The sequence below is a fragment of the Arachis stenosperma genome, chromosome 8, assembly GCF_014773155.1.
Source record: "Arachis stenosperma cultivar V10309 chromosome 8, arast.V10309.gnm1.PFL2, whole genome shotgun sequence".
Taxonomy (NCBI): domain Eukaryota; kingdom Viridiplantae; phylum Streptophyta; class Magnoliopsida; order Fabales; family Fabaceae; genus Arachis; species Arachis stenosperma.
Window position 1 is genome coordinate 46,936,403 of NC_080384.1, and position 119,583 is coordinate 47,055,985.

Below are 119,583 nucleotides of genomic sequence, written 5' to 3' on the forward strand. Positions count from 1 at the left end.
TCTCTACATAAATTCAACTTCTTATTTAGGTCTTCTCTTAGCTCTCCCCCAAGGACGATATCATCGAAAAAGAGCATGCACCATAGCACAAGCTCTTGGATATGCACTGTGAGTACTTCCAAGACTAATGTAAAAATGTATGAACTTAAGGATGATCTCTAGTGTAATGCTATACCAATAGAAAATTTCTCTATTGCACCACTTGGAGTTTTTATACTAGTTGTAACCCCATCATACATATCTTTAATTGCACGAATATATGCAATCCTTACTCTCTTTCTTTCCAAAATCTTTCATAAGATCTCTTTTGGCACCCTATCGTATGCTTTTTCTAAATCAATAAACACCATATGTAAGTCCTTTTTATTACTATAATATCTCTCTATCATTCTTCTTAACAGGTATGTAGTTTCAGTGGTGGATTTGTCTGGCGTAAAAGCAAATTAATTCTCTGTTACTTGTGTCTCTTATCTCAACTTCTGTTCTGTCAACCTTGCCCATAACTTAATGATATGGCTCATGAGTTTAATTCCTTTATAGTTTCCACAACTATGTATATTTCTCTTATTCTTGTAGATAGGTACCAAGGTACGCTTTTTCCTTATTCTTGTAGATAGGTACCAAAGTGTTATTTCTCCACTCATCTGAAATCTTCTTTGACCTTAAAGTCTCATTAAAAAGCTTGGTTAACCAAGTGATGCCTTTCTCTCCAAGACCCTTCCAAATTTCAATCGGAATATTATCGGGTCCTACAGCCCTGGCATTTTTCATCCGCTTTAGAGCCTCTTGTACCTCGAAGTCTCGAATCCTTTGACAGTAGTCGAAGTTTTGATCTTCTTCCCTTGTGCATAACTGACCAAGGTTCGGAAGAGTTTTCTGTCCTTCATTAAATAACTCGTAGAAAGTAGATTTTTCACCTTTCATAGATCTTCTCATCTTGAGCTAAAACATTTCCATCTTTATGCTTTATGCACTTAACCTGATTCAAGTCTCTCGTTCTTCTTTCATAGCTCTTTACGATTCTATATATACCTTTTTCTTATTCCTTCGGTCCTAAAGACTGGTAGAAACCCTCGTATGCTCTTGTTTTTGCTTCACTTACGGTCACTTTTGTCTCTTTCTTAGCCGCCTTATATTTTTCTCAATTATCTGCATTACGGCACAATGACCACTCATTAAAGCACTCCCTTTTGGACTTTATCTTTTCTTATACACTCGCATTCCACTAATAAGACTCCTTGTCTCTTGGTCCTATTCCTCTAGATTTACTAAAATTTTCTTTTGCTGTTCTTCTAATAACTTCTGCCATCTCCCTCCACATTTCCTTTGTGCTTCCATCCCCTTTTCACTTTGCCCATTCTCCTACCTGTCTTGGGAAACTTATCTGTTTCTCACTTTTCATCCACCACTACTACGTCCTTGGGTTCTTCATATGATATATTTATCTCAACACGAAAATTCATGACGAGCATCCTATGTTATGTTGTTAAACTCTCTCTCAAAATAATTTTACAATTAATGCAAAATTTTCGGTCGACTCTCCTTAACAAGAAGTCGATTTGAGAGCTTGTCATGCCACTCCTATAGGTTATAAGATGTTCGTCTCTCTTTTTGAAACATGTATTTACAATGAGAAAGTCAAAAATTGAGAAAAAGTCTAAAATAGTTTTACCCTCGGTATTGACCATCACGAAACCATGGTCTCCGTGAATACTTTTATACCCAATCACTTATCTTTTAACATGGGTATTTAAATCTCCACCTAAAAAAAATTTATCTCCCGAAAGTATGTATTGGACCAAACTCTCTAGATCCTCCCAAAATCTTATCTTATGTTGCTCGTCCGAACCCATTTTGTGGTGCACAGACGCTAATTACATGGAAAGTACCTCCTTCTACCATAAGTTTGATATAGATGATCCGATTACCTACCCTCTTGACATTCACTACGTCCTTTTTTCACTACTTATCCACGATAATACCCACCACATTCTTATTCTTTATCTTTTCTGTATACCAAAGTTCCGAAGGTATCCAGCTCTCTAACTTTTGCGCCGACTCATTTTGTTTCTTGTAAGCACATGATATTAATCTTTCTCCTTGTCATGGTATCCACCACTTCCATGGATTTTTCTGTTATTGTATCTATGTTCCATGTTTCAAATCTCAACCTTCTGTCGTTCCGACCTTTACATTTATATTTTTCTTTGTGAACTGGCTTATTTATCTTCGTCCGTTAATGAAAATGCGGAAACCTTTGTTCATTTAACACTCTACCCAAGCACCGATGCAGCGACTCTTGTTCATTTGACACTGCACACGAGCCATACAGCGCGTTGCTTTCGGGCAACGACTTAATTTCAGCGCAATAACGTCTTTGATTCATGTTATGAAGATTCGACAAAATTTTTATGTTGACAATTAAAGGCCTAATACAACCTTGCTCTTTTATTGGGCATGACATCGACTACGTACCACACTGTAGCATAAGCGGAGTTAGAAGAGTGCCATAATATATAAAAAAAAATATTTTATATATTTTATTGAAGAAAAAACCCGGGCTTAAATATGTGAAATGTTACTACACATGAATTTCCTTTGTAGACATGACATGAGGAACCATTATTACATCGGCCGTGTTATAAGTTGCACACATTAATGTACTTGTCAGTATCACCACCAAACGTATCCTTCTCCATTTTATTTATTTATTTATTTTTTTCTATTTACGGTTCATTTTGCTATCCAAAGTGAGTGAGCAACATCAAGAATTCTTCATTTGATTGACCTAAGCTTCTGACTCAAATGCAAATTAAATGGATTCATTCATTGATTCCAGTTAGTTATTAACAGTTGAAGAAGCAGTTAACAGTTGTATCTACTATGGTTTGGTGATGTCTCAAGGCTATTACTCAGAGTCATACCCTTCTTCTTCTTCTTCTGATTCTGGATCTGATATTTCAGATGCTGCTGCTGCTTCAGCTGAACTGAAGCTCTATCGAGCATTCATTTTCTCAGCACCAATATTCTTCACTTTCATTCTTCTCTTCCTCTTTTATGTCTTCTATCTTCGACCCAGAAGGGTTGATTGGTCCTCCCTTAGGATGAGACCCTTTGCTTTTGCTCATGACTCCAACACCAACACCATCTCCACGGTAATAATAACATACATTATTCTTCTATTTGGTACAATTAAAATGGGTACTCACCTTTTGTGTATGTTGTTTTTTGAGGCAGTGGGATATTGGGTTGAAGAAAGAATTGAGAGAGATGCTGCCTATTATTGTGTACAAGGAAAGCTTCTCTGTCAAAGATACCCAGTGAGTTGCTTCAATATTTTTGGGAGTAATTTTCTATGCAAATGATATCTTTATTTTTATTTTCTATTGTAAAAAAGAGCAATAAAGCAAGGGATCCTACTTGAGGGTCACTAATTCCAAGTTATCTTACTTGTAGTAGAAACTAGAAAGTAGAAACAATACTTTAGTATAGGACAATGTTGCAAGGAAATCCTATATGATCCACCATTTTGGGTAATGTAACCAAGATACTTAAATCTCACAACTTGATTATATCTACTTTTAATACCAATTTCTTGTCCAAGCATTAGGCCTTCATTCTGTTTTGTGTTTGGTTGAACTGAAACCGATTTTATCTTTAGCTTTTCTCATCAATGAGATGTTGCAGATGCTCAGTGTGCCTTTTGGACTACCAAGCAGAGGATAAGCTTCAACAGATACCTGCATGTGGCCATACATTTCACATGAGCTGCATTGATCTTTGGCTGTCCAGCCACAGCACCTGCCCTCTCTGCCGCTTGTCCCTATTAGCATCGGCTAAATCTTCAACAGAGCCATCCCACACACAGGTTGATGTAAGTCATTTCAGTAATCCTAAGAGGTCTTGGTCCAAAACTACTTTCTCACATGTAAAATGATATTTTATTTTTTATATTACTAGGCTGATAATGATGTTTATATTTCTCTAATGGAATAAATGAGAAAGAAATATGGCACTTGGATGAAACTTTATAACATGTTCATGTGAGACCATATTAACTGAATTTTCATTCAAATCCACAGATTTATAACATGTTCAAGACATAACATATCATTTGATTGTCAACATTTATGATTAGACTCCATTTAGATGTTGACAATTAAGACCTGGTGCTTCTTAGTGTGAAAAAAAAGAAAATGAGTGTTGATATGGATACTGACAATGGAAACACTTGGACAGGGGCCACAGAGCAATGAGGAAACACAGACAATAGAATCATCAGAGTTGAGAGCTACTAGTCATGTAGAAACCACTGTTTCCCAGAATGTCTCAGGAGAGGTTGCAATTGCCGCTCACTGCATCGATGTTGAAGGACAACATGGACAAAACAATCAGTAGAAGGATGAAGATATCAGAGATTCCTAAGGTAATTTTTTGCCTTCTAGTTACTACATTTGAGGTCCAAGCTTCTAGGTTTGGTGGAGGATCAACACATATACATCAACATCACTATCATGCTTTAACTTTTGTCAGTCTCAGAATTTATGCATCAGTTATGAATCAGCATTTAAAAATAAAAATAAAAATCAAAATAATTCATGTTAATTGTGGTAAAATTTGATTATCATAACGCAGCATCGGAATCAATCATAGATGATCAATAAGATATATATCAAAGTATCAAATTGCTTAAATGGTTTGTTGTAGCAATTTAAAGTCATTCAACTGTAAGTTTAAAACTTTTGAGGAGTTGGTTATTAGAATGGTATCAGTATCACAACCTCTATAGTCAACTAAAGGAGTTTGGTTCTTTCAACCCTCATGAAAAGTTTCTCCAAATAAAAGATTTTGTATAATCTATACATCGTAATATCGTATCCATATAATTCTTGCATAAGATGCTTAGAGAGAAAACCAATCATGAAACTCCACTTAGCTTAAGCTTTGGAAAATGGTTTAGCTAACAAGTGCCTAAATTAAACGTAGCCACTTGCCGCTCATGAAAAATTTTAAAACTTTCCACATAATAAATACATTGAAATCATATCCTTTTGATCTATTTCTACTTTGATAACCTTAACAAGTCTCCTTATGACACTCTTTTACAAAACAAAAATTGTAGATATAAAAAAAGGCTGCAATTTGATTTCTCTACCATAATTCTTTCTTCTCTTTATATCAATATTATTTTTCTCTCCGTCTCATTTAGGTCAGTGATAGTTATTCATTATGATTTATCATTTAAACTTCATCCTATGCATCTATATCAAGTTGATTGTCACTTCTCTTATCAAATCCTTGGAATCCAGATCAATGGCCCTTCAAACTTAGCAATCTACATGCTAGTGACAGCGTATTGCCGTATTCCTTCCAACTTATCTATCGGCATGTGTACAGCATCCTCCGATAAGTACAGCAACAAATGTATTCACACAGTGACACAGCTTTGAGAGCAAATTTGAATTGGCACAATTATTGTAACTTATTGAATACTGAATGAATATTGAAAATATTCTTTCGAAAGGAGAATTGTATATCTTAAAAGATGAGCTTGGATTCGTTTATCTTGATTCAAGAAAACATTCTTAAACTCATTTAGGGAATGTTTGGTCAAATATAACTTATGGTTAAGTGTATTATTAATCACCTAAGCAAACAAGAAGCTAAGCTGTGATCATAATTGTGGACAATCCAATGATGAAGCAGCTTAAGTTGAATGAAGTATGAGTAATAATATAATACACCGGTTCCCAGATCCATTACATGAAACACTAGTATATTATTTACTACTAGAATGATCATATTCTAAGATACTCGGTTCCAATTAACCAAACAACATCTACTGCAGAACTTAAATGTTTGCTATTTTTTAATGGTATAATATTATTTGATCAAGATCAATATGAACGGAATATGCGGTGTCTTGATATCGGTGTTCTCTCTGGAAAATTACATGTTCACTGCCACAGTAAATTCCTCCCCACAGGCACATTTTACCACATGATGGATCTCCTGTAAAGTCAGAGGAATATATGAATGCAGGGGAAAGTATACTTAGGGAATTTTATTTTATGAAGATAATGACAAGTTTAACTAAATATTGCTAAGGATAGGCTAGAACTATTTCATTGCGAATTGCAGGATTACGTATTGTTGAGGGGGTGAAAAAGGTTACATTGCATGTTACATATATTTTACCTTGAGTTTGTCAACTTGTTTCCCCAGAGACTGCAAGTACTCTATTTCTCCAGCTTTGTCAGACATAAGTGCGTTATATTCTTCTTGAAGAACCGTTATATCTGCAGCTTTTAGCTCTAGCTAGTGGAGCTCAATCATTGTGAAGAAAACTTTGAATGAGAGATTTTACAAAATCACTGATTAAAAGCTGTGAAATTATTGACAATCCCACTAAAAAGGAGTAAAGAAAGAGACATTGCTATGATGCACAAGATAATTCAATGGGAGAGATTTCCATATACTTAACATCAACGATTTTTGCTAAATCACATCATTGGATTATCTTGATACATCATAAACTTGACGCATTTAAGGCATACGACATTTCCTAAAAAGAATATACAATATGTAAATTTTTTTCCACCCTCAACCATCTGAAGAGGGGGCGAAAAAATAATTACAGGTCTCAATAACACCAGCGGAATAACAGCCAACCTTAAAATCATTTGTCTTGCATTTCAGATCCTCAATAGCGAGTTTTATCTGAGGTAAAATAGAATATCAATCAAAAGCTCCCAATATGATTTTCTCAAGAGCATTAGGGTATGAAGAAATCCTTATATACTATATAGCCAGCTATAGCTAAATGAGTTACATGTATGCAGCAGCCGCATATAAGACTTTGCACTCAATTTTGATGCTTGGGACCATTTTAGATGGCACTGTTTAAGATATATTGTTTTTCAAAACCATTCATGGCTATTTGAAGTAACTAAAAGGGGATGAATGGTTGCATGAAACTTCATGAAAATAGCTTGAAAATTGGCAGTTCGTTGTGTAAAACTTTATCTGTGAATATTGTGATTAGCCAATTTAAATAGAATGAGACAATATAAAACTAGGAGGCAGCACGAAACTAGAGAAAACAAAAGGCTTAATTGATGAAGCAACACTTTTTTCCACTCACAACCGAGTTCTAATAAAAAGAACATTTGGACTAATGCGTATATGATCAACCACAACAAGTAGAGGGAATTTTGCAAGAAATTAAAAAACTCAAATTCGATGGCACTGACAGCAATTATAGTAAGCACTCCGTGTCCACATATATCCTGTTTTCATTTAGAAAACTGGGCTTCAACGTTGTTCATGGACGATAGGACATCCCAATTGCTCATGGAGGCTATTTTAGAACCGATTTTAAAACTTACAGGGAACAATGTGCAAAATTAAATCAGACTGATAACATATGATATGAAAAACGAAAATGTTATAGAGCAAAAAATAAGTAAAGAACAGGACATAAACTTGAGTGACTAATATCTACTTCACAGCCTAAAAGGAAGCATAATCACCGACCTTGTTGTTCTCCATAAGCATCTTGGATTTTAGATTAAGAATTTCATTAAGCCTTCCTTTAGCTGAATCCAGTTTAGTGATTATGCTCTTCCTTGCATCACTCCCCTGTCATACACAGATAAATTACCAAATTCCACCTCCGTGCAGCATATATCAATGAAAAAAGTAGTCTACCAGGTTCTCCATGATACAGTTACCATCGGCTGCAGCCTTCCCTGCATGTTTATGAAAAGAAAGCTTGGATATCAAATTTATTTATCAACTAAAAAAAAAAAAAGCATGGATGTTCATGGCCTGTAATCCAATGATATTTCCCCTTTTCTTTTCTCGGTTCCGCTACGTTACCAACAGCATATCTGCCAACTTCTGCCAACTTTTATTTATAATTGTATTTCATGGAAGTGTATTCGTGGATGTGTCTAATAAAAATGTCTTTTTTATAACTGTGTTTAATAGAAGTGTCTTTATAGATATATTTTCTGGATGTGTCTCTTTATATATGTATTTAAAATATATTAATTATTAGACACATCTATGAATACACTTCCATAAAACAGAAATATAAATAAGAGTTGGCAGAAGTTGGCAGATAATATATTGGTACCCTATACTTTTCTTTTCTAAAATTAATATAAAATGAACAGATCGACTTTTAGTTCAGAGTTTCAGTCTAGACAAAATAAAGGTCCCTACTCAATACCAAAATACTGATTCTGTTAGGGCAGCAGATAGAGGTAGGTAGTTGTGTGCTGGTTTGAGTTTAAACTGAGCTAACCCATACTTTTTCCTACTGAACCATAGATCTTGTGGCACCAATCACAATGATCACACTAAGTGATAGACACAACAGATTCATATATCAACAAGGCAATTTTCATTAACAGCATGTTACAACTGGTATATCAGAGATTCACAGTAGCCATTCTCATGCGAAGCCAAAACAATGATACTGGTTAAATGATACTCTTGTTTTCTTTCTAATTATACGGGGCAAAAATCTACAATGTCAAGTAGTTCTTGTAATGACTTTATTATATCACCAAAGGTCAAATATCAAACTGGAATTGTAAATGACCAGTCCTTTTGTTTTCATGCTAGTTAAAATTGTCACCAGTTATTTAACTTGTTAACTCAAAGTGTAAAACATTATACAGAAGCATGAGTCATGCCTTTGGTTTTACTTTTCTGTAAATCAACTTTTTCCTTGATCTGCATAAGACAAAAATGATTAGCAGAAACTAACAGGGAAAGTTAATAAAGGGCCTGATAATAAGAGGAAGTGTTATCCCCCTCCCCCCTCAACAAAATATATATATATATATATATAGAGAGAGAGAGAGAGAGAGAGAGAGAGTTTAATTTTCATGTACTGACAGTGTAAAACATTTTACACAGTTGTGCAAGTGCAATCATAACCGTTCTCTTTAATGACCATTCACGCGGTTAGTGTAAAAGGTAGTTATTTTTACTAATGTGGCGTTATGTGATTCGATGCAGTGTAAAAGAGTTTTACACTGACAGTGCATCAAAATTAAATTCTATATATATATATATGTACGAGATAACATTAAATGAGAAATCATACTACCTCATGCTCTTTCAATTTTCTACTAGTCATCTTAGTTCTGTGCCACTCCTGCCAAAGATTTCTCTATTCAGTAATTTTTTTCAACAAACTAAATGAAAGAACTAACGTGAAGTATGACATGGAGAGTCTTCCATCACATGATAGGACCAATGGGACAAAGACGGAAAATAGATTCACTGAGTCCAATAAAAAAGTTCGTTAAAGAAGTGGCTTCATTACACTGAAATCACTCACACTCCAAAATGCCTCCAATGGTACTTTCCTCACTATGGTATGCACTTGACACACTACATGTTTTCAAAGAATCTTAGACGCATATGTTAAGAAGTATCTCTAAACTTTTCTTCAGCCCAGTAGCCAACCACTACCAACACCCAAATATCACATTTATATACTAGCAGATTGGCTTCTAGTTCAAGTGTAAACATATTTATAAAACTTATTATTTCCCTACCCCTTTGATGCCAACAGCTGCTCTGCAATCGTTCAAACATATTACTGAATGCATTGAGCCTGGTGCCCCAAAGGTCATGAGTCGTGTTGAAAAATAAAAGGACCACACAGCCACCCTAAGTCGTGTGAATAAATCACTCAAGGTACACAGTCCTCTGATATCCTATTTATATTCCTAAGTACAAGGTGAAGTACAATAGCACAGGAATTAAAGTGAATAAAAAATGAAATAAGAAATATCAATTATATGCTGACACATATTTGTAGGCATCATTTACGAATAAAGCAGACTAATCAGATCAAACCTGTTGCTTCTGCAATTTGGCGCTCAAGTCCTCCTCAACCTTGGTATAGTAGGCTCTGATGGAGAAAAGAAATTTAGATGGATAACCATCATATGTATAAGAACATTCATTTAGCATCTTTAGTTACCTCTTCTCTGAAAGTTTGGCAGACAACCCAACTTTCTCTTGATGAATAAGTTCCAGGGTCTGTTGGTAGAGTGTCATGAACATGAGCAAAACAGCATAACATATCAGAACTTCATTTTATTTTCCATTTCTCTCTTTTATGTTTTCATTACTATTGAAGTACTAGCCAAAACAAGGGAGAAAAAAAATTCTCCTAAGTATTAACAATCACTACAATATCTCCATATGGTTTTGAGAGTTTTTCCACACAAATTCTTTCTTTTTTATAAAAGAAAAGAAAAGAAATATATCGTTACAGATACAAATCTCTAAGTATTACATTTGAGTTTCATATAACAACTTCACCTTTATGACTTTAAACATAGAGAGAGACACATGAGTTTGTGCATAACTGTGGATAGTATCACATTAACAAACAGAAAACAAGTTTCAGTCCACTAGATCATGAATATAATTTACAACAAAGAACAATGACTAATTCAGTTAGTAAATCAATTAGTTAGCGTACCAAACTTCTCATTTCACTCATTTTTGCAGTGAAACCTTTCGAAAGAAAATTACTGTCCGAATTGCACATCAAATAGCTAGTGCGTTTAATACCACATGAAAAGCCTCCACCTCTACACACGAATTGGTAAGATAGCCAACAAAACAGAAAAAGGCACATCCTTTACCTGTGTAAGCTTGGAGATATCAGATTCCAAAGAGGCAATCTTTTTCTGATTCTCCAATATCTTAGAGCATAGCTCACCCATCACTTTCTTCATTTGTTCAGTATCTTCCTTCGTTCTTTTAACTTCCGATTTCACTACATAAACATTTACATTATATGAAACTGCTTCATAGGAGCGTGTCACACAGTTCATATTTTATCAATTTGAAGTAAATTTCTTGAAGCGATAAATTCATAAACAGTCCTGAAGTTTCGGTTAAAAACTATATAGAATGTGATAATAACTTCTTGAAGCTTTGATTTTAGAGAAAAATTCGGTGAAACAATAACATTGAGAGAGTTTGAAGAAGAGAGACCTGATTCGATATCTTTTTCCATCGTGCGAACGTTGGTGAGTTGCGTTTCCTCTTCTACTGAGATCTTAGCCGCTTGATCCTCCACATCTGAAAATTCAACTTCGGATTTGATCTATGTTCCAATTCAAAATTTTGAAGAAAACTAAAAAGAAAAGAAGCAGCAGAAATTGTTGAAAATATGGATTAGTAATTAGATACCGTTCATTTGAGAGCGCAAAGTCTTCATGCACAGTAAGTACTCCTCCATCTCCTTCACAACCAGAGAGAGAATGATCGATTCGGAGAACGATTTTGGCGGTAAAATCAAGTTTTGAACGGTTATGGCAGTTGAACTGACTCATGTAAAGCGCAAAATTCAGGAATTTATGGAGGGAAAGGGTTTCTAATACATAATATTTCTGATCTCTAAAATAAATCAAATAATAATAAATAATTAAATACAACTCTCCAAAAGTTTTCTCAATTATCAATTTGAAGGTGTCAAAATTAATTCGTTATTCACTTATGTACCATTGCCATAAAAATAAAATATTATAATGTAGTAATTAAAATCTAATTATCACCGTATATAAATTCTTGAATTGCAGATAAAATTACTTTTATAAATTTAAAATTATAAGAACATATAAAATGATAGAAATACCTTAGTTTTTTTTTTAGTTAGACTCTTGTTCGTAAAATTTAACAGATAATTATATAATAAAAATTATAAAATTTAACATATTGCATACAAAAACATAATATATAAATTTAGTAAATGTGCCCGTTACAATTTTAAAACAATACTTGAATAATATTTATGTATCATCGTATGAATTATTATTTGCAAGTAATATTTTCACCTACAAAAATAATATGAAGATTATTCGTGTGAAAACATTTCATTATATAATTTATATACACCATCATTTTCAATCACAACAAAAATATATATTTTTATGGTTGCATCTAAAATGTTTCGGTAAAAAATTTAAATATTAATTTTTTATGGATATAATCCATTGAGATTATTAGATGATAAATCTAAAGGTTGATATTAAAATAATATTATAAAATAATACTTTAAAATCAAAAGATATAACAAATTACTAAACTATTAGATATGTATTTATTGCGAATAGATTATATAATAATTGAGTAATATATAAAAATAAGTTGAGTAAATATTAATAAAGTTTAAATATTAAAGCATATATATATATATATATATATATATATATATATATATATATATATATATATATATATAAAGATCTTTCATTAAATAATATTACTAGAATACTAATTATTTTATAGTAAAATTAATGTTTGTTGAAACGGGACATATTAGTCCATCACAACCAATATAAGCTGGTTGAAACTGCACATCATAGGACTAGATTGTAATTTTTTCTCTCACTTTATGGGTGAAGGAAAAGACAAGTTGCAACTTCACCACGCTCTCCAAACAAAATATTCCACATACAAAATTTTCACTTACATATTATCCTTCTATATATTTTATTATAAATCTTAATGGTTGAAATGATAAAATATTCTGATAAAATACAGTAGTATACGTGAACCGCTTCCTATAATATAATATATATTTTCTTCTTGTATATAAACCATAAATTTGTATATCATTAATCACTTAGTAAAACATCAACCAATGTTGGAACTTGGAAGAGTATTTAAAATTGATCATTTAAGCACTTCATGTTTTAGTTCATACAACTGACAACTCTCACATCCAAGCAGAGTATTAAATGGGTGTTACAAACAACCACTTTTATGTTTTGTTCATTTCTTGGTTTTATCAAGAAGTTCAATGTATCTTTTTGTAACTCCATATTGTTCAATCAAATGCTGTGCCAAATCATCAATTACTCCACCTTGAACCGAAATTTCTTGCCCTTTCTTACCTGCAAGAACATAATTTTATCAAACTTCAGATAAATGCATCAAACGATGCCGAATATTCAGTGTAGATTACTAGATTATATTTGCATTCAAACTATTGTTGATCTCTTATAAGAGTTTCACTGTTTTGCTAAGTCTACCTGCATCTCTGATATACTATCGTCTTCTCCACAATAAATGCTATCCCAACTATTATCTTTAATGCATTCTAGAAAAATAAGGTCAATTATCCAAAGTAACACCATCATCTTTGCAAAATTAAGCTTATTTTGTACTCTTTTACTGTTAACCAATCTTCATAGTGTCGGTCACAGTTACCCGGCTATCCCACACAACATTGATGAAACAAAAATTGAAAAATAATTAGTTCTTGGTTCACCTCTTCCCTACGTACTCAGTCACATCGACACAAAGGTTAGACATTAAAATATGTCAAGAGAATATCAAATTTTCAAGTTTATACATATTAATCCCTGAAATGAAATATACTACAACAAATTAGTCATTGGTTTAAGTCTCATTCATTAATTCTTAACTGAAATGATGATTTGGTTGTCAATTACCATGTTATATCTAATCTGAAAGTTGTTGAAATATATCATTCTAATAATCTCAACACAGATGCACTAATAAAACCCCAAATTTGGTCATTATAGATAAAACCCAAAACCCCAGATTTGAGACTTCAAATCACTGCATTTGTTTTGACATTCCTGAAACAATGCACTTAAAAATTTTCAGGTCCAGAGCATTCATCATCTCCATTAAGAATTGAATGACAAACTTCAATAAAAGGATCAAAGCTTTGCAATGTATTTAACTGAAAATGCTAGTAAATTTTATTAAGTGAGAGTGAAAAATAGTCTAGAAGTTTCAATCATATAAATTTAGTTTGTTTTACAGCCCCTGACCCTCTAAAGCACCAGAGTGCAAAATATTACTTGCAAAGAGAGATCGACTATCAGTCTACTATGTGACTCCAACTAGTGATTCCGACAAATACAATCTTCTACCGGCAAGTACCGGAGTTATGTGCAATGTAATATGCATGATGGGGGAAAAAGAGAGGAAAAAAAGGGGGGGGGGGGTCTTACACAAATTCCGACAAAACCACACACATATGAAGTTGAATTAGGGAAGGAAAAACAGTAAAACCTGTTACCTAATATGCATTTGAAAGATATTCAGATTGCTTGGCTTCAATGAAACTCCTAATGCTAGCTGCATCTCCATATTTGACAACTTTCCCATCCTCCATGTATATGGCCCCATCTGCATATTCTAGTTCTTCCAAACGATGGGTCACCCATAATGCTGTAACTCCTGCAGAGGTATCCAAAGAGTTTCTAACAGCCTTGATAATCCCGACCTTAAAACAAAAACGCAAACAATCTATCAGAAAGTGTAGGTCATACACCAAAACTATCCATATATACTTGAACAATTGTCATTATGAATATATTCAAATCCATGCACGATTCCAGGTTACCGAAACAGACTTGAATAATTAGATGCTACTCACTGGGAAAATTTGGTACATTATTGGATCAATCTACCTAAATTAATTCTTGGATACATTGATCTACGGATGTACCAAATTTTCATTAACGCATATAAAGTATAAAACAGCCAAAATAAACCGTATACTATCTAGTGGAATATATTGCTCTTGCATCAAATCTATCTTATCTCCTGCTGGCGCAGTTACTACTATGAATAGAAGATTCAATTGGAAGCACAAAAACAAATATATTGTAACACAGGCTCTGCCCAATTGGTAAATTCATAGATCACCTGGTCAGTTTCATCTAAGAATGTTGTGAGCTCATCCAACAACAGAACTTTACAAGCTTCTGCTAAAGCACCGGCAATTGCAACCCTCTGCTTCTGACCACCACTCAGAGTTTGGACAGATCTCTTCCCATTGCAACAAAGGGAAAGCTCATTCATTATTAACTCTGATATTTGTTTTAAGGTTAAAGTTCAACTATTTCAACTCAAATACCTTCTCGTAGTCAGAGAGGCCTACAGAATGCAAGGCTCTCGACACCCTAGACCTTACTTCATCATTAGTCAAGCTGAACTTACCAAGACCAAATGCAACATCGGCGTCTACGGTTGGCATCACCACCTGCAACATGTGTAATGCTTCTTGCTTGATGTATTTCCTTATATGCATCATATATATATACATTCAAGTATTGAAATTTCAGGTAATCTTCTCAGTGTACACAAGTTGATAACAACAAAAAAGTGACATTTTTTCCTTTTATTTTATGAATGAAACAGTTTTTTTTTGTACCATCTGTAACTGAAATCTGAACATCAAAATAACATTCAAACATAGTTCAATTATTCAAATTCAAAAGAAAGCACTATTGCCAATAGAGAGAACACTACCATTGATAAGAGCTCAAGAACTAGTAGCACATAGTCAAAATTGAGAGAGAGAGAGAGAGAGAGAAGAGAGAGAGAGAGAGAGAAGAGAGAGAGAGAGAGAGAGAGAGAACATCTGAGAAAGAGAAAAAACCTGATGATCAGGATTTTGAAAAACAAAACTCTTAGGTTCATTCACATGCACTATTCCTGAAGTTGGATTCAATAGACCAGCCAAAATCTGCGACATCAGCTTAAGGTATTACATCACAAGTTGCAAACTATTATCATAAAAATAACAGTCAGTACCTTCAAGAGGGTAGATTTTCCACACCCATTTGGTCCAAGAAGCATCCAAAACTGCCCAGAAGGAATGCGAAACGAACAATCCCTAAGAACAGGCACGACCTTCGCTTGCCTTGTTGCTGTGAACGAGAACTTCAAATTGCAACCTTCAATAGCAATATTATCAGCAGTACCACTGCTTCTGAAAATTCCAAATGCAAAACATTAGCAAAAATGCAACTTTAAAATAAATAAAATAAAATATTGTCATCTAACTATTTGAGAAAAGTCTCAGCTGAAAAAAATGGATTCTAGTTGAACCTGGTGGAGTTGGTAAGAGCAGAGCAGAGAGGAGGAACAAGTTTCTGAGGGAAGTAAGTGAGAGAAGGGAGATTCATAGCATTCTGCTCTTAGTTTTTTTTTTTTCAACTGCACATTCATAATAAGTAGCTGAGTTATAGTCATGGATGAAGTAAATCATATACATGTGAATTGAGCAGAAATAATCATATTTTGAAACAAACAAAAAATCAAACATCAAAATAAGAATCAACCGTCTTAAAATCTACTTTTCAAGTTTGAAACACAAAGAAATTTACTATTCATGGGAATTTAAATTTTTTCCCCTCCTTTACCTTTGTTCTATATATATGTCAAGTTGGGAGTTGGAGCTCTTATTAGTTATTACTCTCACTCTCAGTTTTTCTAATTCAATGTGTTTTTTGCTCATTGCTAGGTTTCGTTGCAAGGAAGGGAGAGAGCAAGGTTCTGGCTTCATTCAAAGGACGCAAGAGGGCAAGGTTCTAGCTTCATTCAAGTGGGGTTGGTCCCCTCTTGCCTTCATTCTTCTCTTTCAGCTTCATTTAGTTTTCTCAATAAAATAATTTTATGCAAAAGCAAAGCCCAACTATCAGACAGGCCAACTAAAAAACACTTCTATATGAGATGGTATGAAAGATGAGACCAAATGGTTTTGCTTACATATTATAAGAAATTAAGTGGATCTAACTTACCCCAAAAGCTAGAGATAAGGATTGCCTCACACTTAGACAATGTGAGACTTGATACATCCCCTCTCACACTTAGACAACGTGAGACGTGATACATCCCCTCACGCTCAAGACTAGACAAGGATTTGCAGCGTGAAGCTTGAGGACGACTTGAATTTCTTTGTGGTGTGAGGGTGACCCAATAACAATTTTTAATTTAGCTCTAATACCATGAAAGAAATTAAGTGGGTCTAACTTACCCCAAAAACCAACTCAAGAGGTAAGGATTGTCTCTCACTTATAAGGACTACCAGGCTTTCAATTTTAGACCATGTGGAACTTGATACATATGCTACATTTTATATTTTAATCTAAGATACTCTCATTCATTTTGTCGTAATATAACTAACAGGGATCAAGCATACAAATCATGGTCTCAGTCACTGGTCAAGGGACAGTGGAGCCAAATTTCCAAGTCGCGTATAATGGTAATACAAAACAAATTCAAAAACCACTTTAGCTACCCAGAAGAACTTTCCAACCTTGACACATTTTCAGAAAAGCAAACTACAGAAATCTAATCAATATAGTTTTAGCGTGCTAGCTAGCAAACATAGTTTTTGATTGCGGTTGGCGGCTCATGGCGGAGAGCAAAAATCTGCCATGGGGTTATGCGGTATGGCGTTGGAGGGAAATGGCCGATAGATTGAAAATACATGCAGAAAATAATGTATGCATAAAAGAATATGCAGAAAAACAGCAAATGCAATAGATTACAAAATCTAATCAATATAAGCAACCTTGTACCTATAAATATGTAACTAATTCAGCAAACTCAACATAAAATTCAACAAATAAACACAACATTAAGTCACTAGACACGAAATAACGTAACATATAAGGGTTTAAATGCTATATTTTTAACTAAGAAATGAACTATCTTACTTGACTAGTTCTCTTGAAATAGACATAGTGACTGAAATGAGTGAGAGAATAAGAGAAGTTCAAAGTAGAGAGGGGACGGGAGTCACGGGACGGAAGAGAGGAACGAACCCGGGAAATAGAAAGTATTGAACAGGAACAGAAACAGAGAGTATCCAATCTGAAGTGGAGAAAGAGGAGGGACGACCGGCGGATGCGGCGGCGATGCTGTCGACGGCAGACGGCTTCTTCCTCGAGCAGCAATAAACACAGCACTATCCTCGAATCAGTTGAGATCCAAATAATTTATAATTTATCTAAAGGTTCAAATTAAAAACAATATATAAAACAATTTTATATCAGTATAAAACAATTTTTAAACGTGCATCTAATCAAATAATACTACATTATTAAAAATAACTACTATTTTTATTAACCATAAATTAAACTCTTATATATAACAAAAAATATTTTATAAAAAAAATTGAATACTAACTTTCTTCGTATTTTCATTATAAAATACAAATTAAAAAATTATATAATATACGGTATGTAAAACAGTTTTATATACTTATTCAAAATCACATAAGGAAACATCAATATTATTTTTTACATCAATGAAATAAATAATCATAAAAAAATAATATAATTAAATAATTATATAAAAATAAATATAAAATATTTATACTATTAGTATATTAAAATAAAATCTTTTTTAATATTCGCATAATAATTTTATATTTTTAATGAGGCAATGTTACGACTTGTGACATGTTAGCACTAAAATTCTGAGAATCGAACCGATTATCAAACCGTTTTAGTTATTAGTTCATTAATTTATTGGTTCAATCGGTTTGACTGTAATTCAATTGAAAAAATTATTTATAATAAAATAATAAATATAAATATAATAAATACACTAAAATATAATTATAATCTAATATAAATTTTAAAATATCATCCAAATTAAAAGTATTACATAAACTACACATTATAATCTCATTCAGATACAAACTCAAAAGTCAAATAATAAAAAAAATAATCAAACATAAAATGCCAACATCTAAATTTGTCAACAACTAAACATAAACTGCCATATTTTGTAAACATGAAGCAGAACCACCAAACAACCTCCACCATTCAACTACAAGGTACAATCTCATAACCATGCTATCAGATATCAAATTAAGAAAATGAAAGCATAAAATATGTGTATAGATACATGGCCGCAATCACACTACTCCACCATTCATATATGTTTGTGCATATTTTCTGACATTATTGTAAATAGATTGAGACTTGAGTGGCAAGCAGTGTGCAACTATATGGGTTCTACAATAGTATTTTATGTCCAATAAATAAATATTGATGCTGAATTATGTTCAAACTCAGTTCAACTTTTACTTGTCCTTAGCTCCTTATTCCTTAAGTTCAATTCTTTAGTACTTCTATCAAATATATATATTAAAAAAAAAAAGGGAAGAAAGAAGGATGTGTTGTGATAAGATCACATTAGATGTCCATTAATATGGGCAGTTGAATTCCATTTTCAATAAGAATTAAGTTGAAAAAGCAAACCTCGTTGGCTTATAATAGAGAAGCCATATGAGGGATATAAGACACAAGCAAGTAATAATAAAATCAATTCTCTCTTTATGTTGCAATCAAATACTCTTCTCTTTATATTTTTACTACAATTCTTTCTCTTCTTTTATTTTATAAGTATTTTAAATTCTCTTTTCTATTACTCTTTACATATAATATTAATAGCAATATTAATCATCTTTATTATATTGAGATAGTAACAATAAACATATGCAATTCTCTCTCTCTTTACTTTTAATACTTCTTTCTATCTTTGTATATATATACACATTACAACATATAATATTATTATATATATATATATATATATATATATATATATATATAAATTATTATTGAGCTAATTATTTTAATACTAGAGTCTTCTATTTATACATCTTTATATATCTTTTATTTTACAACACGTTATCAGCACGAGACTCTGATCAAATTTTTAGGAAGACTCAGGTAACAATTTTTTATTATGTCGAAACTCTCTCATCTTGAATTCAATGCTCTTGATATATCTGGAAACAATTATTTATCATGGATACTAGATGTTGAAATTCATCTTGATTCAATGGATCTTGGAGATACCATTAAGGCTGAAAATAATGCATCCCAGAAGGATAAAGCCAAAGCCATGATTTTCCTTCGTCGTCATCTTGACGAATGGTTGAAAAATGAATATCTCACATTAAAAGATCCTGCAGATCTTTGGAAAGACCTTGAAGAAAGGTACAATCATAAAAAATGGTGATACTTCCTCAAGCCCGATATGAATGGACACACTTGCGTCTACAAGATTTTAAATCTATAAATGAATATAATTCTGCAATGTTTCGAATCACCTCACGAATGAAATTATGTGGGGAAAAGATAACTGATCATGATATATTGGAGAAAACTTTCTCAACCTTCCATGCCTCGAATGTGCTCCTGCAGCAGCAGTATCGAGAAAAGGGGTTTAAAAAATATTCTGAATTAATTTCTTGCTTTCTTGTTGCTGAACGCAATAATGAGTTACTCTTGAAAAATCATGAAGCGCGCCCAGCTGGCGCCGCCCCATTTTCTGAAGTAAATGCGGCAAATCATTATCCCAGAAGAGGTAAATGCCTAAATGGCAAGCTTTTAATAACAAGAAAAATTATGGAAGGAAAAAGAATTATGTTCAAAAGAGAGGATCTCACCAGAAGTGGGATAAGGAAAGGAATATCGGGCAGAATAAATCAACAGAGGATAAGTGTTTCCGTTGTGGTGAAAAGGGCCATTGGTCTCGTACCTGTCGTACCCCAAGGCACCTAGTCGATCTTTACCAGGCATCTTTGAAAAAGGATGACAAAGGAAAGGAAACAAATTTTGTTTCAAATGATGAGAACTCCACCACTCATTATGATGTATCTGATTTCTTTGAGAATCCTGAAGGAAATATTGGTCATTTGATCAATGATGGAATAGTTTAATATGTGGGATTGTGAAGTATCTATGTAAATAAATAATGTAAAGAACTTATTGTTAAGTTTTATTTTCTATGTATTTAAGTTTCAAATGTGATGTACATAAATAATTAAATATTAATGTTTATGAATTTTGAAATTATTAAATGTGTCAAATTTTAAAATAAAATTTTAGTATATGACATTATTTTATGTATAGTGTTTCTTAGAAAAATAATTCTGATCAAGTATTCAATTTAACTGTGCATACTACTCATTTTATTATTATTTGTTTTTGAAGAAAATGGCAAGGATATGTAATGAAGATGTATGCATTGCGGATAGTACAAGTTCGCACACTATTCTCAAAAGTGATATATATTTTACCCATCTTGTGCCAAAAGAGGAATATGTTAATACTATTATTGGCTCAGACAATGTGATAAAAGGCTCCAGAAGAGCTATAATTTTGTTTCCTGGAGGAACAAAATTTATAATAAATAATGCACTATTATCTACCAAGTCTCTGAGGAACTTGTTGAGTTTCAAAGATATTCGCCGAAATGGATATCATGTTGAGACGATGAATGAGAGAAATCATGAGTATTTATGTATCACAACTCATGATTCAAATAAGAAAGTTATATTAGAAAAATTACCCTCACTTTTATCTGGGTCGTATTATACCAAGATTAGTGCAATTGAATCACATGCCATTGAAAACCAGAAGTTTACTAGCTCAAATGAGTTCATAACTTGGCACGACCGATTGGGTCATCCGGGAACAACCATGATGAGGAGAATTATTGAAAACTCTCATGGACATTCACTAAAGAACCAGAAGATTTTTAAAACTAGTGAATTTTGTTGTGCTGCATGTTCTCAGGGAAAGTTAATTTTAAAGCCATCACCAGTAAAGATTGGATTTGAGTCCCCTGAATTTCTAGAGAGGATTCAAGGTGATATATGTGGACCTATTCATCCACCATGTGGATCTTTTAGATATTTTATGATCTTGATAGACGCATTTTCGATATGGTCACATGTGTGCTTATTATCTTCTCGCAACCTGGCGTTTGCGAGATTACTGGCTCAAATTATTCGATTAAAAGCACAATTTCCAGAAAATCCAATCAAAGCAATTCGTCTTGATAATGCTGGTGAATTTACTTCCCAAGCTTTTGATACTTATTGTATGGCTAATGGAATAAGTGTTGAACATCCAGTAACTTATGTTCACACACAAAATGAGTTAGCAGAATCACTTATTAAACGCCTCCAATAAATTGCTAGACCCTTACTTATAAGAACAAATCTCCCAACCTCGGTTTGGGGGCATGCTGTTTTACATGCCGCAACACTTATTCGTTTGAGGCCAACGAGTTATCATCAGTTCTCTTCTATGCAATTAGCTTTTGGCCAGCAGCCAAATGTTTCCCATTTAAGAATATTTGGGTGTGCGATATATGTTCCCATTGCACCACCTAATCGCACCAAAATGGGACCCCAAAGAAAATTGGGAATATATGTTGGATATGATTCTCCCTCTATAGTGAGGTATCTTGAGATACAAACTGGAGATGTATTTAAAGCCCAGTTTGCAGATTGTCATTTTGATGAATCAAAATTTCCAACATTAGGGGGAGAGAAGAAGCTTCCTGAAAAGGAACTTAATTGGAATGCGTCACCGTTGATGCATTTAGATCCTCGATCAGGGCAATGTGAACTAGAAGTTCAAAAGATTATACATTTGCAAAGAATAGCAAATGACTTGCCTGATGCATTTTCCAATACAAAGAGAATAACCAAATCTTATATACCAGCGAAAAATGCTCCAATTCGAATTGATGTCTCAGTAGGACAAGTAGCCACTGAAGCAAATTCACGCCAGAAGCGTGGCAGGCCTGTCGGTTCCAAAGACAAAAATCCTCGAAAGAGAAAAGAGGTAAATATTATTCCTGTTGAAAAAGACATAGTAGAGACACCTGCAGTTGTCCAAAATCATGATATAATGCCTGAAGACGTTAAGGTATCTGAAAATAGTGAAAATGACGAGATCTCGATAAATTATGTCTTTATAGGAGAAAAATGGGACCGAAATAAGACAATTGTCAATGAAATATTTGCATATAATGTGGCATTAAATATCATGTATGAAAGTAAGGATCTTGAGCCAAGATCAGTTGAAGAATGTCGACAAAAAAATGATTGGCCAAAATGGGAAGCAGCCATGAAGACTGAATTAGACTCACTTGCAAAACGTGAAGTCTTTGGACCTGTAGTCCGTACACCTGCAGATGTAAAACCTGTTGGATACAAATGGGTATTTGTGAGAAAACGAAATGAGAAAAATGAAGTTGTGCGCTATAAAGCCCGACTTGTGGCACAAGGTTTTTCACAAAAGCCCGATATAGATTATGAAGAAACGTATTCCCCTGTAGTGGATGCGATAACATTGCGTTATTTGGTCAGTTTATCTGCATATCATAAACTGCATATGTATTTAATGGATGTGGTAACAGCTTATTTATACGGCTCATTAGATCGGGATATCTATATGAAAGTCCCTGAAGGACTAAAGATATCTAAACCATCCAAGGAATATTCGCAAGGGTTATACTCAGTCAAATTGCAAAGATCTTTATATGGTCTAAAGCAATCTGAACGAATGTGGTATAATCGTCTTACTGAGTATCTGGCCAAAAACGGTTTCAAGAATGATGACATCTGCCCATGTGTTTTCATAAAGAAAACTACATTTGGGTTCATTATAATTGCTGTGTACGTTGATGATTTAAATATTATTGGGACTCCTGAAGAAATTCCAACAATTATAAAAACTCTAAAAGAAGAGTTTGAGATGAAAGATCTTGGAAAGACTAAATTTTGTCTCGACCTGCAGATCGAGCATATAAAAGACGGGATCTTTATTCATCAAACAACATACATAGAAAAGATCTTGAAGAGATTTTATATGGATAAGTCGCATCCATTAAGTACCCCAATGATCGTAAGATCTTTGGATGTGAAAAATGATCAATTCCGCCCTAAAGAAGAAAATGAAGATATCCTTGGTCCTGAAGTACCATATCATAGTGCCATTAGAGCACTAATGTATCTTGCTAATAATACGCGACCTGACATATCATTCGCGGTGAATTTACTAGCAAGGTATAATTCCTCTCTAACCAGAAGACATTGGAGTGAAATCAAGCAAATCTTTCGATATCTTCATGGAACGGTTGATATGGGATTATTTTATCCCTACGGATCCAAGTCACAACTAGTTGGCTATGCAGATACCGGATACTTGTCTGATCCACAAAAAGGGAGATCTCAAACAGGATACCTGTTCACATATGGTGATACAACTATATCTTGGAAGTCCACGAAACAGACAATTGCTGCAACATCCTCTAATCAGGCTGAAATACTAGCAATTCATGAAGCTAGTCGCGAGTGTTTTTGGCTGAGGAGTCTGATTCAATATATTATGTCATCATGTGGACTGATTGATCATAAGATAGCTCCAACTGTCCTGTTTGAAGATAATACAGCATGCATTGCTCAACTTAAAGGCGGATACATTAAATGCGATAGAACAAAGCACATTTCTCCCAAATTCTTCTTCACTCATGATCTTCAAAATCAAGGGACAATTAATGTCCAACAGATTCGCTCAAGTGACAATTTGGCAAATTTATTCACAAAGTCACTCCCAAAATCCTCCTTTGAAAGATTGGTACATGAGATTGGGATGCGCCAATTTCGAGACATTAAATGATGTAGGCAAGAGGGAGAGACTGTACTCTTTTTCCCTTAGTCAGGTTTTTTTTTTCCATTGGGTTTTTCCTGACAAGGTTTTTAATGAGGTAGTCCCCATCACTAAAGGATTTTGTACTCTTTTTCCTTCACTAAGGTTTTTTCCCACTGAATTTTTCTTTAGTAAGGTTTTAATGAGGCACAATCCTAAATGGACATCTAAGGGGGAGTGTTGTGATAAGATCATATTAGATGCCCATTAATATGGGCGGTTGAATTCCATTTCCAATAAGAATTAAGTTGAAAAAGCAAACCTCGTTGGCTTATAAATAGAGAAGTCATTTGAGGGATATAAGACACAAGCAAGTAATAATAAAATCAATTCTCTCTTTATGTTACAATTAAATACTCTTCTCTTTATATTTCTACTACAATTCTTTCTCTTCTTTTATTTTATAAGTATTTTAAATTCTCTTTTCTATTACTCTTTACATATAATATTAATAGCAATATTAATCATCTTTATTATATTGAGATAGTAACAATAAACATATGCAATTCTCTCTCTTTACTTTTAATACTTCTTTCTATCTTTGTATATATATACACATTACAATATATAATATTATTATATATATATAAATCATTATTGAGCTAATTATTTTAATACTAGAGTCTTCTATTTATACATCTTTATATATCTTTTATTTTACGACAGGATGCATAATCATTCATTTTTATTTTTTAATAATTGCAAATATTTTAATTTTAAACAAAAATAAGTGTACAGAATAATTTTAGTTTTGGGTGGCAAGTGGCAACCATTGATTTTGGGTTTGAGTTTCAAATCTTCTGGCAAATTATTATGACCTTCACAACTGATAATTGTTCTGAACAATAATGCCCTTTTCAAGTGCTGGTTATTGCCAAAAACATGAACAACTATCAATAGAGAAAAAACTGGTTTATTGAAAGTGACATTTCAACCATTTACCAGTGCTTCAAACTATTATGAGTTATGATTTGCCATGTAGAGAGACCCCATCATCCTTCCATCTATTAATTATTAGAGTAAAGTATCGTTTTTGTCCCCAACGTTTGGAGTAAGTCTCAAAGTTGTCCCTAACGTTTCAATCGTCCTATTTAAGTCCCTAACGTTTCAAAATTGACTCAATGTTGTCCTGCCGTTAGGGATCCGTTAATAGAATTAACGGCAGGACAAAATTGAGACAATTTTAAAACGTTGGGGACAAAAACGATACATAGAAATAAATTTTAATTTTATCCTTCAATAATATTAATTTTTACTGTACATAATATTCAATCGTTTTTTAAATTACAGTTAATCACATTACTTTTATTTTAAATAAATTAATTTTGTTATAATTTTATTCTTAAAGTAATGTAATTTTTTTATAAATAAATAAATTTTACACTTTCATTCTAAATAATGTAATTTTACTTTCATTATTTAATCACATTACTTATAATTTTTTAATAATTTTACACTTTCATTCTAAATAAATTAATTTTTTTATAATTTTACATTTAAAGTAATGTAATTTTTTTATAAATAATAACTTTTACACTTTCATTCTAAATAATATAATTTTACTTTCATTACTTAATCACATTACTTATATTTTTTTTTAATTTTACACTTTCATTCTAAATAAATAAATTTTTTTATAATTTACATTTAAAGTAATGTAATTTTTTTTATAAATAAATAACTTTTACACTTTCATTCTAAATAATATAATTTTACTTTCATTACTTAATCACATTACTTATATTTTTTTTAATTTTACACTTTCATTCTAAATAAATAAATTTTTTATAATTTTATGCTTAAGTATTGTAATTCTTTTATAATAAATAAATTTTATACTTTCATTCTAAATAATGTAATTTTACTTTCATTACTTAATCACATTACTTATAATTTTTTTTATAATTTTACACTTTCATTCAAAATAAATTAATTTTTTTATACTTTTACTCTTTCATTCTAAATAATGTAATTTTACTTTCATTACTCAATCACATTACTTATTTTTTTTTTATAATTTTACACTTTCATTCTATTCATATTACATTATTTATTTAGAATAAAAGTGTAAAATTTATTTATTTATAAAAAAATTACATTACTTTAAGTATAAAATAAAAAAAATTTATTTAGAATAAAAGTGATGTGATTAAGTGTAAATGTGATTAAAAATAATTGAATATTATGTATAGTAAAAAATTATTATTATTGAAGAATAAAATTAAAATTTATTTCTATGTATCATTTTTGTCCCCAACGTTTTCGTCCTATTTAAGTCCCTAACGTTTCAAAATCGTTTCAATTTTGTCCCGTCGTCAATTTTATTAACGGATCCCTAACGGTAGGACAACATTGAGTCAATTTTGAAACGTTGGGGACTTAAATAGGACGATTGAAACGTTAGGGACAACTTTGAGACTTACCCCAAACGTTGGGGACAAAAACGATACTTTACTCTAATTATTATTAATAAATAATAATAATAATAAATACAGTTTATTATAAGTTTTAGCTTCTAGTTATATACTCTTCCCTGCATTCCAAAACCACCAACAGCAATAAGCATTTAAGAATCATAAGATATTTTACCTAAAGTAGCACTCTAAAACTGTTTGAATTACAATCCAAATGGTATAAAGTTCGGAAAAATTTTCAAATGTTCTCACAATATTACAGGCTTACAGCAACCCACAGCAACCCATTAATCTCAACATAGATAATTAGACACAGTAATACACAATAAACAAAATCAAAAGTAGCAAGGTTGGAATCAAGAATATCAGAATCAAATAACAGATGAACTGATTAACTAACAAAAATACCTTCGAGGGAAGGGCTGAGCGATGGAACAGAGCTGACGCCGTGAAGGACGGGAGCGCGGTGGAACAGAGCTGGCGCGGCGGGACAGTGGCTGCGCGATGGAGACACGAGGCGCGGCGGGACAGTGGCTGTGCGATGGAGGCACGAGGCGCGGCGGGATAGTGGCTTCGAAGTTCAATCGGTGGCGGAAACGACGGTAGTGGGGAAGGCCGCTTCCAGAAGTTGCGACGGCGGCGGTAACAGGGCGATGGCTGTACGGAAGTGAGGGAGTGAGGAAGGAGCTCAAGACGAGAGGAAGGAGGAGTGAGTGAGTGAGTGAGCGAGCGAGCGAGCGAGCGAGCGAGGCAGTGAGGGTGCTGCAGTTTAGTTAGGCTATCTTTGTTTGGAGCGAAAATGAAAAGAAAGAAAAAAGAGAAAAGAAATCGGAAAGAAAATGATTATTTAGGCTATTTCTTCTATCAACTTTTGATATACTAAAACTTTGGATTATTGATATTATTAATATTTTTAATTATTTAAAAAAATTTTAAAATATATATATTTTATTTACATTATAAACAAAATATATATACTGTAAACAAAATATATAACTTCTATTTATCTTATCTCATTTACACTATAAATAATATATATAAAATTACCTCATTTACAGTATAAAACGAGACAAAAAAAGAATATTTATTTTAATAAATATTTTTTAAATTATTTATTTCAGTAATTATTATAATTATTTTATTTATAAAAATAAAAAAATCTTTATAATTAAGGACAACGACATTTTAATATCAATTATTCTATTATTATATAACATGTTTAAAAAAATTATGAAATTTGTATTTCTTTTTCATATTCATCCACATTTTTTTCATACCGATGCATATTAATAAATACACGTATCAGAGAAACTCCGACTAGACGAGAGAATAGATCCTCTCTGGTTGAAAAAAAAATTGGCTGTCCAGTATTTAATCTAACCCTTCATTGCTTTCTATTTTCTATTTAATTCTGGTCCCACTTAAAAAACTTTATTCTCTCAAGTGTTTTTTTCCACCGGAGAGGTTCCATTTCCACTAGGCGACTACTAACAATTATGCAAGTTAAATGTGCTGTGTTTCATTGGTGCTCCTCATCTTCAACGACGTCACCTCACGGGGTCATTGAATTTGTAGCATATATGCACCCGAGTTCACATCATCCCCACAATTTTTATTGAGATGTTTATTAACAATGTCCCCAAATGACATTAAACACACTTAAAATCCACGATAAATGTTACATGTCTGAGAAATTTCTTACTCCACCAGCATGGATCATCATTAATACAAAGCACTTCAGCCACCTAACCTGTTTTCTGTATGAATGCTTTTATGTCAAAAGCATCAGCCGGAGACATCTTTGTAATGACACCCTGCTCAGAGAACATGAATTGTCAAAACAAAATGCAAATGAATCCAACATACAAATGAATGCAAGTCAAGAGAGGGGGTAGGTCAGAGAAACCTTCTCAGTTATGATTCCATGTATTAGACCAGCAGGTGTAACATCGAAAGCCGGATTCCATACCGAAATTCCTGAGGCAGCAACTTGCTCTCCAAGTCCTCCTCGTGTGTTCAACAACTCCTTCGGAGATCTCTCCTCAATGACGATTTCTTCTCCGGAAGAAAGTGACAGATCAATCGAAGTCAGCGGTGCAGCCACATAAAAAGGTACATTGTGAAACTTGGCACACAAGGCAACGCTATAGGTCCCAATTTTGTTGGCTGTGTCACCTGCAATGACATTTGAAAGAGGATAACGATAAACCTGATGATGTCTTTCTTGCTTTAGAAAACAACTAAATAAATGATACCATTTGATGCAACACGATCGGCTCCAACAACAACAGCATCCACACGTCCGGCTCTCATTAAGGCAGCAGCAGCAGAATCTGCTATAAGAGTAGCTGGTATTTTATCATGCACTAACTCATAGGCAGTAAGTCTAGCACCCTGCAAGTAACCAACATAACTCTTAAATCATATCACCTTATGTGATTCTCACCGTAGATAAAGGAAAAGCCCGATATCACTAAAGCATAGAAATGTGTTCTCAACATTAATTCAGCTGATCAATTCCACAAGTCTTTACTCTTCAATGCCAAAATGGATAAAAGGTCATGGCAACAAACTCTAGCGCTATATAATCAGCATTACAATTGCCAACAGATATTCATTGATTCTGATGATAAAAATTTGACTTCTACTTCTAGGAATTTTTCCTGTCCTTTTCATTGCAAGAAATTTATGGGTTTGCAATCAGTACTATGTTCAGGTGCTTTGGAGATACCGTAAATTTTGAAAACGGGATATAAACCAAAAAGAGTAAACACCTACTATATTTCAGTACAACAAAGATACAAGTGTCATTAATTTGATACTTCAATCAAAGTCGACATCAATCTGAGCTCTCAATTATAAAAATTATATGTATTTGGTTTTCTAAACAAAGTTAAGATCAACTACACCTGGCAATCATAAAAAGTGACATCAAATTAGTCATTTAAATCAAAAGCTGTGTTAAGTATGCAAGGGAAGTTGAAAACCACACCTTAATACAACATCAAGCATCCCATAATACTCGATGTAGGACTTTGGGAACTGCATAATACACAAGTCCCTAAGACATTTTTCTCAACATATTATAACTGTCTGTGGACAAAAAGACAAATCTGATGAGATTTTGTATGAGACTAGATTGATGTCACATGATCAAAGGAGAACTTAAATGGGTGTTTATATCTAAACTAAAAGCACGTAAATCACACCGGTTCACTTCTGTTTTCAAGTCACGTCATTAGTGCAAGTGACAGAACTTTATGCATCTTGTCTCAGTAAACCTCTAAATGTACTTGAAGAAAGAAAAAAGAAAAAAACAAAAAAGAAAAAAGAAAAGAAAAGCTTACTTGATTAAATGGCCGGGTTTCAGTGCAATAAGCCCTTTCTAAAACTCCTCCACTGTGAAGTGCGCGAATTACACCCAGAGCAGTACCATATCCAGCTGTGGCTAGACTAAGTACAGTTAAAAAAAAAAGCAGAAAGAGAGTTTAAACACCTCACTTCAATCAAATAAATCTATATATATAGCGGGGATATATCATATGAGAATGAGATTTTCATGTGAGAAAGTGAGAATGCATTGTTAGACTTTGGATCATTTTATGTGGTTGAGAATAAAACATACTTAAAAGACACGTGATCCAATCCTTTAAGTGTCACTCCTTTTTCTCTGTAGTTTCTCATCCTCTCTAATCTGCTCTCACTGCAGCACCAGCCCCATTCCTTTGCAGGGAAACTTCCCTGCATAGTGATTGTTCTGCTTAATGCCACTGGCTCTTTCTCTCTCTCTTCTATCATCTCGTATGATGTTTGTCACTTCCAAAACTCGTAGCACTCCTTATACAGAAGATTGGTTTATGCTTCTCACTTTTGTCTGACCACTTCTTTTTGGGACTTAAAACACAAAGATTCATTCAACAAACGTCTCTTACCTACAAGCTCGACCTTAGTAACCAACATAATAATATTGGAAGTATTGATAGAGTTCATGCGATTGCACAAGACGGATTTAATTCAACCACTTGGACAGAACAAAATGTATAACTAATCAATTTATACCAAATTGCCAGTCAATGGCAACCACTAAAAGCCAACTTGCAATTCCTAATCCAATTTCTCAGAAATTAAAGGAAAATGTGAAACAATATTTATAAAACAAGTGGAACAAAGTCAAGGTCACCAAGATTTAATTTTTCAGTCTTCAATAATACACTTCTTTGATATTTTAATTTGTCCACCATATAAAGGGGCTGACAACTCTAGGAGGTTAGCGTGAGGAACTTAGGGAGGAGTTGGTGGCAAATTAAAGAAGAGGACAAGCGGAAGCCGAATTCAGGTGACATGGGATGAGATGTAAGAAGTGTACATTCAAATTGAAAGAATAGGTTGCTGTGTGCTTTTACTTTTTAAAACAGGATTTAATTTCAGCCGCATAAAATAATCCAAGGGCTACTAATGCATTCTCACTTTCTCACATAAACATTCCATTTCAATATATATTAATAGACACACACACATAACAATAGGGCCATAAGGGAAAGTCATATAATATGCACCTTCCAGTGTTGCAATGGGTCAAGACAGAAAGTTTCTGTTTCTCCATTTGCTGTTGCATGAACTTTGCTCCATATGAACCAATTGCTTTGTTTGAGGCAACATCATCCTCAAGCATAATTTCAGCTGCTTCTATATATGCCTAAAATCAATACAGCAGATTTAGATTCAAATGGCTAAAATGGTAGGAAATCTAGCTTCCTTTATCTGCAAGTATTCATTCATTATAATCTTGGCAATACCTGGAAAACACTCCTGGCCTCTGAACTGGTAGCAGCAGCCTTAGATATGACTTCTTTTAGCTTTGTTGCAGCATCTGATAAGTTTACTGCAGTTGGCCGACTGAACCATGAAGAGAGGAGAAAGTTAATAGAACTCATACTTGAGAAAGAGTCCATAAAAAACAAAAAAAAAATAAAAAAAGAACTCATGAACGCACTTCATAGGAAGCACCTCAACTGCTTAAGACGAGTGTCAAAAATCAATATGGCAACTGCTATTTACCAAGCATACCTTGAAATTTGAATAAACAATAATTATGTCGTTGTCTTAGTAATACAAAAGAATTGAAATTCAAAAGTACCTTGAGACAAGATATTCTAACTTGCTTTGCAACAAGGAAGCAGCATCACCAGGCGACCCATTAAAAGAACCTAGATTAGACACCTCAACAGCCAGAGAGAGTGCAGCTGCAATGGCAATAGCAGGTGCTCCCCGGACCACCATATCCCGTATGGCATTCCTAAGAAAGTCAAGAACAATTGGATAGATTGAGAAGATGAAGACCTAAAGACGACCATAACAAATATTCTAGTTTCTACAAGCTCTTTTCTCTTCATTTCTGAATGAAACTGTTACTACTCTACTGAAATACAGCACACAGGTGCTTGATACTTTATGCAATTAAATAAAATCTAGCTAAAACTACATCTGCAACAATCACATTCCAACTCCTTGTTGTTCCATACAAAAATGCAGATCGGAATATCGAAATCCACACACAAGATGTGGTGGAGACAAAGTTTCTCTCTTATAAAAATTAACTACAATAGTATCTTACCAGCCATCAGTGGAATCCTTTATGTCCAAAAAAATTGTTTCCAGAGGTAGCTTCCTCTGCATTAGAAGGATGAGTAGCAGCAGTATGTAAATATTGAAGAAAACATTGACCAAGCACACATACCGGCTAGAAAACTAAATTATAAAACTAATGAAATGTAAATCATATGGGTTTTTCTAGGGCACTACCTAAGGATAAATGAATAATACGATTAGAAACTTTTTTTCAACTTTTAGCATGCTTACTACATTTAGTGCTTGCTTGGGGACATTAAATTGATAAAGATATTTTTTTTTATTTTTTAGTATGTTTGGCAAATTTGTAGTAGTAAAAGTAAAAACACTAGGAAAAAGAACATCTTTTTTGAGAAGCTAAAATTTACATCTTTCTTAAAAAGATATTTTTTTCCCTTAAAAAAATACTTTTTATATAATAAATAAACAAAAAAGTACTTTTCTATTGTTATATCCAAACATAATTAATAGATAAAAAAAAATCTTTGCATGATATATTCAAATATAAAATTACTTTTACTTTTCTAAAAGATCCTTTAAAAAAAGATAACTAGAATGTAAATTTTAGCTTCTCAAAAAAGATGTTTTACCAAAAAATTTACATTGTAAAGTTTCCCAATTCAATTTCTTAACCAATGCTCTAGGGGCCCTGGTTAGATAAATCCATATAATTTGACTATTTTACCAAATTTCATGAAATATGAAGTTCAAATGTTGTGACAAACATAATGCTAGTTTGTAATTAGTATACTCACTCTATTTCAGAATATTTGTTGTTTTCCACATTGCAATGCAAAACTTAATTTTACCATTATGTTACAATCAAAGCAAGATTATCACTGATTAAAAAAGAACATATGCGCTTATTATAAGCATTCGTTAAGAAATCAAGAACTAAAAAGTTTTGCAGATATTGTATTAAAAACGTGAAGTTTTATCTTCTCAATGCATACTTTTCCTCTCTTGATTTTTAACCAGTGCAATAAACCCATTAAACAAGGACAATTTGATAAAGTTATTCCATAATTCATCATTAGCTTTGAGTTAAGACAACTAATATAACAAAAAATTGTGAAAGGGGAGTACCTTTTTCCAGTTAAAGTAAAAAAGGCACGTGAAAACTAATGAAATTTAGAATTCCACAGAAAATTAGGGGAATGAGTTGAACCTGATCGAGAAGCTGAAGGGAACCGCGGTTGTAACATATGGATTGGAGCGTGTTTGGGGATTCAACTCCGTTGGAACCACAAGACGCCATGGTTTATAGAAAACTTGGAAGTGTTTTAGGGTTCGGTGGTTGAGTTCCCGGAAATGAGGAAATTGGAAGAATTGAGACCCAAAGCCCTGCTTTGTTTTCTTCCTTTTTAAGTTTAAATTTTGAAGTATCACTGTATCAGTTTGCAGTGTAAAAGAGTGGCATGGAAAGATGCGTGCAATGAACCTGACCAGGGACCAGCGATGAATATCATGTGTTTATTATTCTATTACTGTACAATTAATAAAGAAGATTCGCCGCCAGTGATGCCTTTAGACCATCTCCAGTAGGGAACTCATCCCAGTTCCTGTTTATGGCCCACCTATCATAAAAAGTAACTCCACATCAGCTTTTGCGTCATAAACAGTAAATAGGAACTCAAAGCATCTCTCTCTTCTCCATTAGGAGGAACTAACTTTAGTCCCTGTTGTGGTCCCACCTAATTAATTAATTAATTAAAATACTTAAAATTAATGTAATTAATTTTTTTAATAATATAATTTAAATATTTAAATTTAAAAATAATTCACTATTAAAAGATATTAATATTAAATAAATTTATACATAACAACAATACACAATATATAATTCGGGATTACACAAATTTGTAAAATTACTTAATACAAAAAAAACATAATTAAATTCTACAGTTGACGACAAGCATTGTGAAATTGCCATATGTGTTCAATCAAGTCCTCTTTCAATTGTCTATGCTGCTGCCTATTTCGAAGTTGGGCATTTCTTTGGAGAAATTGATGGTATGGTGCAAAATCTTCTTCTCCCAGCTGAGGTTGTGATAATCCATTTTCAACATCATCATACTCTAAGCCTTGAGCAAAATTTCCTGCATAAGTGTCTCTTTCATCCTCAACAATCATATTATGCAATATAATACAAGCTCTCATTATGTTGGCAAGCTTCTTCTTTTCCCAAAAACGAGCTGGACCACGTATAATTGCAAAGCGTGCTTGCAACACTCCGAATGCTCGTTCCACATCTTTTCTTTGCCCTTCTTGATATTGTGCAAATAACTTGCGTTTCTCCCCTTGTGGCTTTGAGATTGATTTGACAAATGTGGCCCATTCAGGATAAATACCATCTGCTAAGTAGTATCCCATTGTATAATTGTTACCATTAATAGTATAATTTACCTCCGGAGCACGATCATTTAGAATGTCATCAAATACTGGAGAACGATCTAACACGTTGATATCGTTGTTTGAACCAGAAACTCCAAAGAACGCATGCCATATCCAAAGGTCTGAAGATGCTACAACCTCAAGTACAATGGTTGCAACCCCACGATAACCACTCATGTACATACCTTTCCACGCCTTTGGACAATTTTTCCATTGCCAATGCATGCAGTCAATGCTACCCAACATGCCAGGGAAGCCACGACCCTCCGCCATTTGTAGCAGGCGGTGTACGTCATCTGGATTGGGTTTTCGCAAGTATTCATCCTGGAACACAGAAATGACACCTTCAACAAATTTTTCCAAGCATTCAATTGTAGTGCTCTCGCCTATGCGCACATAATCATCAACAGTATCAGCTGCTACGCCGTATGCTAACATCCGTATCGCAGCGGTACATTTCTGAAGTGGCGACAAGCCTCTTCTTCCAGTTGCATCAACCCTCTGGTGGAAATACGGATAGACGTTTGAGAGAGCGTCTACTATCCGAAGGAACACATCTCTTCTCATTCGAAATCTCCGTCGAAAAATGTCAGCATTATACACCGGTTCATCTGCAAAGTAATCTTGAAAAAGGCGATCATGTCCTGCTTCTCGATCTCTGTTGATCCATCTACGAGTAATTGGGATAGGGCTTCTATCGATATCTTCTTCTTCTGAATCTTCGAGTAAATACTCATCGATCCAATTATCTATCAGTGTGTTATCTTGCCGTCTTCTTTTACCATACAAAGCCTCATTAAACATATCATCAAAATTTTTAGCCATATGGAGAAATGTAATTTTTAGTTCTCTGTCGAGGTGAGAAAGAAGAGTTGAAGTGGAGTTGTGGAGTCATTGATAGTTGATATTTATAAGTGGAGAAACTAGTTTTGTAACGGCTAGTTTTGCAACGGCTACTTTTGCGACGGCTACTTTTGTAACGGCTACTTTTGCAACGGCTACTTTTGTAACGGCTAGTTTTGCAACGGCTACTTTTGCAACGGCTACTTTTGTAACGGTTAGTTTTACAACGGCTACTTTTGCAACGGTCACTTTCATAAACAACAACGGCACAATAATATTGACTAATTTAAAAACTTACATCAGAAGTAAATAAAACAAACTACATCACATAGCAGTAATACGCAATAAATAAATAAGAACATACTACATAACACTACGAAAACAAGGAACCATTAAGTAAACCACTTGGCCATTATTTTCTCACATGCAATCTCATGAAGAGCTCGTCGTTTCTCACTCATTGTAGACGTGTCAGCATTAAGTATTTGCATATCCATTTCCCTTTCTTTTGCTTTTATCTCCATTTCTTTAATATACCTCTGAGTTTGTAATTCTTGTTCTTTCATTGCCGCTTGAATTTGTATCTCCTTCTCTTTGATTGCCATCATCTTTGCTCTATGTTCCTTCTCCTCTTCTCTTTCTTTTTCCCTTTCCATTAGTTCCTTTTCTCTAACATTCTTAATATCTTCCATGAGAGATAATTTTTTGACAACCGATGATTTTCTTTCGCTAAAATCTTCAGACATCTGTGCTTTTTCCTTACCTCTTCGCTTGCTCTTCTTTGATCCTTGTGGGCGAACGGGAGAGTCCACACCGGGTTCGTCAGCCAACGGTGTTTCTGGGTTTGATGAGGATGAGTATGCTCCAGTTGCACTAACCTTGGTTCTTTTTGAGCCGCCACTCTGTGTAGGTAGTTGGCTTCTCCATTTTTGCTCCAACCGAAGCATGTTCCAATGCCTCTCAAAAGTGAACTTTTGACCACAATTTGTGGAATAAAGTTTATAAGCCAACTCCTTTATATCATCAGCGTTCGAACCACTCCTTATGTTTCGACTAGCTTGATCGTAGCAACCAGCAAATTGTGCAACAGCCTTGTTGATCTTATACCATCGTTTCTTACATGCAACTACCCCCCTTGTCATGTCGGTGCAAAATTCTACACAGTAGCTATGAATTCGACTCCAAAATGTTTCCCCCTTTTGATCGGTACCAATTACAGGGTCAGTTGAAACATTTAACCATGCACTGATCAACATCTCATCCTCTTTCCAATGCCAGTGTTGAATACTATCTTGCCTCCGATCTTCAATATCATCATTGAGGTCGATAGCATCTAATCTATGAGGGTTGGCAAAATCTGAATATTGCGAATTTGGACTAGATTGTATAGGAGTCTGAGAGGATGGGTTAGAAGAGCCACCAACACCAGATGAGTTATGTCTTGATGCACTGAATTGAGTTGGAAACGGCAAGGAAGTTGGAGTAACATTTCCGATAGAGGGGTTAAATATGGATGAAAATGGAAAATGGGGTGTTTGTGAATTTTGATTTTGCGGTTGGAATATAGGAAATTGATTATTATAAGGAGCTTGAAAATTGAAATTAGAAAGATTTTGTGGATTTGGATTTTGAAATGTATTTGGTGGTGTGAAGTTTTGATTTGGAACTTGAGAGTTTGAGGTTTGAGATTGTTGGGTATTTGAAATTTGAGGAAAGTTTTGTAAGTAATTGAAGAAAGAGTTGAGTTGGTTTGGATCCATTTTTTTGAACAAAAAATAATAGTAGCAGAATTTTGATTTTGTAAACTTGGAAGAAGATGAAGAGTAGTAGAGAGTGTGAGAATAGAAGTGTATCTAAGTGGTTTATATAGAGTAAAAAAAATATTAATTTATTAATAATAACGGTAACATAGTAACGGCTAGTTTCTAACAGCTATTTTTACAACGGCTAGTTTTGCAACGGCTAAATTAATATAACAATATAAATATAAAAATATTTAATATTAATTATGATATAAATAATTAATATAAATTATTAATTAAATAAAATTTTAATTATTTAATCTACTTAATTATTATAATTATTAATAAATTATTAATTAAATAAGAATATCAATATTTAATATAATTAATTATTATAATTATTATAACATTAATTATTATTTAATTATTTAATATAAATAATTAGTATAATTATTATTAAATTAATTATTATTTATTTATTATAATATAATTATTTAATATAATTAATATAATTTTATATAATTATTTATTTAAATAATAATTTGCCACTTGGCAAGTTATTATTGGCTGGCCAAAGTCCCTGCTCAGAGGGCCTGGCTCTCCTAGAAAAATGTGTGGGGACCGCTATTTGTTTTGCTCCAACGGTTGGGGACTCATTAGTGTCAGGAAAAAGCAAAATTGGGACTCCCATTGGACTTGCTCTTATGGCTTCATTAGCTTTTTTTTTTTCCGAAGGTACTGGATATTTTATCAAGGTTCTGATAACCGAAGCGGTCATTCGACCGATCGACTGATTCAAAATTCAATGGTTAAATGATTTAATAGAATCAAATCGTAATTAAACCAATTTAATTAAATATACAATAAATTATTAAAAATTTAATATATAATTTTCAATATTTAAATTTACTATTTTCTTTTATTTTTAATTTTTATAAAATTATTAAAAATAATATTCATCAATTTTTTATTTTAAAAAATAAAAAATAATTTGAACATATATATGAAAGTATCAAATAAAATAAATAAAGTTAATAACTAAAAGAAGAATAAAAATAAAAAAAATTAAAAAAATATGTTCGAAAATTATATAATCGTTAATTTTATAACACTAATCACTTTTTTATTTAATAAAATACATAAATTTGACATTTTAAATTTTAGCCCGACCTGTTGTTTTTAACATGCGACCCGTTTTACCACCCTTATTTTTGGAGGTGTACTTTTATGAATAAAAAATGTGGCCCTAAACAATTGTGGATGTAAACTTTCAACTATAGTTCTATATAATTCATCCCAGAAAGTATGAGGAGCCAAAATATATTGAACAATCAATTATAAATACAAAATACTTAGACACCAAAAAAAATAAATGCTAAATACTCGTCTAACAATGATTGATGTTTTGCCAAGTTATTACTGGTAAACAAATGTATGGTTTATATGCAAGAACAAAGTATAAATTATATTGTCCTATATTTGAGTAATTTGAGAAATATAAGAATCTTTTTTACCATTTTTAGGGAGATTGATATTCTATCAAAATTTTTGGTTTGGATACCAAAATGTAAACAGAATTATTAAACTAAAAAAATTGTGCATGTTAATTGCCTAAGGCTTACTATAAAAAATAATTATCATGACCGACATGTTTTTAGAATGATGAATTTGTTAATTAGAAAAATTTTAATTTTACGCATAATATTTTTTTTAGTTGAGGTATTGAAATAAAACCAATTCTCACACAATCAACTTGTACTGTATTGATGAATCGTAAGCATTGTACACTAATAATTGGCTCCAAATACGTTCTCCTCATACGTTCTCTTTACTTATAGCATTTGGTTGAAGAGTATTTAAAAGCAAAAAAAGCAAATAACGAAAGCTATAACTCATGCATGGAGATCCCTACAATAACTTCAACCAAAATAAATTAATCTGATTGTCACCCAAAAAGAAAATTAATCAGATTACATAAAATATCACATGAAAAAGTGTTAACCTTATTGATCTGAATGATCATCATTCCCATTCAGAATTTAAGAAAACTTTTTAAAATGACAATTTTTTTCTGGAATGAAACATAGAACCATTATCACATTTCTATTTCTATTAATTACGGGGTACCAAATAGTACAAAAGTTTATAGAACTCTCAACATCTAAGCAAAAACACTAAATGGGGTGTTACAAACAACCACTTTATGTCAAGTTCATTTCTTTGTTTTATCAAGAACTTCTATGTATCTTTTTGGAACTCCATATTGTTCAATCAAATGCCTTGCCAAATCATCAATTACTCCACCTTGAACCAAAACTTCTTGCCCTTTCTTACCTGCAAGAACAGAATTTTATCAAACTTTAAACCAGAATATGTCATAATATTTAGTGAAGCTTATATTTACATTCAAACTATTATTGATCCCTTTTAAAGAGTTTCACTTACGGTTTCTCTAATTCTACCCCCACCTCTGGTATACTATCACCTTTTCAACAATAAATGTTACCCCAACTATATCTTTAACACTAACTACTAATCCTAGCTTGTATAATGAGGCCAAATATCCTAAGTAACATCTTCATCTATCCAAATTCAGTTTACTTTCTACGTTTTTTTAACTGTCGATAAATCTTCAAAGTGCCGGTCATAGAATCGAACGTCATCATTGACTCCTATCATGTATTATGCCTACCGTGAGACTATTTACTCCCTACTCGGTCACAACGGCAAAAAGAAGGATAGACAAGACATAGAAATGTGCAAAAGAGAATATTACATTTTCAAGTTTATGCATATTAATCCCTCAAAGAAGCTTTGATAACAATTTCATCACCAAAATAAAAATGCACTACAAGATATTAGTACTTGTTTTAACTCTCATTCATTAATTCTTAACTGAGATGATGATTTGGTTTTACCATGTTATACCTAACCTTGAAGTTGTTGAAACATATCATTCCAATAATCTCAACACAGATGCACTAATAAAACCCAAATCCGGTCACTATAGATAAACCCCAAAACCCCAGATTTGAGACTTAAATCAGTGCATTTGTTTTAACAATCCTGAAACATTGCACTTAAAATTTTTCAGGTCCAGAGCATGGCAATTGATAGATAAGTCATTCATCTCCATTAAGAATTGACTGATAAAAGGATCAAACCTTTGCAATGTATTTAACCGTAAGTGTTAGTAAATTTTATGACGTGACAGTGCCCAGTTCTTTGGCTGGAAAACAGTTCTAGAAGTCACAATTATATAAAATAAATTGAGTTTCTTATACAGCCCGGATCCTCTAAAGCACCAGAGTGCAAAATATTACCTGTAGAGAGAGATCAACTACCAGAATACCATGGCCAATAAAAAGGATAAAGGTAGGTATAGCTGCTGGGGAATATAGAGAAATTGAGGCCAAGATGAGATTTTGATAATCTCATCAAGCATCAGCATTATATGCAATATTATGCATGAAAAAAAGCGGCAAGCAGTACCTATTACCTAATATGCATTTGGAATAACCAGCATAACACCCACTTCTGGGCCTGTTTTTCTTTGATAAAATAAAGAATTTGATTAAGATGAGGAGAAGGATAATACAAATTGGGGAATACGGGTTTCACAAAAGCAAAAGCTGAAAAAAAGGAAAAAAGATTATCTATTAAGTATAACTTTCCAATCTCTCAACATGTCTGAGAGGAAAAGTCCCATATAAAGATCATGAGCTTTACACGAACTAGACTCTAGGCGTCTAATTCTATCCCATAAAACATGTTTGTCAGAAAACCTCTCATTAAAGGTGTGGGTGCATTGCGTTCCAGCCAAATTGCCACAAAATTTTGCCTCTTTTCTGTTACCAAACCCCTCTTCTCAGTCTTAGTTTGCCCTTTAAATCTTTTAAAAGAATAATAATGATATTTCTTTAGTTAAAAATATAAAAAATTTAGTATTGTGAAGAATTACGGTACTTGTTTTATAAGCTTATGTAGTTATTTTTATTTCTTTTATGAAGATGGCAGTTCTATAAGTTTGTATATATATTGACACAATGACGGGGACTCTATATATATGAACTCTTCTGGTTATAGATCCCATGTACCTTGAGGTCAATACTAAATAGTGCACTCGTATAATACAAATTAATGAGAAAAAGAAATATACCTGGTAGTTCTCCGACAGTGGTACTGCAAGCAAACTTCTTCTGTAGCTCTGATGCTAATGCTTCAGCATCTATAAGAAAAGTTTCCATACCAGAGAGTTTGGTTACCTTCTTGTTACCTTGCCGCCGTTCTGTCACTAGCTGAATTGTTTTAAGGGCGCCTTTACGTACTACAGATTCATTTCCCCTCGTCACAACATGGTGAGGCTGCATACGGCTCACAAATGTTGGCCCTATATCTTTCTTGTGAACTTCTGTAGGATACGTTGAACCCTTTTTAATAGCCCCCTTGAACAATGCATCGCACAGTACCACATCTAGAACAACCATTGATTTATCTGTAGGCTTTACAAGATTTTCTTTTTCAATGTATTTGAAGACAATTTCAGAAGCTTCAGAAGCACTAAAAAGATTTCCTGTATCAGCTCCTACAGATGAAAATATGGGATTGACATGTACACTTGGCTTGTAGATTTCAGCCACTTCAAGAGTTTTAGATGAACGAGTTTCCTTGGCAGATTGAACGTTGCGCTGGTCGCTTTTCTCCACAGGCCTTTTCTCTGGCTTAAAGGATGAATAATCAGCATGGTTTCGATTAACAGAAAGTAGCATGACTTCTTTTTTGTATTTATCTTCTTTCACTGATATCTGCACAAAATGTAAACCATGAAGGAAGAATCCAGTTATCCAGATATAGCATGGCAAAATAAATAAACGTGGAAATGAATTAAATTACAAGCAGAGGAAAAATTATCGGAAAGTAACACTAACACAGTATATCACACGGATAATTTAATATACTTTATTTGTCTTATAATGCAAAATTAAGTTTACTTGAATACATGAAAAATTAAAATAAAGCAACCACCATCTCAACGCAAATATAATAAAAAGGCAACATGATAAGAAAAGCCCGGATTCGGCTCTTGTATCATGAGCATGTTGATAGCAAGAAAGTGAGGGTAACTACCATTTGGATCATTTCTTGGGTTCTGGTGTTCCCCATATAATGGAAAATATTGATCCAAGGGTGGTTATCCCTCACTTCTGACTCTACAATCATCCTCACTTTAGAGGAGCTATATCCCTTCACAAAGGCAATATAGGTTGTAAGTTCGTAACTTGCATCATATAATTTAGAATGCTGAATCCACAGTTTAATATTCAGGCTTTGGTCAGCTCTCGTTTTGATGACTTCAAATGGTACTATACGCATGGAATTAGAACTGCTCCAGTCCAACTTCCTATTCACGTTTCAAATTATCAAAATTCTAAGAAGCAACTCCAAAAATGCAAAAGGTGCCAAATCCTACTTAGCACATTCTAGATTTTAATTTTAATTTTACATTATATAAACAATAAGAAGTTCCTCAGTCAATCTCAGTAAGCATCTACTGGCAAATGAATATTCCATTTCTTCAATCAAAAGAGAACAGCAGATAACATACCAAGCCAGAGGAGGATTTTGCTTGTAACCACTTTGATAACTTTTTGTAGGACGATTTCTTGATGTCTAAAGTCACTCCTGAAGGCCTACATGGCAACACGTGGTTTGACCTACAGCAAAGAAAGACAAACATTTATCATTTATGAATTCTTAAAGGAAAGAGGGGGAAATTCAAATGACATATGTAGAGAAATAGTGTTAATCCCACCATAAAGTGCTTCCAGGAATGGGAAGGTCTTTGTCCTTCACAGTGGTATGCAATGCTTGTAGAAGGCATTTATCTAACAGCAAATCTATCTCTTCAGTTGATAGATTATGTTGCTCATTTAGGTCATTAGCAGAACCAGAATCCGGTAGCTTCAGCTCAGACACGCCCGCAGTTATTTCATTTGCAGTTTCATTCTCATCAGCATTCGGTGTCGTCAATGCAGCGCTGGAATCAGCTTGAAAGTCATTTGCATTGACAGACTGCTCTTCAATATTTTTTATGTTGTTCTCTTGATCATTTGATGTCTTGCAAGCATCCTCAGTAGAATCAGAATTCTGAGGGGGTGATAATGACGCAGGATCCTCAAATACAGCATCTTCAAAAAAACCTGCATTGGGCACATAACAGCCCTCGACTGACTCCCTGAAATTAAAATCCAACCAAACAGGAAAATAAAAATAAAAAATAAGAAACCTTCAATTATGAGTGGAATGCTGCTTATACATATAGACAGAGAGAGAAGAGAGTCTTGCTGTACTTGCCATAGCAAATCACGATAATAATGAGTTATTCTTAACGCCTTTCCACGTAATCCAGCTTTTAATGCTTCAGTGCTGCTCATTGTGGTACTCCCAACCTTCATAAGAATATAGAAATTTTAAGAATGACTGCCGAATTAAAAAATATTAAGTTATAGCGGTGGCGCAAGAAATGTAAAGAACTTACAGCTATTGGAGCAGGATTTCCTGGTACTTTCACTGCCCATGGTTCCCCTGCCGCAAATGATGGAAGACCTTCAGGAGGCACACTTATGCCTGGGAACATCAGGTCTGCTCCACCTATAACAAACCGAGAAACTTCGCCACCCTTCAGCATGAAAGCAGGCAGAAGCTCAGGGACTGTCCATAGAGCATAAACTGCAGCCAAAAAAATAGCAAAAATAGGGTGAAAAATATGCTAACTTATACTTATACTCTTATAGACATGCACCCAAATTAATGTTCTTATAAGTCAGAGATCAAAGAGTGCTATGACAAATATTTTATACATCTACTTAGGGCTCAATCTTAGGCCTCGGCAAGCAGACATGAATAATATTGTAGAAGAAAACTTTTCTTGTATATTATAGATTTATAGCACTAGCAGCAACAATAACCAAGCTACAAGCTAACAAAACAAGAGGATGGAACTTTATCAAGTTGGGGATTTGCTTTATCTTACCATACACTGTTTTTTTTTTTTTTGGTAATTAATAAATGTGTTTCAGCTAATTACGCCCATGCAATATTACCCTCCTCTGTAGCACAAAATCTCTTTCAACATACTCCCAGCTAGCAACCTTTCTGAATCTTTTATTTGCTTCAAGCTTTCAGAGCCACTCTTTTGATCTTCCGCACTCTCAGGAATCTCTGTCCCCCGTGTCTTGGTTGCCCTACCCACCTTCGGCATTGCCATTAGGTGGAATGGGCAAACCTCATTCACAAGTTCACATCACTCAGTACTAGTTGAGGGGAGAACGGGAAATTCCTTAGTCACACTTTGGTCCAAAACCTCATAGCTAGTTTCAAATGGCTATCTTCATATTAAGATCTGGTCATTTTTTTCTCAAATATCTACCTATTTATCATCTTCCATGCATGCCATATATTAATAAAAGACAATGATACCTATGTGTTGTTCTGAAGTTTACTGAATAGAAACCCACACCAATCATTAAACATCTTACCACACCTACCCACTTTGATCCCTAGCTAAAAGATTTTGTCACAGCCTATACGAAGAAAAGAGAGACCCGGGGATTTTAAAAATGGAAAGCCTTGGATTTTATCATTCTTTGAGTTCACTTCCTCAAAAACTTCTCCTATTACTGCAAATTGACATGAATTTGTTTGGGTGAGCTTCTAACAAAAAAATCTTTTTTTAAATTTTTTTCCAAAAGATCTTTTAGAAAAGTAAAAGTAATGTTATGTTTGCAACTTTGCATATCTTATATAAAAAGATATTTTTATCTATCAATTATATTTGAGTACAACGATATAAAAATATTATTTTGTTTATTTATTACGTGAAAAAAATTTAAGTAAAAAAATTCTTTTTAAAGAGAATGTAAATTGTAACTTCTAAAAAAAAAATTTTAAATTTTTCTAGTGTTTTTACTTTTATTATTAAAAATTTGTCAAACTCCAAAAAATGAAAAAAGAAAATCTTTTCAAAATAACTTAATAGCATCCAAACAAGCTTTATGTCACACTACAAATAATCTCAATGCAAACAATTAAACTATATACACATACCAGTTGGGAAAATTTCCGAGCCACGCCCATCAACATCGAAAAACATTGGAAATCCTCCCTCCACACCATATACAAGTACTCGATTCGGAAACTTTGCCACTGTTATCTCAGCCTGGAACATTCAAAGGCAACAAAAAAAAATACAGATTAATTCATAACTTCCCATTTTCCTATTATCACAAAAAGATAAAAACAAAATACACTTCTACATATTTCTCTCAAAACCTAGATAAGTTAAACACGATAAGGAAACATTTTCCATTAAAGAATTAGCACAGCTAATATTCATCATATTTGTCATCAACTATAGAGTGACAGAGCTCATGCTCATTTTTTTCAATTTTATGAATGCAGTTAGCAATTTATACAATTTGTGCATACCTTTGTATTAACCAGTAGAAGGAAATAGGAAAAAGAAAGGGAAAATAGGAGGATAATATTGTACCTTGGGAGGAAGTAAGGCATCTAAGTCGGAATCAGAAACTCTTGGGAATTTATCCTTAACGATTCGCCTGAGTTTCTTTCTGTCGGCGCCGGATAACCTCTGGTGAGATTTCGCTTCCACCGCCTTCTTGAACATAGTGTCTTTTGTTCTCAAGAGTGGGAACAGCTGAAGAATGAGAAGAATCAAACGTGGAAGTGAAGCTGGGAAAGTTCTGGACCACCCAATTTCATATTCATTATATATGCATCGCCAATCAGCCCACAAATTTGTACGCGAGCAGTGCGCAAATACGGAAAGAGTGATTTTTCGTTGCGAGAAACTTCTACTGGCGAATTTTTAGTATTTTTTATTTTAGAATAAATGTCCCTAATTATTTGTCCGATGAAAATATAAAAATCTAAATCAGTCTGTATCTACTTTGTTATATATAAGTTTCAGTCCTTGGTTAGGGACCGAAAAGGATATTACCAAAGACCAAAAAGGCATTTATTCAAAGTTGATAGAGACTGGAACTTACATATTTTAAAGTAGATAGAGACTGATTTGGATTTTTAGATTTTCTAGGAGGTGAAAAGTCCATCGGACAAATGGTTAGGGACCGAAAAGGACATTTACTCTTTATTTTACTTAATTTTTTTAAAATTAGAAAAGTGAGAGTCAAACTCGCAACTTCTAAAGATCAGTTTGGATAAAAAAAATAGTTTAAACAATAAATGACTATATTAAAAGTAATTTATAAATAAATTATTTTGTGTTTAAATTTTTAGTTCTAAAAGTACTTATTTTATTAAAATATGATAAAAAGTATTAGTATTGTGAGAGAAGTCATTTTTTTTTAACTTCTCTATAAGCTATTAAATAGCTTCTTAAAAACCCGCAATTTAATTTTGAAAATTACACCAGACATTGATACTACTATTTTTTATAAGTTAAAAACTCAAAAAAATTACTTTTAAAACTTTCTAAACGAACTCGAAATATGATTATGTTATTTAAGTTATAATTCATTGTCTTTATTATTATTTGATCAATATAAATATTAAATTATTTTTAATAAATAAATTTTATTAATTTATATACATAATTATATTAATTTATATATATAATTATAATAAATATAAATATAAATTATATATTTTTGTATTGTGAAATTTTTATAATATAAGTATAAATTATTATTATTATTTAATTGTGTGTTCAAAATGATAATATTTATTAATTGTATAGTATTATTTTTTTTTCACAATAACAATATTAATAATATCTGACATATATTTGATTAGTTTATAATAAAGATTATTATTATATATTTTAGAATAAACAATTTTTAAGATTAATTAATTTATTAATATTTATTTATATAATTAAAAAATAAATTTTATATCTAACGATTAAAGAAATATTTTTATATTGGACAAATGCTACATTTAAAAAAAAAAATAAAAAGTCTAGTACTACTTAAAAAATATCTTCTATTAAAGATAAGTAAAATATTCTGTATTTTAGTAAAAAATTATTTAAAGTTAAATTTCAATAATTGTGATGGTGCATATTAATATAATTAGAAAGATTTTATTATAATTTATAATTATTATTTTTGGTATCAACATTGAATTCATTTTTATTGTGTTCTTGATAATAACTCTTTAAATGATCATAAATGTTATTTTAGAATATAGATAAGAATAAGAATATGATATAGATAACATATAATGCTTTTTGTATCTAACAAACTTAAATATAATTTAATAATTTCATTAAAGTGTTATCTAAGTTTGTTAAGTGTAATATGTATCCAAAAACTTTTTTTGAATAATAAAAATAAATTAGACAACTTCTAAACCTAAAAAAATCGAATTATCAATGTACACAATTTCAAAAATTAAGTTGAGTTATTTGATTATCTTAGGAGCTATGTAATTATCTTAAAAATAAAATTACACACCTCAAAAACTTGATGTCTCAATCCTCTTTATAAAATTATAAAAGTGAAAAAGTCTATTTTTCAAAAAAATAATCCTGATTTTTAAAATTTAAAAATGAATGTGTTCAACAAATTAAATTGTCTGAGAACTTTTCTATCTCATCTACAATAAAATAAAATATGGAATTACTTCTTTTATAAAAGACACTAACATGAGTTAAAAAGTGATTTAACTTTCATCACTCTTTAAAAAATATTGAGACATAATTGGAAGATAGATTTTCAACAGATCTTTTATTCTTTTTCTCTATCTGTATATATATAAAATCTGACCCTTGAAAAAAAAGAAAACTAATGCTAAAGCCAACTAAAAGTTATATTTTCATATTTTTAAATTTCCATGTTTTTTACTAGAAGAAAATTCATTTCTTCAAGTTATAATCTATACTTATTTTAATTTTATATCTTAAATCAAATTACGAGAGTGGTAAATTTTGACACTTCTGTGTACACATGTCTCCTTTCGCGTATGCGAGTCTTGCAAAAAAGGTAAAATGCTGTTAAGTGTAAAAATCAGTTTTTAAACCCAATTTTTAAATCTTCATATTTTTTGGTGTAAAATTCATTTTTCAACCATTAGAAAGATCGATAAATGAATTTTCATAAAAATCTAGTTTTATAAAATTTTCAACTATAAGAACTTAGTTAAAATCCGTCAATTTTGACCAAAAATATGTTTTTAACAAAAGTGGCATTTACCAATCTTTCCAAATGTCCACAAGTCAAAACAGTTTTCACTTATCAAATTGATCACAAACCAACCACATTCACATATTTACACTTAGTCAAATCCAAACCTACTTCATCCACACTATTCAACCCAAATCCATCAATTCCACACCTCAATGCCTCAATTTTCATTATTCAATAATCATTACAATTATTCACACATTTAATATCCAAAATCCATTCAATCTCATATATCATCACACCATACAAACACCACTTACCTTCCTTACCTCTTTCCGACCTCCAGCCCAAGATTCACAGTCTCCGACCCAAATTCACAATTCAATACATATTCCACAAACGAAAATCATTATCCAATTCATCAAATTTCTCAACACACCAAACATGCAAATTCATACAATTCTCAACCCAATCATTTATTTTCACAACATATCAGCTATACATATCAATACCAATCAATTACACAATCCAAACTTAATTATATGACATTTAGCCTAGGAATCTTCATCACACCACATGGTACTTAAATGAAACTTAAATCATACCTTGTTGACGGGGTGTGCGTGAGCCTCTTTCACAAAGACACCCACAATTGAATCTCCACTTCCAAGCTCACCCAAGAGTTTTACAAGCCAATTCAAGTTTTCAAGAGCACCAAAAATTCACCCAACAACTCTAACACAACCAATATCATACATATGTCAATCTAGGGTTCATAAATTTGATAAATCACAAGAATTTTGAGATTTTTTACCTTAACCCATAGAAATTTAGGATGCAACTCACTAATAGCTCATATTAGAACATCTCTAAACAACCAAAATCACAATATCTCAACATACACTTAACCAAAAACGTAAATTGAAGAGAAAAATAAAACTGGACAGAGAATTTAGAAATACTCACCACAATACCTAAACACAATTGAAGAGGAGGAGGAGATCAACGCGTGGTCACAAACGACTCGTCAATCGAAGCACCTAAGAGAAAGTTATGATGGTTTGAAGTTTCAAGAAGGCTAAGGTTTTTCTCTTCTTCCCTCTCCTCTCTATTTTCAAATCTCTCTCATAAATGGGGGAGTATGGTGGCTGAAAGTATATTTAGTGATGTTATATATACGTGGGTTTAGGTCCACTTGGGCTCAGTTCACTCGATTTAATCCGTTTGACCTAATTTTGGGCTAAAACCTTTAAAATTAGCGTTTTAACGTAGAAAACGATGTTTTTTGACTTAGAAAAATCCACGGAGTCCAAATATCATATTTAAATTGTCAAATACCGATTGCTAAATTTTCTAACTAATTTCAACCATATTAACTAATTACTTAATTAATGACAGTTTGACCGGATTTTACAGGAAACAGACCAGGAATCCTGGTATATTCGAACTTGTTCTCCAGACCCTATACTCCAATTTAGCCCCTATTTTACTACTTTTTTCCTTTCTAATAAACTCTGTCATCCCCCAAAAGGTTGAACCCCTTTCTCTGCCAGCATAACTATAAAGTATCTATGATATTTACCCTTTAGCATACGGGTTACGAGAGAATTAGGATTTATTGCAATACGCTAGAATTGGTTGCCTATAAGAGCTAAATTTTGTGCCTTTATATATTTGAATCTCAATCCTCCCTCCTTCTTTGGTTTTGTCATATGATCTCAGATAATCCAAGACATTCTCTGTTCTGATCCTCTTTGGTCCCACCTGAATTGGGTCAGAATCTGGTGAATTTTTTTCAATAATGTGTTTTAACAATCGAAAACATGACAAGGTATATATTGGAATAGCTTCTCTAATTACTTTAATAAGCACATGTCTTCCACCAATTGATAAAAGATTCTTTTTCTAAGCCTCGACTTTTTTTAACCTTATTCTTGATTTTTGCAATTGTAGCTCTTTTAGATCTATGAACCACTAAGTGGAGTTAAGATAGTTATCTTGGACCATTACATGTCCAATATTGAGAAAATCGGCCAAAATATGTCTGAGTGGGGTAGGTGTATTCTAACTAAAAAAAACTACAAACTTTGTCAAGTTCATCTTTTGGCCATTAAGCATTTCGTACTTATATAGCAAAATCAAAATATTAGAGCATAATTCTTCTAACATCTTATAGAATAGGATAAAGTCATTTGCAAATAGGATATGGTTAACTGACGGACATCTCCTATTAATTTGAATTTCTTAAATACCTCTGTTTTGCTTTGTCTTGCGTAATAGATAGAATAATCCTTCCGCACAAAAATGAAAGAGATATGGTGACAGAGATTCTCCTTGCCGGATGCCCCTGTTGGCCTAAAATAGCCATATAGTTGTCCTTCCATAAGAATAGAGTAAGAAATAATAGTAACAAGTTCTTTTATCCAAGTAATCCCTCCCCAAAACCCATCCTCTGTCTATAATACACCATAAGAACTATCATTTCACTCTATCATAATCTTTGCTCATATCTAACTTAATAATAAATATCATATGTTAGCCCAGTTTATTTTGTCTTTAAGTAATGCATACATTAATGAGTAATGAGAATATTGTGAAAAATAAATCTATCTTTTAAAAAAATACTTTGATTTGAGCTAATAATATTATTAAATTCTGAATCCAATGAACCAGCAATTTTTAGACAATCCTAAAAAAACTAAAGATAAACTTATGGGTTTGACTTGTGACATATTTATAGCATTTGGAATCTTTGGAATTAAATAAATATGGGTGTGATTAAAACTTTTTAGAATTTTTCCTCCTTCGAAAAAACTGCATACAACTTTAAATACGTCACTCCCAACTATGTTCCAATAGAACTAGAACAAATTTGCTGTAAATCTATCATCCCATGGGGCACTATAGCTACATAAACTAAATGTGACTCACTTTTTTCTTCCATTGATACCGACCTTGTTAGTCTACAATTCATGGAAGCTGTCATAGTAAAATTGAAATCATCAAATCTATCCCTCGAATTAAAGTGATTAATAGTTGAAAAGATTTCCTCAAAATAATTCTCAGCCACCGTCGCTATGCTTTCGGGGTCTGAAGCAACCTCCCATTGTTTTCCACTAGTCCCCAAATTTTATTTTATCGATTTTTAGTTCGAAATTTCTGATGGAAGAATTTCGTATTTTTATTGCCTTTTTTCACTTACATTTTGACTTTTCCTTCCAATACTTATCTTCTCTCCCTAAAGCTTTCTCCAATCGATTTTCGAGGTCTATAATCTCATTGTCCCCATGGGTTCCTCCTTCATGCAGCTGCTCAAGCATCTTGTTAGTTCCTGTATTTCTTAAAATTGGTTTGGCTTTGTTGTTGCCACTAAATTAACTGGTGACAACAAAGCTTCAACTTTTGAGTCAGGTAAAATTTTGGTGAACCTTGAATAAACGTATCCCATGTCTCTAAAATCAGGTTCTTCACTTTGTCCATTCCATACCACATTTCTTGTAATTTGAATTGCCTGTTTAAGTTCTATTTTGGTGGGTCTGTGTCAAGTAAAAGAGGTGCATATCAGATCCATTATCCGTTAGCCTTCGAACCACAGCTGCATCATATCCAACGCTCTATGTATCTCCCACCATGACTCGATCAAGTCTTTCCCTAATTAATTCATCTCCCATCCTCCTATTCAACCAAGTAAACTATTGAATAATCATACCAAGATCCACAAGCTGATTACCCTCAATGAAATCATTAAAGTGGTCTATTAACGATGCTGATCTGAGATTTCCCCCTCTTTCTCCTCATTTCTCTTAATCGAGTTGAAATCTCCCATAAGTATAAAGTTCTCTCTAAACTGCTGAAATTGTCCAGTGAGTTCTTCAAATTATTGCAATTGAACTTGTTCATTAGTGCTTAGATAAACTCTCACTAGTCTCCATGTTAGGTTCTTGCTCTCATCCTTAATGGTAACAATTAATGAAAGGGATTTTTGAGCTAGAATCCTCACCACCATGTAGTCCTTCTAAGAAAGAGCCAAGCCTCCTGATAATTCACTCGAATCTACAGTTGTGAAACTCGAATAGCCACATGATCTAACTTTTTGCTCCACAACGCGAGATTGATTTTTTGTTTTACAGAAAAAAAATCACCTCGAAAGAGTAAAATTTACACATCCCTTTAAGGTTATGGATTGTTAGGGTCTCCTCAAATCCCGACAGTTTCACGTAAGGATTCTCATGGAGCTTGGGGTGCCATTGAACGACTGGCACCCTCCACCATCTCAAGCTCCATAACCTCCTCAGCTATAGCCATATTCTAGATCTTTCTGTCTTCCTTATTATCTTCTCCTACTCTTTTCTTATTACCGCTCCATGTTCCGGTTCCTTCCTGGCCAATTCTTGCCATATATTTTATTCTCTTGAATTGGCTAATACGATCTCCATAATTAGGTTGTTGGTACGACTTTCAATGAGCACTCTATCATAGGTTGGCTTCTTGCTTTCGCAAGCATAAAGAATATGATGATTTGTTATCACAATAGCATCATTCCTGTTGTTAGTACTATTTTTTTTATCCTTTGATTAAGCTTTGTTGGTTGAGAAATTGTCACCTGATTCTCCCTTCACGGTCTCTTGAAACTCAGCCCAAAAAATCCTTCAATAAGACAGTCTGGGAAGGGTTTTTTTCCAACATATAGCATCTGCAGGTTGATTTTCCTTACCTTTTTTGTATTTTCAGCCTCTTTCAACTCTACTCTTATGCCCACTTGATCAACCCGCATCCACTCCCCAATTTTATCTTCTTTCAGCCTATTCTTCTTTGAATCCTCCATAAAATTGGGACACATTCTATGATCATGGCCTATTCTTGCACAATAAGTGCAAACAATCCCAACTCTTTCATATCGGACAATCACTTCAAGCGTGTTTTTATCTAGTCCAACAAGTCTAAGAGAGTCTTTCACAATTCTTCCTCCATTAAGACCAAATCTCACCATAATGATTCTAGATTCTCTCTCCGTTATGTCAAAGAAACCTGCATCCAAGACTCTTCCCAGCCCTCCACTGAGTTTTTTTGTTGCTTCTAAGTCTTGTAAGTTTTTGGTACTCCCCAAAACTGAGGTCAAACTAGTAGAGAGGTGATCAACTATTTTTTTACTTTCTTTTTTCTCTCCCAGCGTTGAACCTGCAATGCAAAGTCTTTAAACAACCATGGAGATCCCTTTCAAATTCTCAGTACATTCCATTCTCTCTCAAAAAAAAATTGAAAATGATTGCTCTCAAATTCTGCCACCCTAAAACCCTCAAGACGCCCCCCATATGGCCTTAAGAGCTCCTTCTATGATCCCCTTAAAAAAGGCTTTCTCGGGAAACAATTTTCCTATTAGATGTTGATGCAATTATTAATCATTTCCCTTATATCCTCCTCTCCCAGTTGAATTATATAATCACTCTCTCCTTCGTTTACAAGCGTCTAACTTTGCATGGTTTCTCTTTGATTTGCCATGCAGTATTCACGAGATCGAGCAAAATGACTGAAAAGTTTAGATCTTGGACATGAAAACTTTTAACCTTTTTACTTTGACCTTGATGGCATAAGAACTTTGTTTGAAAATATCCTAGCAAAGCATAGATACTTTGATGGCACAATATAACTTAATTTTGCCAATTTAACACCAAGCAATCTGTTAATTTATGATAAAGTACTAAATTGGTCCCCTATGTTTTGCGTAATTCTGTTTTGGGTCTTAAAGTTTAAAGTGTCCTATTTGAATAAAAAAAAGTTTCATTTAGCTTCAATTTAGTCCTACCGGAGGTCAAAGATAAATAATTAACGGGTTTAAGTATGGTTTTGATCCCTGAAGTTTAGCGACAGAATCAAAATCGTCCCTCATCTAATTTTCGATTTAAAATCGTCCTTAACGTTTTTTTTCGTATTAAAATCGTCCTTTTTAATAATTTTTTTATATTATTCCTAAACTACCTCCTATTTTAATAAAAAAGTTATAAAATTAAAAAAAACGTGTTGTTGGGGGGGAGAGGGGAAACGCGTCGGGGAGGGGGGGAAGGAAAAGGGTAAGGAGAGGGGAGGGGAGGGGAGGGAAAGGGGAAAGGGGAAGCCAGCGCCTCACCGCCTCACTGCCCAGCCCTCATCTCTTCGCCTAACCCTCACTGTCGCGCCAGCCACCCACGCTAGAAGAGAGAGATTGGACAGAGAGAGACGCGGAGAGGGAGAAGGACTCACGCTGCTGCTTCTTGTCGCCTCGCCGCTGCCCGCGCCACCGTCGCCGCCTCGCCGCATCAGCTTCTTGCTTCGATCTCTGTTTCTGCTTCGTCTTCTGCTTCTTCTGGGTTTGCCTGAGTTTGAGTTTTGTGTTTGTTTTTCTGAGTTTGAATTCTGGATTCTGAGTTATGGGTTCTGATGATGATGACGATTTTTTGAGTTTGAATTCAGGTTGTTTTTCTAAATTTGAGTTCTAGATCTGAGTTCTGATGAGGATGACAATGATAACGTTGATTTTCTGAGTTTTTGTTGGTGTGATGCGGATGGTGATGGAGTAGCAGTGGGTGGGGGTGGTGGTGGTAGATTTTGGTTCTGAGTTCTTATGATTCCATTATCCATAGTGGTGGTGGTGGTGGTGGTGGTGTGGTGATGGTGTTGGTGTTGGTGGTGGTGGAGAAGGTAATTGTGCTATAGTGGTGAGGTTATTTTTGTCCAAAAAAAATTAAAATGACGATTTTAATACGAAAAAAAATATTAATGACGATTTTAAATAAAAAATTAGATGAGGGACGGTTTCGATTCTGGCGCTAAACTTTAGGGACCAAAACCATACTTACCCCATAATTAACGAAATGCTCTACATGATAGCAGTATAAGAACTAGGTTGGTAATGGATGCATTAATACATTTATTTATCATTTTTCTTATAATTAAAATGAAATATTTTCTATAAAACTAAAAAAAATGTTGAATACATGTATTGATGTATCCGCGGTTGATTTTATACCTCTAGAGCTTGTACTTATTCTCCAAATTATTGACCTTGTTCTTATACTGCTGTCATGTAGGATATTTCGTTAATTATTTATCTTTGACCTTACAGTGGAACTAAATTGAAGTTAAATGAAACTTTTTTGGATTCAAATAGAATACTTTAAACCTTAAAGATCAAAACAGGATTACACCCAAACATAAAGGACTAATTTAATACTTTACCCATTATTTTAATATTTTACCAATTTTTTTTATTTTAGAGTATTGAAATTTTTAGTAATAGTGCTGTTTTTGTTTCAGTAGAAATTAGAGGAAAAAGAGTACAGAAAAAAATAATAGGGACGAACATTCAAATTTTTACTGTAAGTTTGGATGGAAAATATGAAAGACAATAATAAATAGTGTAAAAAAGTAAGTGAGACCTAAAAAAAAAATTCACCCTTATTTGTGCAGGAAAATGAAAGGAAAAAACATTTCTTTCTTTCTTTCTTTCAAATACTACGTCTCCTTTTTTCGAAAACTCTTCTTCAATTCCATAATACAACCATTGATGCTACTCAATCTCAACACTATCGACCACGGTAGTTGTTAGTTACTATGCATTCATCTACTACTGCACAATTACTGCGCAACTATCGACCATCTAGTCATCACATCTTTTTGCTTCTACTAAAACAAATTAGATAAATTTTTGTTTTGCTATTGCTATTTTATATTTCATTGCATATATCCATGGGTCTGTGTGTTTGTGATTGAATTTTGAAATATATGAAAAAAAATTACATTTTAATTTGATTTATTGGTTTGCTTATTTTCATGTCTTTAAATTATTCGATAAAATGTTTTAATAGCAACATGCAATGTTTTATCTATACCAATATATAATGGGGATATGAAATTTTGGTATCCAATTCTTTCTTCCTATTTTACCCCTGTTCTCTCTTTATTAGAAACTGGCTTTATCCCACGACACGACAGAACTTAAAAACTGATTTCAATAAAAAAAACTGTTACTACGTACTTAATTTTTTTTATTTTATTCACTTTCAATAAAAAAAACTATTAATACGTACTCAATTTAAATACCGATTCATTTTCAATAACAAATAACAGACGTCATAGTACATAATTAATTGGTATTTCTATAACAAATTAATTAAATTAATATACACTCTTATGCTTATTATTTAACTTAAAAAATTACATATTACAGAGCATTCCTTAATAAAAAAATACAAAAGTTACTAGAATTTGGGTCCAATTTTTGTAGATTCGTATATCCTTACATAATCTATTTCATAAATAAATTTAGTGGACAAAATAATAATTTTTAATATCCATTTTCATAATATATAAATAATTAAAAAATTAAAATAAACAAGTATTCAAAACTAATAATAACAAATAGAATAAAGAGAAAAAAAATTAACATATTGCTTTTTTACCATGTGTATTTTAAATTGAGTGATAAATATTTACAAAGTAATAACTCTGAAATGAAATTAAATTTAGTAAATTATAAAAGGAAGTATGAGTTCTCTTTAACTAAAACTTTTATTATAAAAATTTATTACAAAAAAAATTATTTATTTTTCAAATTAAGTAGATGCTTGAGATAAAATATTAAAATAAAGAAAAAATATGCATTTGCATTCTTATAAAAAAATGAAGTCATTTATATAAAAAATACATTATAAGATAATTACAAAAAGTGTCAAACATAATAATTTTATTATCAAAATAGTATTTATATATGTGTAAATTAAGTAACATAATGATTTTTAATATACTTTAATTTATTTTTTTGGTTTTTATTTTAATTTATATTTTCATATTTTAAAATTTGGTAATATATATTTTTATAATTTTAAAATAAAACCAGGAGAAATCTGGCCTAAATACAAACATAATGATAGAAGAATACAAAATATTGATATTTTATCTCATATATTTAAATACATGGCATAAATAAAATAATCCTTCGTACTATAAAATATTGTCCATTTAAAATTAAAAATGCCAAAATTTGATCACGGTAAAATGGGTCATAATTTATAAAAATCTAAATACTATATTAAATATTACAAACAGTGATTGGATAAATAATTTTCAAATTTAAAATTAAAATATAGATAAGCTTACATATTTATATGAGTACTGAATCAATTTTTATGAATAACTATTTAAATATTAATTATAAAAAAATGCTATTATATCAGCCAATGATAATAATCATGAGACAGTAACATTATTATTATTAAAAAATATTAATTTAATATATTAAATATAATAAATTTCTAATGTGAAATGTTAACATATAAACACATTAATCTTAATACAGAAGATTAACAATCTTTTAAGATATCTAATATATTAAGTTTGTATTTTTTTTGTATACGTGTAGGTCAAGATAATCTAATATACTAATTCAATGTCTCAATCAATCTCTTATAATGAACCATTTACAAACAATGCTAAAAGTCATGCAATATGAATAGTTAGTACTCATTTACTTTACTTATATTTTTATATTTATTCTTGCATAATATTCATTTAAAATATTTTTTGTATTGAATAAATTAAGATGTTGATATTGTACAATACTAATAAAATGCCTAATGTCAAACAAAATTATGAATTCTATAATAAAAAAATAAAAAAATAATTACAAATACTATAAATTTAAATAGGCAATATTCATAAGACTAATAACAGTAACTTTGTAATAAAATTTGGTAACAACATATATCTTTTAAAATTAAATAGTAAAATTAGAAAAGATCTATCTTAAACACAAAACAACAACTATTAAAAATAGTACAAAATATTTTATTTTATCTATATTTATTAATGTATGTACAAATTATGGATCCTTTTTATTATAGAATTTTTATCCAACTAAAAATTTAATAGATAGCAAAATTTGGTCATGGCAAAATGTGTTCTAATTTTTAAAAAATATCAAAATATTATATATTACAAGTCAATAGGTAACTAAATTAAAAATTCTCAAATTAAAAACTAGATAACATATATATTTTATGAGTTACCGGACAAATTTATTAAATAACTAATTAAGTACAAACTAAAAAAAATGCTACTACAAATATTATTAATGGCAATAATGTAATACACATAACATCATTTAGTGATGAAAAAAAATCTTAATTAAATTACAGTAACTAAATAATAAGCCCTTGATTATAAAAAAACTTATCAAATTGAAATTTAATAATGATGGAATAACTAAACACAAAAAAAAAAAACAAAATAAAGTACGATGAAAAACTATTTTTTAAAATATTTCGTTAGCAGACAAAATCTCACATATCGTATTTTGTCATAATAAATTTAAAAATAAGTTAAAATATTAAATATAGACGGCATTCAAAACTTTTAAAGAAATACATAGAAGCATTATGATTGAAAAACTTTTGTAATTTAGAATAGTTGAGAATAAAAATTTACTCGAATATTTCACCTCATATATTACCTAAAATTTTAAACTATGAGTTTCAACAAAATATGATATAAATAAGATCACGTCAATATTAAAAAAAAAATCTAATAAATTTGAAAAGTAAATAATATATTAACAAAAAAATAAAATTAATTTCTTAAAAATAATAGAAAAGCGGCTGAACAGACACGTTAGTGCCTGTTGAGCCGCTAGTGATTTATAAAGCACATATTATTATTGTTAATGGACGCACAATTTCTATATGTATACATATAATCTATGAAAAAGGGGGAAAATTCATGGTTGAGTTAGTTTCCTTTTTTGCATTTTTAAATCTTTTATATATGTAGTTTATGTTAAAGTTTTATTATAAGTTAGAAAAAATAGTTATGTTTTAATTGGTTAAGATTCTTCTACAATTAAATATATATTATAGTTAAATATATTATATATAATAATATACAAAATAACATCCCTATACAGTATAAAGGATAAAATTATCATGATATAATTTTAGTTTTTTTTTTCAATTTTTTTTAAATAAACATCATAAATTAAACATCTTTAATATTTTTTATTGTATTTTTCTTCCATCTAAAAATACTAATAGAAATTAAATTTCACCTCAATTTCTTTTATTTTCATTTTTTTTATTCAATTTCATTTTTTTCTATTTCTTTCATCCACCAAACAAAGTCTAAGTGATAACTCGAACCAACTCCAAAAAAATTACCTATCTCAAACAGAAAATTGCATGTTATTAATTGGCTATCTTTTGTTTTTCGATTTCATTTCTTAATTCCAGTGTACCATTTTTTGGTATGTGGCTATTTTTTTTATAGAAGTAAAATGAGTGATATATTCCAACACGATCATTTTTAGTATTTTTTAAAATTGTGAAAAAAACTAAAATTGGAGGATCTGATATCTCTATTTTAAATTTTTTAAAAACAAGAATCAAAGGGTCAAATTTTAGAAATCAAAGAATCTAAATTCTATGTCCTAGAAATTGGATGGTCCGTACTTTCCAAAAATCGGAAAATCCGATTTTTGTCCCCCAAATCAAACGATGTCATATTTGAGAACAACATCCTAGCCACTTATAATTCAAAAAGAGAAATGTACTATCAGAATTTATTGTTTTTGGATATCATTTAGTCATCAACTCAATTTCTTTAGAGCTTGTTTGAAAACTATTTAAATGTGAAAAAATAATTCTATTTTCCTTAAAAATAGAATTCATTTTTATTTGAAACTCAATTTCATGGTTTGAAATGACTTTATCATATTAATAAAATGGAAATCAATTCTTTAGTTTAGAATAACTCTTATATGGATTAAATTTTATTCTTTTATAATTTTATCCCTAATAAAATTATTTGATTAAATATCTAATTATTAAAATATATAAACAGAAATATTTTTGATATTTGACATATTAAGCTTGTTTGGTATGAGAATTGATTTTAAAATCATATCTCTTTTGATCTAATTTGTAGATGAGAAAAAAAGTTAATTTTTGAGTAAATTTTAATTTATAAGTTTCTAAAAAAGTTCTTTTTTTTTGAATTAAAGCTCGACACAACAGGTGGAGCATAGGGACCAACAGCATAGATAAAGTAGTAACTAAAAAACTAAATTAAATGTACCAAGCAACTAACGGTGTAGATACCCCTTTTGTCATCTCCAGCATTGCCATCAACAACAGAAAGGGTCAACTCCTAACCACTCTTTGTAGCTCAACGCAGACATGTTGATAATCTCCTCAACTCCTTTTTCCTTTGTTCTGAAAAATCCTTCGGTTCCGTTCCAACCATAAGTTCCAGATGCGCGCATAAACACCCATCCATCTCTTGCACTCCTGTTTTGTACTTGAGCTCTCAGTCCAACTCTGAAAATGGTCTTTTACTGCACCTGGGCAAACCCACTGCATTCCAACATAAGATAACCAAGCACACCATACCTGCCAAGCAAAGCTACATCCAAGAAATAGGTGGTGTCATATTCGACATTACTGTTACATAAAACACACAAAGTATCTTATTGGGGAATGATCCCAAGTCGACTCAGTCTCTCCTTCGTATTAACCCTGCCAACCAGGACAAACCAGACAAACACTCTACTCTGGGTGGACAAGTCCTTTCCAAATGGTCTTAGTAAAGCTGTAGCTATGTATATCCTCTGGAGCCATTTCCACTTGCAACACTTGCACAAATGAGTTAGTAGAAAAAATTCCTTGCTTATCATACTTCCATATAACTCTATCCTCTCTCCCAAGATCAAGTTTGACCAGCCTCAGAGTGAGGTGAAGCTGGTTAACTATCTCCAACTCCCATTGGAACAATTCTCTCCTCCACTGAAAATTCCATACCCAATCTAGCCCATCCCAAAACCCACAATCCCCTATCATTGATCCTGTTTGGTTTGAAACCGAGAATAGCCTTGGAAAGCGGTCTTTCAGAGAACCTCCATGAATCCAGACATCCTCCCAAAACCGAGTTCGTCTCCCATCACCCACCTCCATAGACAATCCAGTAATCATCTTTTGTCGGACTGCTTGACTCTTGAACTGTAACTGACAAATATCCTTCCACGGGCCACCTCGGATAGGTAATTCCTGAGATGACAGGGGCTCATTTGGATTGAGGTTGTTACAGGAACATACAACCTTCTTCCACAAAGGACACTCCTCTTTAGAGAACCTCCACCACCATTTAAACAGAAGAGCTGAATTTCTTATCATAGCATCCCCAACCCCCAACCCACCTAACTTCTTAGGGGCCTGAACCACTTCCCACTTAACCAAAGCCATCCCACTCTTTCCATCCTCTTTATTCCATAGAAACCTTCTCTGCAAGGAAATCAGTTTCTCTGCAACAGCCTTTGGCATCTTGTAGAGGCTCAGATAATAAACCGGTAGACTATTTAACACAGATTTGATAAGTACTAACTTACCGGCCTTGTTGAGGATCTTGGCCTTCCAGAGACTAAGCTTCTCCTCTACTTTGTCAATTACTGGCTTCCACGTCTTCACCAGCCTTGGGTTTGCTCCTAGCATGATACCGAGATATTTAACAGGTAGATTGGCTTGCTTACAGCCCAGCACACCACACATACGTTGTACCCACTGTTCATCGCAGTTAACAGGAATCAAACTGGATTTATCAAAGTTAATGCTTAAACCTGACATCAACTGGAAGCATCTAAGCAACCTCCTGTAGTTTTTGATTGTGTCTTCCTCCGGCGGGCAGAACAAAATAGTATCATCTGCGAACTGTAGATGCGACAACTCAATATGATCTCTCCCAAGCATCAACGGTAAAATGCGACCGTTTCTCACAGCTTCTCCAATCATCCTATGTAGTACATCAACAACAAGTACAAATAGAAAAGGGGACAGAGGATCCCCTTGTCTCAGACCCCTTTCCATCTTGAACGGCTTGGATGGTGAACCATTTATCAATATTGACATAGAGCACGTGCTGATACACTCCATCACCCAACCCCTCCATCTTCGACCAAACCCCATCTTCTGCAGTACAAGGTCTACAAAACTCCACTTGACTCTATCGTATGCTTTTTGGAAGTCCAACTTTATTATTGCCGCTTTCCTCTTCTGTTGTTTGATCCACTGAACCGTTTCACATGCGATAAGAGCCCCGTCATGAATCTTCCGACCTTTTACAAAAGCGCTCTGTGTCTCGCCCACTAGTCCTGGCATAACCCCTCTCATTCTCCTAACCAGCATCTTCGAGATTACCTTATATACACACCCCACCATGCTAATTGGACGCAGATCTTTTATTTCCTTCGCACCAGGAAACTTGGGGGCCAACGCCACCCATGTGACATTAGCATCAGGCGGCAACCTTGAAAATTGGAAGAAACCCAACACCGCTGCCGTGAAGTCAGATCCTATATCATTCCAACACTTCTTTATGAAGTTCATGTTGTACCCGTCACAACCTGGGGCCTTGGATGATTCACAATCCCACACTGCCTCTTTAATCTCCTCAGGTGATGGTAGCACCTCTAGTGCAAGAGAATCCTCCTCGCTGATCCTTTCCACCAGGCCATCCCTGAAGCCCATCTCAGGAGTCCTCTCTTGATGATATAATTCTTTGTAGAACTCCCTGATTGCAATTTTAATTCTAGCTTGATTCCTTACCAATCTTCCATTAATAACTAGTGTGTCAATCCTGTTATTTCGCCGTCTCGCCGAAGCTAAGTTATGAAAGTATCTCGTATTCTTATCCATGTCCCTTGCAAGCCTCGACCTTGACATCTGCTTCCAATGTAGCTCTTTCCTCACATACCATTTCTCGCATCACTTAACTATCGCCTTCCTTCTTGCTTCCACTGTCTCATCATAGTTCCCATTGCCAACCATTTCATCAATCTTCTGAATCTCTTCCTCAAACTTTAAAATTTTCCTGTCCATATCACCAAAGTTGTCTCTGTGCCATCTCCCCAAAGGAACCGTCAATGCCTTGAGTTTATCAGTGAATTGTAACTCTCCCAGCCCTCTCCATTCCTCCTTGACCATCCTTAGAAACCCTTCATGAGTAAACCACGAATCCAGACTTCGAAACGGCCTCGGTCCAACTCTCAGTCTCTTCTCTTCCACTATGATAGGACAGTGATCTGACAACCCCCGTGATCCACCTCTCAACCGAGTCTCCGGGAATGCCTCAAGCCATTCTAAGCTAACCAAAGCTCTGTCAATACGGCTACATGACTGTCCTCTGAACCATGTAAACTTACGATCTGAAATTGGCAGGTCCACCAAACCCATGTCATGTACCCAATTCTTATAGTCCTGTGTCGACAGAGGTAAGCTTTCCAGACCTCGCCTTTCTTCCACTTGGCCAATCTCATTAAAGTCCCCCAGAAAACAACAGACGCCTGGACATAGGCCAGCCATGTAACTCAACTCCTCCCACACAACACGTTTCTCATCTCTAGTGTGAGCCCCATAAACCAAGAAAAACGCACAGTCAACAGACTTCTCTGACAGTATCCTTTCAACACACAACCATCGCTCACCTTTATAGCAATTTCGCAATTTAAAGAAGCCATCATCCCAAATTAATAACAAACCACCAGAGGCACCATCAGACTCCACATATTCCCATCCCATGCTTCCACTCCCCCAGATTTTTGACACATCAAACCTTGTCACTAGCTGTCTTATAAAAAAGTTCTTATTCTAGTTTTTTACATGGTGTTTAGAAATTTCGATTTCAATTTCAGTGTTTGAAACAAAAGTAATTAAATTAGTTTATATGAAATTCAATTCAATTCCTTTTTTTTTGTTAAAATCAATTCCAATTCAAATAGGTCTAATTAGAAATTTCATTCCATTGGGATTTCAATTAAAATGTCTAAAATGTTCTTATAATTTAGTTACTTATTCTAAACTTTCTTCACTCACTTTCTTACAACGCCTCATACATTTAACACATACTCTTTCTTTTCTCATCACCTTTCAGGTATTCATCCAAGCAAATTCAGATATTTTCTATATCCAAGCAATTTTAACATCCAAATTCATCCAAGCAATTTTTGATCACACGTTTTTTTGTTTTTTTATCTCCTCGCGTTGCTGCTTCTTCTTTTTCTTCTTGTTTCAAATTCACGCACGCGTTCTTCTTCGTTATACATATCGTCGTTATTGTTATCATCGTTATTGTCATTGTTGAATTTTTGCCATATTAATGATGTTGTCTGATCCAAAATTGATTTTCGATGTGTTCCTGTTCACGATTCAGTCTTGTTTGTGTGTTTATTTTCGAACTGAGTTTAAATGTCCCAATCATTATGTAATTTCGGTTCATTTCTGAGTTAATTGTGTCATAATTGTTATGTAATTTCGGTTCATTTCTAAGTTAATTGTATTGCAGTTCATTATGTAATTTTGGTTCATTTCTGAGTTAATTGTGTCGTAATCATTATATAATTCCGATTCATTTTTGAGTGAATTAAGGTGCATTTGGACTCGTTGTCCTGCACAATTCAAAATTCTTTCTCCTCTTTTTCCTCATTTTCTATTGTTTTTTCTTCTTCTTTTTAATCTTTTTCTTCTTCATCTTTACCTTCTTATTTTATTTTCTCAAAATTTTTTTATTTACTCTCTTGAGAGAAATAAAACCAAGAAAAAGAAAAGAAAATATCAAACAAAAAAAGAAGAAACATATTAATGATATTGTCTGATCCAAAATTGGATGTATTTTTGTTCATGATTCAGTCTTATTTGTGTGCTTATTTTCGAACTGAGTTTATGTGTCACAATCATTATGGTAAATTTTGGTTCATTTCTGAATTAATTGTGTCGCAATTGTTATGTAATTTCGATTCATTTCTGAGTTAAATGTGTCGCAATCATTATAAAATTTCGGTTTATTTCTGAGTGAATTAAGATGCATTTGGACTCTTTGTCTTGCACAATTCAAAACTCATTATCCTCTTCCTCCTCATCTTTTGATGCTGCTTCTTGTTCTTCTTTTTCATATTTTTCTTCTTCATATTCTCCTTCTTTTTTATTTTCTTATAGTTCTTCTTGTTTCACTCTCTTAAGATGAACAAAACAAAAAAAGAGAAGAAAATATCAAACAAAAAAGAAGAAGAAATATATTAATGACGTTATTTGATCTAAAACTGATTTTGAATGTGTTTTTTGTTCATGATTTAGTCTTATTTGTGCACTTGTTTTTCGAACTGGGTTTATGTATCGCAATCATGATAGTAAATTTTGGTTCATTTCTAAGTTAATTGTGTCATAATTGTTATATAATTTTGGTTCATTTTTGAGTTAATTGTGTCGCAGTTTATTATGTAATTTAGGTCCATTTCTGAGTTAATTGTGTTGCAATTATTATATAATTTCGGTTCATTTCTGAGCCAATTAAGGTACATTTGGACTCGTTCTCCTGCACAATTCAAAACTCTTTCTTCTCTTCCTCCTTCACTTTCAATAGCAGCAACAAAAGAACGACGACGAGAAGAAAACACGCAAAAAAAAGAAGAAGAAGGAAAAGGAGAAAGAGAATGAGATAGAAAAGGAGAAATAGCAGAAGAAGGAGAAGGAAAAGAAAGAGGAGGAATGCAAAGAAAAAGAAGATGACAACGATAACGTAAATGATGCAGGAGTCTGTAATCACGCTCTTTTTAATGAGAATGATTTTTGTTGGTATTGAATTTACTTGCTTGGACTTGGATGACAATATTATTTGGATGTATAATAGATCTAGAACAAATTTTAGTTGAAAAAAATTTTAGTTAAAAAATACAAGGTTTTAATTGTTTTATATAATTTAATAAATAAGTATATTTATTATTTAAATATGATGGTATATTAATAAAGTATGGATCCCGCTAGGGAGACAATGGACTATTTGTACAATGTGTACAATGGCTATTGAGTTATGAAATAAACATCTTCTACACTATTTAGAATAACCATCCGAGTACAAGGGATAATAAACATCTTCTCGAAAAATTTCGGATCTAGTGCTTTAATACCATGTCGTGATACCACTTATCCCAAAAGCTTCAGCTGATGAGAAAATGTAACACTAATAATTATATCTCTAATACTCCATAAACCTCCATTGTACACATTGTATAAATATTTCATTGGCTCCTCATACTTTCCCATAAAGTATAAATTGTTCACTATAAAATTTTAATTTATTTGATAAATATGAAATTCAATTCAATTTTATAATTTTATTCATTCCTTTTAATTATTAGAATTCAATTCAATTTTATATTATTAAAAATTTTTTAAATAAACTGTTAATTTTTAATTTAATAATATATTTTATTTTATATTTTTAAATATTGATAACTAATTGATAGCCAAAATCAATAAATTTTGATAAACATCTAATATTTTTCATCCAACAAATCATCTTTGTCAACCTAATTCCAAAAATGAAAACTGCTTGGTATGTAGTGTAGTTTTTATTTTTTTCCTTCACGGACTGAAGTTCATGTCTAGAGTTAAAAGTTAAAAACAGAACACAATTCAAAATAAAACGACGTCACAAAGACGACTGAGAAGTCCGACACCGAGACAACCATTTCAAAACGCGGACGCTTAGAGAGAGAGAGAGAGAGAGAGAGAGAGAGAGAGAGAGAGAGAGAGCGACTGCGTACTTTTTTGAATTTTCAGAGAATCTACCTTCAATTTATTTAGTTAGAAGAGGCAAACCCCAAGTTCCTTGAAATCTTACAGAGAGGGAGAAGACTCAGAGATCTGAGCGGAAAACGTCTTCGCAGATCGCAAACTAGGGTTCGATCTCGATCTCGATCTCGATCGATCCCTAAATATATAACCGTCAAGTGTTCGATTCTGATTTCAAAGGGTCTTTACTTTGTTTTAACCTTGGGTGCTTTCGAGTGATCGATGGCTGCGATCGAGGACTTGTCGGAGCTGGCCGATTCGATGCGCCAAGCGGCGGCGCTACTCGCCGACGAAGACGTCGACGACGCTTCATCTTCTAGAAGGCCCTCCACTTTCCTCAACGTCGTAGCACTCGGCAATGTTGTGAGTACCAAAAAAGAGAACTTATATTCCTCTAGCAGCTGTGTTTTTTCTTTCTTCTGAATACCACGTTGTTTTATCTTCTCTCAGCGTGTGTGCGCTCATGTTCCAATTTTGTAGGGTGCTGGTAAATCCGCTGTATTGAACAGTTTGATTGGGCATCCCGTATTGGTAAGCTCGAATTCTCACGCTCTCTTCGATCCCTTACCTATTATTGTAAAATTGAACTGAAGTTGGAGCTGGTTCTTACTTTTATTTAATTTTTTTCAGCCTACTGGTGAAAATGGAGCTACGCGTGCTCCTATATGCATTGATCTTCAGCGAGACACTGCTTTGAGTAGCAAATCCATTATATTGCAGATCGACAATAAGTCCCAGCAAGTCTCCGCAAGTTAGTTGCTCTTCTCTTCTCTCGTTTTGTGTTTTCGTTGCTTGATTTTTGAACGTCACCGTTTCTGCTCTTAGTCATATGAACACAAGTTTCTGATCTGTACAGATTTGGGGTTTTACTTGTTTTCACTGCTGCAGGTGCTTTGAGGCATTCTTTGCAGGATAGACTGAGTAAGGGCTCTTCTGGCAAGAGCCGAGATCAGATACATTTGAAGCTGCGGACGAGTACAGGTTTGGTGATCTGGCATTTGTGATTATTGTTGGTTGCTATGTGCTGTTATTTTAGAACTAGTGAAATAAAAGTTCATTGATTTGGCAAGTGTGATGGTAATATGCATAGCTCTGTGCTAACATTGGAAATTTGGTTCAGTGTGATTTGTTTTGAGATTGATGAAGCTTTCTGAAAATTCGAAGTTTCTTGGTGTTGCATGCAATGTCTGCGTACTTAATTGTGGTATCAGATAACTACTGGTAGTTGGCTTGTATGAGATTTTGAACCTGCTGCATCAATTTTCCTTCTTTTTTTTTTTTTTGGGGGGGGGGGGGGGGGGGGGGAGTGTTTCTAGATTGCCGTTATCCTCCTTCTTCCCTTTTAGTTTGTTCTGCATCTTAACACTCTTTGTAATGCCTTTCCATCCCAGCACCACCTCTGAAGTTGCTTGATTTACCTGGGTTGGATCAGCGCATCATGGATGATTCAATGGTAATGGATGGCCTCATTTGCTAATTGCTTCTGTAATTTATTTCATCTGGCAGTGTTGATATTCTTATGTTGCTTACTTTGTTCAATGTATAGATTAGTGAATATGCGGAGCACAATGATGCCATTTTGCTTGTTATTATACCTGCATCTCAAGCACCTGAAGTCGCATCTTCTCGAGCCCTGAGAGTTGCAAAGGAATATGATGGAGAAGGTGTACTATTTGCACTTTCCCTGTTTAAGAGTATTGCTACATAGCAATTTGTGGAATTATGCTCCTTAAAACTTTTTCATTCTTTTTATAATTTTTGGTTTGCTGTTGATACCAATAGTACACTCAATAAGTAAATTAATTTAACATAGGTACCAGAACCATTGGTGTTATTAGTAAAATAGATCAAGCTGCAAATGATCAGAAGTCACTGGCTGCAGTTCAAGCACTCCTATTGAATCAGGGTCCTGCAAAAGCATCAGATATTCCATGGGTTGCTTTGATTGGTCAATCAGTTTCAATAGCTACAGCACAGTCTGGATCTGCTGGTGCTGAAAACTCTTTAGAAACTGCTTGGAGAGCGGAGAGTGAAAGCCTCAAGTCCATACTGACTGGAGCTCCGCAAAATAAGCTTGGAAGGATAGCTTTAGTGGATGCTCTAGCACAGCAGATTCAGAATCGTATGCGGCTTCGGCTCCCTAACCTTCTTTCCGGGTAATTTCCATGTGGTACAACATGAAATTTTCTTATTGAATATCCTATTTTATTGGTTCTTGATTTTACTGGAACCTAAGCTTGACTTTTACAATAAAATTGATGTTTGTTGTTTATTGCCATTTATGTAAAGTCATAATCTTTTTTTAGTAACTTCTTTATTTTGTTTACAATGTGTATAACTGTCTAAAGCTAAATGATTTGTGATTTTTAGAAGTTATTGATGAGGATTGGATTGCTTAAAAAATGAAACTTAAATTATTCTTTTTGTTGTAGTTGCAATAGCCACTGTGTATGTTTGCCTTTTTATAGACATGATTTGAGTTCTCTGATTTGTACTTATTGCTTCTGATATCTGGTGGAAATTTTTGTAACCTTTTGAGCAATCTCCCTCCTACTTGTGAGATGTTCACTAGACAATGTCCAAACTCTAAAATAGTATTAAAAACTACTCACATAACTACCTTGGCGATTATGTGATTGGTGTTCTTGTTATTAGGGAAAACATTGACCGCGTAATTGGTTTCTACAAATAAACTTCACATTTGCAAATGTCAGTTATTAGAAAGTGAACTCCATTAATATGTTTTGTATGATATAATGTTAAAAGGTTACAAGGGAAGTCTCAGATAGTTCAGGATGAATTGGCAAGGCTTGGTGAGTCATTGGTCTCCACTTCAGAGGGCACACGTGCTATAGCCTTGGAACTTTGCCGTGAATTTGAGGATAGGTTTCTACAGCACATTACCACTGGTGAGGTATGTTGTCACGATTATATATTTTGTTTGAATTTGAAGTTTTGTTTTTATGTTGTGTAGTATTTGTATTGCTGTTTCTGTATTGCCAAATATTTTATACCTTCATCTATTTTTTGTATGCCACAGCATATCTGCTGTCCATTGAAAAGCATTTCTGTGGGCTCAATCCTGTTTTATGAAGGTTAACATTGAGAGATTTGGGATACGAGGAAGGGGATATTTCATTAAAATGCATTCAAGAATTTCATTATCATTGTTCTACTATTCTAGTTGGAAAAGATCGTATTGTGTAGCATCCATTGATGTTATATTTGTTATTGCAAGTAGAATATATTGTAAATAATAAGCATTTAATGACAAATTGCTTCTCAATTTGTAATTTTGTATTAATGAATCTTCCTTTATTATTTTGTTTCTTTAGAAACTGAGGCATTATTCCCCAAAATTAATATAATTTTATCTGCCAGGGAGCTGGTTGGAAAGTAGTTGCTTGTTTTGAGGGAAGATTTCCTGATAGAATGAAGCAATTACCTCTAGATAGACATTTCGATATCAACAATGTAAAGAGGGTAAGATTGAAAACTGTTTTTTAATCCGTGTTCTATTCTTTTACTTTTTTGGGTTTGTTGCTCACTGCGACAATTTCTCTCTGGTATCAGATTGTGTTAGAAGCAGATGGTTATCAGCCATATCTTATTTCACCTGAAAAGGGATTGAGATCTCTAATTAAAGGGGTCTTGGAGCTTGCAAAAGAACCATCACGTCTTTGCGTGGAGGAGGTATATTTGTTTAATTATGTGTAGAATATGTACAATGAATTTGAGTTGCGAATAATTTGAGGCATTTTCCTATAAGGATAAAGTATACTTTTTGTTGTTTCTTTTTTCGAGAAGTTTCAAAAATACTCCGACTGTTTAGAATAAGTTTCAATTATACTTCCTACCTTTAATTTTTTGATAGTAGTGGTCAATTCTTCTTTTCTTCCCCCCCCCCCCCCCCCCCCCCCCCAAAACCCTCCACAAAAAAAACACCCAAAACAAATGTACACATCATCATCATTCATTAATCAAACACCCTTCTTTTTTCACCACCACACCATTCACCCCCCACCCTTACCTCTCCATTGCCACATTGCATCCACCTCCCATCAACAAGCCTGAAAATCTCGTCTACACTCTTCAACCCCATGTCGGCACATCAAACACCCTTCTTTTTTCACACCACACACCATTCACCCCCCCTTACCCTCTCCATTGCCACATTGCATCCACCTCCCATCAACAAGCCTGAAAATCTCGTCTACACTCTTCAACCCCATGTCGGCACACGTTTCTTCAATATCAATGGAGTCTGACATGGTAAGCAAGTGGTCAATTTTGGTTATGAGGTGTGGGATGGTTTGGGAGATGTGTTCAATGAGTGAGGGTAAAGAAGGGATAGGGACAAAAATGTGAATTTGGCAGGGTAGGTTGGTAGGGGCATGATGGTCTTGATGGCGATGACGGTGCAATTGATGTGGCCAACCTGGAGGGAGCGGGTGTTGATGACTTTGATGGCATTCGGGTTGTAAGCATTGGAGGAGGGCTGCCATCTCACTCCGTTGGCGGTGTTAGAGTAGTATAGGTGTCGATGGTGTTGACGTTGGTAAAGCCTTGAAGGTGAGGGTCGTTGTCTTCAAGAGAAGGGGGGGGGGGGGTGTCATCTCCCAAGTCCAATGCGAGACTGTTCTTCCAAATGCCAATCCTATTTTCCAGGGTGAGACTTTTTTTGGGGGGGTTGAATGGTGGGATGAGGGTGTAGAACGAGAATTGATGATGATGTGTATATGGAGGGGTAAAATTGGAAAAAGAATATTTGACCACTTGTTGACTACCAAAATATTATCAATAGTCGTATATTGAAATTTATTTTAGATGTCTGGGACAAAATTGAATCAAATTAAATGTTAGGGGTCCGGAACAAAAAGTATATTTTATCCATGTTATACATAGCACTAGATGAAATTCTTCACCTCTGTTTTCTACCTACTAACGAAGATTCCATGGCCTTATGCTCTAGGTGCATCGTGTCTTGCTAGATATTGTTTCAGCTTCTGCCAATGCTACACCTGGTTTAGGAAGATACCCACCTTTCAAGAGGGAGGTATGGCACTTCATTGTTCCATTCCTACTTCATATTTTTGTTTTACATGTCACGGTTAATTTGATATACTTTTTGGTTCCCCTATTCTTTTCTTCCCTTCTGAACTCTGCCCTGTCATATGGAGTGGACTTCCCCTTTCATGTTTAAATAACCCTGAAATACCTTTTTTCAAAGGTTGTGGCAATTGCTACGGCTGCACTAGAAGGGTTTAAAAATGAAGCAAAGAAAATGGTGGTTGCACTTGTTGATATGGAGCGTGCATTTGTGCCACCCCAGCATTTCATTCGTTTGGTACAACGGAGGTAAATTGGATACAATGGCCCTTTTTTTTGTGTGTGGATACAGATTCTCTCCTCCTTCAGGGAGTATCTGCTCCATGTGCTATCTTTCTCTGTTATTTGCATTTTTCGCCACACCATGATTACATGGGAAAGGACAGGATTCTGAGTATATCAGCTACCTGTCTAACAATGTAAATTTTACATGTCTGTATTTCAAGAAACAAAAATTTAACCATCATATTTTTTTTGCCCCTTGCATATAAAATATTCTTGGTATCTTCGTAATTTATATCTATTAATTGTCCTCATTTACCTTAGGATGGAAAGACAACGCCGTGAGGAAGAACTTAAGGGGGGTCGATCCTCAAAAAAGGGGCAAGATGGAGAACAATCTATTCTTAACCGGGTTAGTGGTCTCTAAATCAATCTTGATAATAGTATAGGATGGATTGTTATTTTGCAATTCTGATTGTGCTTTGTTGGATTAATTCTGTTACTTGTTAACTTATTTTAGGCCAGTAGTCCTCAAACTGGTGGAAGCATGAAATCAATGAAGGATGAGAAGAAGGACAAAGAGAAGGAAAAGGACAAATCAGGACAGGGAGAGAAAGAAGGGCAAGAAGGCTCTGGTTTGAAGACTGCAGGTCCTGAAGGAGAAATAACTGCAGGTTTGTTTCATGCTTTATGCTACTAGAAACATCCTCCTGTTCCAAACTCTGAAACATTTTATAAGTGCCTGTGTTGTTTGCATTTTGTAAATCCCAAAAGCAAGTTCTGAAAAATGAAAATGAGTTTGTATAGTGTTCAACGTGTGTGTTTTGTTTTTCCTGCAACTGACTCTACTCTTCCAGCAACTAAAGGTACTTGTAGGTGCTCTTGGATTTACTATTCATTTCTAGGAGGTACTTTCAAGATAGGATCTCAACTATTATTTCCATATTAACAAATAAAAGTAATTTTGTTGTATCGCTTTTTGAACAAGAAGCATTCTCTTGACGTAACCTAACCATACACAAATAAATTATTTCAACTTTCTCAAAGCCTTCCAACTTAATTCGTAAAGTACTTCCCTCGGTTGTTGAAAGAAACATGCTCTAAGTAGTTGTGTGTAGGAAACTTCCTCAAATTTGATAGAATGACATCTTCCCTGTTTAGTAGATCTACCAATTATGTAAAAGTCATATGCTGTATATTTAAGTGATGATTTTTTTGTAAACATGTTTTAATGGAGTTTATAATGTAGGAGCTTTAATGTCTGTATTCTTTCATAGGTTTTGCTATCTAGGGCACTCTAAAGGATCTAAAAGTGCTAAGTGTTTTGTAAATGTTGATACAGTCACTTAAAAATTTTATTTTTCTATAAAGTATCTTCAATTTATTGTTCCTTAAAGAGTGCCTTAGGGCACTTAGCAATATATTTATTTTTAAAATGTGGCTGCTTATAGTTAATAGTTTCATCTCTGGATGAGCAATAAAAAAGAAAAAGTAAGATGTCCATATGATTATTCTACCTGAATTTGTTTGGTTCAATATAAATGCGATTCAATTTATCTGGTTGATTTATAGGTTTAGAAGATTTTGATCTGATGTGTATAATTTTGAATCCCGTGAACCAATGTTAATATCATAAAATACAGTGTATTTGTGGCAATTGGCAAGTTATCCAAGATACTTTTCCCCTTAAAAATGTCTTGTTAATTGTAGTTAGAATAATCTTTTTTCAATGATCCCCCCTTGCATGCATTCTGGCTTTGTTATTAAAGTTTCTCACTTTCTGATATTTCTTTTTTTTTTTTTTTAAATCCAGAGTGTGTTGAAATGTTGAATCTTATACGTTGTTTTCAGGGTATTTGTTAAAGAAAAGTGCCAAAACTAATGGTTGGAGCAGGCGATGGTTTGTTCTAAATGAGAAGACAGGAAAGGTTTGTACCTGCTGGCTCCATTGATTGAATTATTCTGTGTTGTCTTGTTGATATGCAGGTCGTTTGAATATTGCCCACTTGAACCTGACTAAACGTAGTAACAATTTTCTGCATCTTCACAAAATTCTGCCTATTTCTTCTTGAAATTTGTTTCTAACCAGATAAGCCTTTCGTTGAAAACATAAAAGGTTTTCCTAGATGTTCTAATATACACATCTAGGATGACTCATTCTTGACTTAATATGGCATTGAGTTCACAATAGCTAATACCTTCCCCAAGAAGTATAGGAGCATCTTGAGGTGTCTAAAAATATTGCTAATTATATTCTAAGTTTTCCCACTCTTATTCCTTAAATCTTAATGAAATTCTTATTTATATAAATCTTAAATGGAATTTGTGTACTAACTCGGTACATGTGAAAAACTAGAATATCGATTGAGAAGTACCATCAAACCATTACATTGGAGTGCACCACCCTAAATGTAATGGGATTTGATCCTTAAGTATATTTAGATCTGGATACCATGATTGATATTGGTGTTTAGATAGAAAAGAAAAGGATTATGGAAATCTTTGAAAATGCGATAGGATTATGACTTAAGGGATATAGTGCCAAGCTCTGCCTCCTATTTAATTATTTATTTATTATTCATGTATTTTGATTCTTAATATTTTCAAACATTTATCATGTTTTTCAATGTGTTGCATCTTGTTATTTTTTATTTTATTATACTTCAACTTTTCACTTTACAGCTTGGGTACACCAAAAAACAAGAGGAAAGGCATTTTCGTGGTGTTGTTACGTTAGAGGTATGTAGTGCTATTATTACTTCTGCACATTCATCATTTCTAAGCACCACAACTTACTACTGTGTCAGGGTGCGTATATTTTACTATGGGCATATTCTTACCCTTATCTATATAATTATGGAAGGATATAGTGATGTTAGCCTGTGGGAAGTAGAGAGTTAGGCATAACCAATAGTTTTCATAAGCTTAACAATTGCTTTTTATTTTTATGATGTCATTTAATTTAAATTGCCCTGCAGGAGTGTAACATTGAAGAGGCATCAGATGAAGATGATCCGCCGTCTAAAAGTTCAAAGGACAAGAAATCCAACGCAGCTGATTCTAGCAAAGTCACCCTTGTATTTAAAATCACTAGTAGAGTTCCATATAAAACTGTTCTGAAAAGTAATTCCTCCTGTCCTATAGCTGTCAACAATATATTCATATCTGAAAATCTTATTGAAATAGTTTAATTATGATATGTTTGTACTCTTGCAGCCCACAGTGCTGTTGTTTTGAAGGCTGAAAGTGCTGCTGATAAGGTTGAATGGATTAATAAGATAAGCCAAGTTATAAAAGCTAAGGGAGGACAAATAAGATTACCATCCGAGGGTGGATCTATGAGGCATAGCCACTCTGATGGTTCCTTGGTGAGTAAGTTCTGGAATATGCTGTAAAATGATTGAGTGCTTGATAAGCCACCTTGCCATAAAACATGTTCTGTTGAATTAAGATGATGAATTGAAACTAACCGATACAAAAATAAGGATTCATGCCTGCAAATGGATGAGTGGAGAAGTGATTGGATGACAGCAGCTAACTCATTAACGTTTACATTTCCAAAACTGATAACATGGTCTGGACTCTGGAGAAAGGGTGGAGAGCAGAATTTGCTAAATAAAGAAACTGACTAACTTGACACACTGGGTTTGGGTTTTGGTAAACTATTTCTTCCCAGATGCCATGCTACCTGACATGACCAACTCTAACATTCCATGCTCCTGAGTCTAATCTATTTCAAATCAAGAATTATTTTATTTGTAAATTTGTTCATTTCTGACTAAAATTTGCAACAAACTTTTCGGTATAGAACTTCAGAGAAGGATGGGCAGAAGCAAGGGTTTGGATAACACATATTTTGGAATTAAATTACTGAATAAATGCCAATCCTCAAACTGTGATTATTGACTGGCTACTATTATGTTTGTTATGTCCCATCTCAGGAAACAATGGCCCGAAGACCTGCTGACCCAGAGGAAGAACTACGATGGATGTCTCAAGAAGTTCGTGGCTATGTTGAAGCAGTTTTAAACAGTTTAGCTGCTAATGTTCCAAAAGTGAGCTTTTGTCTTACCATATTATATTTGGTGGATCCTCTCAGATTTGTCAATGTTAATGTTTGATGCAAATTCTGGATGATTGTTTCGCAGGCTGTTGTCCTCTGCCAAGTTGAGAAAGCCAAAGAAGACATGCTGAATCAATTATATAGTTCTGTCAGGTACAGAAATATTTTAATGCTTTCACATTTGTTTTTCTTTCCTAACATTAATTCATCCCCTGTTGTTTGTCAGTTTTGTTCCTACAAATCTTTGAAGGGATGTCATTTAAAAAAAAAAAAATTTCTGATGATCCCCCCTTTGTGGTTCCTCTATGTTTTAGTTAAATTCAACTTTGAAAATAATGTAAATATCATGAAGTATTTCTTTTCAATTCCTGAAAATGATTTATCTCTGTTTTTCTTTGCTTGCATCTCTTTCACTCTTTCTCATGTGGGTGTTGCAATTCTGTAGAATTCAACAATGATTTTATAATTATTGCTGTTTTGACTTCACCTGCACTAAACTTTTTAAGTATCTTTCATGATTAGTGCTCAAAGTACTGCTAGGATTGAGCAGTTGCTTCTAGAAGATCAAAATGTCAAGAGCAGGCGAGAGCGCTACCAGAAACAATCTTCACTTCTGTCAAAATTGACAAGGCAACTGAGTATTCATGACAATCGAGCAGCTGCTGCCTCAAGTTGGTCAAATGGTAGTGCAGGTGTGTCTGCCGTCTTCTAAATGGATTACATGTTTGATTTGTGGTCAACTGGTAAACTTTTTAAGTGCGACAGCCTTGGGGTTTTTTCAAGTGCCCAAAATTGCCACTTTTTGGATTGGATGCTATCAAGAATTTGCTTGCTGAATCATGGATTCTGACATAGAATTCACTTTCTTGAATGTTTTGCTAGTGGACTGGTTACCTATGTAAATTGCATCTTGCACCTTAAGAGAATCCAACTCCTAGGCCTATTTTCTATTGAAACCAAATCCGTCCTGCTTTACAATCTCCCTATTTTGACTAATCACTACTTTTTCATTTTTTGCTCTGGTTTTTGGTTTACAGATAGTAGTCCTAGTCCAAGAAGCAATGGTCCAGGTGATGACTGGAGATCAGCCTTTGATGCAGCTGCCAATGGCCCTGTTAGCCGAAGTGGTTCACTGAGATCAGCATCCAATGGTCATATTGATCCTGTACAAAATGGTGATGTAAACTCTGGTGCAAACTCTGGCAGTCGACGGACACCTAATCGACTACCTCCTGCTCCTCCAGGTTCTTCCGGATACAGAGTTTAACAAATGGCTGACTGGCCACCACTTGACCATATGATTCGTGTTTTGATACATTTTTGGAGGGTGAGACTGCTCTCGCCCCATTCATACCTTTGAGGGTTAAGGTCACAATTCTTTGTTTCTGCAGGATAATTTAGGTCGAGAAATGTTTGTGTACATAGAAGACTATAGCTTATTTAGTGTATGTTTTTGGGTCTTGTCTCAATTTCTTGAAGCTTGGCATCAGGGTGGACTTGAATGCATCGGTCATGTTTCTCTACTCAATATTCTTTCTTTTCTCTTTCATTGCTTTTATTAATTAGCCGTTTTTTTTAAAGAAATTTAGTTGAGAATGCACTTATTTTTTGGATGAACAAACTGTATTATTATGCTTGTAATTACTAAAATGTTACCCTGTCTCGGATTCGTTTAAACGACCACTGTATGCATTATTCTAAATTTCTAATACAATGGGGATGATCTGTTTCCCGGTTCTTCATCTTTCGTTTTGGTATTTTTGTTTGTCTAGTTAACCACCAAAATAACACCCAAAAGATTTGATTTGGACAAATGGACTTTTAAAAGACTGCAGTGCCGAATGTCATTTTATTAAGAGAATTTCTTTGGTGAAGAGTTATGTTTGATGAAGAGTGAAGATTGTAGTTATATTTTGAAAGTAGTGTATTGTACATGATGTCTTTAATTTTTGTATTTTTTTTTTCTATTGCAAAAGGTGTAATCTTTACTCTTCGCCCAATATTCATCTTCACCATTGCATTATCCTTTTATTAAACATCTATAATCTTCTAGGGGTTAATGGGTTTCTTTTGAGGCTTTATTTTGTGTTGGAATCTTTCCGATGATTTCTGGGGGTTTATTTTCTTTTCGATTTTGATCACGTTTTCATAGTGATCTGATCAGATGCAGCACCATGATATCAGGGGTTGCATTGCCAATGACACATGAATGAAATGTTACTGACGTCACTTCAATTGCAACGTATATATGTTTTTTTTTTTTTTGGACGTTAACATACAGATGGTTAAAATAGTGCATTTGATGAAGTGATTTGAAGGATCTTGTTTAAAAGGTCTTGTTCTTTGGGTCAGGATGATATATGATTCAGATGGACGATGGCAATTGATGACATATTATTGATAAGTCAATGTTAAAATTGAAGTACTTATTTATAATTAGATTATGATCATATGGTATTCCAATCAAATGTTTCCACCAAGTATCGTTTTGTTAGTATGTGCTTGGTCTAGGTACAGTCGTACACTATTTCTCTCCTTTTAGCGTTGTTTCATCTTGAGAAGGGAAATATAAACTAATGTCCTTTCTTACTTGCCTGTGCTTGAAGGGGTTTGGGCTTTGTCATTGACTGTTTCTTCGATACCCTTTGTGCTCATTGCCAGCATGCTTCTTTTGCCTAATCACAGAGGGTCCAAGTTCAAACTCCAAATCTCCAATGATTATGGAGATCCCCTTTCTATATCAACTATCAAACTTGGAAAGTGAGATCAATGTTTACCGTTTTGTCCTTAATCTTTTATTGTAGTGGTTAAAAGCAAGCTCAAAAGGTTCACAACCATGCTCTACCAACAATGAAAGCAACTGATTGCTTATAAGAATTCATTACTGACCAATAAATAAATAAAATAAAGGAAAAAAGTGAATTTATTGGATGGTGTAAGTCACATTTAGCGTAAGTGGATTCCTCCTATGTATGAGTTAGGATTGAATAATATTGATATTAATTTAAACAAAATCAGACTGTATATAAATGTTAATAGGAGATATATATTTTACCAATTTAAATATTAATTTACAATAGAATATAGTGAAAATTATCTATGCCAGATTTTATTAAAATTAAATATCAATAAATATGTAGTCGAAGAATTTTTTATTTACGTATTTTGAGTTGATATATTACGTTGCGATCAATTTTGAATTGACAAAAAAATGTGTTATAGGTATAACAAAAAATTGTATACTCAAGACTAGTGTTCAATCCAACTTTTATTAACTAACTACATTTCAAACTTGCTAAGATATAAAAATAACGAATAAACTAAACTAGTGTTTGTTAATGAAGTTTCTTTTTATACTTCGCTTTTGTTTCTTAGGTGGCCTTCGCAAAAATAAGGAGGTTATAAGCAAAAAGCAGGTGCAAATAGTAAAAAGTTTGAAATTAAATATTTTTTTTTGAAGTAAAAAAGTTCAACACAACAAAGTGGAATAAAGAAAAGAAACAAAAACTCATAACGCTAAAATAACAATTTATAGCCATTTCAGGCATTGTTATCAACAATTACAGGGTTCATCACTAATCCACTCATCGTAACTTGTAAATGATTTGTTAATAACGTCCACCACATTTGAATCTTGATTTTTGAAGATTCTATAATTTCTTTTGGAATTAAATATTCTCTATTTAATTAATTCAAATAATCCAATTGTTTAATTCCCCGACCCCTATACAACTCGATCGTAACTTTATGCTTATTTTAATCTATTAACCAATTATTTATAACCTTAATGATAACTGTATCCAATCAAATTGAAAGCAAACCATAGTCTAATAACATAGAAGCAGCCTTTTCGCTAACCATCTAACACAAAAATAATATATTTTCAAAAATGAGATATCACAAAGTTAATATGAAAATAATAACACTACAACTAAACAATAAGAGATACCAGGGATACCTACCATTACAAAATTTCATGGAATGAAGTGTTCTATTAACACTTAGTACTCTATAGACACTTGCAGTCATATCCAGAGCTAGCCGTAATATAGCTACCATTGCAAATATACAACAAATGAAAAAGACCACTACACCCTTGTTCTCTAAAGAAGCCTGCTTCTCCCTGACCTTTTCAACCTCAGATCTGAAAATTGTTAAAAATAAACTAAAAATTAAAAATCTAAAAGAACTGAGTCACAGTTTAATACACACGTCCTAAAAACTATGTTGCATAATACTCAAAATTTAAACATAATAATAACGATAAATAATTTATTTTGAAAATATTTAAGAAGAACAAACAAATAGAACGAAAATGATTTCAAATTTTTTTTTTTATCTACAACGTAGTGGTGCATTTAATAAATGCTTAAAATTTTTTACTTTTATCAAAAACTGTAATTTCACACCCAAATTATTTTAGCACTTTGGAAGAACTTTCTTTTAATTTGTTGTAGATTATAGATAAAATAACTATTTGCTCTCCTTAAAGGCTTATTAAACAAGGGAATAGTTGGTTCAATCTACTTTGTACAAATGGTAGGTTTGAACATTGTGATTGTTCAATTATTGTAAGGCTGAAATACTGAATGATTAGTAATAAAATTGCAGTATGTAACTGAAGCTGCCATGTTATTACTAAAAATTTCACATTTTTGCGCCATAACTGGCTGGTTGTGCTTAGGTTTAGGTGACCGCGGCTTGTTCACTAATTTTCTGGCCAAAGTGACAAGTCCGATCTGGTTCCTAGAAACCTAATACAAAGACCAAGGCAGGGAGATTCACGGAAACTACTTTTGATGATTTCTCAAGTACGCCAATTATGAAATCTGAGCTAGCATCTTATAGTGAGCTAACTAAGAAAAAGCACATAAAGAAAAGATCTTACCTCAAAGCAGCATTGTCCTTGAGAAGATGATCCATCTGTATGGAAATATGGGACTTCCAGGTATTTAGATAACTAGCCTCTTTGATCTGCAAGGGCGAGGAAGTTAAATTTCAATATGAGTTACGTTGAACAATGACCTTACATAACCAAATGCAGATGTTGGCAACAAAATCCAGATAGAAATTAACATACCAAAATATCCTGCTGTTCAAGGAGTTCCCTAACGTCTTCTTTGAACTTCTGTAGAAGTATATCTTTTTCTTCTATTTCTTTTCTGTAATCTTTAAAAATATTGATATATCTAGAATTCAAATCTTTCAAATACCGCTCCAGGACAGATAAATTTAAGTCTAGAGAACGAACTTTCTGCATTAAAATCTTGAGAACAGTATCCCCAGGCATCCTGCCAACTTGCTGACGGATTTCGTCAACCGGATCAGGAACATTACTATTTACAGTTCCATGACTTGCAGAAGAGATATCTGAAGCAGGGTCAGAGTAGATCCCCTCAGAAGCATTCTGTTGTATATTTTCACTCTCAGCAGGGTTAGGATGAAGTGATACTGTCCTCTTGTCACCATTACCCTCTCCAGATGCAAATAAATTATCTTGAGTATATATCAAATCCTCCAGCATCCTCTCAACAGCATCCACACCATAAACTTCAACTACACTCAGTGTGCAGTAAAATTCTGAACCATAGTGGCTTTGAAGATTCAATTTTAGATATCTCACCCATTTTGGTTCCTGAAGAACAAACGTTTGAGCATGCTTCACATTTGAGGCTGTGAAATTCCCAAGGAAAACCCAATCATCCGTTGGATAGACCAAACTTCCATGCAGTTCAAAAGCTTTTAAATTGGAAGAATGGTGCTCAAAATTAGCTATCTCTATTGTATCTACTAAGGTTTCTTCTGAGAGTTCAATAACGACAAATTTCTCTTCAGCAGAACATGGATTTCGAAGATATTTATCTTTGTCTCGGCTTAAGATATTAGAGGCACCTTTGGCTTCTTTGTTAGAAGCTAACACTTTTGCACCCTTAGCTGCTGAAGCATAATTGTATTCAGCACCACCAGGCTCCACTCTATGTATTACACTTACAGATGGACTACCGCCAGATTTAGTTTTTGAACTAATTGCTCTGCTTTTGAATTCATCGAGACCAAGAGGCACATCCCAAGTTAAATTTTCTTCAAGTTTGGCAGCAGATTGATGACTCTCCAATACAGGTTCCTCTCTAGCAGGAGAATGAGAAGTTTCCTTGTTAATAGGATCAGTTACAGCAAAATCTCGGCTCTCTTCATTGGGGAGTGACTCAACACCATGTATAGCCTCAGAAGAAATGTAAGCATCATTTGCTTTGATAAAAAAATCAAAAGCAGAATGAGATATTTTACACTGTCCATGCTTATCTTCATTCCAGTTTGATACACCAAGTGGATGTTCTTCAAAATCAATACCATTAATAAATTTATCAGAATTTCATGTCAACATAGTTATCATAGCCTATAAGAGAAAGGGAAGGAAAAAAGAAAAAAAAATAAAGGGATGCATGAGAATGAATGATGAACAGGGTATATAAACATTATATTTTTTTTACACCCAAAATGCAGTTAATAACATATACTAATAAACTAAAGTCAACATTTGATCAGATTCTTTATCCTGAAACAGAAAAAATTGGCTAAACACTTAAAACAGTTTAGGGGCAGTATCTCAGAATCACAGTGCTTTTATTGCAGGAAGAAATCTTGGAAGCTGCTTTGGTGGCCAGTAAAGAGTAACTACTATAAATTGAACCTTTTATGGTTAGGTGTCTTACAGGCTTGTTGTTGACACAGGATTATACCAGTAAAAGGTATTTCAATCCAAAATGGAGAAATTGGCTCTCAACAGGTAATTTTCCCATGCTTGTTAATAAAGAACAACGAGAACGTTTTGTAACAAACCTGGTATTCATAAGGGATAATTGCACAAGAAAATGCTCTCTGAATTTATAACAATGAAATTGTAACACTGAAATTGCAAGAAGCAGTACAATGTGTTCGCACTTCGAGAGGCCAAATTTCTCCTATTGTTGAGTATTTGAGAGACTCAACACTCTCCTAAGTCATAAACCCGGTTCCTTCCTATTCCAAGATATCCCCCATCCCCTTATATAATTCCCACCCTCCTGCTAGCAACTTCTTTTCAGTTCAATCACAAGGAATACCAAAAATGTCACATTGCCATCTAAACCAAAACCAACATTTCCATCCTACAATACAATGTACAGTGATTCACATCAAATGCAAAATGGGGCAAGCACAGAGCAAAACACAGATAGATAGATAGATACCGGAGTAACCATGGCCGCCACTAATCCACAAGCTGAAGAGTAAGATTAAGCCCCAGAGAACAAATACCAATGAGATTGAAACTTTATACAACTGTTGTTGTTTGCTCCCATCTGTGTTATTCTTATTAGGCTTTTCTAAACCAAAAGCTCTTCTTTTGGAAAGAAGAGCTTTACGAGTTCTCTGCATTGTACATCAATCCAAACTCAGTACCCAATAAAACAACTAAATTAAACCCCTGCAACAACAACAACAACAACAACAACGAAAAATAAATAAATAAATAGATACAGAACCAAACTAATTAATTTAACTAATCAATCAACAAAATAAATAAATAAAACACCTGTTAATTAGTTTGCCACAGGAAACGGATTAAGAAAAGAAGGAAACTGAAAAGGGAGAAGTTGGATCTGAGAGAGAGGAAGCTGAAACGATCACATTAGAAGGATAATATAATATGATATGTGAAATTTGGATCGAGAAAGGGGATTATGCAATTGTGTTGTGACCTAAGTGAAGAAGTATATGGGATTGGGTTAGGGTTGGTTTCAAGTTTCATAAAAAACCGAAGGATTTTGGCGTTGATGGATTGGGGGATCTGTGATTTTGGCTCTGCTGTGTGTTGCTTGAGAAGCAGATGGAGAATGATTGCGAGTTAAGTCACACGCAAAGCAAGCGCGCGTGTAAGCAGTACCCTTCCTTCGCCTTCTACCATATATGAGCTTCTACCTTATTATTAGAGTAAACGAGAAATTGATGATTCCTATTGGAACTAATATTTTTTTTTTTAACTCTATTGGAACTAATATTAATTGTGTACAATGTGTACAATAAATTAAAAAAAAGATAAAATTAAAATTAAAAATTAGATCATTAATTAATTATTTAATTTTAAATTTTAAAATTTAAAAATTAAGATTAGTATTTAAATCCATTCACATTATATACAATTATTTTTAATATTACCGTAACCTTTAATACACGTCTAAAATTTACCGTCATCTTTTTCGATTTTCACCTCGCGTCACTAAATTTTTCTCCAGCCATACCGAGGCCGTCGCATCCTCCCACCGGCACCGTCCTCACCTCCGCCAGTCAACCCGATGCGTCACGCCTTCCGACGCTCAGCCTAACATTGCTATCACTATTTTTGTGCCTCTCTTCCAAACCGGCTTCTCTTTTTTCCATTCCTTCAAGCTTCTTCTCACCGAAGATACCACTATGCTCTTCTTCTTTTTCGGATCCATGATTAGCTTGTTTCATAATTTGAGCTCTATGTTTCACAACAGTGCCGCTTTTATCATGACTAGTCCTTTAAAATTATGTTTCACCACAATAATAGTTTCTTCTGTTTATTCATCTTCTTCTTCTATTTTAATGGTCAATTTAGGATGGTAATTTTAGTAGGTATGCGAATGGTTATTTTATTTTTATGTAGATGATTATTTTAATTGGATTGGGTTTAGTTATATATAATTAAAATATGTTAGATCTTCAATTCATTAGGTATGCGAATGATTATTTTATCCTTAAGTGGATGGTTATTTTTATTAAGGGTAGTGGCGTGTGGCAAGTCAAGTAGCGATGGTGAAATGGAATTATTATTAATGAAGGTGGGGTGGCCGCCGGTTGAAAAAGAAGAGAGTATTGGAGGATTTCAGATGGTTATTTTTTTGAAATAACTGACTGGATCTTTTAAAAATTTGAAATTTGAAATTTGATGTGAAATAACTGAATAAGAGTTTTTAAATTTATTATTTCGTGGATAATTTTTATTTTTAACTCATATTGGATCAAATAAACAGCCCATTGTACACATTGTATAAATATCTCATTGACTCCCTAACGAAATTATTTTTTATTTCGAGAATAAATAAATTTTTATTAATTAAAAATATAAAAATATTTTTTAATTTTAAAATATAAAATATTTAAATTTTTTAAAGAATTAATTTGTTTCAATATATTTTAAATAATCAAATTTAAATATTTTATATTTTAAAAAATCAAAATATTTTTATATTTTTAATTAGTTAAAAATTTATGTATTTTTAAATTAAAAAATTAAAAACTTATTTATGCATTTATTTATTTATTTATTTATTATTATTATTATTTGTTAACAAAGATGTCTTAAGAATATTCAAGACTTTTTTTAAAACCAATTTGGGGTATGTGTAAGAGACTCATGTTTCCATGACAAGGTTAACTGAACCAAAGTAAAACGTTAGTTTACCTTAAATTTTATGGCTTTATTATTTGAATTTAATTTTAATATATTATTATTTTATGAGTGTTATACGTGCATCTAATTACACATCATAATATCAATAAAAATAACTATCTTTTACATTAATTACGTAAATAATCATAAAAAAACAAGTGTAATTGTAAAATTTTTTTACTATTAGTGTATCAAAATTAAATTATTATTATTTTGCCAACTAAAAGTAATTTTGACGACTACCAATTAAACATTTATATCTATACTTTTCCGCTAAAAGGGTCATTTTGTCCATCCCATTTTCAAAGAGATGCGCGGTTATATAGTTCTATTCCACTCCATCATAATTTCTTAAACCACCTCGAGTATCTTCAAAAATCAAAACTCATTCTCTCCCAATCTCTTAGCTTTTTCAGCAACCAAAGGATCTGCAACGAGAACAATCGAAGTGTCACTAGTGAGAGAAGGGTGGTGCGAAGAAAAAAATTATGGGTCAGTCTGCAAGGGTGTTGCATCTATGAACAGAGCGGGTTTTAAGGGGGGCAACGGGCAAGTGTACACCATGACCCCAAAAAAATTTTAAAACTTTGAAATTATATTATATAATATATATTACTAATCTAGTGGTCAACTAGTGGTCAACTAATGTACTTGTAGTTCCAATCATAGTTATCGAAAAGAAAAGTATACGACACCAATATATTATATGATAATTTATTGTCAATAATAATTAATTATTATATTTTAAATATATGTATAAAGAGACACTTTCAGAAAATACATTTATAAAGATATTTCTATTGGATACAATCATAAAAAATACATTTTTATTAGATACATCCACAAAAATATTTCTATTAAACACAGTTATAAACAAGGATTAGCAGAAATTGACAAAAATACTCTAAACGTGATTTAATTACCAGATTACTGGTTGAATCGATTAATTCGGTTATTATTCAATAATTATATAAAATTCTAATATCTTTTATAGTAAATTTTTTTAATTATTAAAATATAACAAATAAAATTAAATTTTAAATTTTATATAATTATCACCACATATATAATATAAATTAAAATAAAAATTTAAAAATAATATAATATTATTAATTATTTTACTAATTATTCTATAAATATTACATATATATTATATATTAAAATTATATATATATTTATAACACATAATCCCCAACGGTTAAATATTAATGGGGGTAAAAAACCCAAATGAGCCAAGGAGAGCTCAAAATTACCTAATTCAGCCAAATGAAAAATCAATACGTGAATCAACCAGGACGAGTTATTATATAATTCGAATCAATATGATTCGAATTTGATTTGAATGTAATTCGAATTGATATGATTCGAATTACTAGGAAGCCAACAATTGAATGAAGTTCGAAACAAGTTGTTTCGAATTACACCATAATAATTCGAATTTACTTAATTCGAATTACTATGAAAGCACATTGTTTAGTAATTCGAATCAACTTGATTCGAATTAGTAGGTTAGGTTGTGACATTAGATAATTCGAAACATATAGATTCGAATTATATATATATAGTGCGAGCCAGGTCTCTATATATATGCTGTGAACTGATGTTGCTCTCAACAAAGAGCTGAGATGGCTAGTGAGGAGAGTTTCCTAGTTCTGGTACATTACAGAGGGTCGATTAAGAGAAAAACTCGGTCCGGCGTGAAGTTCACTGATAAGGATCCCCTGTGTATTATCGTGACGCCGACAACCACGTACGATGCACTTGTTAGCTCTGTGCTGGAGAAGTTGGGTGTTGAAGGCGTTAAACGTCAAGAAGTTTTTTACCGCATTCCAACAGCGGTGCTCCATGACACCGTGAAGTTTGATTGTTTCACAATCGGTAGTGACGAGGACTTGCAGGTTATGTTTCTTTCTCGTAGGCAGTTTCCCGAGGTAAGGACACCAGAGCTGTTGGCAAAGTTGGTTGATGTGGTATCTAGCTCGGGTGGTTCGAACCGGAATGCCACTACTATAGCCGCGGTTGCCGGCTCGAGCTCGAGACCTGCTGTTGCTTCATCCTCTGCTCCTGTGTATGAGCCACCGATGCAGCCTGTTGCGTCCCCTTCGTTTGCCGTTGATCTGAGCGGCAATGTTGGAGACGAGGTTCGGTACGGAGAACATATTCCCACCGAGGTACATTGTCCCACACCGGCTGGTGTTGGTGATGGTTTGTTTGATGATCTAGATGACGATGACGTGGAGCCGGATATGATCGCTGATGAAAGCGGCGATGATGTTGGAACTACTGTTCCGACAAGGGCTATAGGTGGATCTAGTTCTGGCACACAGCAGTATCCACCCCATTTTTCCTCATTGGACCTGGATGCCATGCGACAAGAGGACAATGATCTGCAGGCCTCAGAATTTGGTGCTAGAGATACCGAGGGGTCTGCCGGTATGAACGAGTTCCAGGTTGGCCAACAATTTCAAGATAAAGATGAGGCGCTGTTGAGTGTGAAGACGTACAGTATCCGCCGAGGGGTCCAGTACAAGGTCGTTGAGTCTGACTACCGCAGGTATGTGGGAAAGTGTTCTGAGTTTGGGAATGGGTGCACATGGCTAATTCGGTTGAGTCTCCGACAGCGGAAGGGTATCTGGGAAGTGAAGCGATACAACGGACCGCATACATGTCTTGCCAGCTCCATCTCCAGCGACCATAGGAGTCTGGACTACCATGTCATATCCACCTTCGTTATGCCGATGGTTAGGGCTGATGCAGGTGTGAACATCAAGGTGCTCCAAAATGCCACGGCCGCACACTTTGGATTCAGGCCTACGTACAGGAGGGTATGGATGGCGAAGCAGAAGGCCGTTGCCGTGATATATGGGGACTGGGAGAGTCGTACAATGAGCTCCCTAGGTGGGTTTTAGGAGTGCAGCTGACGATGCCTGGCACTGTAGCCGTCCTCAGGACTTGCCCTGTTCGAGTTGGGGGACAGGTTGACGATTCTCAGGTTTATTTTCATAGGCTGTTCTGGACTTTCCCCCCTTGTATCCAGGCATTCCGTCATTGCAAGCCTTTGGTGAGTATTGATGGCACCCATTTATATGGGAAGTATGGGGGAACACTGCTAGTCGCCATTGCACAAGACGGAAACTCGAACATCCTCCCCGTGGCATTTGCACTAGTTGAGGGTGAGAATGCTGAGTCATGGTCTTTCTTTCTTTCCCACTTCCGTGAGCACGTGACACCTCAGCCGGGTCTGTTAGTTATTTCAGATAGGCATAACGGAATAAAGGCAGCCCTCGAGGCTCCGGATGGGGGATGGCTACCGCCTACTGCGTACCGGGCGTTCTGCATTCGACACGTTGCAGCGAATTTTGCCTTGACGTTCAAGGGAAAAGATGCCCGGAGGCTTCTTGTTAACGCCGCATATGCCAAGACCGAGGTGGAGTTTGACTACTGGTTTGACATTCTGCGCTCTGAGAATCCGGCAATGTGTGACTGGGCGAACCGAATCGAGTATTCGTTGTGGACACAGCACTGTGATGAGGGTCGGAGATTCGGGCACATGACGACCAATATTTCGGAGTGTGTCAACTCAATCCTGAAGGGGGTTAGAAACCTCCCTGTTTGCTCCCTGGTGAAGGCCACATACGGAAGACTTGCTGAGCTATTTGTGCGTAAGGGGAGGGAGGCCGAGGCTCAGATGGGTACTGGACAACAATTCACTTGACGTTCAAGGGAAAAGATGCCCGGAGGCTTCTTGTTAACGCCGCATATGCCAAGACCGAGGTGGAGTTTGACTACTGGTTTGACATTCTGCGCTCTGAGAATCCGGCATGTGGACTGGGCGAACCGAATCGAGTATTCGTTGTGGACACAGCACTGTGATGGGGTCGGAGATCGGGCACATGACGACCAATATTTCGGAGTGTGTCAACTCAATCCTGAAGGGGGTTAGAAACCTCCCTGTTTGCTCCCTGGTGAAGGCCACATACGGAAGACTTGCTGAGCTATTTGTGCGTAAGGGGAGGGAGGCCGAGGCTCAGATGGGTACTGGACAACAATTCAGTCAATACCTAGTAAAGTGTATCGAGGCCAACCTGAGAACAGCCAGGCATTTCTCGGTGACTGTTTACGACAGGGATAACTCGGAGTACACCGTTGCGCAGGAGCTACCGTGGCAGGCTCATTCAGATCAACGTCCAGTGGCAACCACTAACATAATCTCCGTCGACTGGCAACCCCAGCTGGTATGCGACGTCCTGAAGCGTGATAGTGCACTCTCCGAACGGCATGTGGAAGGTGTGCGTCTCAGGCCGCCACCTCTCGACGAATGCGCTGACTAGGGGCTCGTCTAGTCGGAACCATCTGTCGTTCAGTCTCGCAAGATGGTAAAGTCCCGCCATCTGCAAGTACGGGACATACTCTCATCAAGAAGATCCCCTGTTGCCGCCTAACACTGGATATGCAACGACGAGAGTGGCCAATACATAAACCGCATAATTAGAACAGATGCACAAACCACTAACATAACGAAACCATTAACAAAAACCGTTAACAATAAACCGCTAAAACAAAACCATTAACACAAAACCATTAACAAAAACCATCAACAATAAACCATTAACAAGAACCATTAACAAAAACCATCAACAATAAACCATTAACAAAACCCATTACCAATAAACCGCTAAAACAAAACCATTCACAAAAATCGTTAACAAAAACCATCAACAATAAACCATTAACAAAAAGCATTAACAAAAACCATTAACAAAAACCATTAACAATAAACCGCTAAAACAAAACCATTCACAAAAACCATTAACAAAAACCATCAACAATAAACCATTAACAAATACTATTAACAAAAACCATTAACAATAAACCGCTAAAACAAAATCATTAACAAAAACCCCTACCCTACACTAATTTCCTAAACCACTATCCAAAAACCATTTACAATAACCCGCTAAAACAAAACCATTAACAAAACCATTAACAAAAACCATCAACAAAAACCACTTTTCACCTAATTCGAATCCAATTGATTCGAACTTCTCTAACATGCACTTCTCCTAGTAATTCGAATTAACTTAATTCGAATTCCATAGTTATAATTCGAAACAAGTTGTTTCGAACTTCATTGAATTTTGGCGTTCCTAGTAATTCGAATCATATCAATTCGAATTACATGCAAATCAAATTCGAATCATATTGATTCGAATTATATAGTAACTCGTCCTGGTTGATTCACGTATTGATTTCTCATTTGGCTGATTTAGGTAATTTTGAGCTCTCCTTGGCTCATTTCAGTTTTTTACCCTATTAATGGTGTTGCATTTTTTCAATAAAAAGTAAGATTAATAGTCAAATTAGTTTGACAAAAGGGTAATTCTCTTTGAAAATTTTTATCATTTAAATTAATCCTTTAAAATTTATAAATTAATCATTTTTGTTGTTCCGCCACTTAATAATTTCTATCAATGATTAATGATATAAAATATTAATTGATAATATACATGACATATAACATGTCTAATTAACTATATTTATGAAATTTTATCAATTTAATCTATTTTTTCAAATATATAAATCATAATCCTAATATAACTTAACAACACTAAATTAATAAATCTTTATAAATATATTTGTTCAGCATCTAATTAAATATGTTAAATGTCATATATAATGTAAGTTAACAAATAACTAAAAGACAAAAATAATTAATTTATAAATTTTTGAAAAACAAAAATAATTAATTTATAAATCTTTGGAAAGTCAATTTGATTAATAAAATCTTTCAAAAAGACAAACTTGAAGAACAAATAATCTTTTAACGATTCATTTGACTAAATGTACAAGCAACCATATCCAAAAGCTACAACTATTTTGTTCACGATATTAATTAAAATCGCGAGTAGAAAAAAGTAACCGTGATCCTTGTCATAAATTGTTCGGTTATGAGAGACATCTAAAGTGATGCATCATAATAATGAAAGCTTGCGTATCCTAAATTCCTAATGGGTATTCTGGCTGATACAAATTACTACCGCAGCATTCCCCATTATTTGATCCATGAAGGAGCACATATTCCGCCTTTTGCGGCAACAAAAAGGAAAATAAGAAGCATAAAATTATCAACATAAAATTTAGTTAATAGTCATAATATACAATACCATTAAAGAAAACTACCCAAACATAAAAACTCAATACCCTTTCTAGCAAAACCCATATAGATATCTCCCTTTATCTTGGTCATAAAACCCACTTAAGATCAAACAATACAAATTACAACAAGAGATAAAATTCAAAGTAAATATCAAACCACAATACCTCAATTTAAAAAGAAAAAGCCGAGTTTGGAAAATGACATGATGTGGAGAAGCAAGAGAAATGAGATGCAACAAGGACACTCTGAATGTGCACCGGCATGTTTAGCGATAGTACATGAGCTGCTGTCTTGATGAATTACCAGCATATCCGTCATACATGGCTTGGGATCCCCCGGAGTTTATACCCATTGATGCAGGAGCTAGGCCATGTTGTCCAGACATCTGCAGAAGAGCTTGACCTGAAAGGCCGGATACAGCAGCTTGACTCAAGGCCAGCTGGCGCTGATACGCCAACAACTCAGCAGGAGAATAGCCTTGGTTCATCCCTGCAGTAGGAAGTATTTGATATGGTTGAGCAGGAGGAGGCAGAGGATTTGAAGCTGTTCCAGGAGGAGTTGGCTTGCTGCCCCATGAACACTGCACAAACCAATGAAATTACATTTTATTCACACAAACACGGAAACATGCCGAATTTTGGTGTGCTTCGCAACCATGGAATTTCATTAAACTCATTCATTTTCATTTTCAATTCAAACAAAATAATAAAATGAGTCCTATCATTCCATGACATATTGACATGAATGCTATATGTATAGACTTGTCATCTGAATCAAAATCCCAAACCCTCCTATATGTGACGTCTTTTTTACGGATGAGGTCAGGTCATTGGCACGGATGGGTGCATGTATGGGTCTAATGTCTAAACATGTAAGAAACATGATCATCTACTGGCAAATAAGAAAGAAGGATGGCATCCTCACTCACTTAAGAACCTAAATAGATAGATAAGCAGCAAGTGGCAGATTTCTCACCTTCATAGACTTCCCACGAACTATTCTTCCATTAGCCATCTGAATGGCCAATGCTGCTTCCTCATGAGTGTTGTATCTGACAAATCCAAAACCTTTATCCCTCTGAACTCGAACCTCCTCAATAACTCCAGCCCCCAGTGCATGAAATTGACAGTGGAGTTCAGCTTGTGTTACCTGTAACAAAATACCACATTTGTAGAGATATGGTGAATCAGTTATCAAGAAATATGTGGACAGAACAGTTCAAAGTGCTCAAGAAATTGCAACTTTGCAAGACAGACCAACATTCAGACCATTACTGCCAGTTTTGACAGAGATATTCATTGATAATTATAAATATGATTTATCTAGAACACAGTACAAGGTTTTCGTATTGTTATTGTATTCATCGATAAGTAGATGCAAATATTACAATTAACTCAAATCTCAACCATGACTTCAAATTGCAGAGACATTGCATGAGTTTGGGAAGGTTCCAAACAGAAAAACCAAACATGTTGTTAGACTAGTCTACACTATCAGTCAAGTTCAAGACCAAGAACAAACTTGAATTTTAACTACACTAGTTCAAGGTCAAGTCAGTCATAATTTTGCAGACCTAGGCATGTCCATATCACTAATCACATGCAGCAAGGCACTTGTGCAGTGGAAAGATTGGAGCAAAATACTATTGCAAACACTATCAAATTCTTTTGGTATATTGGTTTTATCAAATGTCAACTGATTACTGGATCGTGATACAGAAAACAGAAAATACAAGGGTTTTTACATACATATCATTCAAAAATATGCATGCTGTAAAAATTCATCGAAGATTATACTTAGACGATTTGCACAAACCAAACTATATAATTACATGCTTTTCAATATTTCTTGAACAAAGGAATGAAATTTTTAAGTTGTGCACAAATGTATGTGGAAACATAATGATAGCATTTCATTCTTCAATTACTATACATACATCATGGGGAAGGTTGCCAACATAAACAGTGGTGTATGCAGGATTGTTTTCAGGGGCATCCTCATTGCTGTTATCTTGACCTCCATCTGTAGAATACCCGGGGTTAAAAAAAAAAAGAGTACGTCAACAATCCTGCTGAAGATCCCAAATGTGCAAATGAAACACAAGCAAATAAAGTAATAGAGCACAAGTATGGTCCAAAATCCAAACCCCAAAGTAGTATCAATTATTGTAATCATTTAATTTCCATACATAAACTGATCCAGAAACAGCATTCTGAATATGTAAGGTTAATACATGTTGCCAAATAATATTAATGTACCAAAAAAGTAAACAAAAAGGCTTACGAAACTCTAGCTTAAACAAAATTAACTTTAATATTTGTGTCTGCTAGATATCTCTTATCCACTTCATCTAAAAACATAGATAGAGTGCAAAGCAGAAAATATCAAAAGCCCATATATATAAACCAAGCATGTATCAAATCCGATCTAAGAAAAAACTAGCAATTAGAATTTTAGGAACATTTCCCTACAAGACAAGCTTTGGATGTAACCAATGTATACTACCAAAGTATGCATGTTACCAGAATAGCTGTGGTCTATTATACATTTTCACAGTTATGCAAATAGAATCAATCACTCATTTTTAGCAAGGTACACAATACCTGAAGACCCATTTGTAAGAACAACAGCATTTTGGTTGTCAGTGCTCTTCTCTTCATTGGAGCTAGTACTGGCACCCTTAGTTGCCCAATTGCATCGTATCTGCCTATTTCCCAGCCATTTACCTATAAGAAGCAGGAAATAGCACAAGTTGGTAGAAACAAAAGCAAATGGCATGAGATTCAAAAATAATTTTTAAAAAAACTAAAAAGGAACAGATGATTAAATCACTAACCTGTCATATCATTTATAGCACTTTGTGCATCCTGCATATACATTGCATAGAGACATAATTAAATACAAAACTAACATAGCTACATTAAACCAAACTAACTTTGCAGAGTTTAACTTGGAAAATGCCATTCCAGTTCAGAACTTCAAATTGATCTTTATACATCCATGAATAAAGAAGCAGAAAACAATGTAATATAGTACAACTTATGTAAAGTGGTTTTATGCTCCAAGCGACATTAAGTATTCTGATCTAGTCTAAGTTGAAAAACACTTGAATGATAGCCATCACCATGTCTATCATTGTGAGTATAATCATAATACAACTTAAGGAAGGAAAGAGACCATGTGCTAAAAAAGACTATAGGATAGATTATACTTTTGTCCTTAATGATGGGTTCTGGTATCAAATTTTCCTAGAACGTTCTTTGTTCCAATTTTCTATCTAAAGTTGTATAACATCCTCAATTTCACCCTTCCATTCATTTGATGCCCCCCCCCCCCCCTTTTCTTCTTTTCCCATCATCTTCCTTCATTCCTCTCCTCCAACCCGTCTACTATCACCTCCACCACCACTACCACCACCTTCTCTCTCCCATCACCCTCCTTGCAATAGATGACCTTTCTCTTCAAGCAATCATCAACAGGTACATGGGTGGAAACTAGATACCTTTATATTGCTCTCCATGTAATTGATTGTATTAATATCTTTATGAAAGTCCCCCATATTTCTCATCAGCATCACAGAAGAATATAAAAAGAATATTTTCAAGCCTAGCAGCACCATCGCCAAAATCAATTGAGAATTATCACCTCCCTCTCAGATGAGACCCCAAGAGAAAAAAAAAGCACCCATATGGGAATTTCAATACCTTAGAAATATACACTTAGGACCTTCTCTCCATTATTAATTTCTTCAACTCTCGAATTTCCTACTAGCTTAAAAATCAACCTATCAATCTTCACCTAAGGCTCGTACCCCACTGACTAACATAGATTATCCATAATCAAGAGCTTTTTTCATAGAAAATATGCTCCTATGCAATAGAAGTCTGCAAAAAAAAAAAAAATTGGATTTCCTTTTGTGGTGTGTTTGAGGGTGGGTGGTTGACTTGGGGTGGGGGGTTGGTCTGAAGGTGTTTTGAAATGTTGGTACAAAATTGTGGGGAAAAAAATATGAGGTAAATTTGAAACCAAACCAAAAAGCTAGGGGAGAAAAAGTATACTTGGTTTTACCTTAGAAAAATTAAAAACTATTTTCAACCTTTTAGGAGGGTTTTTCGGTTTATCACTCTAGCACATTCGAGTACACAAAATAAGCATTACCTGATGATCACGGAAAGAAACAAAACCATATCCTTTTGAGCGGCCAGTTTTGTGATCCCACATAACCCTTGCATCCCTGCAATGAATACAATAGAGAATGAAAAGTAAGTTCCAAGGCCAGAGTATATTGCAACTTGCAGTACAGTAACCTGTTTAAGAGTTAACTGTCCACACCAATTATCAGCCTTCAACAGTCACTAACAATAATGACTAGAGTACAGTCACCATCAGTCCATCTCAAAGAATAAACCTTGCTCTAGTGAACGAAAAAAATGAAATGAAGAGGGGGAAAAAAAGCAATGAGGAACTCACGAACAACTAGGATAGACTGAGAAGCAAGCAAATAAAGTCGCATCAGTAACCTCTGGACTCAAATCACCAACAAATATATTGTGCCCTGATGATTTTAAAATAAAATGAAAAAAAAATAAACAACTAAAAATAAAAAAGAAAAATAACACCCCCAAAAAGGAACAAAAGAAAATCATCATAAGTCAAAGAAATACAAATGGAGTGTGCTTAAGAGTAACCTGAAGTATCCTCTCTACTGCTATTGGCATATGCCCAATTCACCTTAAGTGCTTGACCATATCTGCAGGTAGGAATTAAAAAAATTAAAAAATAAATTAATTAATTAGTGAAGTGCTGCAGCACATTAAGGAAAAGTCTAACAAACTTATCAAAATTGAATAATTAACATGACATCCACTAAGACATTACAATACATGTATATTGGCAACCATACAATAGGTGTATCAGTAAGAATGGCTATACATGGCAAGCCTCCACACAGTTCACGTACCAATGCAAATATCGGAGATTCAAAATAACCAAGTGTAAAACATGATGCTTACAGTTGCCTTCCATGCAATGTCATTATCGCAAGGGCTGCAGATGCTCGATCATGATAGTCCACAAAACCATAAGAGGACTGGAAAACCAATGTGAATCAGAAAAGTGACACTAATCAGCAGAAACCAGAAACTAGAGAACAGATGCAAGGGATAAGTTAATTCTGCTTCCCACAGCAGGACTGATGACAGCAATTCACACATAACATAACATGATTTAACGCAGTCTATGACCTTAGCCGCAGCATTTTCTATCAAGCTCTAAGCGTTCAGCATAGGCTATTCCAAGTAGAGAAGCCCATTTTTACTGCCTAAACATCATGATAGACAAGTGATCATAATTTTTTATGGCAATGAGAGGGTACTAACACCCCCCCCCCCCCCCCAATTCATCACATCAAGGGAGGATTATAAAGAATGAAGTTGGTGAAAGAAAACTCTTTTGATATTGAAAGTTGGTCTCATCAAACATTTTCAGTTAGCTAAAGCCCCCACTTACCATATCCATATTCATTTTTCATAACTCATATTAGTAATATAGCATAGGAAAATAACACAATTCTATTTTTGTTTTTAAGGTGATGCTTGTTAAAAGAGGAAGACGACGAAAACTATAAATGAAGATCATCAACAGAGAACATCAAGTTTAATACGGAATCAAACCTTTTCTTTTCTTATGAGCTTGCACCCAGCCAGAGGACCAGCACTCTGAAAAACTTCTGCAAGAAGTTTATCCGTGACATTTACATGAATATTTCCTACATAACTGAAAGGACAGAGCCTCAGATTATTTAGGTGGCACCATACAAAAGCTGTATACTACTTCTGGTACACTGAAAACGTAAAAGCAGAAAGAAATCCAGCACTTACACACTACGGCATGAAGAAGTGTCAAACCCAGGGGGTAGATTTCCACCTGGAACTGGCTCCATCTGCTAAATTTCAAAACTAGAATGAATAAATAAGGAAAAGGGAAATGTCCAAGCAACTACATGAAGACTCCCGTATAGAACCAAAGGGAGAAAAAGAAGACAAACCAACCAATAAGTTATACAAAACAATTCAGGCCATTTCACCAATTGTAAAAAAAAAAAAAAAAAAAAAAGTTCAGTACTCAACCCATTGGGGTTGACAATTCTCTGAATGCTTCAGGCATCCATAATTGATAAATATTTTTATAGATTCGTGCAGTAGTATTGTCAATTGTCCAGCAAATTTTATCATGTGCCGCCTTACTTACTATGAAACCTTACGAATAGTTGAATAGCCACTAAATGAAGTAGAAAGGCACTTATCATATATACTTAATGAAATGAAATTGGGGAAAAACAAAACCAAGGCAGACTCTTCGTATAAATTTTAAAACGCTGTGAAAGTGGAAGAAGAAGCTCAATACAAAACCATAGAAACCATGGTCAATTAACGCAGTGGAGCTTTATTTATTTTTTATTTTTTTTAAAAAAGAAAAGGCAAGTCACACAGAGGTAGTAGTAACATTAAGACCCTAAATTAGTAACTTCACTATTTTTCCATTTACCCTAATTTTATTCTTCAGACCAACGCATATGCAATTGAATCCAGAGCAGAAAGAGTAAAACGCAGCACTGAATACACTAGTTGAACAACATACAAATATCTATTACTTACAAATTAAACATATATATTTATAAAAAAAAATTAAAATAAGAAGATAAAATCCCGAAAAAGAAAGTGAGAGAACCTGAGACATTGCAGCAGCAAGCATGCCAGGGTGGTACATCTGCTGTTGTTGAAGCAAGGCTTGTTGCATTAGGGCTTGTTGTTGTTGTTGCTGCAACTTCAGCCTATGTTGCATATTCCACACAATAACCCCAAAACACACACCGAGAAATCAGTCGCAACTTCTCTCGTTATTTCTTCTCCCGATTGATTCCTGAGAAAAAAAGGTGGAACGAAATGGTGTGATTAAGAAACCGAGATTCGAAGTCGATAATCTAAATAGTGACGAGATGAAAAGCCAATCGGTGATTGGAATCTGTGATTGGGGGAAAAATAAGGGTTTTTCTGTTTTCAATTTGAAGTTTTCGGTTCTGAGTGCTTACCGTGAATGTGAGAGAGGAAGAGGGCGATGTGGGTGGGGGTGGGTGTGAGGGTTGCGAAAGATGGTTCCCAATTGCGTGTGGCTACTCTTTCTTTTTGGAATTTGCACACTCTTTGTTTCTTCTCATTTTCTCTCTCTCTACTTTCTCTCTCTCTCTCTCTCTCTCTCTTCCTTCCATCCACTTACTACCACTGTAACTCAAACCACGGGATTCGGACTTTTGGTAGGGTCGGGTCTAAACCCGTTTAGCTTTACCCTATCAACCTATTTTTTTCCCTTTCTCTTTGTTTTTTGGGCCAAAATCCGAACATAAGGGGGCCTTGGATTTTAATTTTCAGAAAAAAAAAAAAACGAGGGTTAAGGCATAGGACAAAGAAATGAAATAGTAGGTGTACCCAAACCAACCCGGATTGGTCGAGTTGTCAGCTCACTCGTCCGCTTAAGCAAGTGTCGGGAGTTTGAATCCTGCCTTGACCAGCGGTAGACCCTTAAATGAAGCTCAGATCCGCGACGAATTAGTCATTAACCTATCGGGTTAGGAATACCGTGGGTAACAAAAAAAAAAGAAATAGGTGTACCCAAATTCGAGACTTAGCTGAGTCAAATTCAGGATACTTTGTTGAGTTGTCGTATCTGCGTGTCGAATTGGATATTTATCGATATTTATCCGACACGTGTGTCTGCCGTGTCCAACTGTGTTTTAATAAAAAATAAAAAATTCTTCTTTTAACATATTTGAACATACCTAAATATCATTATATATCAGCATGTTCAGCCTTATTCTTAACATGTATTCATGAAATTAGTTTAAAAATAATATATATTATTATTTATTAAAACAAAAAATATTTTAAATACTTTTATTTTGTTAAAAGAATATATTAAAAATAATTAAAAAATTATTTTATATTTTAAAACCAATAAACTATAAAAATTGTAATTTATCTAAAAAAATACTTTATAATTTATATATATGCAGTGTATTTGTGTCTGTATCAGTGTTTATACGTCATAACTAAAAGAACATCCATTTTTCAAATTAGTCCTCAAATAACTTTTTTTAGTCATATTAGTCCTTGAAAGATAAAACGTAAGTCAAATTGGTCCTTTTGTTAGTTAGATGATGACGTACTGAAGGATTAGCATGTGTTTATAACACGCAGCAGAAGAAAAAAATAATTAAAAAAATCTATTTTGTGCTTAAACTTTTATCATATCTAAATACCTTTAGAGCGCTTTAGTAAAAACTTTATTCTTCAATTGTACTAAGATTCTATGCGTATCCATATCGAGACCAACATTTGCTGTCAACTCCTTGACCAATGGATATATGATCTAATTGAGAAATCTCTTTGCAACTTTTTGCACACCATAAAATTCTTCTCTAAGAATTAGACACACATACATTGATGTATGTAGAAAATAGAAATAAAAGAATAAAACTCTTGTTTTGGTTTTTGTCTTTTTTCTCTACTCATGGCATATATATATATATATATATATATATATATATATATATATATATAGTATGAGATTTGTTATTGATTTTAAATTTTAATCTTTCAAATTTATAAATCATATCATAACTCAATTTGAAATAAAGTCAATTAGTATCTCATCTAAATTTAGAATTCAAATTTAGAAATAAAATAACTAATTATTCTCAGATCTCATTTAATATTCTCAATTATCATACTATTATTATATTCTTGGTGCTAGCAAAAAATATAATAATATTTTATTTAAATTAATATAATTATTTATTTGATTAAATTAAAATAATAATTAAATAATTCTATAGCAAATATTAGAGCGCTCGTTAGTGTATAACCTCATAAATTCAATACTAAGCGGATAGTAAATTAGTCATACTAAATTTACTAATCAATGTTGGCATATAACAATACTCCTCAATAACCCGATAGCATAAAGTAATATAATTTTACTAAGAACCTGAGAAGAACAAAGTATAATTCCTTTCATCTTTTCAGCTTTTGGTTAATCTTTAGAGTATAGTTTAATTGTCAAACTCTAATTTATTACTATTATTATAATAAATTGTGAATGACCTAAGAAACTCATTTCTTCATTCATTCAATTATCTTGGCTAATATTTTATTCATCTCAGCCATTATAATCATATAGGTCAAACTCTTTATCGAGAGTTTACAGATTCATTTTTTACTAATCATTAATTCTATAATTATTTCAATCATACCCAATATTCATTCAACTAGTACCATAGGGTAGTATTAGGTGTCTAGAATCAAAGTATAATAAAGACATTATTAATTATTATGACAGTCGCACGTCAGAAGAAACTTTATTACTATGTTCATCTTAAAAATATCCTATTGACAAATATACGATAATTATAACCATTAGAAACTCTCAAATTGAGTGAGTTCAATGGTCATATCTCTATGTGTACTGTCTATATATATAATTTAATAAATGAGCTTTATTAATCTTCATCTAATGAAGACTATTATATATATTGATCTTTCCGGATTATTAGTGTTTGTTTTAATAATCTTATGACCAAGAATAATTTAAATTAAATTATAAAAGATTTATCTCTCAATATTATTATCATTATCATAATGATAAATTTCTAAATTTAATCAAAGACCTTATTATATTAATATTTTAATATAATAACAATAACAAATTATTTGACACATGATTGATTGGATTGTGGTCATACTATTTATTCCAAATAGTGTCACGTTAAGTGCCACGTGGCATGATGATGTGGTAGGTTAATGTCACGTCAAGATGATTGGTTGACGTGTTAGGTCAGTGATACCTAACACGCTACGTATAACTTGACATGTCAAAAAGTTATTTATAATCAAAATAGTTCATAAATTTCAAACGTAAATTATTTTCATCCCTAAACTTTTAAAAATTAATCAAATTAGTCTTTATATATTTTTTATTTTTTCTTCATAATATTAATTTTGAAAATTTTTTGATGGTACTAATTTTAATATTATCTTTTAGATTTTAATAAACAAAATTCTCTTTATATAAAATAATAAAAATAATTTAATTATTATAAAGTTATTTTCTCATTTGTATTTTAAAATTTTATATTTTTAAATTATAATTTTTTTATAATAAAATTTTTTATTTAAATGAATTTATCAAATTATTGTTGATTATATATTTAAAAAATTAATATTTTAAATCACAATAAATAATATAATATTTATTTTAAAATTTAAATTTTTAAATTATAATTTTATTATTGTTTAATTTATATAGTAGAACTCAATAATTGAAAAATCGACTTGTGGGATCATTTGTTAAATCTTAATATTTTAATATAGTGTTTTTAAAATAACTACTATATTTATTTAGTAAGATCTAAAATATTAAAATATCTAAAATAACTATTATATTTATTTAGTGAAATTCAAAATATTAAAACTAGTTATATATTAAAAGTTTTAATATTTTAGATTTCACTAAATAAATATAGTAGTTATTTTAAATGTTTTAATCTTTTAGATCTCACTAAATAAATATAGTAGTTATTTTAAAAGATCTATATTAAAATATAAAGATTCAACAAGTGATTCCACAAATCGGTTTTTTCCTTAATGAGTTCTAACATATAAATTTAATAATAATAAAAAATATAATTTTTAAAAATTTAAAAGATTTAAATTTTAAAATAACTATTATATTATTCAGTGAGATTTTAAATATTAAATTCTTAAATATATAATCAATAATAATTTGATAAACTTGTTTAAATATATAATCAATAATAATAAAAAGCTTGATGATATGGCTGTGCAGGTTGTGGTTGGTTTTGGTTTTTAGTTGCAGCAGCAGCTTCCTCTATTTCCATAGCTGCTACCTCATCAGTCATATCATCAAGCTTTTTTTTATAACTCCTACTGTTGTGGCCATTCTACAATATATAAACATGTCTTGGTGTAAATATAATATTATAAATTTTTTCAATCTGAATACATAATACAATACATTTATATCTTACCACAGTACTTGCAGATAATTATTCCATATCTCCTTTTAAGCTTGTGTGGGTTGGAATTCGGTCTTGCTTCATTTCTCTCCTTTTTTCTCTTTTTGTTGGTCAACTCCATAGTTGTCTTATAATGAGAAGGCAGTAGGGGATATCCTTCAGTCTTATCCCAAAATTCTTTACTTGGTACAAGGTTGATGTTATGTTGATACGTTGTGTTATATGTTGCCATTCTCAACTAGTTATGAATCTGATCTTCTGGCTTACGACCTCTCAGAACAAGTGCTGCACAAGCATGTCTGCAAGGTAAGCCTGTGAGCTTTCAAAATCTACAGGTGCACTTCTGATTTACTAAGTCCACAGTTACTTTAGTAGGATACTTCTCAGCCTCATATATTTTTTTCATTGTCATCACCTGTCCATGTGGGAGTCCATTTATTGTTTTCTTCCTTTTCTCTCTCAAGCCTACTAAGTTGTCTTGGTGCAACCGAACCAATATAGTCACTAAGAGACTTTTTGTTACTTGCCATAACCCTCAAGATATGTACTTTGATCTCTTTTTGTTGAATGTCTCACAGTTATTGTTAGTCACACTGTCCACCTTCGACCACTCACTAAAATGTGCATTTGTCCAAGTCTTTGGGTCAAGTCTATCTAAGTATTCTCAGGTAGCATTATTGATTCTCTTTAACCTTATCATTGCAGCCTCAAACTCATGAATAGGGTTGGCTCTACAACATTTCTAAACTACTCTTTTCAACTGCTTATCCTTCTACCTTTTAGTGAAATTACCCCAAATGTGCATTGAACAATAATGATGATGGACTTTGAATAAAACCTGCTCCATGACTGGTATGAGACCCTAAAAACACACAAATAACAACAGTCAACAACAACAGTTTACCAAATGAACCAAGAAACAATGCATAATCTAAGAAGGATGTGAGTAATTACCTTATATTGGTCACTCATGAAGTTCTAACCATACACCCTATACTATAGTTTTCCAAATCATGATGCAGGAGTTCTAAAAACCATCACCAATTATCTCTTGTCTCTGAGTTAACAACTGCATGCGCAATGGGAAAGATTTGATTGTTAGCATCTTGCCTCACTGCTGTAAGCAACTGTCCACCATAATACCCTTTGAGAAATGTTCCATTCAGTCTAATAAATGGTCTGCAACCTTGTATGAATCCTTTTTTGCAAGCATCAAAACATATACAAAGTCTCTTCAAAATCGGGAGGGAATCAGGCATAGGGGCTTGTGTCTATGTCAATAGTTGCTCCTGGATTAGCAGTCAATAGGGCAAGGATATAATTCCTTAACTCAGCATACTGCTCTCTCTCTGAGCCCTCAATATTCTCCCTTGCCTTCTTCATTGCTCTTTGTATCTTCTTGTAATTAATGGTGACATTAAAATCTCTTCTAAACCATGCCTCAGCTTCAGTAGTTTTAAAGTCCCTTTGGTCCCTTAACTTCTTCTCTAACTGTTCAATAACGCACTTTCTATCAGCTGGTTTGTTGGTGTGGCCTTTTGCACAAACATGTTGGTTCACAAACATTTTTACTTGAAAGCTCTTTGGTTTATTAGACCTTGAATAATAGATAGTCCAAAGATATTAAACATGATACTCCTTCCAATTTGTATATTGAACTTTCTAACTGCTCTTTTGAATTGGTCCATAGTATCAAATTCCATCCTAAGCTTTAAATGTACTAAAGTAGTATTTGGATTTCCTTGAGGCCAAATAGTGCTCTCTGCCTCATAATCACTATCACAATCTGATGAATAAGGACTGTGTAACTCCTCAGACTCATATTGATGGTAATCTGGGTCAGAGTCATCATCATTTTCTGAAGACTCACTCTTTGGATGAGGGACAAATATCTTAGGAGCTTCACCTTTGCTTCATTGCACAAAGGTTTGTTCACTCGGAGCTGGCCTCTTGTAAGAAGCTCTTCTGTTCTTTTGCTTTCCACTTGATTCCTTAGTAGGGACCTCATTTTGTGCAACTTTGGATTGTGGTTGAATGCCATATTTAGATTATAGTGGTGGTTTAGTTTGTGTGGTTTGGACTTGGGCCACATGTGGTGGATCAGTTTATGTGTGTTGGGATTGGGCTACAGGTGTTGGATGAACTTGTTTGGGTTGGACTTGGGCTGTAGGTGGGATTGGTTTAGGCTGAGATTGGGCTCCAGTGGCTATATCAGATTGAATTTTTGGTTATCTTTTCCTTTGGTTGGTTCTTCTTGTTAAAGTTAAGGATGTCTGGATGAATTTTGGCCTACTGTGTTTGTTAGTTTTCTTGGCTCAAAATCCTAGCTGGTGTTAGAGTCCTTTGTGTCCTCTTCTTCGTCCTCCCACTGGGTGATTTGTTTACAGTATTTGCGTTCGCAATGGATGGTTCAGTTTCAGAAGTCGGCACCTCTTCTGCATCTACATCAACCACCTCAACCTCAGTTGAAATGTCAACAGTGTGCTCCCAATACACATGTACCACCTTATCATCATTTCTAATTGCATCCTCATACATGTTCACCACATCCCTATCAAGCTTAACACCACATCCCTATCAAGCTTAAGTAGCTTAAGAGCAATACTAGCCCCTGCATTAGGCTTTTTCCAGTAAAAATCCTTCCAATGCATATATCCCAAGTCTTTGAATAATCCCTCCATGAAATAAAGGTTCAGCGTATCCACATTGACACTGGGTATTAACGACACTTGACCTCCACTGCATACTGAAACCCCTTTTGAATTTCTCTCTAACCTTCCTCTATAGTGATACACGAGTGTGATGTGACTTGACATCTACGGAGAAAATAAAACTCTCATAATCACTACTAAACCTAGAAAACTCTCATTTTTGGGATAATCACTAACTAGCAACTAAACATCCAAGAGCATTTTTTTTATCATAATCGGTATAGTCAAAAATAGAAAAGTTAGTACCTTTTGATTGTCGCTGACTCCAATACGTGATCGTCGCTGTTGTGGTATGGGTTGCCTTCTTTGAGTAAACTAGCAAAGAATCCTCCAACGATCAATCAAGTGAGGACTTCACGGCAATGACATTGCCTCTCTGCTAGGGCTTTCTAACTTTCTAACTTTCTTTGAGTAAACTAGCAAACTCTTTTACGTTGAACAACAAAGGACCTTGACTCTTCATAATCCAATTAATGGAGGGTTTCTAATTAATTTTCTTTAATAATTTAAAGATAAAATTAAATGATTTATTTTGAGTTGGCACTAAGGGGATACCTCACTCGCAGTCACGTTGCCAGCAAGGAGCAAATACCTCCACGTGTCCACTTAAACTAACAAAGCCACACGCATGTAGCCGAAAGGGTGAATGTGTCCGCCAGAGTGTATAAATACTGTGCACGCGTGACTCATTAAATGATTAAAGTGTAATCGTGTTCAGCACGTAAACTTTCAGGTATATTTTTGTCACTTCTTCCTTTTAAATACTAAGGCAGTATTTGGTTAGTGAGTGTGTCTTTAAAAAACATAGATATGATAACACACGTTCATCGTTTGGTTATTGAGACACAAATTTTAAAAGATACGATGGCATACAATTACACACAATAGACATTTATTTTGTAGGGTAAAATATATTTTTTTATCCCTAATATTTTCAAAATTTTTCAAAAATACTCCTAACGTCTAATTTCATTCAATTTTATCCTTAACGTTTGAAATACACTTCAATTTTACCTTTTGTATTAATTTTTTGTCAATAAAAAACTTTTTTTTCTAATTATACAATTCTCACATATTCATCATTATATTATACCATATTCTCTCATATCTCCTCGTTCCAGCAACCTCTCTCCACTTCCATCATTACCGTCAACATCCTCTCTCTATACCTTCCTCACTCTTCCGCCACTCACTCTACCTTCATCACCCCACTTCCATCATCTTCTTATTTCTCCAATTTTATCACTACAAAAAAAAAGGTCTATGGTCACGGTGAAAAACCGTGACCATAGCTAGTGAAAAGGGTGACCATAGGTCTATGGTCACGGTTTTTGACCTATGGTCACGGTTTTTCTGCCGTGGCCTATTCTCTCGTGGCCATAGACCTATGGTCACGGTTTTTTTATCTATGGTCACGGTTGTAATGTTCAAATTCTGGCACTTTAGGCCACGTTTTTTTACCGTGACCATAGGTTAATCTATGGTCACGCGATAAAACCGTGACCATAGCCTTATCTATGGTCACGGTTTTCACCGTGACCATAGCCTCTATGGTCACCCCTTCCCAAAACCGTGACCATAGCCTTATCTATGGTCACGGTTTTGGCCGTGACCAAAGCCTCTATGGTCACCCCAACAAAAATCGTGACCATAGCCTTAGCTATGGTCACGGTTTTGGCCGTGACCATAGCCCCTATGGTCACCCCTCCCCAAAACCGTGACCATAGCCTTATCTATAGTCACGTTTTGGCCGTGACCATAGCCTCTATGGTCACCCCACCTAAACCGTGACCATAGCCTTATCTATGGTCACGGTTTTGGCCGTGACCATAGCCTCTATGGTCACCCCTCCCCAAAACCGTGACCATAGCCTTATCTATGGTCACGGTTTTGGCCGTGACCATAGCCTCTATGGTCACCCCACCTAAAACCATGACCATAGCCCCTATGGTCACCCTCTTTAAACCGTGACCATAACCTTATCTGGTCACGGTTTTTTCACCGTGACCATAACCTCTATGGTCACCCCACCTTAACCGTGACCATAGCCTTATCTATGGTCACGGTTTTATGTGACCATAGCCTGTTTTATGTTGAGATTTATTTTTTAAAAGCATAATTACATCCCAAATGATAATCACAAAATAAATCTAAGAATGAGAAATTTGATAAATCCAAATCATAAAAATTTTATTAAAACTAGATATCCATTACAACACTAATCAAAATAGAGTTATTATCATTACTATCGGATAAAATCTCTTATCAAAAGTAAAGAACACATCAAAATAATACATTTAGATAACCAAACTCATTATAAGACCCATCCCATCTTATACACGGTGCCACAACAACTAGTCAACCTCCTTTGTCTTTACCAGTCCAGAAAAATTATCCTGTATACAAAACAAAACAAAAAATTCAAGAGAAGGTAAGGACATTCAAGAGTAGGTAAACAAAATAATCAATTAACAAATATTAATCCTGAATTAATATAAAATAAAAAATAATTTTTATTTTAAACTTCTTGAAATAATCAGTCTTAAAATGAGACATAATCAAGCATGTTCTGGGATATCAAATTATTCTTTTCAAATTATTCTTAAAATTATTCTTTTAAATATCATTTTGAAAGTTTTGTCACCAAAGAGAAGCCCAATCGACGATTCGATGAAATACGATGCTAATATTTTTCACTGCAAATGAGTCTGCTCTGCAAGTTCTTTAGACCCTCAGTGAGATCCTGCCTTCTGCAAGTTCATGTAAAGGAATTATAATTTGCTAAGTTTTTGTCATCATAATATATGGAAAATCCTTTGATATCTTTTACTACACATGCTACATTATAATGTATACATTGAGGCAACAACAAAAAGCAAAGGAAAAACATCACTTGTTAGTACATTAATTGCTTGAAGAAAACGCATAACATTCAAGCTTTGCCTTTCATCCAGAAGCTATAATTATATTTCAAAGAGGTCCAATGTCAGGATTGTACAAAGATTAATAAAAATTGAAAACACGGAAATTTTCACTGAGAACTAGCCATAAGGATTCACATTTGAGAACAAGGAATCTGCTACTTGACTAAATTTAAATTAGAGTGAGTCAGATGTTTCAGAAAAGCAACTCTGGAAAACAAAAAGAGAAAATAAAATAGCCTAAAAAGATGCATTGAAACCTAGATATTAAAGATGAGAAATACTGGCTTTAGAAATATAACCTCATCGAAGCACCAATTATCATTGGCAACGAACACAACCCGGAAAGCCCTACAATCTCAACTGCATCCATATCTTTGAACCTTATTTGCTGGAAATTAATTAATTAGATTAGGCTTATGCTTAATATATAGATAGTTATTTTATCACTAACATGCTAAGCAATATTATATATTTTGCTGTAATATTAATGTTAACATCAAATCATGCCAGTTAATGTCCTATCCACCGAAAGAACAATCATCCAAGATAGAACGATAACTAGCAACATAGCAGCAAGATTTGAAATACATAGCAACCAGCAGCAAAGAAAAAAGTTAAATAAATCCAGAAGAAACTAACACAGCAAGCAAAAGTGAACGGGTACATTAAACATTAAAGCTATCAGATTTAAAGTTATCAGATTACAACTTAATAAAACCCTAAAGCTCAATTGGTTTTTGCTTAGGAATTGGTACATTGGTTGGGAAGGGGTCAGAGGATAAGGGAAACAAACATACCTGAGCACGCAGACATCGACGGAATGGAGCAGCAGCTCCGATGGGCGTGGACAGCCACGGCTCCCTCTGGTGACTACCCAAGCAGCGGCGACGGCGAGACCGCAACGGCGACAGGAGGCACGAACGGCGGCAACTCCTCTCCCTGGGCCACTGGCCTGCGTTCTCTTCTCCTTCTCTTCTCCCTCGTTCATCTCCCCCTCTGGGCTTCTTCCACTATGACGGTGGCATCTTCAATCGACGACGGCGGCTCCGACCACACCAGCGGCGATGGCAACGGTCCCTCCCATCTCTGTCGCGAGCTTTCCTCTCAGTCGCGCTTCTCTCTCTCTCTCTCTCACTTCACTGCGAATCTCTCTCTTCCCCTCGTGCTCGATGGCTATGGCGACGGCGGCGAGGCCCCCAGCCAGCGCCGTTCCTTCCTCCTCCCTCCCTTCTCCTTCCTCTTCTCCATTTTCCCCCCTCTCTGTTCCCCTTTCTCTTCTGCTCTGTGTGCGTCCGTTTTTTATTATGTTAGGGTTAGGGATTTATAAATTAGGTTTTATTTGAAAATTTTGAGTACGATATAATAAAGTGAAGAATATTTTTAGAATACATAAATTTCATTTATTAACATCATTGATTTAAAGAATTATTTTTAATTTAAATCATAAATAAATCTAGTAATCACATTTTATAAAATACGATTTTAAATATAAAATATCGATTACCTAAATTAAATTATAGAAATTACATAAGAATTGTAATTAACTTAACTCTAATATTAATAAAATTTTTTTATTTTTAATTGATTAATTTTAAAAATAAGAAGTTCATATTAATAAATAAGTCATAACTTTTTTTCATAATAAAAGTTACTTAAATTAGATTGTACAATTCTTTTTATTTTTCAATTATTAAAAACCGTGATTAAGACATCTTTAGACCACTCCCAAAAGCCGTGATCATAGACTTTTTTAGGTCACTCCTAAAACCGTGACCATAGACTCCTTTAGGTCACCCCTAAAACCGTGACTATAGACCTTTTTAGGTCACTCTTTTGAAAATCGTGACCATAGCCCATTTTTGTCACTGTAAAAACCGTGACCAGACCCCTTTAGGTCACCCCCAAAACCGTGACCATAGACCCTTTTAGGCCACCCCCAAAACCGTGACCATAGATCCCTTTAGGCCACCCCCCAAAACCGTGACCATAGACCCTTTTAGGCCACCCCCAAAACCGTGACCATAGACCCCTTTAGGTCACCCCCCAAAACCGTGACCATAGACCCTTTATGTCACCCTTTTTGAAAAACCGTGACCATAGACTCCTTTTTGGTCACTGTAAAAAACCGTGACCATAGACACCTTTAGGTCACCCCCCAAAACCGTGACTATAGATCCCTTTAGGTCACCCCCAAAACCGTGACCATAGACCCCTTTAGGTCACCCCCCAAAACCGTGACCATAGACACTTTTAGGTCATCATTTTTTGAAAAACCGTGACCATAGTCCCTTTTTGGTCACTGTAAAAAACCGTGATCATAGACCCCTTTAGGTCACCCCCAAAACCGTGACCATAGATCCTTTTAGGCCACCCCCCAAAATCGTGACCATAGACCCCTTTAGGCCACCCCCCAAAACCGTGACCATAGACCCCTTTAGGTCACCCTTTTTTGAAAAACCGTGACCATAGACCCTTTTTTGTCACTGTAAAAAACCGTGACCATAGACCCCTTTAGGTCACCCCTCAAAACCGTGACCATAGACCTTTTTAGGCCACCCTTTTTTAAAAAACCGTGACCATAGGTACTCTATGGTCACCCTTTTCAAAAAAACCGTGACCATAGCTTTTTTTTTTTGGTCACCCTAAAAAACCGTGACCATAGAGGGTCTATGGTCACAGTTTTTTACCGTGACCAAAAAAACCGTGGCCATAGACCCAAAATGTTGTAGTGTATGTTACCTAATGCATCGGATACAAGCCTAACTAGCTAGTTTCCATTGAGATTAAGAGCCTTCAATGAATCCAAGTCTCCAATGTTCTTTGGAATTGACCCACTAAATTTGTTTTCATGAATTCACAAATTTGTTAGTGATACCATAGTGATCAACCACATCAATTATCCTAGTAAGTTCTTTACCATGTTGGTTGTTTAGCCACAAAACCTACAATATGGTGCCGTTTAGTGTCGCCGGCAACTTTCCGATCAAATTGTTGGCGAAAAGTTTCAAAAATGAGAGAAATTTTATCTTTCCCAGAAAATCTGGCAAGGAAACTACCAAATTACAACTCATACAAGAGAGATTGGTCAATTGAGTCGAACTCCGAAGACTCGGCGAGAGACTTCAGCTGCCATTCGTGGGGTTGAGATTGCTGTGATCCAACACAAGAACCTCCAAACTATCGAGACCGTCGAAGGAATTTAATGGTAGAGAATCTGGAGGCCAACGTTGGTGAGTGCGGTGAGTTGGTTAAAGGTTGTAGCCAAGGGACCAGAGAGGTTGAAATTCTTGGTTTAAATCTGAGCAACTCTATTTTCGTCGTAGAAAATTTAGTCTCAACAAAGAGCGCTACATGGGTCGCCACCATCTTTCGGGCTATGGAAGGAGCTTAGGGTCGTCAAGTCCTTTTCATAATTGGTGAAGGATGCTAACGTAGTTAAGGTTGGTTTCGCCGAAGATATGGCAGACAATGGACATAAGGAGGGAAAGGAGAAAAGAGAAGGTGATGGACATGGTGGGCTTGGATTCTCTTCCTCAAAGGTGGGCTTGGTGGATAGAGTGAGAAAGGTGTGGTGATGGAGATCGAAGGGATGAGAAGATAATGTTGATGATGGAAGTGGGAAAGATATTTTTTTTTTCTAAAAAGAGGATGTTGATGGTGACGATGGAAGTAGAGAGAGGTTGTTGGAATGAGGAGAGATGAGAGAAGATGGTATGATGTGATGATGAGTACGTGATAAGAGTATAATTAGAAGAGAAGTTTTTTATTGATAAAAAATTAATATAAAAAATAAAATTAAAGTGTATTTCAAACGTTAAGAATAAAATTGAATCAAATTAAATATTAAGAGTATTTTTGAAGAATTTCGAAAATGTTAAAGAAAAAAAACATATTTTAATTTAATATTATATTTTGTGGTTTCAACATGCTTGGTTGGCATATCATCAACTTAAAACTCATTGTAGATAATGCTATAGTCTATGACTCTATATCGTTTAAGATTTATATGATAGATAATTGGCCCTATGCATTTTGGTAAATAATTTTTTTAAATATCTATTAAAAAAATGCCAAAATAATTGTATCGGAGTAAATAAGATTTTTTTTAAAAAATAATATTAAAAAAATAACTATAATAAATATATATCAAAATCAACTACTAATATATAATATATATTAAAATATAAAATATATATTAATAACTTAAATTACATATATATTTATATATAAATTATACAATAATTGATTTTAATTTTAATAAAAATATTATTTATATATTAAACTTAATTATTTTATATTTACATATAAATATATATAATTTAATTTATTTTTAATATATATATTTTATTCCTGCGCTTGGAATAGTATACTGATTGAGTGATTGTAATTCTACTGTGCAGTTAAAGAGAAAATGAAAATAGGATAACGAAAGATGTACAAGGTAGTGAAGATTCCATTTGGATTCACGAGTGTGCTGTGGCCTGTGTGTATGTATAATGTATTCATTCATCTTTACCAAGATTTCGAGGAACACGATCCAAAACCACAACGTCTCCTATATCTTGATGGCGATCGGTGCCTCGTGCCATTATCGAGCCAGCTGTTCCATTTTTTTTTATTCATTCCAATTCCTATTCCATTTTATTTTACTACTTTATCTTTCTCTCTTCCTTTCCCTCTATCTATTCCCCAAATCTCAGAATCCCACTCTTCACTCACTCACTCATTCAATTTCCTCCTTTCACGCTTCACTTTCTCTCTCCAATTCCCTAAATTCCCAACTCACTCAATTAACATGTAAACCTCTCAATTCAACCTTCTCATTTGTTTCTTCAGGTTTTTGCTTTCGACTTTCATTGCTTAATTATTTTCCTAACAAAATTGTAGCATTCTGTGTTAATGAATCTTCCTTCACCAGCTGTAGTTTGGTATAATTAGTTTCCGAGCGTATTCTTTACGATGGTTTTGGATCCATTTGAGGTTGCTCTAATGTGATTTGGATTTGGTTTTGCTTTTGCTTTTTCAGGGTTGACTTTGTGTTCTAGTGTAGAGGACACGGTAGCCGTTGGATTCGATTCGATTGGATCTCGTCTTCGCCACTCCATTGGCCATGGAGATCCGTAACGATGCAGAAACCAGCTCTTACATGAGGTTCTTCAGTGAATTTCAATTTTTTTTTTCTTGCTGAATTATTTTTAATGAAATAGTTTTTAGTACTGAACATGTTATGCATGTTGCTTGATTTGCCCGAAAAGGTGTCTATAATTAATAATTTAATCCTCTTATATTGCACTTAGAAATTAGAAAATAAGTCACTAATGCTTTTCAATTTCCAGTCTTATCTTGTAACCATGATGATGTTGTTTCGGCGCAGCTTGTTTGCGGCAGTATCGTATGGAATTGCGTCGATGGCCATGGTTTTTATCAACAAGGCTGTTCTTATGCAGTATGCACACTCAATGACACTCCTCACTTTGCAGGTAACCAATACACAGAAGCTTGTGTGGACTTTGGTTATTTATTTTCTAGTGAGTACTATGAATGAATGTACTCTTTCCCTTTGAAACAATCAAATGTAGTTGGACATGATAGTATCCATAATTCATGATACATCAATTTTCCAGTGTACCAATTTAGTCAAAGAAAAAAATTGTGAAATTGTGGGAGTATATTTGTTTGAGATTATGAATTATGAATGTTGAATAATGATAGTGATAGTATGTGTGTTTCTTTAGCAACTGGCTACCACCATGCTAATACACTTTGGTAGAAGCATTGGGTACACAAAAGCAAGAGGTGTGGATGTGACAACGGCCAAGCGACTGCTACCAGTTTCGATCTTTTATAATGCCAATGTAGCATTTGCTTTGGCAAGTTTGAAAGGAGTCAATATTCCAATGTATATTGCAATCAAGAGGCTTACACCTCTTGCTGTACTTATTGCTGGTTTTTTCTATGGAAAGGGGAGACCTACAATGCAGGTAAATTTGTTAAAATTTTCTTATTTGCCTTTTTTGTTCTGTTTTACTTATTGGTAAATAAAGATATTATTAAGATGAAGAATGGAAGATTAGGAATCCATATCCTAGTCCCATGTACCTAGATCTCTAGTTTTCTGATTTGCCTAACGGCCACAAAGATAAAGAGAGGATATGAGATCCTCATTCAATAATAGTTAACAAAATGGGAAAAAACATTATAAAGCATAGCCTTTCAATCTTTCAACATATCTAAGAGAGAAATCCATCTAAAATGATCATTAGATTTACACTAAATGGAGGCGAAAGTATAATCTTATCCACTACACTTGCCTGACCAAAGTTTTAACTTATCTACCAATTTTAGTATTATTCAAACATTAACTCGATAGAAAATGACGTTTATTTATGTCATGTTTCAGGTGACCCTTTCAGTGGTAATGACAGCTGCTGGAGTTCTAATTGCTGCCCTTGGGGATTTTTCTTTTGACCTTTTTGGGTATAGCATGGCCTTCATTTCCGTTTTTTTTCAGGTTACATTCTGATATTTCGTTGCTATTATTAATAACATTATAATTATAATGTAGTAGTGTTAATGCTTTAGTTATGTGCTTTGCCCATAATGTTGTGTACTAATCTCTGCAGACCATGTATCTTGTTCTGGTGGAAAGATCTGGTGCTGAGGATGGACTTACATCAGTGGAAATAATGTTCTATAATAGCTTTTTGTCTCTTCCATTTTTGATGTTTCTTATCATAGCCACTGGGGAATTCCCAAATTCTTTATCAATATTACTAGCAAAGGTCAGAATCATAACCCATTTCTTTGTGTTGGAATTGGTGCATGATTAAGCTTTCATTGATTGAATGTTACAAACATATGGCCTCTTCTGTATTTTGAATTTAGATGTAAATCACTTCATCAATATGATAATCTCAAAAGGAACTGCTAAAAAGATCGTTAGTGATAGTTTGATGTAGCTTCTAATATTATTTAATTAGTCATCTATTGATTTAAAAGCTCATGTCTAACATAATGTTTTCTTGCAGAGTTATTCTTTTCCATTTTTGGTGATACTTGTTCTTTCATTGGTAATGGGCATTGTTCTCAACTACACCATGTTCTTGTGTACTATTGTTAATTCAGCTCTAACGACAACTATTGTTGGAGTCCTCAAAGGGGTTGGTTCCACGGTAAGTAAGATTTTATTTGCCATTTAAAATTTCTGTCATGGGCGTGGCACTAAAATTTTGAACTATTTTCATCTATGCTTGTTTCTTTAGATTTTATTGATTGAACCAAATTCATGGCCTTTCTATTTATTGAAATGTTATCTGTATCATGGGGTGTGAGCTATCATGTCACGTTTTCAAAACTTAGGTGCAAATATTAAATATGTTTCTTGAATTTCTTTCAGACCCTTGGTTTTGTCTTACTTGGTGGTGTTCAAGTCCATGCTTTGAACGTGACTGGGTTGGTTATCAATACAGCTGGTGGTGTGTGGTATTCATATGCTAAATATCAGCAGAGAAGAAGTAAGACAGTGAAGCAAATAACAGATTTGGAGGCTCATCGTAAATAGAAGTGCCATTTATTAGTTTCAGTGAAAAGTGAAAACTAACAATTTATATCATTTAAAAAAGAAAAAGAGAGAAACATTTTGATTTACCGTGGTGGTAAACTTTTGTACCATTTCATAATTTTTTACAGCTGTTACAGGTTTACATATTCAACCTTTGGTTAGTTTGTTCTGACATTAAATTCATAATTTAATAAAATAAAAATGATAAGTGAATGCCATATTTCATTGGTCCACTACTTCTAGAGATAAAATTATTGAATAGAAAAAAATATAAAATTAGAATATTATAATTCAATCAGTAAATAGATCACCTATAGACTAGTGGAACCGGTTTAAATAAATAATTAATAACATTATTTAATTTCTGAATATAAATATTAGATACTAAATTCAGTAATTCGCTAACAATAGAGTTCAAAGTTTTTGTATTCCATCAGAAGTAAGTAGAGATTTAAACCCCTCTTTTAAACATTTGGTTTGCACAAGTGCTTAATATAACTAAATTAGTAATTCAATTTGTTAAAAATACAAAAATATTATTGGATATTATTAAAATTATATACCAAAAGGTTAATCATTTGATTAAACATTAGAATTAGAAATTGATTTTTTTTAAATAAAATAAAAAAATTATTATTTCTCCAAATTCAGTATTCCAACTTTAATTTAAAAATTCTAATTTTTAACCATTATCACCCTCTCCTATAGGAGTATACAAAAATATACAGACAACAAATATGGCTTTTTCAATATCGCTGACACTAATGACAACTATTATCATCGTCTCCAGAAATACACAAATACACCGAAATAAGTCATATATAACCAGAATTTTTTTAATTATAAATTAAAAAAATTACTATTTTCCAAAAAAAAATTTATTCCTGTGTACTCTTATGTACTTCTATGTACTTTAAAGACGATGATAATGGTTGTTATTGTTCACCTTTCAATTTTTTTTTTCTCACCCAGTTTGATATTTTTGAAGAAGTAAGATGAATTCTATAAAAATATAGAAGTTCGTCGGGGGTGCGACGAACTTACCCTAAATGTAAAAAAAATCGTATTTAAGAAATTAAAGTTGAGAAATTAGGTACAAATTTTTTTTTAAATTTTATTTCTGAATAAAATCCTTAAAAATTTGGATCTTTTAAAGTGAGGAAGTTGATAAAGTAATAAAATGAAGGGTTAATTATCATTAATTTTATAATTTTTGTAAGATGAGTGTCTCATTTTTTTAATTTAACAGGAATTAACCCATTATTTTATCACTTTACCAACTTTCTCACTTGTAAAATCTTGATTCTACTTCTAACTCATGTACCACATACATCAACCTTGGATTTAGTAGAGGGACATTTCAGCCTAACTAAAACATCCAATAAACTTTTATATGTGGAGGATGCAACAGATTAAAGCATGATACATGAGTTGGAAGTTCCTCTCTTTGGTTCTTTCTTTTTGTCTATCTTGTTTGTCTCTCTAAATACCAACATTGTTTCTTCTTTTTCTTTAAACAAATTCTCTGAATGTTATTTTCCTTTAACAATTAGGATGGGAATAATATGTACCATATTTTGTTACTTTGAGTCTTTGATGATTATGGTTGATGTTTCATGGTCATGATTCATGAAGCATACAACTTTTCAAAAAATTTCGAATAAATTTTTTAGAATTTAACTCTCTTATAATAAAATTTGTTAAAAAATTATTTATTTAATACGTATATTAAAAATTTGTTTGAACGCAATAGAGAAATTATAGAAAATTCAATCTATTTTTCTATTAGTCATGAACACATATATATACAACTTTTGATATAAAACTATATCAAATATTTTCTATCTTAAAAAGTATAATTTACGATCCTAACAAATTAAAATGCATAATTTTCTATTCTAGTAAAGATATATATGAGAGTACTTTTAGAGTACCATATTTATACTTAAATTATAAAAATATTATTAATATATATTATCTAAATTATCCATTAATAGAAATTTATATGTCTAACAAAAATAATTCTCGAAAGAGTTCTAAAGAATAAAAATTCTTTGTAACCTAAAATTTTTTTAGAGATCAATTAAGACGTCTGCTCTTTTTATTTTGATGTTCGCACTTGGTGCAATTTTTATATTTGTTTTTTGATTATCTTCTTGAATTAATATTATTTGTTAAGTAATTATGCAGTATTTTTTGAATGTTTGAATTGGCTTGTTTTTATTATTAAGAAGTTGCATACAATTCAAATTAATAATAAATAATAAGAGTATATAAAAATAACCGACACCAATAATAATTATTATCATCGCTTTAAAAAATATACAGATAAATTATTGAATTGGCTTGTTCTTATTATTGGGATTTGAACCCTCCACAGTTCCATAAGTATCAATTCAAGTTGGTTATCTAACATTTTTTTGTTAGTTAGAGCAGAACCAACAAGTTTTAGGCTTTCAGCCCAACTAGCTGCATCAGAAAGTGGGTTGAACTTTATGCCAACACCAAGCCTTACAAAGCCCACTGTCAATGGTTCAAATTTGTCCAAACTAACATGACAGTTAAGTTTCATAACTAAGAGTAACTCCAACGAAATAATTTTTGGGTATCATTTTTTATATCTATAAAACTGAACGGATGTAAAATTAAAACTTTTTATAAATACAATATTTAAAATGAGACTAGTATTAATAAAGAGAGACGATATCACTTTAAATAAAAGCCCATTAAATACTGCCACCAATATAATTTATTAAATAAAATAATTAAAAATGATATAAAATTTAAATTAAACTTAGACTAAGTATAGAATTATAAATTTTACATTGAATTTTAAATTAGTTTTTATAATATATAGTTCTACAAATATTTATATGGTATTTTGTGGGACTTAAAATAAAATTAAATCATAACCATATATTGGAGATGTTTTAACAAATTAAACTAGAAGAGATTACATTGTCTAATAGAGATGAAGAATGTTAAGAAATATTTTATATATTTTAAAATTTGAGGGAATACAATATTTGATTTGAAAAATATTAATTTGGATAATTACTCTAAATATAAAGGTTTATTTATCTTGTGCCTTAAAAATACATGTTATGTTAAGATTATAAATTAAT

General features: G+C 33.5%; 14 protein-coding genes across 16 annotated transcripts; 5 read left to right on the forward strand and 9 right to left on the reverse strand.

Annotated features, from left to right (window-relative positions):
- Positions 1-2,616: 2,616 nt before the first annotated feature.
- LOC130946514 (RING-H2 finger protein ATL7-like) lies at positions 2,617-5,647 on the forward strand. The gene is made up of 5 exons (XM_057875278.1): positions 2,617-3,155; positions 3,238-3,320; positions 3,688-3,874; positions 4,240-4,426; positions 5,310-5,647. Exons 1-4 carry the CDS (start codon positions 2,895-2,897, stop codon positions 4,396-4,398), a joined length of 690 nt encoding a protein of 229 aa, XP_057731261.1. The 5' UTR covers positions 2,617-2,894; the 3' UTR covers positions 4,399-4,426; positions 5,310-5,647.
- A 107-nt stretch (positions 5,648-5,754) lies between these two features.
- Positions 5,755-11,352, reverse strand: LOC130946078 (uncharacterized). The gene is made up of 13 exons (XM_057874761.1): positions 11,236-11,352; positions 11,038-11,124; positions 10,683-10,816; positions 10,010-10,068; positions 9,883-9,937; positions 9,125-9,172; positions 8,689-8,745; positions 8,312-8,366; positions 7,711-7,751; positions 7,537-7,641; positions 6,673-6,720; positions 6,199-6,318; positions 5,755-6,012 (listed from the first exon to the last, which is right to left on the reverse strand). The coding sequence occupies exons 1-13, from the start codon at positions 11,282-11,284 to the stop codon at positions 5,950-5,952; spliced, it is 921 nt and encodes a 306-aa protein (XP_057730744.1). The 5' UTR covers positions 11,285-11,352; the 3' UTR covers positions 5,755-5,949.
- A 1,301-nt stretch (positions 11,353-12,653) lies between these two features.
- LOC130943820 (ABC transporter I family member 10-like) lies at positions 12,654-17,811 on the reverse strand. Of its 2 annotated transcripts, XM_057871848.1 has the most exons (8): positions 17,535-17,811; positions 15,922-16,029; positions 15,625-15,802; positions 15,470-15,556; positions 15,028-15,070; positions 14,734-14,897; positions 14,102-14,308; positions 12,654-12,941 (listed from the first exon to the last, which is right to left on the reverse strand). In XM_057871848.1, the coding sequence occupies exons 2-7, from the start codon at positions 15,996-15,998 to the stop codon at positions 14,102-14,104; spliced, it is 756 nt and encodes a 251-aa protein (XP_057727831.1). In that variant the 5' UTR covers positions 15,999-16,029; positions 17,535-17,811; the 3' UTR covers positions 12,654-12,941. The 2 variants fall into 2 exon arrangements, with proteins under 2 accessions (XP_057727831.1, XP_057727830.1); XM_057871847.1 differs by lacking the exon at positions 17,535-17,811 and having other exon boundaries at positions 12,659-12,941; positions 14,734-14,856; positions 14,945-15,070; positions 15,922-16,035.
- A 10,368-nt stretch (positions 17,812-28,179) lies between these two features.
- LOC130946636 (methylthioribose-1-phosphate isomerase) lies at positions 28,180-33,841 on the reverse strand. The gene is made up of 9 exons (XM_057875441.1): positions 33,555-33,841; positions 32,373-32,428; positions 31,896-32,054; positions 31,555-31,654; positions 31,315-31,454; positions 30,106-30,211; positions 29,014-29,152; positions 28,665-28,933; positions 28,180-28,572 (listed from the first exon to the last, which is right to left on the reverse strand). The coding sequence occupies exons 1-9, from the start codon at positions 33,642-33,644 to the stop codon at positions 28,504-28,506; spliced, it is 1,128 nt and encodes a 375-aa protein (XP_057731424.1). The 5' UTR covers positions 33,645-33,841; the 3' UTR covers positions 28,180-28,503.
- A 444-nt stretch (positions 33,842-34,285) lies between these two features.
- On the reverse strand, positions 34,286-35,605 carry LOC130946079 (uncharacterized). The gene has a single exon (XM_057874762.1). The coding sequence runs from the start codon at positions 35,603-35,605 to the stop codon at positions 34,286-34,288; it is 1,320 nt and encodes a 439-aa protein (XP_057730745.1).
- A 410-nt stretch (positions 35,606-36,015) lies between these two features.
- Positions 36,016-37,383, reverse strand: LOC130946080 (glutathione S-transferase T3-like). The gene has a single exon (XM_057874763.1). The coding sequence runs from the start codon at positions 37,381-37,383 to the stop codon at positions 36,016-36,018; it is 1,368 nt and encodes a 455-aa protein (XP_057730746.1).
- A 1,954-nt stretch (positions 37,384-39,337) lies between these two features.
- Positions 39,338-46,214, reverse strand: LOC130944992 (uncharacterized). Its single transcript, XM_057873623.1, has 8 exons — positions 45,917-46,214; positions 45,472-45,583; positions 43,904-44,094; positions 43,720-43,814; positions 43,178-43,600; positions 42,971-43,079; positions 41,525-42,170; positions 39,338-39,699 (listed from the first exon to the last, which is right to left on the reverse strand). The coding sequence occupies exons 1-8, from the start codon at positions 46,049-46,051 to the stop codon at positions 39,578-39,580; spliced, it is 1,833 nt and encodes a 610-aa protein (XP_057729606.1). The 5' UTR covers positions 46,052-46,214; the 3' UTR covers positions 39,338-39,577.
- Positions 46,215-63,307: 17,093 nt separating this feature from the next.
- Positions 63,308-64,120, reverse strand: LOC130946081 (uncharacterized). The gene has a single exon (XM_057874764.1). The coding sequence runs from the start codon at positions 64,118-64,120 to the stop codon at positions 63,308-63,310; it is 813 nt and encodes a 270-aa protein (XP_057730747.1).
- A 2,910-nt stretch (positions 64,121-67,030) lies between these two features.
- LOC130946611 (dynamin-2B-like) lies at positions 67,031-78,304 on the forward strand. Its single transcript, XM_057875410.1, has 22 exons — positions 67,031-67,531; positions 67,649-67,699; positions 67,799-67,919; positions 68,057-68,149; positions 68,560-68,621; positions 68,715-68,832; positions 68,982-69,324; positions 69,935-70,082; positions 70,550-70,651; positions 70,742-70,861; positions 72,141-72,224; positions 72,399-72,526; positions 72,824-72,911; positions 73,020-73,173; positions 74,351-74,427; positions 75,182-75,238; positions 75,478-75,622; positions 75,716-75,867; positions 76,441-76,554; positions 76,648-76,715; positions 77,085-77,254; positions 77,600-78,304. The coding sequence occupies exons 1-22, from the start codon at positions 67,391-67,393 to the stop codon at positions 77,827-77,829; spliced, it is 2,766 nt and encodes a 921-aa protein (XP_057731393.1). The 5' UTR covers positions 67,031-67,390; the 3' UTR covers positions 77,830-78,304.
- Positions 78,305-80,398: 2,094 nt separating this feature from the next.
- Positions 80,399-84,504, reverse strand: LOC130943276 (SUN domain-containing protein 4-like). Its single transcript, XM_057871068.1, has 5 exons — positions 84,136-84,504; positions 83,792-84,027; positions 81,643-82,898; positions 81,451-81,536; positions 80,399-80,706 (listed from the first exon to the last, which is right to left on the reverse strand). The coding sequence occupies exons 2-5, from the start codon at positions 83,976-83,978 to the stop codon at positions 80,460-80,462; spliced, it is 1,776 nt and encodes a 591-aa protein (XP_057727051.1). The 5' UTR covers positions 83,979-84,027; positions 84,136-84,504; the 3' UTR covers positions 80,399-80,459.
- A 3,137-nt stretch (positions 84,505-87,641) lies between these two features.
- Positions 87,642-88,925, forward strand: LOC130946082 (uncharacterized). The gene has a single exon (XM_057874765.1). The coding sequence runs from the start codon at positions 87,642-87,644 to the stop codon at positions 88,923-88,925; it is 1,284 nt and encodes a 427-aa protein (XP_057730748.1).
- Positions 88,926-88,939: 14 nt separating this feature from the next.
- On the forward strand, positions 88,940-89,731 carry LOC130946083 (uncharacterized). Its single transcript, XM_057874766.1, has one exon. The coding sequence runs from the start codon at positions 88,940-88,942 to the stop codon at positions 89,729-89,731; it is 792 nt and encodes a 263-aa protein (XP_057730749.1).
- A 2,383-nt stretch (positions 89,732-92,114) lies between these two features.
- On the reverse strand, positions 92,115-99,437 carry LOC130944717 (RNA-binding protein 208-like). The gene is made up of 13 exons (XM_057873194.1): positions 99,264-99,437; positions 98,903-99,094; positions 98,053-98,114; positions 97,846-97,948; positions 97,186-97,262; positions 96,862-96,923; positions 96,644-96,728; positions 96,332-96,407; positions 95,010-95,040; positions 94,777-94,899; positions 94,110-94,195; positions 93,149-93,322; positions 92,115-92,753 (listed from the first exon to the last, which is right to left on the reverse strand). The coding sequence occupies exons 2-13, from the start codon at positions 99,014-99,016 to the stop codon at positions 92,439-92,441; spliced, it is 1,308 nt and encodes a 435-aa protein (XP_057729177.1). The 5' UTR covers positions 99,017-99,094; positions 99,264-99,437; the 3' UTR covers positions 92,115-92,438.
- A 13,991-nt stretch (positions 99,438-113,428) lies between these two features.
- LOC130943910 (UDP-galactose/UDP-glucose transporter 7) lies at positions 113,429-116,604 on the forward strand. 2 transcript variants are annotated; one of them, XM_057871997.1, is made up of 8 exons: positions 113,429-113,733; positions 113,924-114,048; positions 114,272-114,377; positions 114,633-114,878; positions 115,298-115,408; positions 115,521-115,679; positions 115,926-116,069; positions 116,294-116,604. In XM_057871997.1, the coding sequence occupies exons 2-8, from the start codon at positions 114,008-114,010 to the stop codon at positions 116,456-116,458; spliced, it is 972 nt and encodes a 323-aa protein (XP_057727980.1). In that variant the 5' UTR covers positions 113,429-113,733; positions 113,924-114,007; the 3' UTR covers positions 116,459-116,604. The 2 variants fall into 2 exon arrangements, with proteins under 2 accessions (XP_057727980.1, XP_057727981.1); XM_057871998.1 differs by having other exon boundaries at positions 113,429-113,694.
- The last annotated feature ends 2,979 nt before the right edge of the window (positions 116,605-119,583 follow it).

Bases quoted from the DNA above. Each gene is read 5' to 3' on its own strand.
- LOC130946514 (XM_057875278.1), top strand. From the start codon at position 2,895: ATGTCTCAAGGCTATTACTCAGAGTCATACCCTTCTTCTTCTTCTTCT. The intron at 3,156-3,237 runs GTAATAATAACA...TTTTTGAGGCAG, and splicing joins ACACCAACACCATCTCCACG to TGGGATATTGGGTTGAAGAA. The intron at 3,321-3,687 runs GTGAGTTGCTTC...GAGATGTTGCAG, and splicing joins TTCTCTGTCAAAGATACCCA to ATGCTCAGTGTGCCTTTTGG.
- LOC130946078 (XM_057874761.1), bottom strand. From the start codon at position 11,284: ATGGAGGAGTACTTACTGTGCATGAAGACTTTGCGCTCTCAAATGAAC. The intron at 10,817-11,037 runs GTCTCTCTTCTT...ATGTTTATGTAG, and splicing joins GGAAAAAGATATCGAATCAG to TGAAATCGGAAGTTAAAAGA. The intron at 10,069-10,682 runs GTAAAGGATGTG...CTCTACCAACAG, and splicing joins ATATCTCCAAGCTTACACAG to ACCCTGGAACTTATTCATCA.
- LOC130943820 (XM_057871847.1), bottom strand. From the start codon at position 15,998: ATGAATCTCCCTTCTCTCACTTACTTCCCTCAGAAACTTGTTCCTCCT. The intron at 15,071-15,469 runs GTTTTTTCTCTT...CACATGTTGCAG, and splicing joins TTCAAAATCCTGATCATCAG to GTGGTGATGCCAACCGTAGA. The intron at 14,309-14,733 runs GTGATCTATGAA...TTTTGTTTTAAG, and splicing joins TCTTAGATGAAACTGACCAG to GTCGGGATTATCAAGGCTGT.
- LOC130946636 (XM_057875441.1), bottom strand. From the start codon at position 33,644: ATGGCGTCTTGTGGTTCCAACGGAGTTGAATCCCCAAACACGCTCCAA. The intron at 29,153-30,105 runs GTAAGCTTTTCT...GGTTACTTGCAG, and splicing joins AAACCCGGCCATTTAATCAA to GGTGCTAGACTTACTGCCTA. The intron at 28,934-29,013 runs GTATCATTTATT...ATGTCATTGCAG, and splicing joins CGATCGTGTTGCATCAAATG to GTGACACAGCCAACAAAATT.
- LOC130946079 (XM_057874762.1), bottom strand. From the start codon at position 35,605: ATGGCTAAAAATTTTGATGATATGTTTAATGAGGCTTTGTATGGTAAA.
- LOC130946080 (XM_057874763.1), bottom strand. From the start codon at position 37,383: ATGGATCCAAACCAACTCAACTCTTTCTTCAATTACTTACAAAACTTT.
- LOC130944992 (XM_057873623.1), bottom strand. From the start codon at position 46,051: ATGTTCAAGAAGGCGGTGGAAGCGAAATCTCACCAGAGGTTATCCGGC. The intron at 45,584-45,916 runs GTACAATATTAT...TGAATGTTCCAG, and splicing joins ATGCCTTACTTCCTCCCAAG to GCTGAGATAACAGTGGCAAA. The intron at 44,095-45,471 runs GTATGTGTATAT...TTTTGGCTGCAG, and splicing joins CTCGGAAATTTTCCCAACTG to TTTATGCTCTATGGACAGTC.
- LOC130946081 (XM_057874764.1), bottom strand. From the start codon at position 64,120: ATGGGATGGGAATATGTGGAGTCTGATGGTGCCTCTGGTGGTTTGTTA.
- LOC130946611 (XM_057875410.1), top strand. From the start codon at position 67,391: ATGGCTGCGATCGAGGACTTGTCGGAGCTGGCCGATTCGATGCGCCAA. The intron at 74,428-75,181 runs GTTTGTACCTGC...TTCACTTTACAG, and splicing joins TAAATGAGAAGACAGGAAAG to CTTGGGTACACCAAAAAACA. The intron at 75,239-75,477 runs GTATGTAGTGCT...ATTGCCCTGCAG, and splicing joins GTGGTGTTGTTACGTTAGAG to GAGTGTAACATTGAAGAGGC.
- LOC130943276 (XM_057871068.1), bottom strand. From the start codon at position 83,978: ATGCAGAGAACTCGTAAAGCTCTTCTTTCCAAAAGAAGAGCTTTTGGT. The intron at 82,899-83,791 runs GTATCTATCTAT...TTGATTTTGAAG, and splicing joins TGGCGGCCATGGTTACTCCG to AACATCCACTTGGTGTATCA. The intron at 80,707-81,450 runs GTAAGATCTTTT...AACAATTTTCAG, and splicing joins AAGGACAATGCTGCTTTGAG to ATCTGAGGTTGAAAAGGTCA.
- LOC130946082 (XM_057874765.1), top strand. From the start codon at position 87,642: ATGGCTAGTGAGGAGAGTTTCCTAGTTCTGGTACATTACAGAGGGTCG.
- LOC130946083 (XM_057874766.1), top strand. From the start codon at position 88,940: ATGCCTGGCACTGTAGCCGTCCTCAGGACTTGCCCTGTTCGAGTTGGG.
- LOC130944717 (XM_057873194.1), bottom strand. From the start codon at position 99,016: ATGCAACATAGGCTGAAGTTGCAGCAACAACAACAACAAGCCCTAATG. The intron at 95,041-96,331 runs GTAATGCTTATT...ATGTATATGCAG, and splicing joins TTTCTTTCCGTGATCATCAG to GATGCACAAAGTGCTATAAA. The intron at 92,754-93,148 runs GTGAGAAATCTG...TGGTTTGTGCAG, and splicing joins TTCGTGGGAAGTCTATGAAG to TGTTCATGGGGCAGCAAGCC.
- LOC130943910 (XM_057871997.1), top strand. From the start codon at position 114,008: ATGGAGATCCGTAACGATGCAGAAACCAGCTCTTACATGAG. The intron at 114,378-114,632 runs GTAACCAATACA...GTGTTTCTTTAG, and splicing joins TGACACTCCTCACTTTGCAG to CAACTGGCTACCACCATGCT. The intron at 115,680-115,925 runs GTCAGAATCATA...GTTTTCTTGCAG, and splicing joins TATCAATATTACTAGCAAAG to AGTTATTCTTTTCCATTTTT.